Raw genomic sequence first — 134340 nt, forward strand, 5'->3', positions numbered from 1 at the left:
ACTGTGGCACTGGGTTCCACAAAGGAGCCTTCTGTGGCAGCTGGCTCTGTGGACAGGGCCTCCGTCGTTATGGGTTCTGTGGACAGGGCCTCCGTGGTTGCGGGTTCTGTGGACAGGGCCTCCGTGGTTGCGGGTTCTGTGGACAGGGCCTCCGTGGTTATGGGTTCTGTGGACAGGGCCTCCGTGGCTGTGGGCTCTGTGGACAGGGCCTCCGTGGTTGTGGGTTCTGTGGACAGGGCCTCTGTGGTTGCAGGCTCTGTGGACAGGGCCTCCATGGTGGCCGGCTCCATGGATGGAGCTCCCTCTCTGGTTGGAGCCTCTGTCATGGAAGAGATTTCAGTTGCCGGCTCTACGATCAGAGAGCCCTGTGTGGCTGGAATCCCCTGCGTGGTCAGTTCTGTGTCCGGATTCCCCATGGTTGCCGTTCCTGCATCCAGGCCAGCAGAGCCCACAGTGGCTGGCTCAGGGGTTCCAGGCCCCACAGAGACTCTCTGCTCCACTGTTCCCATCACGGCCTGAGGCTCAGAATTCTGGGACAGAGCCCAGGTGCTATTTTCAATCATTTCTGGGGGGTCAGTGCCTATGATCTCATAGTCCTCGTCTGCGGTGAAGCCCAGCTCCTCGTTCAGGTCTCTCCGGGCCCGGGTGAGCGGCGGGCCTGGAATTCCACTCTCCCGCTGCAGGTGGCTGCTGCCAGGGCCCAGCAGGGTCAGCAGCAGGAGGAGTTGCAGAGGCATTGCACCTGGGGGGAGACACGGACAGAGGGCGTCAGGCCAGCTTCACCCTGCAACCCGCCAAGCACCCTCAACCGCGGCCCTGGGCAGCATGTCCAGGCACCACCTGCCTGTTGCAGGCAAAGCGGATTTCGGCGTCCTCAGAACCCAAGCATCCCTTAGCAAATGGTAGCTGTTATCACTATTCATCAGCATTAAAAAAGCCATTCAGGGGCCCCTTCAGTTTCCTCTATATGACTCATGAAAACTTTATTGTCTTCCCTATCCTTTTTCGGTTAGGACTTCTACTGCTAGGCAAGACAATCCTTTGGGGTATAGAAAGAAAATATTAGAGCTTCTAGTTACATTAACTTTTAAATGTCATTCCTTCTTAATTTCTATTTTGTACACATTCATAATATAGCATAGGAGTACAGTAGTACCTATATATAATTCATAAATAGGCCAGTCGTATACTGTCCGTGGGTGGGATGCATGAGTGAAAAATTTGGAGACTCCAGGTCTACAGGGTAAAGCTGCTTGTGTTGACTTTTGAGGCCTCTTGGAGTCTGTTCCTGATACCTCTCACCACGTCCCTCTTTTCTTCCTCCCTCTATCTCTGCTTCTGCCACACACAGCCCAAGCCAGTCCCTCAGATACGCATCCTTCCTTGGTGCCATGGATTGCCTCCTCCCTTGCAAAATGGGGAAGACAGGACCTACCTCATTCATGGGCTGTTGTGAGGATGAAAGGGGTGATGCATGCCCTTAGCACTTTGTTTGCATAGGAAGTTTTCCACCAGTGGAATGTACATTGGTTCTTTCAGTTAACTTTTCTCTGTAAGTCCTCAAGGGCCCAGAGCCATTAATGCCACTGTATGGGGCCAGGAAAAAAACTCACAACTTCTCAGAACAGCCTTACCCTCAGGAAGCTTATAGTTGTGTTTGCCACTGGCATCGCCCTCCAGCCGCCTACCACGGGGCCAGGAAGGCTGGTGCCTTTCCTTCTTGCCATCTTAATGCTCTCTTGCTCTTGTGGACACACTTGCTTGTTTTCTCTCCATTTGCCTACATTCCCCCTCTAGGATTCCCCTTGAGAATCCCAAGGTGTATGAGAGCTGTGTTCTGGGTCAGGATTCAGGGATTCTGGGGTCCCCTGGATGTAATACTCTTCACTAGCACAACCCCTAGAATAGTGTTGGTGCAAAGTGATTTCGAACAGTGCCTGGATAATTCCCAGCCCCTTCCCCTGTACCTCACAGGATTCTGAGCAGAGAGCAGTCGCACCTCATTCCTTGAGTGACTATAACTTACTCAGGAGTACCTCCGCTTTCAGGTCCAGTCTGACCTCCTTTACATGCTGGTTGGAATTCTGTTAGCTTCTCGCTCTCTCTTTCAGAAGGTCCTGGGGATTGAACCTGGGACCTTGGATGTGGGAAGCTGGTGCTCAATCGCTAAGCCACAACCACTCCCCTCTCTTAGCTTCTCAGATAAATTCTAAGATGCAAATCTGAACACATCTTAAAATAATTTCTTCAACCAAGCTTTGTGACATTTGCACCAGACACATTTGACCCTCACAATGGATTTTAACAAAGAGGAAACCGAGGTTCAGAGAGGTGAAGCAACTTGCCCAAAGACGTACAGGTGGTGAGTGGCAGATCGGAGTGAAACCAGTGAGGATTTTGGAAGTCTTTGTGGAGAGACCCAAGAAGGAACAAGATTGGGAAGGCAGCTAAGCTTGCTGCGTTGTGGCTGGCGTTGGGGTCGAAGTGGAAGAGGGAGGGCAGTGAAAGAGTAAGGAGGGCCTTGACAGTGACAACGCAGAAGGGTCCACCCCGTGCCAGTATCTCCCGGGGGCCGGGCAGGACACGGTGTTGAGAACACGGGCTCTGTGGCCAGACAAAATCATGTTTGAGTCCCGGCTCTGTCCCTTACCAGCTGCATGACCTTGAGACGCACCCTTGCCTCTCTGAGCCTCCGTTTTCTCATCCATAAAATGGGGATAACCAGCAGTACCTATCTCATAAGGCTGTTGAAAGACTGCAATGGCATGATGGATTCGAAAATTCCAGGCTCAGAGTCAGAGCTTAATAAATGTGCTCCCCCACACACCCCCTGCACAGTCTTTGCCCTCAACCCGCCTTCGGGATGGCGGAGTGTCTTTGCACATGGCGTGGGCTTCCTACCTGGGGAGAAGTACATGGCCGACCCTTGGCCCCGCTTTCTCAGGGGTGGAGGGCCTCAAGAAGAAGCACCGGCTCAAAGACGTAATTTCATAATTATGAAAGACGCACACCCGCCACCCCCACCCCGGAGTTCTCGTTTCCTGGAAGGCAGAACCCGCAGCCACTTCCTGGAAAAGGAAAGGAAGGGGGCTAACACTCCAAGCCCGGCCCCCAGTTCCTGGGTCGGGGAGGGGGACATCCTGGCCAGTCGGGGACCCACCTTCTGCAGCCTGGCGGCCGGAAAGACAGCATGGAAGGCCAGGGTCCATCGCTCCCAGGTGGGCCCTTGCCCTCAGCTGCCCCAAAGCCAGCACCCCTCCCCTGCACCCGCCCCGCAGTCTCCTGCACCCAGGGAGAGCCCAGGGCGGGGGAGCGACCTGCGCCTGGACCCCACATTCAGCCCCAGTGGGCAATGGCCTGGACCTGTGCAGGGGCCGCACCCTCTCTGAGGAAGGCGCGACGAGTGAAATGGGGCGATCCTGCTTCAAGGTCAAGCATGAGACGAGATGCTGCGCGGGTGCCTGGCACCCAGCAGGACTGTTTTATTTCGAGGGGCCTCTTCGGGGCTGTGGACAGGGGAGCAGAGGAAAGGAAGGTCTTGGGCGTGGGGTGAGTGGCGCCCCCCCCTGCCTTCCTGTGGGGTGGCAAGGACACCGCAGGGCCCTGAGGGGGGGCAGAGACACCCCGGCCCCCGTCTTCAGGATGCAGCGGGCCCCCCGGGAAAAGCCCAAGTCCCCCTGCCCGCATCGGCGCTGGGACAACCAACTCCTGGTTTGTCCAGGACTTTCCAGGTTTTAGCTCCAAAGTCCCACGTCCTGGAAAACCCCTCAGTCCCAGGAAACTGGGCTGGTCGGTCACCCCTGCGTGATCCCCGCCCGGCCGGGAGGCCAAGGGCACTGCGAGCCTCAGGCCAGACGGCGGGGAGAGCACCCAGGCCAGTCGACAGATAGAACCCCCAAACTGGCCCCCACAGTTCCGCAGCTCCACGGGGCCACGTGGGTCGTCGGGGAGGAGCTAAGTGTGCCACCTGCGGCTCGCAGGTAGAGTCACTGCGGTTCGGTCCCTAAGTAAGAGGAACTGATTACGGGTATTGAAAACGTCTTTCTCATGAGCTCGCCACACGATGGCCTATTGGGCCTCACGCCCGTTCAGCAGCTGCGATTCCCATTACACAGACCAGGAAAGCGAGGCTCCCGGCGGGACGTCACTACCTCCAGGCCCCTGCGCCACCTCTCGCCGCCGGGATGGCAGGAACGCCCTCCCTTACCGGAGGAGTGGGGCCCGGGCACGACTCCGAGAGGGGAAAGAAGCCACCACATCCTATTTGTCTAGAAGCTGCACAATGGAGGAGGTCAGAGAGGGCCCCGTTTCCTGTCTTTCACCCTGAAATCAGGGTGTTTCAGCGCCGCGCGGCCCCCAGGCTGGGTGGAGGGGCAGGATGTGGAGGGCGCCCGCCTAGCTCCGGCACCGCACTGGCACCGGGGCGCGGACCCTGCCGTCTGGAAGCTGGAGGCGGAGGCCCGGGGTTCTAGGTCCTGCGGTCTTAGAATCCGAAAGGCCCAGCATTTCCGAGTGTGGGTTAAACAGCCACCCCAGGGCAGGGAGGGCTGCAGACGCCGAGGGCCCAGGTGGCCCCCTGGTGCCCCCGGAGGTCCGAGTCCTGCTGAGTGGTACAGGCCCCTGACCTGACCTGGGGGTCCCGTCGAACCGGGATCCAATCCCGGCTCTGTCACAGCTGGGCCATCTTTGTTCCCTGATCCACATCTGGAAAAGAGGTCAGGGCTGGCACCTCCACCTCCCAGGGTGGCCGTGGTGGGCTAAAGCGCGGTGCTGAGCAGCTAGGCGGCACTCAGTAAGGGCCAGCTGTTGTCACTGTTGTCACTGCTGTCACGATAAGGATGCACTTAGGGCGCAGGCGGCCCGTTAACCACAGCCACGTCCCTGAACAAAATCTCCAGCCCAGGGCAGGCTGTGACGTACCTCTGACCTTCTGAGCCGAGAGGGGCAGGGGAGGGAGCCCGCCGAGCCTGCCTCCAGCCTGTTTGCCATCCAGAGCCGGGCCTCCTCGGCCTTCTCGGGCACCTTTACGGAGCGTGTGCAATGCGCCAGGCACTGTTCCAAGAACTACATGCACTATCGTTAACCCCATGTTAAAGATGGGGAAACTGAGGCCCACTTTGTGCCTGACTGTCACACAGCCAATAAGAGAGGTTAGCGGGTTCTGTCCTACTCCAGAACCCGTCTCATAATCACGGCTCTACATCACCTGTCAACAAGGCCGGGTCCAGTAGCAAATTCTGGAAGGATTTGCCACCTCCTCTGAGAAGCTGTTCCGGATTGCTCCAGGCATCATTCCTTGCTCCCCATTTTTAAGTCTTTTAAAAATGTTTGCTTTCTAAAAATGTGTCACATTGGCCCATGAACACCAAGAGGACGGGAGCCACAGCTCTCATGTCAGACACATTACATGCCCAGGGCTTAGCAGAGTGCCAGGCACATGGGCAGGGCTCCAAGGGTGTCCTGCAGCACTACTGAAAAGTCTGGAAGTCAGAGGTGGAAGAGCGAGGAAAACAAGAGGGTCTGGGAAAGAGGTAGAGAGAATTCCAGATCGTGGCTTTAGCCACCGGCCCCCCAACATTCTTTAGTGCCCCCAAAGCACCCCAAATAATGAGTATTCTCATTTTTATTATTTTCTCCTTTGTTAACAACAGCATCTTGATCCTAACACTCTGTGCTTTGAACAAGTTCATTCTCCCAAACATAAAAAGCATGAAGCATGCATCTTTGAAAACATTTTAATGGCTCCATAACGCAAGCACCTTCCAGGGAAATCCTGCACCCCTCCCCCACTCTGGAATCGCCCAGACCTAACCCCGTTTCTACCCCTGAGCAAATACCTGCCTGTCTCTGGGCCGAGTAAGGAGAGGTAGGATGCGTTCTAGGGACATGCCCGTGCTGCTCTGGTTTTTTAATTCAGAGCACCCCACCCCCACCCCCCAAGCCAGCAGGCTGCTGGCAAATCCGACAGGAGGCAGGTTGGAAGCTGGGGGAGAAGGATCTGGAAGAGACGCCGGAAGGTGGTGGTCCTGAGCGGCCCTCCCGGGGTCCCGCAGCCAAGGAAGGGCCCCGGCGGCCTGGCTGCGGCCACCAGCTCCTGTGCGGCAGCCTGCTGCGCCCTGGGCCACCCCAGCCACGCCCTGTGGCTTTTCAAGCCAGCACTTACCTGCTCAGCAGAGCATGAAGGTGCTGCCCTGTGGGCCAGGGAGAAGTGGCCTCTTTGCTTTGGTGACAAGGACCCAGCCCACGCCACTGCCACCGGGCACCGCTGTCTCACTCCCCTGCCGGTGGTCCTGCCCCAGCCAACTCCCAACGGCCTGGCCGTGTGAAAGAAGGAAGCGAGAATATGATTACTCAGTCGGCGCCACGTGACGGCCCACACCCCCTTGTTTGTGACAGTTTTAGTGACACCCTTCATCGAGACAGGGTGGGTTGTGGGGAGATGGGGCCCTGCCGTGCCTGATGCCACTCTTGGATCCCATAACCATGGAAACGCCAAGAACCCTGGGGGAGCTTTCTGGGGGCCGGGGGTCCTTTGGTTTGGGGGACCCGGGCTGAGAAAGGGCCGTGGAGAGTGCGGGTAAGGCAGGAACCTGTCCTGGAAGGAAGGGAGTGACCAGAAGAAAGCAGGCGGTGCCCGCTCCTTGCCCAAGAAGGGGCTGGAGGAGGAAACAGCAAGCACACATCTGCTTGTGGTTTGCAGAGTCCGCGTCGTCCTTCCTTTGAGATTGAAACGGTATGTTTAGATGCACAGAACCTCGCGGACCCCGAGTCCCGGCTCTTCCCCTTCTGGCCAGGAGATCGGCAAGTTCAGACCAGGCAGACCCCGTGGGGTCAGGGTCACCGTGGGGTGGGGTGGGAGGTCTCTAATCCACCCTAGGAGAGGGAGGCAGGTTTTCAGCGGAATGCTCCGAGGAGAGGTGGCACTTGCAATGGCAAGCAGGGGGCAGCTGAGTGGGCGGCTCAGGAGGAGAGGAGAGGGCGTGGGCAAAGGCTGGGGGACCTGAGGACCCATTCAAGAAACAAAGGAAGGGCGTCTCCAGGGGCTGGCCTGGGGCTTTGCACACAGTGGGGGCTCAAGACGTCTACAGAGGGGGCCTCATACCCTGCCTGACAGACAGTTGTTTAAAATTAAAAGCCAGAGAGGCAGCAGGTGTTCACCAAGAAAAGAGCACAATCGCCTTAGGAAGCTGCAGCAGGAAGGGGCCCAACCTCAACCACATCCATCACCCCATTCTACAGGCGGGGAAACTGAGGCCCCAAGAGCCCTTAGAACCCAGGCTTCCTACTCTATTTTTTTAAACAATTTTTTTACAGTTATCCCCCCCGCTCCTTTTTTTTTTCTTTTCTATTTGTGCTTGCTGTCTGCTCTTTGTGTCCGTTTGTCTCCCTTTGTTTTTTTTGTTTTTTTGTTTTTTTAAGATTTATTTATTTAATTCTCCCCTCTCCCCCGGTTGTCTGTTCTCTGTGTCTATTTGCTGCGTCTTGTTTCTTTGTCCGCTTCTGTTGTCAGCAGCACGAGAAGTGTGGGTGGCGCCATTCCTGGGCAGGCTGCACTTTCTTTCGCACTGGGCGGCTCTCCTTACGGGGTGCACTCCTTGTGCGTGGGGCTCCCCTACACGGGGGACACCCCTGCGTGGCAGGACACTCCTTGCGCGCATCAGCACTGCCCATGGGCCAGCTCCACACGGGTCAAGGAGGCCCGGGGTTTGAACCGCAGACCTCCCATGTGGTAGACGGACGCCCTAACCACTGGGCCAAGTCCGTTTCCCCGTTTGTCTCCCTTTGTTACGTCATCTTGCTTTACCAGCTGTCCGCGGTGTGGACCATCAGCTCTCCACGGCATAGGCTTGCCTTCACCAGGAGGCCCTGGGAATCAAACCCGGGGACGCCCATAGGGTAGACGGGAGCCCAGTCCCTTGAGCCACATTCATTTCCCTCTACTCCTTCCCAGCAGGTTTGGAAATAGCCGGCCCTCAGGGGGAGGGGGCCGAGAAACAACAAAAAGCCCCAAGTGGAAGCTGGAGTTGGCGGTGGAAACGCTAAATCCAGTGCGTCGCCTAGTTTGGCACAGCTTGCAAGCTAAGAATGGTTTTTACATTATCCGATGAGTGAAAATATTTCAAGCACAAGAAAATGACATAGAATTAAAAGTTCTGTGCAAAAAAAAAGTTTAGTGGCCATAACTAAAGTTTTATTGGAGCACAGTGTAGTGGGTTAAAATGCTATAGGGGGGAACAAAGAACCAGTGAGAAGATGGTGGCAGAGTACGGAGCTCCTAGAGTCAGCTCCTGCTACAGGGCAGTTAGTAAACACCCAGAGCGATCTGGAGCTGGCTGAAGCACCTGTTTGGAGTCTCTAGGAGACCAGAAGAGCATCCTGCCACATTCTTGAAGGCATGGAAGGGGTAGACTGCCCATCTGCAGAGAAGACTCGTAAGTAGAGTGCTCCACGCCCCGGAGGCCAGTGCCCGTCCTCCACTGGAGGCACAAGCCACCTTGGGAGCTGTTCTGTGGCTGGAATTGAAAGCTCTACTTCCCAAAAACAGGGGAGAAAGAGACGGTTGGGCACCAGTCTCAGCTACTGAGGAGTAAAATTCAGCAGGCTACAGTATAATCCTGAGAACAGCTAAAGTTTGAGCCTGTCCAAGTCAGCAAGAGCCTGGGAGCTGCCAACTTCACTCTCTGCCTGGCACAAGAGGAAGTGGGGTGGACTGAAAATCTCAGTGCTGGTGGGGACCGGCTTCTTCCCATCCAGGTCAGAATGCAGGTCTAGCCTAAGACCCAGTGCCACCTCTGACAGGGAAGAAGTTGGCAGGGACCTGCGCCAGCCTCTCCAGGAAATTATCAGCCATGCCGTGGAGGCCAGTGATTATCCTATTCTGGCAGCACGAGCCGCCCCAGGAGCTGTTCTGTGACTGGAATTGGAAGTTCCATTTCCCAAAAACAGGGGAGGACGAGACAGTTGGCTGCCAATTTCGGTTACTGATTGGTAGACTCGGCTGGCTAAGATATAACCCTGGGAGCAGCTGGGGAGTGAATCAGCCCAAGTTGGAAAAGGGCTGGTGGCCGCCATTTTTACTCAGCCCCCAGCATGAGGGGAAGCTGGGCTGATGGAAAATCACAGTGACGGTAGGAACTGGTTTCTTTTACCCAGATCAGCCTACAGCCCTAGCTTAGGTTTCAGCCCCATCTCCGGCAGGAAAGAGACTGGAGGGCCCAGCACCAGCCTATCCAGGTAACTGCAGGTACCTTTGGCTGGTACCGACTGAATCATTGGAATCTACCGGGGCAACTGCAGTCATCTTGGAACCACACTGCATAGACTGCTGCCCACACCTGCAGCTCAATCCCTGCCCCAGGCAGGGGAGAAAGGGGCATGAAGCTTCATTAGACTCTCTGGGCAGCTACGGTCTAGGCCTACGTGACTCAGATTATTCCGCACAGCTGTGACTCTGTCCCTACCCCTGGCAAAGGAGAAAGTTGGAAGAAGCTTCATTGGTCCCTGGCACAATGAGGGCAGCTTGAGCCTCCACAGCTTACAGCACCAACTACATGCTTGGCTCCTACTATACAACCAGCAGGGGAGAAAGGGCAGGAAGCCCTAAACTAAAGAGAAAATCTGCACTCAGAATAAATACTCCAGTAAGCCAGACGCCAAGACACCAACCAAAAAATTACAGTCCACACCAAGAAACAGGAAAATATGGCCCAGTTAAAGGAACAAGATAAACCTCCAGATGACATAAAGGAGCTGAGACAACTAATCATAGATGTTCAAACAAATCTCCTTAATAAATTCAATGAGATGGCTAAAGAGATTAAGGATAGTAAGAAGACACTGGATGAGCAAAAAGAAGAATTTGAAAGTATGCATAGAAAAATAGCAGATCTTATGGGAATGAAAGGTGCAATAAATGAAATTTTAAAAACATTGGAATCATATAATAACAGATTTGAGGAGGCAGAAGAAAGGATTGCTGAGCTTGAAGAAATGGCCTCTGAAAGTGAACATACCAAAGAAGAGATGAAGAAAAGAATGGAAAAAATTGAACAAGGCCTCAGCGAACTAAATGACAGCAAAAGGGGAAAACGGACTTTGGCCCAGTGGTTAGGGCGTCCGTCTACCATATGGGAGGTCCGTGGTTCAAACCCCGGGCCTCCTCGACCCGTGTGGAGCTGGCTATGCGCAGTGCTGATGCGTGCAAGGAGTGCCGTGCCACGCAGAGGTGTCCCCCGCGTGGGGCTCCCCCACGCGCAAAGAGTGCGCCCGTGAGGAAAGCCGCCCAGCATGAAGAGAGCAGCCTGCCCAGGAATGGTGCCACCCACACTTCCCGTGCCACTGACGACAACAGAAGCGGACAAAGAAACAAAAGCAGACAAAGAAACAAGACGCAACAAATAGACACCAAGAACAGACAACCAGGGGAGGGGGGGAAATTAAATAAATAAATAAATCTTTAAAAAATAAAAAATAAAAAATAAATGACAGCAAAAGGCATGCAAACATATGTGTCATGGGTGTCCCAGAAGGAGAAGAGAAGGGAAAGAGGGCAGAAGGAATATTAGAAAAAATGATAGAAAATTTCCCAACTCTATTGAAGGACAGAGATATCCATGTCCAAGAAGCACAATGTACTCCCATCCAAAAAAAATCCAAAAAGACCAACCCCGAGATACATACTCATCAGACTGTCAAATGCCAAAGACAAAGAGAGAATTCTGAGAACAACAAGAGAAGAGCAATGCATAACATGTAAGGAATGCCCAATAAGATTAAGGACTGATTTCTCACCAGAAACCATTGAGACAAGAAGATAGTGGTCTGATATATTTAAGATACTACAGGAGAAAAATTCCAGCCAAGAATCTTATATCCAGCAAGACTATCTTTCAGAAAGGAGGGTGAGACTAGAATATTTACAGGTAAACAGAAACTGAGAGAATTTCTAAGCAAGAGACCAGATCTTCAGGAAATACTAAAGGGTGGGCTAGAGCCTGAAAAGAAAACACAGGAGAGAGAGGCCTGGAAGAGAGTCTAGAAATGAAGATTATATCAAAAGCGTCTCAAAACAGTGGTGAAAATAAAATATGACAGGAGTAAACTTAACCAACAAGGTAAAACACTTGTATTCAGAAACCTGCAACCCAGTGTTAAAAGAAATCAAAAAAGGCCTAAATAACTGGAAGAACATTCCATGCTCATGGATTGGAAGACTAAATATCATTAAAATGTCAATTCTACTCAAAATGATATACAGATTCAATGCAATACCAATAAAAATTCCACCAGCATTAAAAAAAAATTGAAAACACGATCATCAAATTTATTTTGAAGGATAAGTGGTCCTGAATAACCAGAAACATCATAAAAAGGAAAAGTGAACCCTCATCTCCAGACTTTAAATCATAATACCTACCTATAGTAGTAAAAACAGCATGGTACTGGCATAAAGATAGACACATAGATCAATGGAACCAAACTGATGGTTCAGAAACAGATCCTTACATGTATGGGGAAGTGATTTTTGACTAGCCTGTCAAACCCACACAGCTTGGGCAGAACAGTCTATTCAACAAATGGTGCTGAAAGAATTGAATATCCATAGCCAAAAGAAGGAAAGAGGACCCCTATCTCACACCTATCCAAAACTTAACTCAAAATCGATCAAAAATCCTAAAAATAAAAGCAAAAACCATAAAACCTCTAGAATAAATTGCAGGAAAATATCTTTAAGACCTGGTGGCAGGTGGTGGATTCTTAAAGACAATAAGAGGAAGACTGAGATGGACTCCTGATGTTTACTGTAAAAGTGTGGAAATGTATAGAGTGGATGGTTACACATAGTAACAGCTAGCTTATAAATGGGGATGTGACTAAAAATGGTTGTCCGCGTATGTGAATGCCAATTGACAGAATGCCAGAGAATAATCTAGGAACTGAATAGCAAACCAAGAGGTGGATGAGAATTGTGGTGGATGGTACAGATGCAAGAGTGTCCTCTGTGAGCTAGAGCAAATGTGTATCACTACTGCAGGGTGTTGAGAATGTGGAGAAGCATGGGAAAAATACAGCTGGAGTGACCTATGGACTGTGGTTAGCAGTAAATAATGTAATATTCTTGCATCTATGCAAAAGATGTACTGTGTTGATAATGAGGCAGTATGGAAAATGTGAGTCAAATGTACACTATGAGCATGGTAACAATCAGATGGTATTATCCTGTCTGTAGCAAATATCCGCCACAGTGTGGTGTGTTGATGGAGGGCTGTTGTTTGGGAATTCTGCACATGTGCATGATTGTTTTATAAGTTTACAACTTCTGTCATAAAAAATATATTTAAAAAATAATAATAGGGTAAATTGGGGGAAAAACACACTGAATGTAAGATAAGGACTATGATTAATAGTAAGATTTTGACAATATTCTTTCATCATTTGTAACAAACATCTCACCACAATGCAAGGTGTTGGTGGAGGGTTGATGTATGGGACCTCTGTGTGTTGTTATGCATGTCTGCTTTGTCAGCTCACAACTTTTACTATACACTTAATTGTTTATGTATGTTCATGTATAAATGATATAAAGATAATAATAATAGGGTTGTTTGGGGGGAAAATACTTTGTTTAGTAGTAATATTTTGACAATGCTCTTTAATCATTAGTTAAAAAGGTTTAACAACAATGCAAGTTATTTATGGTAGGGTGAGTTATGAGAGTCCTGTATGATGTTATATATATTTGTTTTATAAATTTCACAACTATTATTATATACTTATTGCTTACGTATGTTTATTTATGAGTGATATACTTCAATAAATTATTTTTTAAAAATGCTATAGGGGGAGTATATGTGACTCAAGCAATTGAGTACCTGCCTCCCACATGGGAGGTCCTGGGTTTGGTTCCCTGTATGTCCTAAAGAGAACAAACAAACAGTGAGTAGACAATGAGCAGACAGGGCAAAAACAATGAGGAAGACAACGAGCAAAAACAAAAACAAGCAGGGAGCAGATGTGGCTCAAGCAGTTGTGTGCCCACCTCCCACATGGGAGATCCCAGGTTTGGTTCCCAGTACCTCCTAAAAAAAACAACAACAATGAGCACACAATGAGCAAAAAAAACAATGAGTAGACAACTAGCAAAAACAATGAGCTAAAACAACGAACAAACAAAGGAGCCAGCAGGGGGCATGAAGGGAGAGATTTAAAATACTACTGGGGGAAGGGGACTTGACTCAATGGATAGGGCGCCCGCCTACCATATGGGAGGTCCAGGGTTCAAACCCCGGGCCTCCTTGACCCGTGTGGAGCTGGCCCATGCGCAGTGCTGATGCGCGCAAGGAGTGCCCTGCCACGCAGGGGTGTCCCCCGCGCAGGGGAGCCCCACGCGCAAGGAGTGCGCCCTGTAAGGAGAGCCACCCAGCGCGAAAGAAAGTGCAGCCTGCCCAGGAATGGCGCCGCACACACAGAGAGCTGACACAACAAGATGATGCAACAAAAAGAAACACAGATTCCCGTGCCGCTGATAAGGATAGAAGCGGTTACAGAAGAACACACAGTGAAGGGACACGGAGAGCAGACAGCTTGGGGGGAGGGGAGTAAGGAAGGGAAAGGGAGAGAAATAAATTTAAAAAACATAAAAAATAATAAAATACTTTTGGGACTTTTCTGTACCGTCACCGGGTGTGGTCCTCTGTACCTCCCTGACACCTGCTCATACAAGGTAAGCAGCTGCTCTCTCTGCTCCCCACCTCCTATCTCGGTTTGAGCTCCTGCAAAAGTCTAATGCGCACCCCACAATCCAACCCACAGCTCCCCCCCATGACACTCTCAAGGCAGGGTCCCCAGGCCCCCTGGGGCCCCCCACCTGCTCCTGACCCACCTGCGGCCTGCCCTCCTCTCTGTCCTAGGGCCAGCGAGCACTAAGAAACCTTTCCTTCGTACGTCCCTGGTGTCACCTGTCCTTGCCGCCTCTGCCTAGCCAGCTAAGGATCCTTGCAGTACACACAGTCGCACACATTGTTTACGTTTTCTCTGTGACTGCTCTCACGCTGCAAGGACAGGATTGAGTAGTCAGAGAGACCGTATTGCCCGCAAAGCATAAACTGTCTATTATCTCGTCTTTTACGGAAAAAGCTTGCTGGCCTCAGGCGTGGGTGACGATGCTTCAGCGGTGGAACAGAGAAGGTGGCGGGCAGGGCCGGGAGATGGGCAGCCCCTCCCTGTCCCATGCCCCACCCCTCCCTGTGTCATCTTAGACTGTGACCCTCTCATGTGGCTTACTGAGCTGTAAAATGGAAACAAGGAGGTGGGATGTGTGCAGCGCTCAGGGGCGACAGCTGGCCTGTCCTCAGCAAAGAGCCCGCTGCTCGCTAGGAGCTGGTGGGAAGAGAGTTTGCTATTATTTGTGATTGTTGTTTTCTCATTATCACCTAAAGCCCCCAGTGGAGCTTCCTGCAGGTGGAGGGTCCAGCAAACTATTGTTGCCTGATGAAGTCCACAGGAAAGAAAACCCTGAGGCACAGGAGCCAAGAATGTGTGGGGAGAGCCTCTTACGTTGCCATCAATGTGGAAATGTTAAATGGGTAGACACGTTGAGCAGTCACACGTGAAAGACTGCACAGCGGGTAAAACGACTAGGCCAGAGCTGCGTGTGTTGTTATGGCGATATTTCAGCCACAACAGTGAGTGGAAAACACAAGTGGCACTAGGATAGATTTTAAAAAGACACGGGACAATAATGTATATTGCTTAGAGATAATACAGATGTGGTACAGGAATAAAAATATGCTTGGGGGAGTGGATGTGGCTCAAGCAGTTGGCCACCTGCCTCACACATGGGAGGTCCTGGGTTTGCTTCCTAGTGCCTCCTAAAGAAGATGAGCAGAGAAAACAAATGGACACAATGTGCAGAGACAACGAGCAGACAGATAGGGGAGCCATCTTGGGGGGCGGGGTGAGAATTAAGGGGCAATAGCAACATTCTCATTTTTTAAAATATGCTTAGGACAAGGATCCTTCCTGACATCAAACAAGAGAAGGGAGGAGAAAGGGAAGAGGTTTCCATTGTACCTATAAAGTTTGAATTCTTGTTAAAAAAAAAACCAAAAACCTGGGGAAAACATGGCAAAATGTTAGCATGTGTTCAGTTTGAGTGTTACAGGTGCAATCTGTTAACTTGGTTCCTGAGCTTTTCTGGCGTTTGACGTGCTTTATAATTAAAATTTCATTTTAAATGAGAAAAAGATCAATCAGCAGTGACTTGAAAGCTGCCTTCTCCTCTCTGGGCCTCAGTTCCCCATCTGTAAAATGCACATGCCCCAGGCACTTGGGAGCAAGCTCAGAGCAGGACAGCACCTGAACCCACAGGCCTTGGCCTCTCGGCGTGGGCGTTTTCCCTCCTTCGGCCCGATCCCATTAGAGGCTGGGGGGCATTGAGTCCCGGACCCCAGTTTGGACGTGGTCTTGCTGGGCGTGGCCCCACGGTAAGGAAGATCTCTTCTAGATGTTACTTCAGTCAAGTCTGGGCTACTGGACTTCTTTAGGGGCAGAGTAAAAGCCAGGCGGGGAGAGAAGCCACAGGGAGAACCAGAAGCTAGAAGTCAACAGAACCCGGAAGAGAGAGAGGAAGCTGCTACGTGCATTGCCATGTGACAGAAAGGGCAGGGACCCCCAGAGCATGCCGGCAGCAGGGAGATGCTGACCTCGGGAGGAGCCAGCCTCCCAGCCTCTGAACCCGCCAGCCAGTGAAGTATTATTAAGCCAACCCATTGGATGGTATTTGTTTTAGCAGCCAGGAAACTGAAATAGTTTTTGGTATCAGAAGGACGGTGCCGCTATGACCAATCTCTAAAAAGGAGGAAACAGCTTTGGAATTGGATAATGGGGAGAGGCTAGAAGAATTGTGAGGTTCAAGATTAAAAAAAAAAAAATCCTAGATTGCTTTGAAGAGACTGTAGGTAGAAATATGGATGTTAAAGGACCTTCCAGTGAGGCCGTAGAAGGAAATGATGACTGTGTTATTGGAAATGGGCAGAAAGGCGATCCTTGGCAGGGAACTGGGCAAGACTGTGTTCTGATATAAGCCTGCAAGTGGAAATATAAGCCCCATGGACTTGGATATTTAGCTGAGATTTCCAAGCTGTGTGTGGAAGGTGCAGCCTGGCTTCTCCTTACAGCTTATAGGAAAATGTGAGAGGAAAGGGATAAGCTGAGAATTGAATTCTTAAGCACAAAGAAACCAGAAATTGATGGTTTGGAAATTCTGAACCTATCCAGATAGTGTGTTCTGAGACTAGAGCTGGAAGCAGCTCTATCAGGGACTCCCCAGAGAACAGGGTTCCCTGTGAGGTTTTAATTGAACAGCTGTTACTAAAGGGGGCGTGGCTGAACATGGACCCAGTCAGTCATTTCAGTGGAAGTTAGGGTTGGAAATGCAACTGTCCAGGAAGGTTCTGTGGAAAGTCCTATTGTCTGATGATTTGGACCTGCTTGAACTGCACGTGAAGCCAACAAGGTTTTTGCAAAATTTATATGAGCAGAACCACTCAAAATTTATATGAACAGAACTGTAGAAGCAGAAGTCTGGACTGAGAAGATTTGCTCGATGGAAAGCAGATGTGCCTCAAGCAGTTGGGTGCCCACCTGCCACATGGGAAGTCCTGGGTTTGGTTCCTGGTGCCTCCTAAAGAAGACAGGCAGATGCAATGAGCTGACACAACAAAAAGACACAACGAGCAGGCAGTAGGTGTGGCTCAAGTGGTTGGGCACCTGCCTCCCACACGGGAGGTCCCGGGTTCAGTTTCTGGTGCCTCCTAAAGAAGAGCAGACACAGCAAGCAGGCAACAAACAGAAGATGAGGGAGCCATCTTAGGGGGGAGGAGATTTCCTCGGGCCAAGAGAGCAGGTCTATACACATAAGTGAAATGAGCAAGTCCGCTCCTGAGCATGGAGGGGCCAGAACTTACACCCCATTGTCTGGAGTGCTGCCACCCCAGTGCTCAGAGATGGTGAGGCGTGGGTCCTGACTTTCACGGAGAGCCTGGCCACCATCCCGGGCTCAGAGAGGGTGGGACCTTTGCCCCAGTGTTCAGGGAGAGTGTGGCCACACAGGAGCACTTGGAAAGGGTGGGGCTGCCTCTCCATCGGGCCTGAGGGCAAAACATTGACCCACAGATCACTCTTAGACTTGAAATCTAATGGACTTTTCTTCCAACTTCTCCCTTTTGGAATGGGGATGTTTATATCCTATGCCTGCCCCTCCACTGAATATTGGGAGCAGATAACTTATTTTCTCGGTTTCATAGGTCCGTCAGACAAATGAATTTTGCCCTAGACAGACCCCACTCCTAACTGATTTTGATGAGACTCAGTACCTAGCAGTTTACTGGAACAACTTAAAGCTTTTGATGTTGTGACAGAAGGAATGTATTTTGCATGTGGGAAGAACACGTCTTTTTGGGGTCCAGAGGGCGGACTGTGGTAGGTTGACTTCTATAACCTCCAGTTCGGCCTTGGTCCTGGCCTCGGCCTGCGTCCTGGTGAGTGAGGACCTATTGTGAAGAAGAGGTCTTCCAGATGTTGCTCCAGCTAAGGTGTGGCCCCAATGAATCGGGTTACGCTTTCATCTGGATTCCTGGCGTCCTGTATAAACGATGACGGTCAGGTGGAGAGCCAGCATTCCAGCAGGCTTCTGTAGAGCTGAGCCCCCAGCACAGTGGAGGCAGGATGGCTTCTCACTGGGGACCGTCCTACACACCCAGCCCGCGGGAACGCGGGGGGGAGCAGGGGGCCCGCCTTCCCCTTTCATCCCCCAGTTACTCACCCTGAAACCATCACATCCTGAAAAAGGGCCCAACACCAGACCCACAGGTTTCAGCCTCTGAAGCTGCTTCAGGGGCAGAAACGCCCCCTCCCAGGGAGACAGCCGAGGCGCAGCGGGGCAAGGCCAGGGGAGCGCAGGGGCCAGGGCGCCGGGGCCTCCCCGGGCCTCGTCCTCGGAGTGCCCTCTGCAAAACGGGAAACCTCCGCAGATGGAAGGTTCTCCAAGAAGTGCAGCCAGTTGGGAGGGAGGGGGGAGGCTGAGAGGGCAACGTGCACAAGGCCAGTCGCCTGCCTTTCTGGCTGGGAAGCTGGACCAGCTCCACATTCACAGCGGAGAAGGGCCTGGGGGGAGTCTGACTGTGCGCTCACAGGGAGTCTCTGCACCCCGGTTGCAGGGAGGGTGACCCGCTGTCCTGGTCTGCCTGGGACAGAGGGGGCTCCTGGGATGCAGGGCTCTCATTTCAAGCCAGGTAAGCGCCAGGCAAACCCGGATGCCTTGGTGGCCCCGAGCGGAGCTGGTCATCTGCTAAATTCTGAATCAGGTGTGGCTGGCCTTTGGCCTCATCGGCAGCATCGGGGCGGGCATTGCTTAGGGGTCTGGAGTGAGCGGATGCGGAGCCCCACATCCTCCAGATGCTTCCCCCATCCCCAGCGCAGCCACCAGCGAAGCTGGGACGCGGGCTCTTCCCCCACGCGCTGCGCCGCGCTGCCCGGGAGGGGTGGGCACCGACGGGGGAAGGAAACCGCCTCAGACCCGCCAGCAGTCTCCACGCCCATGTGGGCTCTGCAGTCCCCCCGGGGGCAGCGCCCAGAGGGGAACACTCCCCAGCCCCGGGGCCCAAGAACTGCCCTCGGATGACCCGTCCTCCGACGGTCCCAGCCTCGGCCTCCTCCCCTGCAAAACCCGAGCAATGCAAATCCAACGTGCCAGACGACTGGGCTCAGCGCTTGGCATTTCTGAGCTCACAGAATGAGGAAACAGTCAGAGGCGGTGCTTTAGCTGCGGTCACCCTGAGGAAGTGACAGAGAGCCTGCACTCCAGTCCAGGCGGAAGGACCTGAGCCTTCGGTCTCAACCCCGGAGCCTGCGGCCGTGGGGCGGCACCACGAGCGCTGGGGAGTGCCGAGGGAGGCCACAGAGCCCTGAACGTAAGGCGATGCTAGGTCCTCAGCTGTCCCTAAGCCACTTCAGGGCAAAACTTGAGCAACAATTTTTTAGAGAAGCAAATACCGCTAAGAGGATTCCAGTTCACGTCGTTTCTATGAAAACCCTAAAACCACATCTCATAGCACCTCCCACCTGGGAGGTTCAAGCCGTCAAAGGCAGCCGGTTTCCATTCAGGAAAACACTCCAAAACGCCTCCAAAAATTGAAACAACGATATACATTCTTTACTTTTTACTGTGGTAACATATATGCAACAGAAATTTTCCTATTTAAATCACCTTCATGTATACACATTCAGTGCCATTAATTATATGCACTGTGTTCTGCCACCATCGCCACCATCCATTCTTGAAGCTTTTCCATCACCCCAGATAAAAACTCTGGGGGAGCAGATGTGGCTCAAGAAATTGGGTGCCTGCCTCCCACGTGGGAGGTTCCAGGTTCAGTTCATGGTGCCTGTAAAGAAGATGAGCAGACATCGCAATGAGCAGACACCACAACAAGCAGATGCCACAGTGAGCAGATACTGCAATGAGCAGATGCCACAACCAGCAGGGAGAAGAAATGGCTCAAGTGGTTGGGCACTTGCCTCCCACACGGGAGGTCCCTGGTTTGGTTCCTGATGTCTCCTAAAGAAGATGAGCAGACAGACGAGGGAGCCATCTCAGGGGATGAGGAATAAAAAGAATAACAATAGTAATAAAATAATTTACTTCATATAATTTCAGTCTTTCTACATTCATAAAGACTTGTTCTGTGACCTAGGTTGACAAGAATGTATATCCTACTGTATTTGGGGGTAACGTTCTGTGCATGTCTATTAGGCCTACTTTCTCTAACGTATTATTCAAAGCCTCTGATTAAAAACAAAACAAAAAACTCTGTACCCATTAAGCATTAACTAACTCCCCTTTCTCCTCCCTCCCAGCCCCTGCTAACTTCTAATCCACTTTCCGTCTCTATGAATTTGCATATTCTATTTGATATAAGTGAATTAGACAGTACCTGTCCTTTTGTGCCTGGCCTCTTCCACTCAGCATGACGTCTCCAAGGTTCATCCGTGTTGTGGCCTGAATCAGAACTCCATTCCCTTCCACAGGCCACTAACAGTCCACAGGCCGCATGCGCTACTTTTTGTTTATCTATTCGTCTTCCTTTTGGCTATGTAAATAATGTTGCTATCAACATTGGGGTGCAAAGCCACGATATTTAACCTAAGAGAAATATTGGGAAAAACCACAACATCCCACAATATGGGAGGCTGTCCCTAGAATACAACGCAGGCATTAAAGTTATATTTATATGCCATGCTTATTGTTAGCACACTCATGCCCTTTTAGGTGGAAAAACAGGACGTAAAAGTATATAAAATTGGTGAAGGACAGAGGGATTGAGAGATGACTGCTAAAGGGTATGAGGTTTTTCATCTTGGACTGAGACTGTGGTGATGCCTGCACAACATTGTGATTATGCTAAAAGCCATTGATTGTACACTTTGGAAAGCTCATACCATGTGTGAATACATCTCAATAAAACTACTTAAAAATAAATAAATGTGCAAGAATAGCCACATATAGTAGGTATGTACAGCAGGGGAAGCATAGAAGACTGAGGTGAAGAATTTTCTTGTTTGTTACTATTATTATTGCAATAATGAAAATGTTCTAATAGTGATTGAAGTGATGAATGCACAGCTGTGTGATTATACCAAGTACCACTGATTGCACACTTTAGATGAACTGTATGCTTTATTAATATGTATCAATAAAATTGATTTGTTTAAAAAAGAAAGTATATAAACGGAACTGTGGGGCGGGGGACTGAAAGAAAATTCAACAAAATGCTTACCTCTGGCTAGAGCAGTTATGCGTGGCTTCTCCCTTTGGAATACGTGTGGAATATGGGAAAATGCATGTAATGATGTATGCATGAGCTTTATAATCAGGAAGCAGATTTTAAATGGTGCAAAGACTTTACGGCCTCCCTGGATTTCAAGCTGGCTGAACGTCGGCAGCTCTGGCCCCCTCCCTTCTCCAGGGGACAGCTCTTCCCAAGCCCCCGCCCTGTGTTTCTCAGCGCTGCCCACCAGGCCAGGACTACTCAACTCTGTGGCCTTAGCAGAAAGCAGCCACAGGCAATATGGAAATGAGGGAGCGACTGTTCCAATAAAGCTTTATTTACAAAAAAACAGGTGGAGGGCTGGGCTTGCCCTGTGGCCATAGTTTGCCTAGAAAAATGGGGCCATTGGTCCTGACGGAGATCAGATGGTAGTAAACGTGGCCCTGCTGATGAGATGGGCAGGAGGGAACGGGTGGCTCCAGACCGCGTCCCGGCAGCACCCTTTTACGGAGCCCTGACAAGTGCCAGGAGCTAGGATGAACCTCTGCATTAGTGTGGCCTCCGGATCAGCGATCAGGTCAAAAACCACCGGTCTAGGCCACGAAACAAGGCCCGGTGGAAAACTAAGGCCTGAGAATCAGCAGGATTGGGCCCTTGCTTTGAACTTGCTGTGCAACTTCAAGGAACTCACTTGAGTTCTCTGAGTTCGTCTCATCTGGAAAATGGGGCTTTGACCACTTACTGCAAGACAACACAAGGAATCAATGAGAGAAGGGAGGTCACGCCTGAGAGTAGGCTGGGCTGCTGTGGTGGGCACAGCCCAAGCGCCTTGCCTCTGGTTCCTTGTGCCTTAAAATTTAAGAGAAAATCTCGTTCCTCCCTCAGCGTATAAGGAGCAGAGGCCACTTCCTTGCACCAAGCGCAGGAACGCTCTATGCAGGATTCAATGGCTCCCCATTGCTCCGTTTCATTCTTCTTCGTAACTTCCATCTCTCTGTTGATATTCTGTGTTCCTCCGTTGTTTTCCTTTGGCTCGTTGGACGTATTTAGGACCATTTTTTTCAAGCCATTGTCCAGAATGTCCCAGGTCTGATCCTCCCCACTAATGGTTTCTTATGGTTTAATCTTCTCCTTTGCCTGGGCCGTTGCTTCCTGTTTCTTTGCGTGCTTTATAATCTTTGATTGAAACCTGCACGTTTTGATATTTTAGTGTGTTAAACTGGAATTTAGACTCGGAGGCACCTGTGTCTTAGGTCTGTGTCCAGCCAGTGTTACGGTAGCGCTAACAACAGCAGGAGGAGAAGGAAAACGCCTTCCCCGTCTCTGCAGACAGGCCTGTGCGAGTGCTCTGCTTCAGGTCTTATCCACACAAGGAATTTGGAGAACAGCTCCAGGCCAAAGAACAGGGCCTCCCCTAATCCTTTCCGGCTATGCATCTTGTCTTGGGCATGCATGTGTGTGGGATTCTAGGGATTCCTGGATTATTCTAGAAGGAACGGCCCCTCTTCCCTAGGAAACAGCTTCCCCGTGGTCCTGGCACTGCACTGCATGCCCTTCAGCTGGCATTCCCTTTGCCCCGGGCAGCAGGACTTGACTGCCTCCCAGTCTTCTGTAGGAGAGTTCTGTGAACTTTTTATTGGCAGGACTAGTTAAGGACCGCAAGTCCCTCAGGCCACCAGCCGATTGGACTGGACATACCTGCTCCTAGTATGTGCGCAGGGCCACTGTGCTCTCCGGAACCAGGAAGGGGATTCGCCCTGGGAGTGGGGGCAGCTCCCACTGGGGTGAGGGAGGGGCCAGGTGCCATGATGAGGCAGGCTAGTTTAGAGATGGGGAAGACGAACCTAAAACCTGGCAGAAAACCAGGCCGTGAAACACGTGGCCATGGAACCCCACCAGGAAAACGCCTGAGGGAAAGACCCCACCAGATTTCGTCTGGGGTCAAGGAAAAGCCCCAGATACACTCAAGGGGCCTTGCCATTGGGCCCCCCTGGGGAACCGATGGGTGGGGTAATCAATCAAAACAGCAAACCCCTGGGACCCCTCCCCAACATTAGCCAGGGGAGAAACAATGCCTTGAAAAGCAAGCACACAAACCAAACCTCTCTGCCTGGAACAGGCAGCAGCTACACCTGGGAATGTGTATTTAGTTATTTTCTCCTGTTTTCTGTTCTCGTACCCCATTCTTCCATTTCCTTAATAAACTACTGGTCTCACTAAACCGAAACCGTGTTGTTCTTCAATTCTTTTAGTAACATAGCCAAGAACCTAGAGGAATCTGGCTACATGAGCCCCTACTACTTTTAAGAAGCCTTTTTCTTGATTCGGTGCTCACCCAGTTACCTGAATTTCTGAAGCTTTGAGAAAGATGTTTCTGCCAGTTCTTGCTGGTTGTTGCAGCTTCTGGGAGGGGTGCAGCCCTGCGGGGCCGCCCTCCCCCATCCTGATGCGCCCTCATCCCTTTCTAATTCTAAAGGGGAAACGGCCACTTTGGGGTCTCCGTGGCTGGATTCAGTTCTCCTTCTCAAATGGGAACAGAGGTTCGTGGATTTCACCTTCAGCCAATCTGGGCGGCAGCATCTGATTTTTAGGTGAAGCCAAAATTTCTCTGGATGGCTTCATTCCTCCAGAGGAAGCCAGCAGGGACCCCACAGCTCATTGGGTCGGGGTGAATGCCAGGGGGCGGCCAGCCCAGGGCTGATCCCATTTCTGGAAGGCCAGTGTGCAATCAGATCAAGAACCAGGGTCCAGGTTAGGGGATTTCCTGCAGAGGTTAGGAGTTCAATGAATCAATGCTTCTTGCGGCCACCCCCGACACCTGGCCTGTGCCTGGCACTGACCCGGGAGCTGGGGACAGAGAACTCTGAACTCAGGCTTCAAGGAGCTGGCAGGTCTGAAGGAGGCAGACCCTTCACCAACGACCTATGAGGAAGGAGTCTTGGTTGCACAAAACTCAACTCAAACCAACATAAGCAGAAATAGGATTCCTGGGGAACCTCCTGGAATTTACAGGCAGAAGGGCGGCTGGGCCTCAGGGGCGCCTTAGGCAGGTAAGGGACTCAGGAGCCCTCCCCCTCGCTGGATGCCTGCCCTGCCGGCGTGCTCCCTGCTGGCCGGCTTCCCCAGCCACCAGGCCCAGGTAAAGGAAAGTCAGACTTGACACCCCTGGAAGTGTTCCCAGGGATCTGGTCCAGCCTGGCGATCATCCTTGAACCTAGCAACTGAGGTCAGGAGAGAACCACATTCTGGAAGCAAAGTACTGCCGAGCAGACAATTCAATAGGTGTCCCCATCCCAGATGCTGTCCACATTTTCCATTATTCATTCAACGAACATTTACTGATACCAAGTGCCAGGTTCTGGGAATACGATGTTCTTTGACCGGGGGAAGACAGACAAAAACTCCAACAGTTGAAAGACCAGGTAGTAGTAAGTGCTACGGAGGCAGGAAGGCACCTGGGGAGTATTGGAGGCAGGTTGCTATGGACAGGATGGGGTCGGTTATAGGGGCGGGATGTACAGCTACTGGGGTTGGGGGCAAGATGACTGGTCCAGACAGAAGAGCAAATGCAAAGCTCAAAGGTAGGACGCCCCATGCTGTGACTAAGAGGGAGCCTCAGAGGGGGTCAGAGGTGGCAGGGGCACGGTTTATTCTGAGTGGGATGGATGCCTCAAAGGGTTTTAAGCCTAAGCAGAGGTCAGCACGTTTTTCCTTATCAAGCTAGATATTACTATGTATTATTAAACACATTATATTTTAGATTTTACGCAATGACTCAATTCTGCCAGCGAAGCAAAGGAAGCTGTAGACACATCAACAAATGGGCGTGGCTATGTCTCCATCAAACTTTTATGGACAATGAAACCTGAATTTCACACAATGCTCGTATGTCCAAAAAATATCCTCCCCCTCCACCCCAAGCCATTAATAAACGTAAAGACTGTTTTGAGCTTGGGGGCTGTGCTAACACGGCCGGCTGGATGTGGTGGTGGGCCGCAGTTTTCCTGGCATACCCCGCAGCCCCCCAAGTCCCCTTAGGACCTTAAAAGGTACTGACCGCTGTGCTGAGCACAGACCAAGGGCGGGGCAAGGGCAAGGGCAAGGGCAGAACGGGAAGCATGGTTAGGAGACTCCATCCAAATCGGAGGCGAAGGAGCAGCGCAGGCGGGAGGGGCGGCTGGAATGTGGAAGAGGAGTCCAGGGGCCTGGAAGGCAGGGGCCGGGGCCAGGAGGCTGAAGAATGTGTCCCGCATCCTGCAGACAACGGGGGGACACGCGTGGGTCTCTCCCAGGGACCCCGAAGCAAGAATGGGAACAGGCGGCTGGAGGCGGAGAACCCCGGCAAGGCGGGTCTCCCCAAGTGGCAGCAGCGGGCAGGCTGGACGCCCACACCGAGTCTCCATATCGCCATCTGCTGTCACATTTTGGGCCACTGCCTCCAGTTAAAAAAACAACAAAAAACACAGGCCAGGGTGATAACTGATTTATTGTTTGGGGAATTGTAGTTAAGGATGGCAGCAAGAAACCCAAGAGTTTGTTAATCATGGAACACTTTGTATACTTTTTAAAACCCAAAGCAATTTCAGCACAAAATGAATTGCAACAACTTCCTATTGTTTACAAGGTAAGTTCCCCATTTTTCGATCCCCTCACCATAGCCTGAAAGCTTCGATTGCTGCTGATACCCTGACTTCTGCACCCTACCACTTCCCGGAAGTCTCAAAGTTTTAGCATGAAAATACGCTCGGCTACCTCCAGTTTTCTCCAGGACCTTTATACTCTCGCTATTAAAATAAACACTAACCCAGATGAGTGCTTCTACTGGGGGGGAGATGAGACTAGGAAATGAGTCATGAGAAGCCACCAGGGCTAGCTTGAAGGCTGACAACCAGTGCCGCAGCTTCTGCAGCCCCTCAGGACCCCCGGTGCCGTGATCTCATTACACTGTAATCTTTACATCACTGGTGCCTCACCTGCACCCGATGGCTGGAAAGGCAGGGAAGGAGCTGTGGTCACACCTGAAGCCCCAGCACACACAGCACCTGGGACCAGGTGAGCTGCTGCCTCTTCCCCTTTGGAAACACTGGCGACCGCTGTCTCTCACAGCCCGAAGTTTCCCGCTGCTCTGGCTCTAAACTCCTCCCCAGTGCTGCTCCAAACCCTCCCAGCCGTCCTTTCCTGAAGAGGTCATTTACTCCCTTGATGAGTGTGAGAAAGCTATCATTCAAAACAAGAAAAAACAAACAAAAAAATAAGCACCCAGTGGTCAGTCCTCAAACTGAAGAGCATGTGAATTTCTTTTAGTAACAGAGAGAACTGTTTACTTGCTTTTCAATCAGCTACTTACCTCGAAGTTGAACACAGCAGTGGAAGGCCTCATTCTTTTGTCTGTGGTCAATGGGACTGACGTTGCTTTCTAAGGTCCTTTACCATGAAGTCTGTTGCGTGAGCTGTGTTCCTCATCTGAACACGCCTGCACAGTCACTGACTCAGGAACTTAAAGTCAGTTTTCTTACCCAGTTTCAAAGGCATGTCCTCAAAATCTCATTTCCAGTACAGTGAAGTTAAAAGATCTCACCAGTTTATCTAAACTCACCTTCCTCCATATTTCAAATAATCCATGAACTTCAGAGAAACGGGGAACTTTTAACTCCCCATCTCTCCAGAAACTTGCAATTGGGTAGCCTTAACAGAATTTATCACTGCTAGTGTCTCCTAGCAAACTCCTTCTACCTCTAAAAGATTCTAATAGGTCAAACAAGACGGAGATCTAAGATGCTCCAGGATGCCATCCCCCCCACCAAATCTTTTGAACAATTAGCAAAAACTGACAGTCATCTTCCTCAAAACTCTGGAAAACAGGGGAAGGGTTGCAACTGAGCGAATTACAAATCAAGAAAACACAGCTCTAAAAATACTAGAAGTTTGGATAGTGAATGTAGGTCAAGTGGTTGAGCACCTGCTTCCCATGTATAAGGTCTTGGGTTCAATCCCCAGTACCTCCTTTTAAAAAAAATAAAAAAAGCAGAAGTTCACGTATCCTTGCTGGCCCTTCCTCCAGCCCCATCCCAGGCATTGTGTGGAGCCAGCATATGTTCCCACTGCGGGTCCCTAACCCTGCTCCAGAGAGAGAATTACCACTATGCACACACTGGGGTTCTTGCATGTCTGTGCCAATCTGCAGGAAAACAATGCACGCACAATATGATAAGCTCCATCATGAGATAGAAATTTTTAAAAGGAACCAAACAGAAATAGTGGAACTGAAGACCAAACTAACTGACATGAATAATTCCCTAGAGGGTTTCAACAGCAGACTGGAGCTGGTAACAGAATCAGTGAACTCAGAAACAAGACAACTGAAATGATTTAGGCTAAGGGGAAGGTAGAAACAAATTGAAAAAAAAAAAAAAGACAGCCCAAGGTACACATGGGACATCATTAAGTGTACCAATATTTGCATTGTGAGAGTCCCAGAAGAAAAAGAAAAAGAGGCAGAAGGGATATTCAAAAAAATAATGGCAAAAGACTTCCTAAATGTAAGACAAGAATATACACATTCAAGAAGCCCAACGAATCCCAAAAGGATAAACTTGACAAGAAACTTGCCCAGACACAGAGTAAACTGTCAAACGTCAAGGACAGGGAGAAAGTTCTGAAAGTTGCAAGAGAAAAGCAACATGTTCTGTACCAGCGTGTCCCAATAAGATTAAGTGCTGATTTCTCATCAGAAACCACAGAGGCAAGAAGGCAGTAGAATAAAATACTTAAAAGAAAGAAATTGCCAACCAAGAATTTTATATCCAACAAGAATGTCTTTCAAAAATTAGGGAGTGATTGATATTCCCAGACAAATAAAAGCTGAGGGAGTTTGTCACCAGTAGACTTGCCCTATAAGCAATGCTAAAGGGAGTTCTTCAGACTGAAAGGAAAGGGTACTATACAGTGGATCAAAGTGGCATAAAGAAATAAAAAACTTCTTACAAGGTCTAAAATGCAAATGTATAAAAATGATAAATCTAGAGTGCTGGACATACAATGTGTTATATAAGGATATAATTTGTAACAAGTACCACAAAAAAGATGGTGGGATGGACAAGTATAGGAACAGGGTATATGCTATTGAAGACAAGCTGGTAACAAATCAAACATGACTGTTAAAGATTTAGGATATCCAATCTAAGCCCCATGGTAACCACAAGGAAAATATATGAAAGATATATACAGAAAGAAATGAGAAGGTATTCAAAATGATATACTACAAAATATCAAATAAATATAGAAATAGGCATTAATGGAAGAATTAAGGGACGAGAATGGTATAAGACTTAAAAAGACCAAATATTAAAATGGCAGAAGTCCTGAATTATTAGTAGTGAAACATACAACCTGCCTACACTGACTCAAGAAGAAATAGAAGATCTCAACAAACCAATAACTAGTAAAGAGATTGAATCAGTAATCAAAAACCTCCCAACAAAGAAAATTCCAGGATCAGATGGCTTCACAGGGGAATTTTACCAAATATTCCAGGAAGAATTAACACCAATCTTGCTCATACTCTTAAAAAAGCATTAAAAAGGAGGAACAGGCGGTGGACTTGGCCCAGTGGTTAGGGCGTCCGTCTACCACATGGGAGGTCCGCGGGTCAAACCCCGGGCCTCCTTGACCCATGTGGAGCTGGCCCATGTGCAGTGCTGATGTGCACAAGGAGTGCCCTGCCACACAGGGGTGTCCCCCGCCTAGGGGAGCCCCACGCGCAAGGAGTGTACCCGTAAGGAGAGCCGCCCAGCGTGAAAGAAAGTGCAGCCTGCTCAGGAATGGTGCCGCCCACACGGAGAGCTGACACAACAAGATGACACAACAAAAAGAAACACAGATTCCCGTGACGCTGACAACAACAGAAGCGGACAAAGAAGACACAGCAAATAGACACAGAGAACAGGTTGTGGGGGAAAGGGGAGAGAAAAAAATAAACCTTTTTTAAAAAAAGGAGGAACACTCCCTAATTCATTCTATGAAGCCAATATCACCCTCATACCAAACCTAGATAAAGATATCACAAGAAAATTACAGACCAATATCTCTTATGACTATAGATGCAAAAATCCTCAAGAACATACTAGCAAACTGAGTACAACAATGCATTAAAAGAATTATATGCCATGATCAGGTGGGATTTACGCAAGGGTGGTTCAACATAAGAAAATCAATTAATGTAACAGTCCATTAACAGAACAAAGAAAATGAAAACACATGATTATCTCGATTGACACAGTAAAGGCACATGACAAAGTCCAGTACCCCTTCTTGACAAACACACTAGAACACTAGGAATAGAAGGAAACATCCTTAACATAATATAGGGCATATATGAAAAACTCACAGCTAATATCATACTCAATGGTGACTCAAAGCCTTCCCTCTAAAATCAAGAAGAATAAGACAAGGATACCCACTGTCAATTAGGCAAGAAAAATAAAAGGCACCCAAACTGGAAAGGAAGAAGTAAAACCTTCCCTACTTAGAGATGACATGATCATATATAGAGAAAATCCTGAAAAATCCGTAACAAAGCTACTAGAGCTAACAAAGGAATTCAGCAAAGTGGAGGGGTACAAGATCAGTACACAAAAAATCCCTAGTGTTTCCATACACTACCACTGAATAATCTGAAGAGGAAATCAAGGGGAAAATTCATTTACAATAGCAACTAAAAGAATCAAATATCTGGAAATAAATTTAACCAAATATGTAAAGGAATTACACAAGGAAAACTATAAAACACTGCCAAGGGAGGCGGCTGTGGCTCAATCAGTTGAGTTCCTGTCTACTACATGGGAGGCCCTGGGTTCACATCCCAGGGCTTCCTTGTGGAGGCAGGCTCGCCTGCAGGTGCTGCAGTGTGCTGCCCGGCCAACAGGTGCCACAGAGAGCCAACTCAGCGAGGCGATGCAACAAAAGAGGGAGACAAGCAAGAACACAGAGGAGCACGCAACGAATGGACACAGAGAGCAGACAACAAGCAAGCTGCAGGGGCGAGGGGAATAAAATAAATAAATACAGACACAGAAGAATGCACAGCAAATGGACACAGAGAGCGGACAGCACATACACACACAAAAAGCCACAAGGGGGGGATTGAAAAAAAAAAAAAACTGCCGAAAGAAACTTTTAAAAGACCTAAATAAATGGATTGAAAACTAAATATTGTCAATTCTACCCAGAGTAATTTACAGATTCAATGTAATCCCTATAAATATTCCAACACCTTTCTTTACAGAAATAGAAAAGCCAATCAATCCACAAATTTATTGGGAAGTACAGAGTCCCCAAGAGCCAAAACCATCTTGAAAAAGAAGATTTAAGTTGAAGGACTCATATTTCCTGATTTTAAAACTTATTATAGGAAAGCAGATATGGCTCAAGTGATTGAGCTCCCACCTACCACAAGGGAGGTCCCTGGGTTTGGTTCCCGGTGCCTCCTAAAGAAGGCAGTGAGCTGGCGCAACTGGCAGGTATGGTAAGCTGACACAACAAGAGACACAACAAAGCAGGGAGCAGAGGTGGCTCAAGCAAGCAGGTGCCTCTTTCCCACACCTGAGGTCCCAAGTTTGGTTTCCGGTGCCTCTTAAAGAAACAAGGAAGACAGATACAGCACATGCAAACAATGAGGGAGTGGGGAGAAGTGAACAAAATAAATCTTAAGGGAAAAAAACCTTATTACATAGCTACTGTAATCAAAGGTACTGACACAGGTACAGATATACAAAACCAAACGGAGAGTTCAGAAATAAATCCTCACATCTATGGCCAATTTTTTGACAAGGATGCCAAGTCCACCCAAAGGGGAAAGAATAGTCTTTTCAATGAATGGTGCAGGGAAAATTGGAAATCCATATGCAAAAGAATGAAGATGGATCCCTACCTCACATCATAAAAATTAACTGAAAATGGACAGAAGACCTAAATATTAGAATCAAACCTACACAACTCCTAGAAGAAAACACAGGGAAACATCTTCAAGAACTTGTATGGCTTGAATGGCTTTCCAGACTTTACACCAAAAGCACAAGCAACAAATGAAAAAACGTAGATAAATGGGACTTCATCATGAAAGTAAAAAGACAATCTACAGAATGAGAGAAAATATTTGGAAACCACATATTCGATAAGGGTTTACTATCGAAAAATACATAAAGAACTCCTACAACTCAAGTAACTCAGTTATAAAGACTTGAACAGACATTCCTCCATTAAGAATTGTTATACAAATAGCCAAAAGCACATGAAAAGCTGCTCAACATCATTAGCCATTAGGGAAATGTCAAAACCACAATGAGATACTATTTCATATCCACTAGGAAGGCTACTATTAAAAATATGGAAAACACCAAATGTTAGGAGAGATGTAGACGAACAGGAATGATTACTTGTTGTTTGTGGGAATGTAAAATGCTGCTGCCACTGTGGAAAATAGTTTGACAGTTCCTCAGAAAATTAGAAAATAACTATATGACCCAGCAATCCACTTCTACTTATATATCCAAAAGAATTGAAAGCAGGGATTCAAACAGATATTTGCACACTGATGTTCACAGCAGCATTATTCACAATTGCCAAAAGGAAGCAATTCAACGGTACATCAACAGATGACTGGATAGATAAAATGTAGTATGCACATACAACAGAATACTATTCGGCTATCAAAGGAGCCTGATACATGCAATGACATGGATAAACCTTGAGGATGTCAGGTTGAGTCAAATAAGCCACATACAAAAAGACAAATGTATGTGCTCATTGACATGAAATAATTAGAATAAACAAACTCATACAGTAAGAAACTAGAATGCCAGTTACCAAGCACAAGGGTGAGGGAAGGGGATGGAGTTCATGCTTAAGTGGTTCAGAATTTGGGGTAATAGTAGGGTTTTGGTGGTGGGCCGCGGTGATGGTGGCACAGCATTGTATGATTGACATGACGTAGTTTTATATTTGAATGTGGATATAAGGGAAAATTTTAGGTTCTGTATATGTTGCTAAAGTTTTTTTAAAATGGTACTATACAACACAGTGAGCCCTGATGTAAACTATGGACTATAGTTATTAGTGTAATCATAACATCGTATTTTCATCAATTTTAAGAAAGGCATTAATAGGGGAGGTATATGGGAACTCTGTAATTCCTTTGTGGCTTATTCCATTGCTTTGGGGTTTAAAAATTGCCCCATCTGAAGCCTAGATAAAGAGACTTTTCTTCTAAATAAAAATTTTAAAATATTTTTTCATTTAACTATTGAACTCATTAAGAGTTGACATGAAGATCTAAAGTGTCCCTGCACCACTGATTTCCTTCCTCACTGATTTTCAATGCTTGTTTTAATATATTTAATATATTTAATTTTAATAATTTATTTCTAGAACAAAATAATACAGGTTCCCTCGAGGAACTGATATTTGGAAAAGCAGAAGCAACTGCAGCTCATTTCTGGGGCGGCTGCTCTGCTTCACTCAGTCTATTCACAGGTAGGGGCTGGAGCCTAGACTGCCTAGAGCTTCTGGCCTTTTCGTTTTCTTAGATGGTCTAGTGCACTTCACTCGCCCATTCCATTGTAATTTTAAATGTATAAGCCAGTTAATGTCATTTGCCTCAAAGTGACTTCGTGGGAAGTAACCAGTTGGCGAGCATTATGTTTTTGAACACCACTTTTCCTTTTTTCTTATTACAGCTCACTGTGGAGTACTTGGAAAATCCAGAAGAGCACAAGCACCACCCACCCCCCAAGAAATCATTTACTTTCATGCTTTAACCTTGGTATATATGTATGTGTGTATGTACATAAATGAAATTTAGAATCCACTGTATTTTACAAGCTATTTTTATTTTCTCTCCAATATTCTCTTTAAATGACTTCAAATTATTACACATTATCGTTAACACCTGAATGCAACAATAAGTTCATCGACCCCCTTTGGCTGGCCCAAATTTCTAGCCTACTAATTCCCGAATATATTAAACCTACCACCCCTTGAGGTCCTTGAGAGGTTTTTTTTTGTTTGTTTTTTTTTTTAAATTAAATAAAGGAGCAAGGGCATCGCCCAGCCGGGAAAGGTATGTCCTTGAAGATGACTCACATTCACCACCCACTGGTGGGCTCAGGATATTTGAATGCGACAGCAAAAAAAGAGAAAGGGCTACTTAGAGTTAAATGATCTTAAGAGCTGACAAAAAGTTTTTCTGGACACAGAGCATTAAGCACAGCAAGGGAAGTAACATTTTAAAAAATGGAAGTTCTCTAGACGGGGTCTGGCTAGCTGTCTGGGACTAAGAGATGTCTTTTTTATATCTTCTGGCAGAGAATCAAGGCAGCCAGGGCCAGAAAGCAAGCCTGCCGCAGCGCCCCACACCACGCGTTTCGGCCCTGACTGCGGGCACAGTGGGCCACAGCAAGCATCTGCCAACTCCCACTTCCCGCAGCCACAGGATGACCGACAACTAGCTGCCCCTATTCTCTGAGACGGAAGCAATTTTAGGATAAGGAAATTGAGGAGGGGGAGGCCCATGCCAATTACTCATCGTATTTCTAAACATTTCGAAAAGCCAAACGGGGAAATCCTTTGCTATAGACAATCAATCAATTGCATGTCCTGTGACAGTGTCTTAGCGCAAAAAGGGAGCTGAAAAGGGCCTGTGAATTTCTACTGACCCTGAAAACCTTCTGCTGGAAGAAAAGTCATGGCAAAACCAAGGGCAGGTGAAGAAAAAATGATTTCAGAGGCGCTGCTGGGAATCAGTGTACTGTGGTGAACAGTGCGTTGAAGAGGGCAGGCTGCGTGGCCAGGCACAGGCGTTTCCCTCATCTAATCTATAGGGAATTATCATCCCCCTTTCAAGAAAAGGGACTCACAGAGATTAGGAAGTCGCTGAGGCTACACCACTGGCCAGGGTTTAAGGTCTCAGCCACCCCCATTTAGCGACTGGAACACAACGCAGTGCTCTGCGGGTCCCCACCTGATTTTCCCATTTGCCTGAGCCACACACGATTCCTTCATACTTATCATCAGAAAGGGAAAATGGTTACCTGGCTAGTTCCCAGCATCAGAGACGGTGTGTCAGGCAGAGGGGTGTGGGCTGCCACAAAGAGGCAGCTGAGGTATGAAATAAACACGGACACCATTTTGTAATCAACAAGTTTTATCTTTGAAAATGGAAGCAAGAGTTTTGACAGAACACTATGGCCGCTCTATAAGAGCCGATCTAGGGGTAATTCACTGGTTCTCCTCTGGTATATCACGGCTTAAAAAAAAAAAAAAAAAGACAAACCAGGAAAAAAAAATTCCACAATGCTTCAGGCACCGACTCAGTGTCTGAGCCTGGCTGGGCATCCATTCATTAAATAAGTCACAAGCTACACACTAAGGTTAGGATGACTTTTCCGTGTCCTCCCTCTTCTCTTTGAACTACATTCCCTATGGCATTTCACCACCACCAACAATTTTGTTTACTTGATTTCACATCAGAATCTTAGAACACTCTGAATCTTAAAAGTGAAGGTCCTCGGCAGGTTACATAAAGAAACACAGACAGTTTTGAGTATAAGTCACTGTAATTACTGTTTTCTTTACATCTCATTATCCACCTCAGTATTACACACACACACACACATACACACAAAACCACATCAAACATTCAGATGCCCCTGACTTTGTGGAAACAGCAATCCCAATATCGGTTCAGAGAACGGTACCTTTTCCGGGCGGGCGCTAACCAGCTGGGCGGCCCTCGCGCTAACCGCGGCCACGCCCCCAGCCTGCACCTGGACTCCCGGCCTGCACACACCTGCAGCCAAGCCCTCCCCCACGCCAGCACAAGCACATGCAAGAGCTCCTTGCGTGGTCCCAATGGCACTACACGTTCCACGTTCAAGCATAGCCACTCAGCCCTTCCAAAACAGAGGGTCCTTGAACCTTGTTTCTCAAGCATGCACTAGGAGAGAAGCGGGCAGCGGGAGAAGTCCTAGCTAACGTGGGGATGCAACAGGCGGTCAGAGCGCAGCCACTGGACCCACCTCTGTGTGAGCTGGAGTGTGGGGCAGGTTAGTTTGTGCAGAGGGCACAAAGGGGCATGGCTTTACATGTTTTAAAGCTAAAGCAAAGGTCTATGCTCTTGGTCTTGCTTCATTCTGGACCAAACTGTCCTCAGTCTTGATAGCCAACAGCGCCCTCTGGCCTCATCTTAACTGGATGTGAATTAGGCCTGAAAGGCAGGAAGGAGAGAAGGAATGACTGGGGGGAGCCCTGAGAGCCGTCACTGCATGCGTGAGGAAGAGGGGAGGACAGGAGCTTGCTGGTTAAGGGAGAGCCACTCCCTCCTCCAGGACAGCACTGGGACGGACACATGGGACATGCAGGGGAACGGAGGGTTGCCCTGGGCAAATGCTCCCCCTCCCAATAAAGTTCCCTAGTACTGAGTCCCGGCTGCTGTACACAGAGTTAGGCAAGCTGCTGGAACAGGCAAGACGGAACACTGGACAATAGGCGAGTCTTCTAGTCCTGGGAACCCTTGTCAAGTATTGGCCAAAACCTGAAACACGATGTTTAAAGTGATGAATGCAAAAGATTCTATGTGTGCGTAACAAAACTGCAGAAACACATGCTAGTTTGGGTTAGATTATAATCATGTGAAGCACAGGATAACCACGAAGCAAAATTCCATTCTGGTACAACCACCCAATTTCTAGAAAAGAGGAAAGGAAAGAAAGGAAGATACGACATGAACTTTTTAAATCAGAAGACTCATTGAGGTGAGAGGGGCGGCAATACAAATCCACGTGATTTTTCAAGTCTTCCTTTTGTGCGGTTGGTCATTCGACTTCCACAAGGCATGAGCTGCGAGCCAGCCAGCACGAGGGTGGCTGCTGCTCTGATTGTTCTCAGATGAATGTGTATACAAAATAAGATCTTATCTTCATTTAGTTTATAAACATACACAGTGCTGTCCCTTTTCAAATCAAGGAAAAAAAAGTCATGAATACTGCAAAGTAGCAAAATATAAAGGAAAAAGCTACTTTTGGTTTTGGCAACATTAAAAAAAGAAGAAATATAAAAAGCAATGTGGCATTGGTCCCTATTTGTAAAAAAAGGTACTTGGGCATGACACTAAATCAGAATCGGCTTGTTTTCTAAAATTCAGAACATCTGGGGTTTTAAAAGTAGCACTTTTGTCTTTTAAAAGTTCTGCAAGTCACATAACACTCACAACATCAAAAAAGCTTTTGGGTGAAGAGCTCAGCTTTTAAACCATGTTTTGTTTCTGAAAATTTGGGAGACGAATTGAGTTCTTACTGGAATGTGGTCTATCGCTGGTTGACAAACCTGAACTGGAATGTCTCCAGATGGCAGTGCCTCCCTGCTCGCCCTCCCTAGCACCACACGACAACCAGCGACCAAGCACAGTTCTTGCTCCCATTTTTTGGAGGGGTTGGGGTAAGACCTTCAGGCTATTATCTTTGCCATCTGCTGTTCTAACTTGGAAATGCGCTCATCTTGATTGCAGATTGTGTCTTTTATGGATTTGATCTCTTTTAAAATTTCATCCAACTTGGCTTCATTTTGCTGAGAAAACAAACATAAGAGGGTGGGGGGTAAGGGTGACTTAAAAGCAATAAACAAGTTCAACAGAGTTGCAAATTTGTAATGCATCAAATGTAATTTTCTATTTGGGAAATGGCAAGCCAGAGCCACCAGGTTGAAAACAAGTCAAAACCCACCGCCCCTGGGCCCTGTGAGAGCGCAGCTCTCGCTGGTCAAGTCCCCTGAAAGCTCATGGCAAGACCCCTGGGCATCACAGTGCCCCCTGCGGTCCCCATGCCCAGGCACTTACAACACAACTGGACAGCAGGACGGGACCACTTTCTTCACGGCTGCCCCACGCCCGTCCCTCGACCCCACCAGCAGTAACGTGTTTGACCAGGGTGAGGGGAGACAAGGTGCAGAGGCTGAGAGTGCCTGCCAGGGCCTCGGGAGGGCCCTTGCCATGCCTGCCCCAGCCCACACCTAACTCTTCTGAAAAGGCCTGAGCCTCTCCCACCAAGGAGCCAATGTTTTGGAAATCTTGCAGTGACCCAAGTCCATGGGGCCTCCCGCGTCCTCAGTCAGGGCCCCTCCAGGTACTCTGCCTCTCCACTGCTATTATCTTCTCACTGGTGATCCCCCACCTCCCGGGGCTCCATTCCACAGCCCTCAGTTTCCCTGTCCCCTCCCCTCTCCCTTGAGGCCTGGTTCCCAGCAGCCACACTCTCCAATGGGAGGCAGCCACCTGCTCACTTCCCCTGTCACTCTGGACCCATCATCCCGCCAGCCACAGCAAAGCCCTCTCCTTGCAGCCCGAGGCCCTGGCCACCCCCCACACCCCCCGTGCGTTCCTGCCACCATTTCCCTCACACCGCCGACCTCACAGCCCTCCTCTCCACCCCAAACCCGACCCCAACCGGGCGACTGCAGCAGGTGCGTGAGCCACCCACCCCAGAGATTGTCATGATCTGCCTTCCATGCGGGTAGGACCTCGGCTGCCTGGCCCTGCTGTTTCCATCCCGTGTCCTCTGCTCTGCCTGCTCACCCACACCTGTCACTACCTACCCGTTCCTCCTTGCCTTCCTCGGGCTCCCCATCTCCTCCCCCTTCCCTCGCCAAACCTGTCCATGGGACACACTCCCCACACCCAGCCCCGCAGCCCGCTCTTCCTTGCACACATCTCTTCCACCTGCTTAACGAAGCCCAGCCCAGGACCAGCCCAAGTGGCAGTGCGCTCCCTAGATGCACCCAGCTGCAACACACCCGACTGCTGGGAAAAGCACCCGACCTGGGCTAACAGCTGCCACGGATGGTCTCTCTCTACCCACATTAAACAGCCCCCCCGCCCAGTGGTCACAGAGTCCCTGTTGAACTCCCTCTCATTTCCCCAGCAACTGTTTCAAACCCTTTACCCTGCCTCAAATTACCTCTCCCTCATTCAAGACCCATTACCTCAGCTCCTTCTTCACAGAGAAAATGAAGAAGGTTGGATACTTCCTTCATCCTTCCAAACCTACCTCCCACACCAGTTCTTTTCTCATGTCCCAGGGGAAAATAGAGCCCTCCTCTGCCTCGGTTCCAGACCTCACTACTTGGCCAGGACCATGCTCCTTTAAATCTCCTCTCCTTTATCTTCCTCTGCTCCCCATGGGCCCTTTCCCAGCAGCAAGTGAACATGCACAAGTAGGGCCCTTTCTTCAAAGAAAACAAGCACAAAACCCACACCTTCCTGGTCCCTCATCTTCCTCTAGCTACCCTCTCTTTCCACTCGAGCTCGGCCGTCCACTGCCTCCCCAGCTTTGTTTCCCATCGCTCCACTGAATCTGCCCTAGATCACCTGTGCTGCAGGAGCCTTCTGGCACTTGAACACTCAGCAGCACCCAAAACTTCTCAGCACTCCCTCCTTCCTGGGACTTTCTCCTTCCCAGTGTCCATGACCTCATGCTCATTACCACCCAAATCAGAAATGGGATGAAGCATTAACCAGTTTGGGGGGAGGCAATGAGGAAAAACCCAAAAGCCTCCTGCTCTCTCTCTCAAGAGATGGCAGTAGACTAACAGCCCCCATGGCCATATAAAAAAACCTGAGCTAAAAGTGCCAAGGGTGGCCACCGATTCACAAATGTCACGCGACCGAGGACTTTCTCATAAATAGCACATACTATCAGCCTGAAAGCCCACCCTCCACTCGAGACTGTCTGTCCACCGTCGGATCAGGGTTCCCCGACGCCCAGGGTGGTGAAGGGCTGCCAGGACAAGCCCGGGCGGCCCAGCACCTCCCCCACCACCTGACGTCCTTACCACACTGGCCGTGTCTGTGGTTTTCTTGGGGACGCTTATCAGGTCGCATTTCTTATTTGCGGCGGGCTTGCTATCCAGAATGTTCTTCTTGACCACCTTGAGGTCCCTGTTTTTGCCTGGAATGTATCCGTGCTTCAGGGAGATGAGGCTCGGGTCTGCATTCTTCCCCTCAAACCACTCTTCTGCTTCCAGCGCGGCTTCAGGCCCCGCTGTGTCCGGGTACAGATCGTCTTGGAAAAGGTCAGACTAGAAGAGACATTGTGGGCAAACCCTTAGGTAAGGAAGAAGAGAGCACTGGGATTTTTTTTTTTTAAGCATGAAGTGCCTACAAAACTGGACACTCACCTTCCTGGGAACAGTCATGATAATAGGCTCACACTTTCTTTCATGAAGTTTGAAGAATCTTCAAGGGGGAAATAAAGGCAAAGTTGCATTATGTGAAATATGAGATCTAATAACTGGACTAATAAAATTACTTTTCTATAGCAGTATAAGGGATATGAAATACTTTTCTCATCACCTCATCTGATCTTCACAACCACCCAGGGGAGTACATAGATCTTACGTGTTCCCATTTTGCAGATGAGAAAACAAGCCAATACGAACAATGCCAGAAAACGGCAGGCTGGAGACAGCAACCACAAGTAGAGGTCTACCCATTATGGTAAACATCAGATTCCAATGATCTGAGGACAGATCAACCGTGGTGGAAAGAATAACTACACTGATAATAATTCGCTTGCAAACGCATTAAAATGTCAATAGAGAAAGAGAAAATAAGCACCTACATATTAGACATCTCTGTGTCTTGGATGCCAGATCTTCTTCTAACCTTATGTAGCTGAACACTTGTAAATATAACTATGATTTTTAAAAAGGAAAATGGGAGCAGTTGAGTGCCCACCTCCCACATGGGAGGTCCTGGGTTCAGTTCTCAGTGCAACCAACAATGAGGGGGAAAAAAAAAACAATACAATCCTAGGAATTAAAATATTGGCATCCAAGCAAACCACACCATGCCTAACAGTTGAGAACAATTTGAAATTGTACAAAAATGTAAAGAGTGGGAATGTAAAATAAGCAAGCATTCTAAAATGGAAAAGAGAAACAAGTAACTTCTGCTTTGGACAAGAAAATGGATAGCATTTTCTTTTGCATCCTATAAGAAGACTAAACAAACAAATTCAAACAAAACCAGAAACTGTTTCTTTACCAATGACCCTGAAAAGGCCAAGCCACTTTTTGTCCCCCTCAGTTAAAATGGGAAATAACCAAGCATTCTCTCTAAACTCCCTGCCAAGAGAGGTAGCCTTAGAAAGCATTCTGGCCAGATCACCAGATCAGACAGGCCCGGGTCAGGGCGAGGAACAGAGTGCAGGCACTGTTGGTGAAGTATGCTTGGAACTTCAAGAGTTTATGTCAGAGTGGAGTTACCACCATCTCAAATATCCAAAGTCAATGCAATTTGTTCCTGCTGGAAATGTGCAGCCTTTGGCATCTGAAAACGGGCAACATGATCGGGGCACAAGTCTAGCCAAGACAGCCTGTCGGGTATGTGTTCCCCCAATGCATTAGGGAAACAAAGGCTGAATTGAGCTCTGGTTGGCAAGCGTGCTGTAAAACCAGCCATGTTTGAGGCATGTGTCAAGCCTGCCTATTCACGACTTCAACCAGAAAGAGTCACAGATAAACCAAATCATTTTTCTGGCTGGTTTAATGAAAACTCTGCCATCAGAACAGTGGTGAAAAACACGGACCTGGGTTTGACTTCCAGCTCTACCACTACAAGCTCTTCTAGAACTGAGCATGTGACTACATCACCCCATCCCAAACACTCATCCATAAAATGGGGATAAAAGTAACACCTACCTCGTAGGGTTTTCATGAGGCATAAAAGAGGCCATCCATGTAGCATGTTTAGCACTGTGCCCAGCATATGAAAAGTACTCAAATAATAAGTGGGAGGTGTCCTGAACTACTGAGCGCAGTCTTTTAAATTTTTAGAAAACGTGCAAAATAAATATGCTCCCAAATATGGGATCTAATCTCATCTAATCTAATCTAAATTCAGACTCAATTTCTTTTGAACCACATTTGTATTAGTTTGGTTTAAACCACAATTTTGAATTATCTGTGACAACTTTCCTTCACTACTCCAGCTAAGAAAGAGATGAATGCATTTAAAATACAACCATAGTGGGTAATATTTTTAAAGAGGGTTTATAAAAATTCTTTTTTTTAAAGTATCAATTATTTAATCATGTGATCAGAATAGGAAACATGAAAAAATAAATGTATGAATGTAGTGTTAGACAAATGCATGGTATGGTCTCGTGTCTGATAATGCAAGGCTAGTTATTCTGTTGCTTTAAAATGGCTGTTGGTCACTGAGTCTCATCTTGTTGAATAATATGAGGAAAAAGCCTGATCTTTATGAAACACACATTAAAAAAAAAAAATCAAGAGTAGTAGAGAGAGGCAGAAATGACAGAACCTAACTGAACTTTCTAAATCAAACTGAAGCAAGTCCCGCTGTAGATCTTTCGCTTGCCTAGCTTAGGAATGTGGGGCCATAGTCCATTCTGAAACCTGGTCTTCTCCCCATTAATGCAGGAAAACTACCCTTTGTTTCCACAGGAATGGTCTGTCCACTGCTTGTAATCCAGGGGACAATCGGCCTCAGGCTGCAGACAAGAGATGGTCTCACTATTTAAGCGTGCAATATGCCTTGACTAAGCCACTTAAGTGCCACGCTTCAGTTACATAATCTGAATAAAGTAGAGAGAGGCCTAGGTGGAGTAAATGATCTTGAAGGTCCTGCTCTAAAACTCCATGTTTCTAAGGAGGGCAAGAAATGAGATTTTAATACTGTACCATACACAAGGGTAGAAACACTCAGGCATTACAGATTTACTTAGACGGGTATTACTCCTATACTATTCTTATGTCACGAGGAGGTAGACACAATTTGAATACTTTAACATGCCGACTCTACCTGGCAATCTCACATTTGTTCACATCCAGTCCTCTCTTGGGCATGTAACCCATCCCCCTCTGAGGCTCTTTGCTGCTGAACGTGTTGAGGTAGTGGACATATGGGGATTCATCCGTGATCTCAAAATAGCGGATACTGCTGTCACCCTGTAATAAATTGGAGACAAGTTTGTGCTTAATGTTCACAGAAACCTCTGGTTTAGGTGGGTGTCTCTCTCCTCTACAAATCCAGCATTATTTGGGACCTCGATACAGTGACTGGCCTGTTTTTTCTTCCTTACAAAGTATGTGGTAGTTTCTTTTCCTTGCAGCATAAACCCCCGCTTATCAAATGATAGCATGCCCTTTAAACCATCTCCCTTGGCCTCCCGCTGACAGCTCAGATTTCACTCCACTAAGCCAAGATACCAGGTTAGAGTTAAGGTGAAAGTTTTATCACCTCTCCCAAACAACTGCATTACAATTCGACTTCAAAGAAAAAAAGATAAAAGTGAGATCTTTCCAATTAAGAAGAATATGAATTTTAGTGAGTCTCTTTAAACTTCAAAAAAGCAGTGCTATCTCATTGCGATGTGTAAAATTTTATGATTACCTCGCTCAAAGAGGCCAGCTGTTTTTCACATCTGAAGCACATGCTAATCTCGTTAAATATGAATAACCGTTACACAGCTACACCCACCTACTACATGACAGAGACAGTCCTGTCAGGGAGGCAGCAGGCATGGAAAGAAGACCAACAGCGAGGAGCGCGACGCTCTTAACAGTCCTCGCAGTCCTCATTTCCACTTGTTCCAGTGATGCAAATATCCAAAGCAATGGGAAAGCCACTAAACATACTACTCATTTTAGGCAGAGCAAAAATAACTCTCCACCTAACGTTAATAACATCTGGGTTAACTGCTCATTTTGTTTGTTTGGATGCAGTTAAGGCAGAAATACTCAGTGCGCACTCAACAGCGTGGCTGTGCACACCAGCAGTAAGATGACTTCCAAGGAAGCAGACAAGATCTCAGTTCCCAGGTAACCGACCCATAAGACTCTAAAGCAGGTCTAGGGCATCCTCATTCAACTTTGAAATGAAGTATTAAAAAAAAAAATCACTGCAGAGCGGGTGTAGCTCAGTGGTTGGGTGCCTGCTTCGCATGTACGAGGTCCTGGGTTCAAACCCCAGTACCTCCTAAAAAAGAAAAAAAGAGAAAAAAAAAATCACACAAGCTGTCACTTCACACATTAATTTCAAAATTTTACCCAGCAAGGGACTAGCTAACAGATTTAGTGGAATACATCAACAGTTCCATTTTTATTAATTCCTTGCAACTACAAAAAATTCTATAGAAAACCGAACCTACAAAGGAATTTTAAGTTACCACTGACTAAAATGAAATAACAACAGCAACAACAATAATAAAGCTACCACCAGTTTAATTAAGTTGAGGAAGGTTTTTGGAATTCAGTGTAACCTAAAATTCTATAAAATTCTAGCCGGGTCACAGATTTTCTAGCCCAGAGCCCTAATCCTGAATTCTAGGAACTAACCTCTGAGAGTCTCTGAGGCTTTGAGAACCTCGCATTTTCCAAGCACTATTCTCTTTATAGCCCAAACATTTGTTAACAAGAACATGCACCCTGAGGGAAGGCTACCAGTAGGCTTCTGCACACTGGTTTCACTCTCTCTGATACCAATAAAAGGAAACCTAAAGTCACCAATCAACACAGCACCGCTAGGTGTAAACAAATCATCAGCACATCCTCTTTTCCTCACTGGAGTGCCTGGCTGGAGTTCCCTGCCAGCATTTGCCAAACCCAGCTTCCAGCAAAAGTACTGAACACAGCATGTCATTACTGGAAAACTGCAAAAGTTCTGGTCTCAAGACCTAAACGCATCAAAATTATCTGTCCTTGTCCTAGCTCAAAACACACACACACACTACACATACACAAGGCAAATAACAAAATGTACAAGATGCAATATATTACCCATCTTTCCAAATTTCTGGAGGATTAAGTTTTCTCTTACAGGATTAAGTTAAATATCAAACATCAAATTACTATTTACCTTTCCACACAAGTAAATGATGCTGGTGTCAGGATCATAGAAAGGCAGCAGCACCCCATTGCTAGTGTCCATTTCATGAAGCGCGATTGGTTCCTGCATATTTTTCTGAAGAAAAAAAAACATATATATACACACACACATTTTCTAAAATTTATTTTACAATATTTTTGCCCTAATTAAGTTAGCCATTTTCCAGGACCTCTGATTTAAATCATGACAGTTTGAACAATGCACATCATAATATTCACACATGTAAATACTAATAGGAATTCTAAAAGGAATCCAACTCACATAAAATTTTATTAATTTGACAACGTAATTAATAAACATATCAGTGTGACTCCATGAAAAAGATGAGGCAGCCCTTCTCCTTTGTGACTATGTTCTTTTTTGAAGTACTTTTTTTGTCCTATTATAAAAGAAATATATGCTCTTGGTAGAGATACAAGATGCAAGAGATTTATACAGCTAGAGCTGTAAAAGATATAAAAAAGAAAATAAAAACTATCCCATGTTCCATAATCCCACAACCCAGATATAAATACTACTGCCATTTTGGTCTACTTCCTTTCAACACATATATACGTACAAATTGGAACAATGCCAAATATACAACCAGTTCAGCGTTTGTTTCCATTTATGTTATTATGAACATTTTCCCCAAGTATGACTATTTTGATTTAGATATTTGATCATAATCCTTATAAAACATTACTAAGTTTAGAACCTATTTCTCAAGTCTAAAACATTGGATTCTTCATGCACTCTTTTTGATGAAATATAGTCAATATAGATAGACTCCTCAAGAGCACCAAGAATGTATTTTTGAAATACATTTACCAATAAGCCTCCAGGGAGGATGAAAACTTTACAGCCAATTTAGGACAAACAACAGTTCAGAAAACTACCCTGAGAATCCTATAATCCATCCACTTACCAACCCAAAGACCCACTCAGAAAAGCAAGCGCGGGGTAGGCAGGCGGAAAAGGCTGGGAAGGGCCGTACCGGGTTCCAGAGAGCCAGCTGCCGCTCGCTCATGCGGCTGAAGCCAGTGGTGAAGACGTTCCCGTCGGCCAGGAAGACGGCCCGCATGGGCCTCGCTCCTTCATGCGCTTTCTCCTTCTCCTGGAGAGGAAATGAAAAGAAAAAAAATAAACCAAAGCACAGTTACCTCCACACTGCAAGAAGGCAAGGCAGGCGGGGTGAACTCAAACACGGAGCCCATCCCATCCTGTGCGCCATTCAGACACAGCTGCGGCCAGTGAGCTCCCCTGCTCCCCCCCCCCCCGCCCCCGCCCCCGAAGATGCTAAGGGTCTTCTCAAGGTCCCTCTGCTAGTCGGCGAGCAAGAGTACCAGGATCTGGCTCAAAAGCCTCACTCTTTCCACCACACCCTGCTGTCTACCCAAGTCCATGCACCGCAATGAGACATGGGAAAGGATTCTGCCAAATGTTTCTTTTACAGGAAGATGATAACCTGAAGGCAGAATGTCCCCTACGGGGGAGCGGATGTAGCTCAAGTAGTTGAGTGCCTGCTTCCCACATTCAAGGCCCCGGGTTCGATGCCCAGTACCTCCTAAGGAAAAAAAAATATATATATATGTATATACCCTACAATTTCTACCAATTTCATAGGCCAGAAAGCAGTCTAGTTCTGTGAACGCCTTCCCTAATCTCACTCGTTCGATGATAAGGCACCGGTACCTACCCTTGGAGGGGTGCTGCTGGAGCAAATAGGACAGTGTGTGGAAGAACTGTCACGGGGCTGGCAAGTCCTAGGTGCTCGACAAGCACGAGCCACAACCGCTCCCCACCTTTTAGAGGCCGGGCTGCCCAAGAACACACCCATTTCACATAAGGGCAATATAGGGACTTGGAGTGCGGCATTCAAGACTTGCAGTCTCAACCTTGAAGAAGACCCCAATGTCCATCTTTTGTCATGGGATGTGATTCTGTTCAGGCCCAGTTTCGGTGGCAGAAACCAAGACACTAAACTGATGCAGGAACCTACTGCATCTTTCTAAGGCACTAACAATCGTTTTTGGAACAGGGTGGTGAACCAATTAATCGATACTCAGTACCAAGTCATGAGCCCAGGACTGGTTTAGCTGATCTAGACTTGTAAGCTCCAGGGATTCCAGTAAGAGAAAAGGCTTGAGTGAAAGCTGGAAGCACATGCAGCTCTGCATGGAAGTGTGACTGAGGAGAAAGCTTTCCTTATTCACAGTTTGGCACTTGAACACAGCAAGGGTCCCCTGCCGCCTACTCTAAAAAGCAGAAGGCTCACACACGCGAAGTGCTACAAATCCTGGGGGAATTTGTCCTAAGAATACTTACAGCAACAATCTCTTGTTTCCTAGGATCAATTACTCTCACTTTCTTGTCTTTGGAAGCTGTGCAGATCAGACTGCCATTCCGGTTCCAGCTTACGTTGTAAATCATGTCTGAGTGCATATCATCCAAGTTTATAAGGGCTTCTCCAGTCCCCACATTCCAGATGATGATTGCATTATCGCAGCCTAAAAACAAGCAAAGCCGCTCCTCTTAAAGAGGGGAAATACTTGTAATGCAACATATTCACCAAACTACAAATCCAGTGAGGAAATATGTATACATTGACAGAGGTGTTGACCGTAAGAGGCACCTACTTACTATAAACTAAAAACTCAAGTTACAAGAGAAAAGATTCTTTTAAGAGAAATAAAAGTGTTAAAAAGTACAGCTTGTGGGTACAGACATAGCTCAAGTAGTTGAGCACCTGCTTCCCATGTATAAGGTCCTGGGTTCAATCTCTGGTACCTCCTAAAAAAATACAGCTTATTACGCTTTGATTCTATAAAATGAAATAAAACAAAGAACCATGCTAAAATGGAATCCTATGCTTATTTGTTAGTTTTTGAGGTACTGAGACTGGGGATTGAAGATTGAACCTGGGACCGTGTATGTGAGAGGCCGGCACTCAACCACTGAGCGACATCAGCTCCCTCCAGTTAGCTCTTTTGTTTGTTTGCTTGTTGTTTGTTTTTATTTCTCTCTAGGCAGCATGAGGAACTGAACCCAGGACATCCCATGTGGGAGGCAGGCGCTCAACTGCATAAGCCACCTCTGCTCCCCCCATGTTTTTTTTTTAAAGGTTAAGTGGGCTGGGTAGATCCTGAGTGATTGCAAGTTTCGTTTTCTAGTAAAACAAGCTTTAAAATGAGAACAGCTTACGTCTTTTAAAAATAAAAACAACTCTTTAGAACACTCAGCAAAAACTCTGGACGGCAGGTTATTCAAATCAGTGATACTGTAAAGCATGGCCCTGAACTAAAACATGGTAAATGAAAGTAAGTGGAAGGGAAATACAAGGGCGGGCCTAGCCACTCCCTCACAACAGTCTTTACCTTGAACAAGAGAAGAGAACCAGGCCAAGGCTGGCCCAACAGTGGTGAGAAGCAAGACCCAGGGCCTCAAGGAGCCCCAAAGGGGACTCAGCTGCCACCACCCAGGGCATCGACCCCACCCTTCCCTCCTTCAAGGGTCTGCCCAGAGCCCCTGAGACCTCTTTTTAAAAAGTTGTCTTTTTTTGCTGCCTCCAGGACATTAATATTAAGGATGAAGCAAAATAAAAGACATTCTAAAAGTGGATTCTTCAAACCAATTTTGTAAGTGCTTTAGAAAAAAAGTCACAATATCCAGAATACCTGAGTTGGAAGTAGACAATTGGGGAAGCAACTGCACAGCAGTCTGAAAAGTTGGATCTAAACTCTAGGATGGAGAGCTGACTTGGTCATCATGAGCAACAGGCAAGGTCAGCCACGGTGATGGGATCAGGTAGTCTTAAAATACACCGAATGCTGCCATCAGCCATTCTCCTTTGCTTCTAAAAGGGAGAATGGGGATCAGTCTGCTGATGACACCCCATCTTTGACCAAGATGAGATGGGTTGCAGGATATTTTCCAAGATGGAATTCTACTTCTGGAATTTCTTCTCTCCTTAAAAGACTGAAGTTTGGGTAGAACCCTAGGAGAGTTCCCCGGTATAGTCGAAGGTGATTTAAAAAACAGAATTGTGTATAGTGTCTTTTTTGAAAAGTAGTCCTTGCTTTCATAGATATCTGGCATTAATTTTTTTTTTATTTAACTCACTATAAACCATAAACACCTTCTATTCCCAATTAAAAACTGAAATATATATATAAAGGGGAACAGATGTAGCTCAGTTGCTGAGCACCTGCCTCCCATATGAGGTCCTGGGTTCAATCTCCAGTAACTCCTTAAAAATAAATAAATAAAATAAAACATATAAAAAAGTGAACTGCCCTCCACCCTCTTACTAGACAAAGAAAAGAACTTTAAAAATTCCACCATTAACATTACTATTGCTTTTTTTATACTCAAGTTTGAGGTATAATTTACACACAAATACAATGCACCCATTTTAAGCATATGTTTGATAAGACTTGAAAAATATATATATACTCCATAACTACCACCACAATCAAAATATAGAATATTCCCATCACCACACAAAGGCCCCTTGTGCCCTTTGTATTGCTGTTATAAATGAAAATAAAAGCCTACATTTTAGACAAAGGAAAAAATTGCTATGAGACAAAAGTTGGAAACGTCCAAAGTGGGAAACCAATAGGAGCTTAGTCGCTAGGGTTCACAGCAGTTCTGCATATAAAAGTGAAAAGCAGGAAACGACCTCAATGTCCAAATACAGGGGACTGATTAAAGGCACACGAAATGAATCACAGCACAGCGCGTCAAGCGTGAAGTAGGAACCCATCTCTGTGTGTGAAACGATTTAAGAATGTGCACAGAAATAAACTGAGAAAGAACACCAAAATGCTAATAGCGATGTTCCTTCTGGGTGGGATTACATGTGATTTGTTTTTTCCCTTCGTGTACATAGTATTCGCTGTAATATACATGAACTACTCGTAGAAAGAGGAAAATGAAATTATCTTTTAAAAGAAAGGAGGATATTTGCCTAACGAAGACTGCCCCAAAGTTAGCAACAACTCTAGGGCTAGAGTTCAGGAAACCTGGCCCCCAAACAAGTATTCCTTCTGCGACATCATGAATAATCAAAACGGTGGTGCATGAACAGGAACCATGAGCTGATGAAATTACAGGCAAAGAGTAGTATGCAACTGTGCATTTTTCTAGGTAGCTATGTCCAGAGCTTTCATCAAACTGACAAAGCAGCCCGTGAGGCATGCACTTGCTCATGTGCAAACTGGGGACCACTGTGCCTCACTATGGTGTCCTCACCATCTGTTTCGAGCATTGTATAACAAAGCAATAAAAGAAAATAAGAATTTTCTTGGGAAGCGGACTTGGCCCAGTGGTTAGGGCGTCCGCCTACCACTGGGGGGGTCCAAGGTTCAAACCCCGGGCCTCCTTGACCCGTGTGGAGCTGGCCTATGCACAGTGCTGATGCGCGCAAGGAGTGTTGTGCCATGCAGGGGTGTCCCCAGAGTAGGGGAGCCCCACGTGCAAGGAGTGCGCCCTGTAAGGAGAGCCGCCCAGCGTCAAAGAAAGTGCAGCCTGCCCAGGAATGGCACAGCACACGGAGAGCTGACACAACAAGATAACACAACAAAAAGAAACACAGATTCCCGTGCCGCTGACAACAACAGAAGCAGTCACAGAAGAACACACAGCAAATGGACACAGAAAACAGACAACTGGGGGGGGGGCGGGCAGGAAGGGGAGAGAAGTAAATAAAATCTTTTTTAAAAAAGCTTGTCTTCTTAAAAAAAAATAAAAAAAGAATTTTCTTGTTTGTCTGTTTTAATTGAAATAATGAAAATGCTCTAATAATGACTGAAGTGATGACTGCACAACTATGTGATTATACCAAATATCACTGATTGTACACTTTGGATGAACTGTATGCTTTATTAACATGTATCAATAAAATTCATTTGTTAAAAATAAAAATCAATTTTAAAAAGCTAAAGAAGACCACAATCAAAATGCATTTACAAGAGAAAAAAAGTAGAAAAAAAAAAGAAAAGAAAAAGAATGCATTTGCTCACTAACAGTGAACTCTAATGTAAACCATGGACTATAGTTAATAGTATAATTATAATATTGTTGTTCATTAATTGTAACAAAGGAAACACACTAATGCAAAATGTTAGTAATAGGAAAAACTATGTGTATGGGAATACTACTTTCTGCATGACTTTTCTATAACACTGCAACGGCTCTAATTTAAAAAAAAAAAAAGGAAGAAGAATTAGGAGGAAAAGGGCAGCAGGCTTAGCTCCCACCTGCACTGAGGAGCACGTTGCGGGCCGTCGGATGCCAGGCCACGATGCCCACTCTCTTGGAGTGGCCTTCTAAAATCACCACAGGTTCAGTCAGGGAAAGGGTGAGTCCATTTTCTGGGATCTGCCATACCTGTTGGAGAAGGAAGAAAGAGACCCATTTTGAAAGCTATCACCCTTCATTATCACATTTAATGTGACCATCCAATTTGAAGATTTGCTTTGCAGAAACAGAACCCTCAATGATCTAGGTGACAAGCAGGCTAGGGTGAAGCAACTAGGTAAGTTTTTTGCTTTTTCTGTTTAAATATACTGATATTAAAGATCAGAACATAAATAAGACCTATAAAACACTGCTTTTCAGCTTTTATTTATTATTGGTTGGGATTTTATTTTAAATTCCCTATTAAGTTCAGAACTCTCCAGTTAGAAGGAAAAACAATACAAATGATGAGAACATATATGAAAAGAAGCATTGGGGTAAAGTCGGTGGTTCTTGAGTGAAGCAGAAACTTAACCCTACTAAGGGTTCTTGGGGGATGATACAGTTTTTAAAGCATCATATTTTCAATATTACAATTTTAGACTTGGAAAATGAAAACATACCTAATATTTTTGTAACATGTCCTATTGAAAATAAATCTTAGAAAGGAAAAACAGATAAAATTTGTGTTTCAAATGACATAATCCAGAAAGTAAAATGGCCATAGAATAGAAAATATTACAGATCATACATATGGTGATGAATGCACAACACTGTGATTATACTAAAAACCACTGATTATATACTTTGGGTAAATCATATGATATGTGAATATATCTCAGTAAAACTGCTTAAAAATAAATAAATGCTCAAGAATAGTCAGAAATGGCAGCTACGTACAGCATGACAGACAGAGAGATTGAGAGGTGAAGAATTTTCTTGTTTGTCTGGTTTTTGTTTATTATTATTACTGACATAATGAAAATACTCTAATAATGACTGAAGTGATGAATGCACAACTATGTGATTATACCAAATACCATTGATTGTACACTTTGGATGAATTGTATGCTTTATTAATATGTATCAATGAAATTAATTTGCTTAAGAAAACAAAATCAAACAAAACATATATATACTTTTTTTTAAGAAATCAGTCCATGAAAAATTTAGTCTAGGATTTGTCAGTACAAAGTCATGTTCAACAGTGGAACAACTGAGAAAGAGAATTTTCCTTGTGGGAATTTTTAAGAAAGACACAAACAACTGTCTGTTTTCAATTGCTTAGGGGAAGGCAGTGATCTGAATTAGATGAATGCATAAGGTCCAGCTCAGTTCTGTTGAGCTGCAAAATAAACTAGAACAAAAGCTTAGCCATCCTGCAGTAAGAAGAAATGAAGTCATGAAGCATATGACAATGTGGATGAACCTGGAGGACATTATGTTGAGGGAAACAAGCCAGCCACAAAGGAGCAGATACTGTATGATTATGACATTATGAACTAAATATACTGTGTAAACTCATGGAGTTAATAATTAGAATATAGGTCACCAGAAAATAGAAGGAGGGGAAAGAATGAAAGCTGAATTGTTAAAAAGGTTGTTTATATATCTTTGGAAATGAATAGAAATGGCTAATGCATATCATGGTGTTTGTAACTAGCAGTGCTATTGTATGGGTAGGACATTGGTTGGAACAGGAAAGTCTAAGGTCATGTGTGTTACTAGAAGGAAAGCTAAAAACTGCACCATAGGAATGTATAAGATAGTAAAACCTCATGTAAAACATGAATATGGGTGATATGGCATATATAAGACTGTATTTACAAAACATAAATACAAATATACTAAAGAGAAGGAAAAAAGAATATAGCTATGTACGCTAGGCAAGGCAGAGGGAGATTAAGAGTGATGAATTTTGTTTTTTGTTTAATTATTATTGGAATAATGAAAGTGCTCTGGGAGTGATTGGGGTGATGAATGCATAATCATGTGATTACACTGAATATCATTGATGGTACTCTTCAGATGGATTTATACTTTATTAATATATATTAATAAAGTTGAACAAAAATACTTAAGAAAAATATGAATGTACAAAATAAGGAAAACAAAAAATTTAAAAAATTAAAAAAGAGAGAGCGACAGAAACGAAATAGCAGTTATGTATTGCAGGGGAAGATTAGAGATTGAGAGGTGAATATTAAGGGGTATAGTTATTTGTCTGGTTTTTGTTTATTATTATTATTAAAATAATGAAAACGCTCTAATAATGATTGAAGTGATGAATGCACAACTATGTGATTATACCAAATACCATTGATTGTACACATTGGATATACTGTATTCTTTATTAATATGTATCAATAAAACTGATTAAAATTAAAAAAAAAAAAAAAGTTTTGCCATCCTGAAGAGTAGGAAAAGCCGCGAGTTAAGAGTCATTTTTACAGCTAAATTCTGCCTTGGCTAAATATATCTCCTTATGCAAGTCATGGCAAAATCAACCCGCCTTTTGAGGGCCCAAGCTTGGGATGTCACCTAATTTCTCCAGAACTCCCTATCCCTCAGCAAATTTTAAACAAGGCTGTTAAGAGCAAGCACAGACGCGAAAGGCGAGCTACTGTTGTCCCTCGGTGGCCTCATCCAGACTACAGCCTGTCCCTGCTGAAGACTGAACATGCCTCCCTTTTCCCTGGGACAGTGTGGGCATCTGTTTCTCACACCGCACTCTGCTTTCATCCCTCTATGTGCTATTTTTATTCAAGAGGTTTTTATTAGTAAAACAGCTCCAAATTGAACCTGGCTATGTGACTATAAAGCTGGATTAAAGTTCTGAACAGAAAGAACAGGAAACAGTGACTACTGATTTGATCAAAGCATGAAGTCGGTAAAGAAACAATTATGAAATGAGATTGCTGTGACTCACCAGGAAATGCATTCAGCAAAATGAATTCGGACCCATACCTAGTTGTAATACCACCTACAGGCTCCAGATAGCACCATAACCACAGACGGCTGGCTTAGCTTTCCACCGCCACTAATTTACAAGGAGCGCAAACCCTTTTATGCCTAACTCTGACCACGGTTAAATCCCTAATGAAGGGATAAAAGGAGGCAATGGTTTTAATCAACCTTTCCAACCTTAAACAGGAGGACAGAGGCAGACTATCTAATAGGGACTGCACCTTCTCCTTTCTCTGGATCTTTTCCTTGGATTGCGAGGACCCAGTAATGAGGGAGTAGAATATATATTATATGTTTACTTCCTAAAATGAGGAAACTTCTTCCCCTCACTTTTGGCAGACTAAACGATTCCTCCACCAGGCTCGCACACTTAAATGCAGGCACTGATCCTGTGTTACTATCTTGGTCACACACACACAGTATATTTACCAGGCAGCTGCTGTTAGGGCAGGCCTGGCATGAGGCAATGCAGGAAAGGGCAAACAAGACCTGGGTTCTGCTCTCCAACAGTTTATGGTCTAAGAGCAGGCGACTTCTACTGGACAGTGCATACAGCGGCGTAATGCAGGGAGCTAGAGTGCAGACTCTGGAGCCAGGTGAACCTGGGTGCAAACCCTTCCTGGGTCACCTACTGTGATCCTGGGCAAATAACTCACCTACTCTTCACAGGGTAGCTGCTGTGAGGATTCAACAAGTTAATAAAGCCCTAGAACAGTGCCTGGCACAGGGAGAGTGCCTCAAAATACAGAGGCAGCATCATGCAGGGGTTGAGAACATGGCTCTAGCAGACTGATGTGGGTTCAATGTCTGATTCTGCCACTGTGTGACCTTGAGGTCTTTGTATAACCTTCTGGGCCTTAAGTTTTCCTCATATATAAAATGGGGACAACACTGTCCTCAGTGGGGCTGTTTTGAGGATTAATCCCAATGCATTTAAAGTATTTGCTAGGGAATCAGACTTGGCCCAGTGGTTAGGGCGTCTGTCTACCACATGGGAGGTCCGCGGTTCAAACCCCGGGCCTCCCTGACCCATGTGGAGCTGGCCCATGCGCAGTGCTGATATGCCAAGGAGTGCCGTGCCACGAAGGGGTGTCCCCGCGTAGGGGAGCCCCACGTGCAAGGAGTATGCCCCATAAGGAGAGCCGCTCAGTGCGAAAGAAAGTGCAGCCTGCCCAGGAATGGCGCCACACACACAGAGAGCTGACACAACAAGATGACGCAACAGAAACACAGATTCCCGTTCTGCTGACAATAACAGAAGCGGACAACGAAGACACAGCAAATAGACACAGAGAACAGACAACCAGGGCGGAGGGGAGAAATAAATAAATAAATCTTTAAAAAAAAAAAAAAGTATTTGCTAGACATTCAGTAAGTGTTAGCTCTTATTACTTTTTTTAAGATTTATTTTATTTCTCTCCCCCTCCCCCTCCCCATTGTCTGTTCTCTGTGTCCATTCACTGTGTGTTCTTCTGCCTCCGCTTGCATTATCCCATGGAACTGGGAAACTGCATCTCTTTTTGCTGCATCATCTTGCTGCATCAGCTTTCCGTGTGTTTGGGGCCACTCCTGGGCAGGCTGCACTTTTTTTACGTGGGGCGGCTCTCCTTGCGCGCGGCAGCACTGGGCGTGGGCCAACTTACCACACGGGTTAGGAGGCCCTGGGTTTGAACTCTGGACCCTCCAGATGGTAGACGGACACTCTATCAGTTGAGCCATGTCCACTTCCCTATCATTACTTATATTCATTAGGAAGCCACAGAGCGTCACCAACACTATACAAAGCCAGTGCTGGATGAAAATGAAAATGCCACGAGGCTACCTTCTTGCTATTTGAGGCTGGGGGGTCCAGGAGGGCTCCCTGAGGAGATGAACTCTAAGAATGGATGGGAGAGAGGGAAGGAGGGAAGAACCGAGTATCCACTTTCAAAATAAAAAACAGGCAAAAGGGAAAGTCTAAGGTCATGTATATTACAAGAAGGAAAGCTAAAAAATGTAATATGGGATTGTATAACATAGTGAAACCTCATGTGAAATATCAATATGGGTAATACTGCATATGTAAGACTGTTTTTCTTTGAAACTGAACAAATATATGTTAATGTTATAAGATGTTAATATCAGGCAAAAAACAAAACATTATGCTAAGTGAAAGAAATCTGACACAAAGTATTATATATTATACAATTCTACATATATAAAATGTAAATATAAATCAATTTATACAGATGGAATTAGATTAGTGAGTATGTAGGGCTGGGGAAGGATAGAGGGATTGAGAGGTGACTGCTAAGGGGTGTGGAGTTTTTCATTATGGAAATGAAATTGTTCTAAATTGTTTTGTGTGATGAATGCACAGTGTTGTGATTATATACTAATTGTACAGTTTGGATGGATTGTATGTTGTATGAATATATCTTAGTAAAACTGATTTAAAAAAAACAAAACCCCACAGAAGCAATTTAAAATTAGCAATTTAAAAATATTTTAAAAAGTTAATGTGGCAGCTAAACAATGCCCCAGAGCGGCTGGCTGAGGTGCTGACAAGGAAAAGGCACCAATGCCAGAGTAAAAGGGATAAAGAGGAACAAGGATCCGCATGGGGAGGAGAAAGTGACTGGAAAAGTCTGTGGAGGGAAGTGGATTTGCCTCAATGGCTAGAGCATCCATCTACCACATGGGAGGTCCAAGGTTCAAACCCCAGGCCTCCTGACCCACGTGGAAAGCTGACCCATGCAGTGCTGATCCGCGCAAGGAGTGCTGTGCCATGTGGGGATGTCCCCTGCATAAGGGAGCCCCACACACAAGGAGTGCATCCCGTAAGGAGAGACACCCAGCATGAAAAAAGTGCAGCCTGCCCAGGAATGGTGCTGCATACACAGAGAGCTGATGCAGCAAGATGATGCAATAAAAAGAAACACAGATTCCATGTGCCACTGACAGGAATTCAGGTGGACACAGAAGAACACACAGCAAGTGCACAGAGAGAGCAGACAACTGGGGGAAGGGGGCAAGGAAGGGCAGAGAAATAAAAAAAATAAAAATAAAATAAAAATCTTTTGGGAAAAAAAGAAAAGTCTGGAGCGAAAGTGAAAAGATGCTGGCACTCTTCCTCTGAGGAAACAGAGGTGGACTTGTTCTCCACTGTGGACTGGAGGAGGTCCGTGAGATGCCAGTCTTTCCACACTGAGCGTGCACGTCCCCTGGCTGCTGCCCACGGGCCCTCCGCCCTGGCCTGCCATAATGCAGCTCTTTGCCTTCTTGGGGGTTGTCTGCTGCTTCCGGGTGATGGCCTTATGCTTTGGGCTGAAGAAGTCTTGCGTCCTGCAGCACAGAAGTGTCCTTTGGTGCATGATCAGTCTCCGTGTACACAAGCTGGGATGCAGCCTGGTGTGGCAGAAAGGACTTTGGTCTGGATGTCACCAAACCCGGGCTCCTCTCAGAGCTGGGATGCTAACTGGATATGCCAGCAGTAAAAGGGGATTTTGCTTCTGGGATCCTTGTTTCCTCATTTGAAACTGGGGACAGTACCAGTTTGGCCAACCTCAGGGATTACTGGAAGAATCAAATGAGCTAAAACATTTTACACACTCCAGACCATTACCCTAATGTGAAATGTCGCTAACGGGGCTCTGGCACTGGATGGATCTGGATCTGGATCTGGCTCTGGCTCTGGCCCTGCCCCTTTCCCAGCTGTGTGATATTTGACAAAAATGCCAACAAAAAGAGACACAGAGGAGACATAATAAGAGATGCAGCAGGGAAGCGGACATGGCTCAACTGATAACGTCAGTCTACCATATGGAGGGTCCAGGGTTCAATACCCAGGGCCTCCTGACCCATGTGGTAAGCTGGCCCACACACAGTGCTGCAGCGTGCAAGGAGTGCCATGTCACTCAAGGGTGTCCCCCCGCATAGGGGAGCCCCACGCGCAAGGAATGTGCCCTGTAAGGAGAGCTGCCCCACATGAAAAAAGTGCAGCCTGCCCAGGAGTGGTGCCACACACACGGAGAGTTGACACAGCAAGATGATGCAACAACAATAAAAAATGAGACACAGTTTCCCAGTGCCACCAGATAATGCAAGCGGAGGCAAAAGAACACACAGCAAATGGACACAGAGAGCAGACAACGGGGGGAAGGGGAGAGAAATAAAGAGATGCAGCAGACCAGGGAGCTGAGGTGACGCAAGAGAATGAGTGCCTCTCTCTCTCGCTGGAAGGTCCCAGGATTGGTCCCCAGAGCTGCTTAATGAGAATGCAAACAGACACAGAAGAACACACAGTGAATGGACACAAAGAGCAGACAAGGGGTGGGGAGGAGGGAGAAATAAAATCTTAAAAAAAAAAACCAAAAAAACCAACACGCCTGACTTCCCTGGGTGGGCCTCTGTTTCCTAAGTTGACAAACACGATCTGCTCCAGGCTTAAAGTACTGTTACAGCGGTCAAATATGATCATGCACATACAAGCTGAGAACAGCATCTGGGGAAAAGTGTCTACTCTACGTTCAAGACTACAGTCCTGCTGCCACCGTGACCACTGTGACCACACAGAGATGCTTTGGTCTGATCATCAGGAACTCCTGGAATGAATCTTCAAGTTAGTTTAGGTGTGAACCCAACTGATTTATGTCCAAGATGTATTTGTGTGAAAGCCCTAGTTTATGCCTAGACCAATTAGCACAGGCGAGAACAGTTCTGCTCTCTGCAGGTCCCTCAGCTTTGCTCTGTCTCACGGTTACCTACCGGCACTCTGAACCCGGTCAGCTTTCTCATCTTGGCATGGGAGTGACTGCATGCTACCAACCCCGCATTTTTTTTTTTTTAATGTAATGCTGTGTACTCCTGAAATTTTTCTATTTGGACATTTCACTATGGCAATGTTTTGTTCTGTTTTCAAAAAACAAAACAATGCAATCAGGTCTGGTCCCAAGGGCTCCCAGATGAAAACGTGAATCAATCAGTGGAAACCCATTATGGTTCTGGAAAAAATAACAACTTTAAGCACATGTTCAGAGCTATTGTATCACTGGCATTCTTTACCCATGTAAACTTCTGAATATGGAACAAGGACAGTTCAAGAGAATAGTTCCAACACAAATTAACTGAGGAAAACAAAGAAACTTAGGTTTCTCTCAAGTAGGAATTTTTAAGGGCAATTCATTTGATGGTTTTATTTTTCAAACAGAGTACAAATTTAAAGTACACACAGAGTGTTTCCAAACACCACTTCCCTGTATTAATCACCCATTATGAACTTGCTACTGGACTAAACACTAGAGTCACAGCCATGAAAAGGGCTATTCCCCCAAAAGGCCACTTAAAAAAAAAAAAAAGCTAAGGAAACCAATTCCAAAGGAAAAAGGAAGGACAGAGATGATCTTAAAAGACGGAAAGAGGCTTCCAAATTCTGCAGCAGCTGCAGGGCTGCACAATCCCCTACAGAAACCACTGACCTAATAACCCCGAGGGGTAGTGTGCAGAGAGTCAGAACATTCCTAAATGAGCCATGACACTGAGAGCAACATTAGCTTTGGGAAAGGGCTGGATTTGGCTTGCTAAGCCTCCAGTATCACTGGCAAGTGGCCCAGATGCAATCTATATAAAATGGAAATAGCATGAAGCCTGAATGACAGATAACCAGGGAAAGAACTCCGAGGAATGCACTTATATCACCAACCATAACCTCACTTCCATTTTCATTTCAAGACAAACACTGTATTAGGAAAATTTACAATGGAAGCAAAAATGTACAAAATAGGGAGTTTACTTTTGTTGATTTCCTCGGGAGAGTAAGGCTGATTTGAGAGAAGGGAGAAGTGTCCATCTGAACTTAATAACTTGGACATACAGCTGGGAACAAATAAGATTACAATGTCTGCAAGACCTCTCAGTCTCCCAGACTCTGGAAGAAATGATTTAGCAATCTGCTGTCTGAATTAGCCACTTTTTCCATTTGTACTTGACCACCACCCTGCAGATAAGGGACAATGTTGAATCGAAAACATCTTTCACTAAACTTAATTTGGCTGCTCTTTGCATTATTTAAAGCACTATTATTTACTTAGCACTAAAATTTCCCCAAGAGAAATATTTAGTAGCCACTATCTTCAAAAACTCGCCATGAGAAGATACTTTCAGAGAAAAGAACTCACAGTGCCAAAAATTTGGAAAACCCCTGCAAGAGGAGTCACATAACTATTTGCTGGTATAAAACAATGTAGTACCTTAAAGATAAACTGCCAACATAATTTACTTTTAGGCTACTTAAAGAATCCATCTCTAAATGATGAAGGAAAGCACTATAAAGCTGGCATTCCTTCTCTAAAACTACAATCAAAGTGGCATCAATCATAATCAATGATCATGAAATTAACAAATTCATGCTTAGATGCTTAAGATTTAGTAGAATTATACCATAAGACAAAAAACAATTTTAGAAATTAATTTATACTTTTACAGTTCATTTGATTAACTGGTTCTACTGTACTTTTCTAATGAATGTATGCTAAAGATAATCTTACTGCTATGAATTCACTACCCATCAAAACTCATTATTAAAAAATAATGACCCCAGGTTCGATTCCCAGGGCCTCCTGGTGATGGCAAGCTGGCCCATGCTGTGAAGAGCTGTTGGCCCATGCCACAGAGAGCTGGCACAGAAAGATGACACAACAAAGGGAGCTGCAGAGGAGAGACAGTGAGAGATGCAGCAGACCAGGGAGCTGAGGTGGCTCAAGCACTGAGTGCCTCTCTCCCATATCCAAGGTCCCAGGATCGGTTCCTGGTGCCTCCTAAAGAGAAGATGAGAATAGAAGACAAGGAGACACAGAAGAATACATAGCGAATGGACATGGAGAGGAGACAACAAGCGCAGACAGCAAAGGTGGGGGGAGTAAATAAAATAAATCTGTTTTTAAAAAACTGACTCATTAAGTATTTGTAGTTTTGGGTTTTTTTTGGAGGTATCAGGGATTGAACCCAGGACCTTGTACATGGGAAGCAGGTGCTCAACCACTGTGTTACATCTGCTTCCCAAGGAGGGTTTGTTTTTTCGTTTTTAGATAGTACCAGAGATCGAACCCAGGACCTTGGACATGGGAAGCAGCTCAACCACTTGAGCTACATCTGCTCCCCCCGTAGCTTCCTTTTGATCCTCTCAATAGATGTTATTGTTATTATTTACTTCCATTTTACATATGAGGCAAGTGAGGCTGAAAGTCTAAGTGACCTGCATGTGCCAGAGCTCCTAGTTGTGGGTTCTGCTCAGTGTCTTTTCATTACTAGAACTAGGCCTTGTCATACTGTCTATTATCTGTAACTCATGGGCTACTACCATTAGTCTAGGCTTAGAAAACTACACAGAGCTTTTCTGTTAAAAAAAGAAAGTGTTGTTTGAAGCCATTCAATCTATCACATGGTATTCTTTTACCTTCAGGAGAGTAAGTAAAATGAAAAATTAGGTATTAGGAACAGGTGGGATAGGAGAAGATTAAGTATGTCTTTAAAATTTCATTTCACAGAAACTAAAAAAGCTTCTTTTAATTATCCCCAAAATAATAATATATGATTTGGAGGACATTAAGTGATTAAAGAGTGGTTTAAATATCAGTGCCACACTTAAAAGTAAAAAAAAAAAAAAAGCTCCCAAAGCATTATTTAATTTGCAAAATGTTCCCTCTGGTAATGCCATTAAAGGGCAACATTAGGGGAATTCTGGGAAGATGGTGGGGTCAGTGGAAGAATAGTTTTGGGATCTTCCCAAATCTCCCCATAAAAACACAGAGCAAGCAGATGACAAAACAAAACCCCCCTGGACACATTTACACAAACCTAGGTGACAACCCAAAAGGGAAGTCGGCGGGAAGGAAACCTCAATAGCCATGTGACCCGCAGATTACTGGCCTCAGTGGGTAGGTGGGAATGGGGGGAGGGGGGATGGGGGTAATTTGAAAGCGGCAAAGGAAACTGGGAGGGGTTTTACTGCCCCCAATAGCAGGTGAGGGCAGGGGGCCTGCAATAAGGCCTGAGGGGTTGGAGCAATCCAGAGTCCCCAAACTAGAGAGGTCTCCCCTCTGGGACATGCCCCACCCTAAGGAGAAACTCCTGGGAATGGAATCAAATCTGAGCAGGACAGAAATAAGAGGAACAAAGAAATGAGAAGGACCAAATAAAAATGGGCCAGGGAATCTCAGAAAGCAAGCCATCACCTCCATGTTTCTGATAATAACAGAATAGGGAGCCCTAGGAAATTAGAACAGCTGTCTGAGCCAAGCCACCTAGTGAAAGTTCAAGCAAAACTAAATTCACATAGAAATAAGCAAAAGAAAACAACCAAAGTCATGTCCCAAAATTACTGTAAGTAAAAAGAAAATAAAACACAGAATAAATCCCTATACACAATGCAAGCATACCAGAAAGACATGCTTTAAAAAGAGATAAAAACTGTAGCACACTATATTTAAATTGAGAGAAAAAACTTGATACATGGATCAGAATTCAAAAAACTTATAAATTAGAAATTAAGAGAAAATCAGTTTAGAAATGAAGACTAAACAAGAATGAACACAAGAGCAAATAAACACAAAAAATAATGCCTCAAAAGAAATAAAAAGAGAGAAATCTTTAAAGCCTAAAAAAATGAATAATACAAAAAAGGTTTTAAGAGAAACAAATATTGAAGATAGGCAAAGAAGATGAAATATATGAATAATAGGAGTCCTTGAAGAGAAACCAAAGGAAGGGAACAGAACAAATACTAAAAACTACATAATTCAAGAAAACTTAGAAGGAGGAAGTGGTGGAGGAGGAAGGAGACCTGAAACTATATATTGAAAGAGCATTCCATGCACCTGAGAATATCAACTCAGAACAACCAGCAATATTCTAGTAAAATTACTAGACCTTTAAGAAAAAGAACATTTAGCCAGGAAAAAAAAATCTGATCTACACATAAAGAGATTAGTTTAGAACATATTATTTATAAGGGAGAGAATATTAGATTATCATTCAATTTTGACAGCAGCACTTTATGCTAAAAGAAAATGGGATAATATAGCTAGATACTCAAGGAAAAACTATGAGCCAAGGACTTCATATGCAGAAAAACTCCCTTCAAATATAAAGATCACAGATAAACTGCTATCAATATACAAGAACTCAAGAGAATATTGTTCCCACATGTTTATCTGTGTGTTTCATAATCCAAAAGTTAAAAAAGGACAGCATGACCAGAAGGGACAGCGAGAGATGGGACACATCAAACCTGCTCCTTCAAGAGAAATTATGACCCTCGGTTTAAGACTTTTGGCATCAGTCTAAAAATGCTTTTTTCTTAGCAAAATGTGTCTGCAGCCATTAAAATGATCAATTTAGTCAGACATATTAAGCCACACAGTTCCTCTTAAGAGCAGCATATTTAATATGTGTTGGCTGCCAAAATTATATCTCAGGAATCAATCTCAGCCAAAAGTCCATGAGGAAAACTGGGTAAATGGATAGCTCAGGAATTTGTGTTTATGTAAAACAATTTTAATTAATAAAGGCCTCCAAACAATGTTTATAGGTCTGGTTCAGCACACAGAAAAGAAGGGAGAACAAAAGCACCATGGTTCTCCAAGTTCTCACCTGATTTACCTGAGACGGTCTGAACTTAATGAGGTATTCTTTACTTGTCTCAAGGGCAGCAGTGCTTCCCATCTGTGCTTATTCCTAACCTTTTCAACTTATTTTGAGCTGGGATTAAAAACTGATCCAAATCAATAATTAAAATTTAAGGTTTAAGAAAGACAAGAAGCTTTATAATAAAAACCATCCCAAAGCTGGGTTTCTCATATAATCTAGTTTGGGAATCAAAAAGAGGGAACGTAAAGAATTTATTTCTTTCTTCTCACAACCTCTTACATTTCCCCTTTTATTTGTATAACTTTTGGCATGTTACCTCACTATACTATACAGTTTGTGCTAGCGCGTTTTTCTCTCTGTTGGGGAGGTCATGTGGTCAAACAGAATTCACAGAATAACTGGAAAGTCACTTTATTTTCCTGAAAATCTTCCTGCAGAGCATATGTCACCTGTCAATAAACAGGTATGTGTACACACACAAACATAAAAGCAGAAAATCAGCCTCTCGATTTAAAGGGCTTGCTGAAAAGCTTATCTGTGGTTAAACTTCAATGTAGCTAAATCCTCCTATAATTCAATAGACAGTCAAAAATTATACAATTTTCTGCTTTTAACCTCTACGCACGTGTGCGCGCACACGCTTTTTGAAAGGAGCAGGCACGTGTTCCTGCCTGCGAGCAGGCAGCCCTCTGGGAGCTCACCATGACCGTGCAGTCCTCGGATCCGCTGGCGATGACCTGGTCGTTGTGCGGGCACCAGTCTATGTCGAGCACGGGTCCTGTGTGGCCACATACCGTAGGGTAGGATTTGTCAATTCGACCAGTCTGAGGAAAGAGAGAAATAAACCTATTACACTGCACTGATACTTTGGAGTTTATATGTTTTCTCGGGATGGCACTCATACTAGTCAATATCAACTAGGAAGAACTGTCAACTTCCCTTTCTAGAAATAGCTACGATCAAGGCGACACCACCAAATTCCAAGGATCCCGACTTCTAGAACCACGAAGATTTTATTTAGTAACTGCATTAATAGATACAGGAAAGGGAATAGACAAGTCTTTTTCCCAAAATAAAAACTTAAAAAGCCAAATTGTATCTTAAAGCTGTGTTTTTACTGTAAAAACATAAAAAATAACTTTCAGTATAATAAGCTAAAATCCTTGAATATACAAATTCACAGTTCTGGAAATCAATGACACTGTGAGCAAACAAACTTAAAGTAATGAAAAGAAAAGCTTTAGCTATTGCCTAAGCACCTAAGGACATACTACCTTTTCTTTCTTTCTTTGACATACCAGGGCCCAGGGAATTGAACCCAGGACCTTGAATGTGGAAAGCCGGTGCTCAATCACTGAGCTACATCAGCTTCCCTGAGTTGGTTGGTTTGTTTTGCTTGTTTTTTTATTTTGTTTTTTTACAAGGCACTGAGGGAGGCGGGTGTTCACCCGCTTGAGCCACATCCGCTCCCAGTATCACGTTAACGTCTCACTCTCTCTACTTTCTCTTCAAGCAACAGAAATGCCAATCAGGTCATCTAATTAATACGAACTTAGACCTTACTTATTTTCCAGTTCCACATCTCATTAAGAATAAAATGTTTACTTATGATCATAAATTGCCATCACAATTTGCTCATGCCATACATTTGAATCTAATAAGCCGACCTCACTTATCAATTTTCTTATTTAAAACCTGATTTAGAAATTAGGATGGTGTCAACCAAGACAGCTGCCATTGCAACAAGAGCTGTAAGAGAGTCATTTCCTTTTTTTTCTCTCTCTCCCCTTCTCCCCCCATTGTCTGCTGTCTGTGTCCATTCACTGTATGTTCTGTGACTGCTTCTTTCCTTATCAGCAGCATCCGGAATCTGTGTTTCTTTCTGTTGCGTCATCTTGTTGTGTCAGCTCTCTGTGTGTGTGACACCATTCCTGGGCAGCTGCACTTTCACGCTGGGTGGCTCTTCTTACGGGGTGCACTCCTTGCGCATGGGCCAGTTTGCACATTTTCTTTTATAAACAGGTTAATGCGAGTCTGTGCTGAGGTTCTATATGTTCTAAAAGTAGGTGTATAAAGACATCATCACAACATCTAACTAGACCCCTTTTCTGTTGTTGCTGCTCTCGCTACATGGCAAATCATCACAACACTGGGCAGGCTCCTTGGCAATTTTTTCAGGTTCAGCAAATTCTCTGAATTCTCCACTTTGACTCAACTATCGAAACCTCCAGAGGAGCAGCATGCTAAAGCACAAAACCATGGGCTCTGGCATCAGACAGATAATCGATGCAGAAGTCCAGGCTCTACTGCTTCACCAGCCAAGGGACCATACATAGGTCATGTAATCTCTCTAAACTTCAGCTCATCATCTGTAAAATGGGCAACAATAATACTTATTTCTTAGGATTACTATGAGGGTTAAATTAAATGAGAGAACATTTTAGCTCTCAGTATAGGATCTATCTAGTACCTGGCAAACGTTTGATAGATCATAACCTGTATTACAATGATCTGTATAACTTATATAAAGAATATAACTATAGTACTTGGAATATAATACTCAATTAAAAAACTACTGTCACTTAGTAGTTCTTCTAGCATAATATACTAATTTACTCCATCAAGGATTAAGAATGTGTCATTTCTGTCAGACACAGTGCTGACCACTGGAGATACAAAAGTGCACAGGGCGGCCCTGTTCTGCTGAGGGTGGAGTCCACTGAGAGGAGAAAGTCATTTAAATAGCCAATGACACTGCATCAGGAGACTTGTCCACCAGGGCAGCCACATGGGACTGAAGAGGAAGGGATTCGACCAGGCTTCTGGGGACCACAGCGTTTGGGAAGGTTTTCTGCCAAAAAAGGTGCATTCTCATGTGAGACCTAAGCTGAAAGCAGCCCCATCTAGAGACCTAAGGCCGACTTTTTTCTCAAGGTCCTCTTTTGTGGCAGTTTGAAATTATTTATGAATTCCAAAAGGAAAGATTATGTTTGTAAACTGGTCTGTTCCTCTGGGCGTGGTAACCCTTTGTTTGTATAAGAGTCAGCTGAGATGTCTGATTAAATTTTGTTAAGATTAGGGCTTTGATTCATTTCCATCATTACAGTGTGACTCAGTGTCGAGTTCCAGCCCCTTGGGCTGATAAAACAGACTCTCACATGTAAGTAGACACGCAGAAGCAGACATACAGGGTGAGAAGAGTGCGCCACAGACACAGCCCTGGGAAGAGATAGGAGCCTGATAGTCTACAGCTGACCTTGTAAAGAGACCAGAGAAGCGGAGCCCAGAAAGAAATGAGCCCCGAGAGAGACGAGCCTTATGCCAGCCTACAGCTGAGATCAGAAGAAGCTGGGACCATGTAGCTTTAGGGAAGGAGGAAGGCTGAACCCTCAGAGACATCTCCCACCATCTGCATTAACACGTGGCAACAGACTTTGGGTGAGAAAGTACCTCTTCTGGTACCTTGAGTTGGACTATGAAGGGCCTGGTAACCCTTTATAAGAGCCAAGAAAGTTCTGGTACTTTGCGTCAGCACCCCTTTGGCTGACTAATACACCCGTTCACTTGCAAAACTAATTAAACCCAGTTTAGAGCTCCTGAAATTTATCATCAAAAAAGGGATTCATAAAAGAAAATGTCTGTTTTATACAAGTTACCACAATAAAAAAAATTTTAACACCAACAAACAATAATGCATAGAATGTGGGTGTGACAAGCAGCAGCCATACGGATCCTTCAGAGGCCGCGAGGCGCTAGTGACTGAGAACGACACCTCCTGGCTGGAGTCATGACTGCCGTTTTCTAGCTGTGAAGACCTGGCTAAACTACCTCACCTCTCAATTGCTGTTCCTCGAGTGTAAAATGAGAATGATGATAATGGTTCATTCTTCAGAGATGTTATGAGAATTAAATGAGACAGTCAAGATGAAGTGCTTGGTATTGTCCCAGCACGTGAAGTGCTCAATGAATGTTACCCCCAATTTTTAAAATCCCCTCTACCACACCCCTGACATGCGCTTTTCTACTTTAAGAAAACAGTTACCAAGCACCTTACTGCATGCTCACAAAAAACATGTGATGTACTTATTTCACTCCCACCTCTGGGCTTACCACCCCAAGTAATATTCCATTGCTCAAGCTGGTGAGCTCAAAAATGTTCATTTTATAACAACAACAATAACCATCATTATTATTATTTAAACTAGAGACACAGCATATTTACTTTTTATGAATTGTGATATGTCATAATTTAAAACATTCTGAGACATGTAGGCCAGAATGAGGTCTGACATACATGTAAACAGGCATTCCTGAAGGAGAAAATGAAGAGAATGGAAGAGAGGAAAAAATTGAAAAGATAAGGACTGAGAATTTTACAGTTTCAGTTAAAGGCATAAGTATTCAGATTTAAGAAGAACAACTCCTAAAAAGTATAAGTAAAAATAAATCTATACCTATTCACATTCTAGTGAAATTCAGAACACCTAAAACAAAGAGAAAATCTTGAAAGCAACCATAGAGATAAGACAGATTACTTACAGAGAAAATAATTTGACGAACTGTGGGCAGACTTCTCCAACTGATTACAGAAACAAATGAGAAAATACCTTGGAAATGCTAAGGAAAACAATTATCTTTCTATACCCAGATAAAGTATGTTCAAGAGTGATGACCAAAACCAAAACCAAACAAAAGACATTTTAGACAAAAAGAAACAAAAAATTTACCATGCATAGACTTTCATTCAAAGAATTAAATTCTCAGACTTATTTCAAAAAATTTCAAAATTAATTTCAAGGAATGAAGTTCAAGAACTTATGTCAGGAAAAGTGAACTAGAAGGAAGGAATGGGATACCAAAAGAAGAGTGAACAATAACAAAAAGGTATATGAAATAAATATAAATAGGTATTGAGTAGATAAAACAGTAGTAATGACTAATTGGAATGGAGATAAAAACAAGGCAGAACTAAAACATTAGACAACAGCAACATGGAAGAGAAAAAGGAATGAGATCTGAGTTATAAGGTTTCAGGGTCCTTCTTTGATTCTGGTGAAAGGCAAACAAATTGACTAACTTTACATTTTGTCAAATAAACATGTTAAAATTAAGGATAAACACTAAAGGGACAGAGAATGAATACCTTCCCCCAAAAAAGTGTTTAGAGGGAGCAGGAAGTGGTTGGAAGGAAAAAAAACAACACTCAACCCAACAGAAAGAGGAATTAAAAAGAAAAAAAGGCAAGAACAAGCATGAAGGATAGAAAACACAAAATAAGATGGTGGAACCAATATCAAAGAAATTCTTAAAGTGCGGTAAATGCAACTGGATTAACTTCACCAGCTAAAAGACAGGATTTTTCATATTAGATTAAATCCAGTTACCAAAAAAACCCATACAAAAACAAACAAACAAACAAAAAGCATTTAAAACATAATACTGGAAGGTAACTAAGGATGGTATGGGAGGTGGAATATAAAAAAGACACCAGATGGCTACAGTAATACCACAGATTAATGGTCACTCACAATGTAAAGAAATATTTCACCAGCAGATATAGTCACTATGAACATACCTTCAAAATAATTAAAGCAAAAGTTGGGGAACTATATGGAGAAAAGAACAAAGCCATTATCACAAGAGATTTCAACAAAGGTTTAAGAAATCAAGCAGACAAAAATTAGTATGAATTTTTTAAAATTTAGAAAAAAATTTTTAAATTAACAAGCATAATCTAGCGGAGATATAACAACATTTTTTAAAAAGATTTTTTCCAATAAAAATTTTTTTTTAACTACTTTCAAATTCACAGAACAGCTACAAAAATAATACAAATCCCATAAAGAAAACTCCAACATATCTCTACTCCCCCAAACACCCAGATCCACCAATTTTAACATTTTGCCACATATGCCATTTTATTCTATCATATCAATTCTTTTTCTGAACACTTGTGTGTAGGTTGAATATATCATACTCCTTAAATACTTTATTCTGTTGTGTACATTTTCTAAGAACAAGGATATTCACTTATACATCTACTTTGAAGTGCAGTTACCAAGTTCATGAATTTAACATGGGATATAAAGCAAAGAGTCTATATTCTAATTTTTTAGTATGTCCCAATAATATCCTTTGGGGAAGCAGATGTAGCTCAACAGATAGAACATCCACCTACCACCTAGGAGGTCCAAGGGTTGGATACCCAGGGCCTCCTGGCTTGTGTGGTGAGCTGGACCATGCACAGTGCTGCTGTGTGCAAGGAGTGCCAGCCCACGCAGGGATGCCCCATGTAAGGGGAGCCCCCACACAAGGAGAGGCCCCTGTGCAAGGAGAGCCGCCCAGAGTGAAACTGCAGCCCGCCCAGGAGTGGTGCTACATACACAGAGAGCTGACGCAGCAAGATGACACAACAAAAAGACACAGATCCCCAGTGCTGCCTGATGAGAATACCAGTGGACACAGAAGAGCACACAGTGAATAGACACAGAGAGCAGAAAACGGGGCAGCGGGGAATAAATCTTTAAAAAAAAAAAAATTCTTTGGAGCCTTCTTTCCTCCCTTATTTGATCCTGACCAGGTTAATATATTCATTTAATTGTCACTGTCTCTTTTTTTTTTCAATTATTTTTTCCCATTGTTCTCCACATCCATCCATCCATCCATCCATCCATCCATCCATCCATCCATCCATCCATCTATCTATCTATTTATTTATTTATTTATTTCTCTCTCGCTCTCTCTCTCTCGTGCTCTCTCTCTCTCTCCTCTTCCCCTGCCCCCACCCTGGTTGTCTATTCCCTGTGTCTATTTGCTTCATCTTCTTTGTCCGCTTCTGCTGTTGTCAGCAGCACCAGGAATCTGTGTTTCTTTTTGTTGTGTCATTTTGCTGTGTCAGCTCTCCGTGTGTGTGGCGCCATTCCTGGGCAGGCTGCACTTTCTTTTGCACTGGGGCGGCTCTCCTTACGGGGCACACTCCTTGCATGTGGGGCTCCCCTATGTGGGGGACACCCCTGCGTGGCACAGCACTCCCTGCACACATCAGCACTGCACATGGGCCAGCTGCACACGGGTCAAGGAGGCCCAGGGTTTGAACTGCGGACCTCCCATGTGGTAGACAGACACCCTAACCACTGGGCCAAGTCTGCTGCCTCATTGTCTCTTTAGTTGTGCTTTATTTTTTAATTGTGAGAACATATATACAGCATAAACTTTCCTTTCTCAACCACTTCCAAGCATACCATTCAGTGGGATGTATCCCATTCACTATGTTGTGCCACCCTCCACTTCTAAAACAATCTCATCTCCCCAAACAGAAATCCTACAGCCACTTTGCATTAACTCCCTATTCCTCCTGCCTCCACCCCTGGCAACCTGTATTCTAATTTCTGTCTCTTATCAGCTTGCCTATTCTTCACTACTTTCTTTGTAGTTACAGCAAGACTTAAATTTAAGTCAATCTCAATCTGTAACAATCTTGCTGGCTTTGATACCAACTGAACTTCAATAGCATACACAAAACTGTGTTCTTATACCCATCTGTTTCCCCACCCTGATGCAGTTCTTGCCACAAATCACATAAATATGAGTCCAAAACCACTGATCACTCATTACATTTTATGCATTTGCCTTTGAGATCCTTTAGGAATTAAAAAGTAGAGTTACAAACCAAAAATACAACAGTACTGGCATTTACACATGTCATTACCCTCACCTGAGATCTTTGTACTTTCCTTTCAACTTGAAGAACTGTCTGGCAGCTCTTGTAGAGCTGGTCCAGGGTGACGAACTACCTCAGTTTTTGTTCATCTGAAAATGCCTTAATCTCTCCCTCATTTTTGAAAGACAATTTGGATACAGAATTCTTGGCTGGCAGTTTTTTGCTTCTGGCACTTTATATTTATCATCCCACTGCCTTCTCTAGTCCATGGTTTCCAGTAAGAAATCAGCAAGTAATTTTCGAGGCGCCCTTGTACATGACATGTTGCTCCTTTCTTGCGGCTTCCAGAATTCTCTATTTTTGGCATTTGACAGTTTGATTATAACATGGTGTAGTGTGGGTATATTTGGGTTTACCCTGTTGGGAGTTCACTAAGCATCTTGGAAGTGTACAGTCATGTCTTTTGTTAAATTTGGGGGGTTTTCAGACATCATTTCTTTGAATATTCTTTCTGCTCCTTTCAGATTGTATGATTTCATGGTCTCATCTTCAAGTTCACTGATCCTTCCACCAGCTCCAAACTGCTGTTGCACTTCTCCAGGAAATTTTTAATTTCTGTTACTGTTGTCTTAAGCAGTATTTGGTTTCTTTCCATAATTTCCATTTCTATATTGATAATCTCTTTGTGTTCAGCTACCTTTTTCCTGATTTCCTTTAGTTCTTTGTCTGTGATTTCTTTAGCTCTTCAAGCATATTTAGGACTATTTTTTAAAAGCCTTTGGTTATGTCCCAGGTCTGGTCCTCTCCATTGATGGTATTTTCTTTTTTTAAAGATTTATTTTTATTCATTTCTCTCCCCTTCTCCCCCACCCCACCCAGTTGTCTGCTCTGTGTCCATTCATTGTGTGTTCTTCTGTGTCCTCTTGCATTCTTGTCGGCGGCACCGGGAATCTGTGTCTCTTTTTGTTGTGTCATCTTACTGCGTCAGCTCTCCGTGTGTGCAGCGCCACTCCTAGGCAGGCCGTGCTTTATTCACACGGGGCAGCTCTCCTTACGGGGTGCACTCCTTGCACGTGGGGCTCCCCTATGCGGGGGATACCCGTGTGGCACGGCACTCCTTGCATGCATCAGCACTGCACATGGGCCAGCTCCACATGGGTCAGGAGACCCTAAGTTTGAACCCTGGACCTCCCATGTGGTAGGTGGATGCTTTATCACTTGAGCCAAATCCACTTCCCTGATGGTATTTTCTAATGCTTTAATTTTCTCCTTTACCTGGGCCATCGTTTCCTGTTTCTTTGTATGTTTTGCAATATTTTGTTGAAACCTGGACATTTTAATATTTTAATGTATCGCTGGATTTAACTTTCTTTGACAGACGGGCTAACAAAAAAATAAAAGGGAGTGGAGGTGGCTCAAGCCATTGGGCGTCTCCCCTCCCAAACGGGAGATCCTGGGTTCAGTTCCTGATGCCTCCTAAAAAAAGATGAGCACACAACAGACACAAGAGAGCAGACAGCAACCACAAACAACGAGGGGGGAGGAATAAATGAATAAATAAAGTAAATCTTTAAAAAATAAATAAATAAATAAAAGGAAGGGAGAAAAGAAAACACCTTTCCCAGTTTTTCAGATTGACCTGTGTGAGTGCTTTCCTTTAGGACTTATCTATACAATGTATTTACAGACTAGCTCCAGGCCAGAGCATAGGGGTTTCCCTGGTCCTTTTGGAGCATGCCTCCTGCCTTGGGCATGCCCATGTGGCCTCTGAATTCCCCTATTTACACAGATAGGAATAGCCCCACTTCCCTAGGAAACAGTCTCCTCAGGTGCCAGGCACTGCACTCTATGTCCTAAGCCAGCAGGCCAGCAAATCCTTTGCCCCAGGAAGCCACTTGTCTGCTCTCACACAGCTTCTGTACGAGAGCTCAGTGAGCTGCCTTCTGGTCTGGGACAGCGAGACCCTCAGGCCACTACCAGACAGACTGGGCCAGACATACATGCCCAGTATGTGCAGGAGGGTTACTCTGCTCCCTCCAGAACCAGGCCGAGGTGGAAGTACAGGCCAGCTCCACACCAAGCCACTGGGGATGGGGGAGGGGCCAGCCAGGGTCCCAGGAGACACGACCACTTTTAAGGGCCTTTTCCTTGATTTGACACTCATCCTGTTCCTGCAGTACTTTAACTGTTTTCTGGAGCTTGGAGAAAGATGCTTCTGTCCGTTCTTGGTGGTTGTTCAAAGCTTTTGTGGGGGGGACTTAAACACATTTTTTTCAAACACACATTAAATCTTAATTTTTAAAAATGAACAATTAGTAGGCCACAAAGCAAATCTCAAAAAATACCAAGGAATCAATATCATGTAGAGCATGTTCTGCCTACAATGCAACACAATTTAGAAATAGAAAATTATAAACAAAAATCTCCAATACATCTGAAAACATTTTATTTGCTAAATAACTCATAGGTTAAAAAATCATAATGGTATAGAAAAAAGCTATAACTGAATGATAAGTACATGACATATCAAAACTTGTGAGATACAACTAAAGCAGATCTTAGTGGAAAATTTATAGCATATATTAGGGGAATTTATACATACATTAGGGGAAGCGGATGTGGCTCAACTGATAAGAGTGTCTGCCTACCATATAGGAGGTCCAGGGTTCAGACCCAGGGCCTCCTGGCCTGTGTGGTAAACTAGCCCATGTGCAGTGCTGCCACATGCAAGGAGAGCCATGCCACGCAGGGGTGTTCCCCGCACAGGGGAGCTCCACACACAAGGAGAGCACCCTGCAAGAAGAGGCGCCCACGTGAAGAAAGCGCAGCCCGCCCAGGATTGGCACCGCACACACAGAAAGCTCACACAGCAAGATGACGCAACAAAAAGAGACATGGTCCTGGTGTCACCGAGAATGCAAGCAGACACAGAAGAACACACAGAGAATGGACACAAGAGAGCAGACAATGGGGGGTGAGGGGTAAGGGGAAATAAAGAAATAAATCTTCAAAAAAAAAAAAAAACCAAAACCTACATTAGACCCCCCTTTTGATTTAAAGGTGGACATCGCCATCCCAGGGTCTGCAGGATGGAGAAATAAAATATGAATTGGAGTGGACTTCCTGGTATTCTACTATAGAATTATTGTGACTCAAGCAATGGAAGAAATTTTATCACTGATGTGGAGACAGTGGCCATGGGAGTTGCTGAGGGCAGGGAGAGGGAAGAAGAGGTGTGATATGAGGGCATTTTTGGGACTTGGAGTTGTCCTGAATGATATTGCAGGGACGGATGCAAGACATTATATAAGCTGCCATAACCCACTGAATGGACTGAGGGAGAGTGTAAACTATAATGTAAACTATAATCCACGTGGAGTAACAATTCTCCAAAATGTAGTCATCAAATGCAATGAATGTGCCACACACTGATGAAAGAGGTTGTTGATGTGGGGAGATTGGGGCCGGGGGAAAGTGAGGTATATGGGAACCTCATATTTTTTAATATAAGATTTTGTGTGATCTATGTATCTTTAAAAAAAAAAAAAAAAAAGACAAAATAAAGTTTTTAAAAATACATTAGAAAAGACTGAAAATCAATGAGTGAAACATCTAAGTTTAGAAGCTAGAAAATAAACAGTTTATCTAAAGGACATATAATTATAAGAGCAGAGATTAAGGAGAAAGAAAATAAATAATAAACAAAGCAAAGGTGAATCAGTCAGGAAAATAGAAGGCACAAATAAATGCCAGGAATAAACTTAAAATTTATAGAATACAAGAATATTAGGAATAACATGACAATAAATTTGAAAACTCCAGATGAAATAATGTCCTAGAAAAATATAACATCAAGACTTATTCAAGAAGAAATTTTTTAAAACCCTGAATATATCCATAATCAAGATTCGGCATGTAACTCTACCCATCGCCCACCCTCCATCAATCAATCGTAAAATACTAGAAAACACAAAGCCCAGATGGATTTACAACTGAGTTTTACCAAATACTCAACAGATGACTTCAAACAAACCTTTCCAGAGAATAGTAAAAAGAGGAACTCTGCTCAACTTACTGAATAAGAAATGCATTACCTTGATACAAAGGATAGTACATGAAACAAAAATTTGAGCCTATATGTTGCTGTAACCTTCGCTCTTAAAAAAATAAAATAAAATAAATGGATCAGGATGAGTTGTTTTCAAAAAACATGACAAAGTGAAAAGCTAAGTCACAGACTGGGAGAAGATACATGCAACGCATGTAACTGACATATTCAAAACAACCCAGAAGAATAATGGGCAAATTATATGAGCAGGGAATTCGCAAGAAAAGAAACCTGAATTGCCAATAAACATATGAGAAGATACTCAAATCTCACTAGTAATTAGGAAACTAGAGTGAAAGCAATAAAGGAACATTTGTACAAGAACAGTGGTAAAAATTTTAAAATCTTAGCATACATTCCATGACGATTTGCTAGCAGGTGGAGGATGGAGATGTGCACACTTAGCAAGGACCCTTCTGGGTGGTCTGCTGGAGAGAACGCACCCACCTTCTGCACAAGGAGGAGGTTTCATACGGCACCGTTAGGAAGAGTGAAAAAACGCAGAAGCAATTCAACTGTCTTTCAGTATGGGACTAAATCTCATTAATGTAAAAGTTTAACATAAAAAAATAATAGTATATGTTATAGATACGTATACATATAATAACAGAACAAAAATTTCATACCAACTTAAAGGAAACAATTACCTCTGGGAAAGGAGAAAAGACAAACGAAAGGGGACTGGTGTTTTAGCTATATCTGTTATACCATTTTTTTCCCCAAAAAAGAGATTAAAAACAAACACAGCAAAATATTAACATCTATTTAATCTTGTGGGAAAGTGTGTAAGTGCCCTATTATTTTATTTGTTTGGTATTTCTAGTTTGAAAAAATTTAAAAACACACCAATGTACTGCTACTAATTTTACTTTTAAAAACTGGGGTGGGGGTGAATGGGTGTGGCTCAAGCAGTTGAGCACCTGCTTCACACATGGGAGGTACTGGGTTTGGTTCCCAGTGCCTCCTAAGGAAGACAAACAATGAGCAGACATTGAATAAAAACAACAAGCAGGCAATGAGCAGACAACAAGCAGAAACAAAATGAGCAGGGAGCAGATATGGCTCAAGCGGTTGAGTGCCTGCCTCCCACATGGGAGGTCCCGGGTTAGATTCCTGGTGCCTCCTAAAGAAAAAAACAAAACAAAACAGACAACAAGCAAAAAGAAACAAGGAGCAAACAGACCAACAGACCAAGCAGCCATCTCAAGGAGGGGGAGAATACGTACATATATTTTTAAAAAATTGCAGGGGGAGCAATTGTGGCTCAAGTGGTTGAGCGCCTGCTTCCCACATGGGAGGTCCCAGGTTTGGTTCCTGGTGCCTCCTAAAAAAACAAACAAACAAACAAAAAAGCAACTCAGGGGACCTGATGTGGCTCAGTGGTTGAACGTCAGCTTCCCACATACAAGGTCCTGGGTTCAATTCTCCCAGAATCAACCAAAAAAAAAACACAATTTTTTTTTTGAATCCTGAAGATTAAAATGAATCCCAGGGGAAAATTTTTTTCAACCTGAATTGTTTCATGTTATCTTAGGGCCTTTGCATTCTTAGGCTGTCCCTAGCAAACCACATCTGACATCCTTGATGGCGAAGTTTGATCATTGAGCTCTGAACTTCCAAGTACACCAAGGGATATTTTTTCAATCTGCACTAAGAGCTTTTCCCCAAATGCAAAGCAATTGTGAGGGGCATCTGAAAACAGTGACACTAGCTGTGCTTAGTCACATACTGAGAAGTTTACTAAGTGACTTTTTTAAAAATTAAAATTAAGCAACATCAGGCTAAAAGTTAATAGCTATTTGCCAAATGTTCTTCAGTAAAGTAAGATATTTAACAAAAGTATTCAGCATTTCTGCCATTTCCAACTCAGCCTTGGCAAGAACAGAATAAAAATACTAAGAAGTCCAACATTTAATATAGGTAACTGCCGCCAATATTCCTCTTTTCTATCAAAAACTAAAAATAATAAAAATTATAGCTAACACTCTTTTAGAGTGCTTATATATGTGGTTAGGAACTGTTTGAGGACCTTTATAGCTTCATTCTCACAACAACCTCCATGACAGAGGGACTTTAGTATGCCCACTTTAGAAATAAAGAAACAGGGCAAAGAGAAGCCAAGAAGCAGAGATTTAAAACATCACTGACCATCAACACTAGATTTGGATAGCAAAGAAAATTTCCACTATAACAAGGGGTTGTAAAAAGAGCACTGAAGTAACTGTAAAATTGGCAGTTGGCCACAAGAAACACAGGGTTAATTTTTTAAAAATGGTATTCTGCAAACAGCTGCTTCCTCTGGTTGTGATGTCATCATAAATCCTTTTAACAACTAAAACTGGGAAAGTGGCATCATATTACAGCACAAACAAAAGGGAATCAACTAAATGCCTGACAGTGATAAAGGAACAAAAAAGAGAATCAAGTGTGAGGAAAACAGGCGTTTTGAATCTACATTGATCATTTTACTTACAGGATGGTCACAGTCACATACTACTACCTTGCTTTCAAGGGTTTTTACCTCCAAATATCTTCTCATTCACAACAAAACCAAATCAAAACAAAACCACAACAATGTATTTCACCAAACAAACATATGTTATTTAAAATGCAGAGCTGGGCAATTATAAACTGCTGAGAGCTCAAGTACATGGAAACCGCAGGAAACCATGCTTGCACTGATAATGGCCTTATATGGTAAAGATGAGGAGACATCATTTCTGAATGACACTTTGCACTAGGATCTAATGAGAATGCATTTCTCATTCATCCCCATGACACAAGCTCATTTATCATCCACTGACTAAACCAAGGAATCCATGTCTAATTCTTTAGATTAAGAAGGGCCCTTCGGAAAGACACCCGCCACATGTCATGGTGACAACGCAGCTTACTTGCGTCTCTAAGCAGCAAAATTAAACAAATGGTGAGGCTGGCAGGAAGATTTACAAGAATTTAATGCCAGTTTTTAGAGATTCTTTAATACAATTTTTCATTGTGGTTATATACATATACATAAAATTTGCCATTTTAACCATTTTAAGTGTACAATTCAGGGGCACTAATAAAATTTACAATTCTGTGCCACCATCACCATCATCTGTAACCAAAACGTTTTCATTGCCCAAAACAAAAATATTGTACCCACTAAGCAGTAACTCCCCATTCCATCTTCCCCTGGTGACTTCTAATCTTTCTGTCTCTATGAATTTGCTTATTCTGGTTATTTCCTATAACTGGAATCATAAAATGTTTGATATTTCATGTCTGACTTATTTCCCTCAGCATAATGTTTTCAAATTTCATACATGCTGCATGTCTCAGAACATCAGTCCTTTTAATGGCTAAATAATATTCTACTGTGTGTATACACCATATTTTGTTTATCCATTCATTCGTCAATGGACAGTGGAGTTGCTTCCCCCTTTTGGTTATTGTGAATAATGCTGCTATGACACTGGCGTATAGTTATCTATCTGTCCAAGTCCCTGCTGTCAGTTCTTTTTGGATATATACCTAGAAGGGAGATTGTCAGATGATTTGGTAATTTTATGTTTAACTTTTGGAGGAACCACCAAACTGTTTTCTACAGTTGCTGCACCATTTTACACGCCCACCAGCAATGCGCAGCTGTTCCCACTTCTCTACCAGCATTTTCTAATTTTTAAATCCTAGTGGGTGTGAAGTCGTATCTCATTGGAGTTTTGATTTGCATTTTCCTAATGGCTAGTGCTTATTACCCATTTTTGTATTTTCTTTGGAGAAATGTCTATTTAAGTACTTTGTTTTAACTGGGTTATTTGTTCTTTTGTTGTTAATTATAGGAGTTCTTCATATCACCTCAAATTAAACACTTACTAGATAAATGATTTGCAACTATTTTCTTCCATTCTGGAGGTGGTCTTTTCACCTTCTTGATAACATCCTTGGACGCACTTAGATATCTTTTTCAACTAAAAGGTGACTTATTTTCAAATCCTCCTATCAATTTTCCAAGGCTTATATATACATAATAATTTCATTTTACTAATAACTCAGTCCACTGTTTCATTAGGGATGAGTCACTTTAGTTGTATCAACTAGAATACTATTATTTTTCTAGCATGGAATTGAAGGTTTAGCTGAGAATGTAATGAGTCAGTCATTTAGACGCCCCAATTTAAAATATATTTTTTTATTTGCTTATCCACTTACTAGTCCCAATTGCAAGCCAAAAGATTGCTTTTAGAGAGTAGATACGGCTCAAGCGGTTGAGCACCTGCTTCCCCTGTGGGAGGGCCTGGATTTGATTCCTGGTGCCTCCTAAAAACAAAACAAAATGAAAAAACAAAAAGTAAACAAATGAAAAAACTAACTCAGGGGAGCTGATATGGCCGAGTGGTTAGGTATCCCCTTCCTACATAAGAGGCCCCGGGTTCAATCCCCAACCCTGGTACCTCCAAAAAAAAAGATCGCTTTTACTGTACCTCTCTAGTTAAAACCCCAGTGATTGGGATTACCAGCAGGTCAACTCAGTAAGTGGCAAAAAGACCAATACCAAGGCTCCCAAAGGCTCAGGCCCAGAGTCCAGTTTATAAATTTATAGGACATGAATGAAACAGGTTGGGGCACTAGCTTATATGTTATTAGCTAAAAGATCCAGTGGCCTGCCCAAGGCCAAGCAACATGAGCCCAAGGGAAAACTCAGCCTCTGAAGTGTATGTACAGCTGGCACAAAGGAAAGGAAGGAATAAGGGCAAAATTTCCACGTGGTGGCCTGAGCTGAGCCTGATAGCTTTGAGTATGTTCCAGCTAGCAGCCCTCAGAGTAGCAGAAAACCTCTGAGACACCAGCACTATCATTTGCTTTGGGTTTGGGGAAAGTTCTCAAAAATTCCAAAACAGCCAAAAGACTCAGCAGAGTCCCTGGAGACTGATGCTTCAACTGAACCCACAGAATTAGGCAATATTTTCCTTCAGTGAGCTGCTTTTTTTTTTTTTGGTGGGGGGGGGGATGAAAATAAAAATTTAAGGATCAGTAAATGCATAACTTTACTTGCCCTAAAAAATACTCATAATTTTAAATAACTTTACAAAAACATTCCTTCATAGATATATAAAATTCAATGTATAATTCTTATAAAGATATATTTCTACTTGTAAAGATATTTCCCATCAATTTTAATAGAAAACCACAACTGCTTTCAGTTACATCTAAAGTGTATCTCAGGCGGCGGACCTGGCCCAGTGGTTGGAGCGTCTGTCTACCACATGGGAGGTCGGCGGTTCAAACCCCGGGCCCCCTTGACCCGTGTGGAGCTGGCCCATGCGCAGTGCTGATGCGCACAAGGAGTTCCCTGCCACGCAGGGGTGTCCCCCGTGTAGAGGAGCCCCATGTGCAAGGAGTGTGCCCTGTAAGGAGAGCCGCCCAGCACGAAAGAAAGTGTAGCCTGTCTAAGAATAGTGCCACACACACGGAGAACTGACACAAGATGACACAACAAAAAGAAACACAGATTCCCATGACGCTAACAACAACAGAAGTGACAAAGAAGACAACGCAGCAAAAAGACAGAGAACAGACAACCGGGGTGGGGGGAAGGAGAGAGAAATAAATAAATCTTTAAAAAATAAATAAAATGAAGTGTATCTCATTTATTTGATTCACACCTAACTCAAAAAAGGAATCTATTTATGAAAATGCACTCATCTCATGTTGAGGGCAGTACTGTGCAAGTAAGAAAAAATCTAAATATATACAAACAAACAAAAAATTCTCATGGTCATTTTTCTATAAAGGAATTCCATCTTGATATGTATTTTTAAAAGAGTTAATGGTATGTTATGGTTGTACCCACAGACTTTTTCACCTTCCTAAGCCAATCCACAAAATTCAACACTGGGATGCTTCAAATATGTCCTTATGTACTAACAACTGATAATTTAGAATGCCTGTTTCTTTATGTTAGTGTGGCCCCTGACATGGTAATTGTTTTCAATCCACACATTAGCTTGCTCAATATTGATCAAAGATGTTACCAAATTGGTGCTAAGGAGGACCAATCTAAGAATTATTGGTTCCTACAAGAATGGAGACAACAGTTTGTCAAAGCAACAAAAACACTTAACCCAGCTACAAAGTTATTAAACTCTTAAGAGTGACTGAAAGTGACAGACATTAATTTTATCAGTCAAGTCAATATTCCCTTTAAGATGCTCAAGGAATTGTACATACAATTTGAATTCTGGAGTTCAATCATAAAAACCAAAACCATTTCAGGGTGCTGGGTTTTGACTACTTTCTCTACCCAATCTCTCTTATCTAGTCCTGTACAGGCAGCTGCCTCACTTCCTTGTACTTTCCCAACTGCTAATCTGCAGTCATCTGTGACTCTTATCCAGACTTGTTATATTACCCTCAACAGTCCCCACCCCATCCTGAGTAATTTCATACTATCTGACTCAAGAAACAAGCTATAAAGATTTTCCTGGTTACCCCTACTTTATAGTCATATAAACTTTCCTTTTAGGAATAAAAATGCTCCTCAAAATTACTCTATGAGCCCAAATTGTAACAACTATCATACTGACTCCTGAATTAAAAGAAGGTATTTTCAAAAGCACTGATAACAACTCGTTACTGGACTGGGGGCAATCCGCTGTGAGAATTCTTGAACTCTCAGCAAGGAGAATGATAACATGTGCTCAGAAGCAAAGGAAAAGTTTTCAGCCGAGCATAAGGGTTCCATTCACTTGTGCAGAGTTCAAAGGAGTCCAAAAAGGATGTCTATTGAAGTGGGTTTTCTTCCTCCTCTCCACTTCCTTTTTCTTATAACAGTATTATTTATGTGGATGCATGTTCCGTTGGAAGTCCCTCCCACTCCCCAGGGAGGTGTTCTAGTGACCACTGTTGTGAGGCAGGGGGAGAATGGACTTCTACAGCATACCAAAAAGAGTGATGCACAGAATTTATGACTGGTTGACAGGCTGTCACTCAGAACAACGGCTCATGGCCCAGGAATAAAACATTCTGAGCAGGGTTTACTTTAAGGGAACTAGAAACACCAACCTTAAGGGTAAGAAGAGGTGTGCTGGAATAAAACACATAGATTAGGTTACCCAGCCCTGTAAGGTAAGCTAGCACCGAAGCTTCCAGGGAGAGGCAGTGTGGTTCTGCAGAGCCGTTGTCTGCCCGCGCATGAAAAAGAACAGGCTTTATGGGCAGAAATGAAAATGCGAGCAAATCATCTTGGCATCACTGATCTACTCCAAAAACTGGGTTTAATGTTGAATAGACCATATTTAAAGTCCTTTAAGAACTTGAAGGAATTTACTATAAAACTATGAATATTTTATTATCAGAACGCAAAAAAGTAGAAGAGTTAAAATTTCCTTACTCAACCATGGCAAAATATGCAATAACAACCAAAGAAGCTGCATTTCCTAACTTCCTGGCTTAACAAAAATTTACAGGGTGAAAACCTAACACTTTCCGCTCATTACTGCAGAGACATAATTCCATATATTTCTGGTCTGAGAACAAACAAGAATCAGGAACTCAGGATGAGGAAGAACCTGGTCAAAAGAAAATTCACCTTGAAGGCAAAAGCTTGGCCATAGAACCATAGATCTAAGTGCAAATGTAGGAAATCTAAACAAAGTGTTTAATATCATAGCAGGAAAGAAGAGATGATACTGGTTCAAATCAAATATCAAACTGGTTGCCTAATCCCATGTATTAAGCAAACAACGCAGGCTATTTCTCCACGGGGACCTCTGTGTATGACTAAGAGCTCCAGGGCTCTCCCTTCCAATTTCAGGTCTGTACAAGCCTCAGAATAAAAAGCCACCCTCCTTAAAATGGGAATGAAAAACAAACAAAAAAAAATTACAACTTTTTAGTAGATGTCTTGGGCTCCGTGGCAGAGCCAGCTGCATCTTGCAAGAGGTTCTGCACAAGCTTGAGGGCCCACGTACAGACCCAATTCAGAAGCCCGTATCACTTAACCATGACTTGAAGCTCAGCCAGAAAAGAAACCCAAATCACCTTGCCTGAGAAAGCAGACATGCGCTCCGTGCCATCTCCCATCCCTAACTAGCAGAGCCTCCTCGCAGGAGCAGAAAATTCACTACCTTGGTTATAAGGTAGCTTCTGGACAAATCATGACTGCAGAAACGTGCTCGTTAAACCCTGAATCTATTTCGTGGTCATGTATATTCAGAAACCCTTTACTAGCCTAAGATAAGAGCAGTCTCAAGTTTATTACCCTGAGCACTTGTCTACGTGCTCAGCAGGACGCCCACTCCAGAAACCCAGGAAAGAGTTAAAAGTTCTTTGCACTTGACTCGGTGGCATCTCTTTACCACACACTCCCAGATCCCACCATTCTGGGAGCCTGGCCGTGCAGCCAATCGAAGTAAAGGAAGGAAATTATCCTGGCCGCCTAACAGCCCCAGAGCGCTAATGGCCATATATGGTAAAAACCACTGTCAGAGCCCTGTCAGGCCTGCTGGCCGGCTGCTGTGGACATATCAGTGCACTGCAGCCGGAGGAGAAGCCAGCCAAGGAAAGGCACAAAGGACAGGCGCCTGCTCATCTCCTGGGCGGGGGGGTGGGGTGGAGCAGGGAGGGTTGGCACAAGAAGGGAGGAAGCTGTCATCTGCCCAGCACTCTGAGTCACAGCTACTCACTGTAATCAGAACAGCCCCAGGGTCCATGGTGGGGTTCCTCCTGCCAGAGCTGTGCGCCCCATTGTTAACTGGGGATGAGGAGGGTGTTCCCCTCCCCCCAAGTGAGCCTACGGAAAGCACAGTCACCAGGAGAAAATGAAAAGGCCCTTCTGTGGCACTTCATGTGGTAATGAGGCTGCGCTCGCGTGGCTGGCAGCTCATGACATAATCTGGAAGCCATTGTTCTGCACCTGGTGCCCTCCACCCTCCCCCGGCAGCTCCCACCCCTTCCCACTCCTTCCCCCACCCCCAGCCCATCCCCTGGACAGCGCAAGGTGTTCCCTGCGCCAGACAGCAGCTCTTTCAGGAGGGAGTGAATGGGCACCACACAGCACGTCAGGGCACTGGCACTGCATGAAATGCCCTACCCACAGCTCCAGAGCTGCTGTGTGCCAAACGTCCGCATGGGGACAAAGGGCTCCCGGCACCACACCCTTGTCCAAATGGGAGCACTGTTGTTCCTGAAAATGGAAATGCCTGTCAGCAGTGTCCAGTAAGGGGAAGACACAGCCAGCCCAAATCCAGCAGGTGCTGGCAGCGACTGAGGATCGGAAGAAAAGCGCCTTCAGGGTCCTTCCATTTCTTTTGAACTGTGCATGAAAAAGGCACTTATCAGCTCGGTGCCTGGCACTTAAAGGAAGTCCTCGATAAATGCGAACTGTTATTTCATCATTGCCGTTATTTCTTCATGAGGTATGGGATAGACAGAATTGTTTCCAAACCTTAAGGCAATTCTCCAAGCTGGCAGAATCAAAGCCCTGACAAGCTAGTGTTTGTCTTTAAGCTTGCTAATCACAGAGAAAGACCACAAAGGATGAAATGTCAATTAGATTATACTTTCTATACTAAAAACAAACAAACAAACAAACAAAATAAAACCACTTTACTCTCAGTGGGAAAAAAATACAAAAATAAAAATATATGTACAAATCAAACAAAGACTCAAAGGCCTGGGGTCTAATCCACGAGAGAACCCCACAGCTTTGGGCAATCAATCAGAGTTTCAATTTCCACAACTGAAGGACAAAAGTATGGTAACAGTCCCACCAACTGCAAAAGCCGAATGCTCTTTATCAAGGAGGTATTTACAAACAGCACATTCTGCGTCAGGCTGGAGTCACATTTCTAACGAATAAGACATGGAGCCACTACCTTTTCCTAAAGATGATGCAGAGGAAAGATGTTATGCTGATCCAGTTAGAAAAATAATCTTAAAATATACAACAGCATTTATTCTGGTTCTTCTCTACAAAACGATCAAGGAAAATACCAATTTTGTACTATTTACATTGAAAGTGAAGGAAAAAAGAGCCAAGAATTATATACTTTTCAACCAAAAAGCTATCCTTCAGCTTTCCTTACTCACCCCTCCAAACAAACATCCCATTCTCCTATACCAGAAAAGTCAACCTAAACTCCAGAGAGCTGGGAATTTGAAGTTCCAAGGAATGGGGCTGTTCCCTCGTTCTTCGCCCTCGTGAGACCAGAGCGACTCTTTCTACTTGTCAGTGAACTGGCTTGGCTCCTGTTGTGTTTCATCTCTAGCTCCTACCCACAGGAGAAACCCAAATTCAAGAGAACCTTCTCTGTGATGTCTTCTTTGACTTCTGAGCTTCAGATGGAACTCACCTCTCTCATTGCTGTGTCAGAACCCTTTATGAATATACAAAGCTCCCCACTGAAGAGATCAAGGTCAGTTGTCAAAGAAGGCTTTTTTTTAAAGGAGGTACCAGGGGATTAAACTCCGGACCTTACACGTGGGAGGCAGGTGCTCAATCACTGAGCTACACCCGCTCCCCTCAGAGAAGCTTTTCAAGAGCAGCAACTCAATACAGGTCCTGGGACACAGCAGGCACTCAAATGAACAAGTAAGTGAATGAATAAATGTGATTTTTAAAAAGTTATACATGCTCTGATAATATTGCTAATACTTATTAAAAAATAAAACTATTTAAAAATAATTTTACGTGTAATAGGCTCATTGCACAACATTTTTAAAAAGTACAGGTTAAGTATAAAGAAGAAAATAAAATTCATCTTTATTCAACATTAGCATTCCAGACTTTTTCCTAAAAAACGGTAATGTAAAGTTACACATAAGACAGTGACTACATTCGCACAGCATTTTTCAGGTTAAGGACAATGTACTAGAATACAGGATAACAAAACCTTGCCACGGAGTGTATTTCCTTTGCTATTGTATCAAATTCTGCACATACCTCTGTAGTTGTTTTTTTGTTTTTGTTTTTAAGGAAGGGTAGAAAGATAGTACTCAAAACTACCAGAAAGCCTTTTAGCTCACTGTGAAGTACTCCTTTATTTGTGTGAACTAACTTACTATCTGAGAACACATGTATTAGTTATCGACTGCTGCTTATTAACAGGTCACCCTAAAACTTAGCTGCTTAAAGCAATAAACTTTTATTATCTCACACAGTTTCTGAGGGTCAGGAATTCAAAAGCAGCTTATCTGGATGGTTCTGCCTCGGGGTCTCTCGTGAGTCAAGATGTCCCCAGTGGGTGCAGTCACCTGCGGGCGTGACTAGGGCTGGAGGATGCACCTTCAGTCCCGCTCATCCACGAGGTTGCTACGTTGGTGCTGGTTGTGGGCAGGAGGTCCCAGGGACGTCTCCATCAAGCTACTTGAGTAGCTTTGGCCAGCAAGTAACCCAAAAGAGAACACGTGGTGCCACAATGCTTTTTTAATGACCTAGCCTCAAAAGTCACACTCCATCAGGTCCACAAAAAGCCTATGGGTTCCACGGGTCAGCCCTATTTAACATGGGAGGAAACCACACCATAGCAGGATACCAGGAGGTGAGAAACCACTGGAGGCCAGCTAGCACAATACAGAAAGGAAATAATTATAATACAATGGGCTGAAGTAGCCTGTGAGACCAGCGGCATGGACAAGCTGCTCGGGGAACCGAGGGATGATTTACTTTCTCTGGGAACCAGAGATGACATTTACTCTCTCTGGGAATCAGAGATGACGTCTGCACTGGGTCTTGAACAGGTTAAGAGACGACTGCCAAGTACCATCATTAGGCACTGAGAATACTGACTGAAAGGAATGAGGATTTCTTCTCAACAACTTCATAGGAAAACACTCTAAAACAGTCCTACTCAAACTCGGTTTTGGAGAGAATTAAGTCCTAATGCCCCTAACTTTAGTGAATTAATTTCTCTTCTGTGCATCTAAAAGGCACTGGCCAAATACTATCCTTGGAAGAAATAAGAAAGTAGCCATTCAAATGATTTTCTGTAGGGTTTAACTCTTTTGCAAAAAACCCCAGTTGAGAAAGCCTGCAAAGAAAGTTGAAAAGACAGTTTATAGGCATATGTGAAACAAGAATCCAAATATTCCTACAGCTATTTCCTAAAATAAATGGGAGAAATCTAACTGTGTATAAAGGAAATGCTGCACAGCTATACAAGAAGAGCTAAAAGGAGGCAGGAGTGAGGCAAAGGGAGTGGCCACGCACCTCCCCTCCAGGTCCAGAGCGAAACTCCCTCCACAGCAGTTCCAGTGAGCATGCAATCAGCCCGCACTCCTAAAGCCCACAGCTCCTTCAGGAAGAGCGGAGGGAGGGAGGGAGAGAGTGGCTAGGGAAGACAGTAGCCCTGCATCCTCCTTCCAAGTGAAGGTCAAGAGATCAAGAATATATCATTCAACCATTCCCCCTGATTTGGTTAAGGCGGGAGCTGGCTCGCAGGCTCGCAGGCTCGCAGGCTCGCAGGCTCACAGGCTCACGGCCTCACGGGGATGTGGAGGTTTAGCACGTGTGTGTGTGCATGTTTGCACATGTGCATGAGCTTAACCAGAAACGTGGGTATGCGTTCGCAGAAGCCTCCGTGGCTCACAACAGGGATGGGGGTGGTTCAGTTGCCCCGTCCACACAGGAGGAGGCATGTTCGGGTCAAACTGCTAGAGTCCATACAGGGCTAAAAACCTGTTTGCTCTTGAGACAAGGCAGTTTGCACAATTGCAGCAAGAAAAAAATAATAATAATGAAGGTACCCTTATGGCCCAAACCACAAAGCCAATGTCGGTTCAGCAGGCTTACTGTTAGTCAGCCTCTAAAAGACTAAAGAAGAAAACGTACCGAGCCACCCCTTGAGGAGCTCTGAGAGAGCGGCATGCCGCAGCTGGACAGAGGCACTACCGACAGGATCCGTGTGCTAACCTAAGCCGCCCCACCCCAGGAGCGACTGCTTTCCCTACTCCTCCAACAGTGACCTCATAAAATCCCACTTTGTCTAATAAAACCTTCCCAACAAAACACTCATAAAGCATACACTTAAAATAAGCATGTATTTCATTCCTAAGCTTGCCTCTTGCTGTGTGGGTGTGTTTTAATGTATTTGTTCCTATTACTCTTCCTGCTTTATATTTTAGGTCCATGTCTAACTTATTTCACATTTTCCCAGAATCTAACCACAAGCCTCGTGAGGTTATAAGAGTGAGCCCTATTTCTTGTTAACTCAAACTAGCTTGGAAAAGAAATTCATGGCAAGTTGTGTTTTTAAATGGGGCCTTTCTGAAGAGCTCACCTTAAACTTATACATGAATATTCATTATTAATATGTACGGAGAGCCCCAAAAGTAACTTGCCTGCCTACAACCAGGAAAAAAAAAAAACAAGGCAACATTACCAGACATTCCTGAGATAGTTTCGAAAACTGTACCCATCTCTCAAGGTTCATATCTGAAATGATCCCAGAAAGCAATCAGCATGGACTAGAGCCTAACACTCACTTTGAGCATCATTTCCAGCCATCTTGATTTCAAGCATAACTTATTATATTTGAGAATTTGGATTTTTTTCTTGTTAAGTAAAAGCAGCACCTCGTTATAAAACTATTTCATGGACACCAAGAAACTGAAGTTTTAGGAATCTCTTTTCCAGGCCAAGGAGACCTGCACCAGGATTTGTCCCCCATGTCCCTGGGGTCCCCATCATAATTCTCCTTCAGTGCTGCACACCAGAAGAGGAGACAAACATCTCAGTGCCAGCAATCTGCTGGGGTGCTTTCTGGGGGAGAGGAGGACACTGGACACAACAAAAACTAGATGCATGTGCTCCTGCAGGGCAGAGGGGCCAGCACCCGCACAGCAGGTACTCGACTGGTGGAATGATCAAAACAACTGACCACATGTGAATGTTCAGACAACAGTGAAGACTGGTACATTTTTTATATAATAAGGAGAAAACAGCTTCTGTAAAAATGTCTTTTATAATCCTTATTCAAATATAATTATACCAAAAGCATAAGATACATAACAAGCAGGCAGACAATCCACTAAACAGGTGTTTAAGTTTTCTGACAGTGTGGAAGGCGGTTCTATTTTCTAGCAGCTACTGATGCCCAGGTTAGGTAGTAACTAGCCTCGGGACAGCCTCTTAGGAAGACGAGACAGAGGCATTACGTGATGCTCCTGCTCCAGGGCTTACTTAACCGGTCCTGAGAGCTCCCAGGACAAAGGACTGTCTAGAGGGCCCACAAAGCCACTTGCCTTTGCTGGGCTCAGCATTGGCCTGGGTTGAAAATCAGCCACTATAAAGGCTTGTAGTTTCCAAAGTTATACTTTGGCACAAATGAGGGGGAAAAAATGGAACAATAGTGTATTTCTTTGCTGAATTTTAAGTAACAAACCAGCTGCGTTAGAAATCACTTTATAACTAAAACTCACAGGATGCATTTCTAAGGTCATCTAGAATTATCAAGGCAGAAAATCAATTGTATATATAACCCCTTTAGTCAAATTGAGAGAGAAATGGTGAGGCAAAGGGAGAGAATGGCACATCCAAGCCCCGTCACAAGTCAGCAACGGAGACAGGACTGAATCCCCCAGGCTCCCCCAGTTCTCAGACCAGTTTTCTTTCCTCCACATCCTACTGACTCTAAAGGCTAACTACTTCAGCTTCTGTAAGTGATAGTTACATACACTTTGAATTTAATACAGACTCATCATACAGCACTTGTGAACCTGTCAGTTATAAAAGTTAATAATCCCAAATATTGACCTTATTTCCAATGGCTGTCGCTGGGCTTCGTTTACACCAATGTCACCTCCCACAAAAGCAAATTAACATTTAAGGAACAAAGCCACACAGACAGTAGTATGGCCTGGAAAAGACCCTCAAAGCTCCTGCAAAAAGCAACACCTCATCCAAACACAATTTTTAAGGCAATTTATTCTAACCTAAATCCTGTAAGTCAAATTAAACAGCAAAATGATAAGTTAGGAACTGCATACTGGTTTCCTTTAAATGGTAAAAATGAAACTGAAAAGATTCCCATGGTTGGTAAAAACAAAGATGGACTCGCAGAGAAGCCTTTTGTGGATGTGGAAGTTGAAGTGAACGGTCTGAACTCAGCAAGCTATGCCATTCCAAAATCTATTTTGGACTACTTAACTGGCTTACTCCATTTCTTTGAAGAAAGAAAAAAAAATGCCTTAAATGCATCCCTCAGTCTGTAAAAGGGGAAATAAAAGCTCAACTCCAAAAGAGGTGATGGAGTTCCAGTGCCCAATCAGGGCTGACAAGCTGTGGCTGTCTTCTCAGCTGCCTGCCATAAAACCCACCACGGAAAAGTCGACCTTCTAATTGTTCCTTGCTCCTGGTGAAAAAATAAACTAAAAAAATAGTGGAGACAAACGTCACTGTCATTAAGTTCAAGCTCCCACTCCAAAATCATCATCAAGGACAGTTAACAGTAGTTTAGTATACTTACTCGCCACCCAACAGCAAATCTCAGCAGAAATAAAAATATCCAAATAGAAAACAAAATTTCAATTTACTGAAAAGATTCTCTTTAAATATGAGCAGTAGTTTTGTCAATAAGAAGGTGCATTTGAAGACACTTATCAAATTTACTCCCCAATGTATCCATCTCCCTATTTCTGTAGAGAGATAGTTCTATTGTGTAACAGCACATCAGTTGGGTCACTAGAGTAAAAATCAGACATTAAAAACAAATAAGTTAGTCATGAGCATCTCCGAAAGAAAAGAACAAGAGAGATGGAAATTTTCCCAAGGAAAAGATACCAAAAATATAATGGGAAAAAGTACTTTGGCAGAAACTCCCCGTCAGAACCTCATAGCCCATTCTGATGCTATATACCTCTAAAATGAATGGCTCCTACCCAGGAGGGCTCCACTCTCCCCACTGCTTTCAGCAGAGTGGAAATACCCGTCCTATAACTCACCATCTGCATCCTGACTTCACGCGGAGCCTGCTCTTGTTTTCCTCCTAAAATCTAACTAGAACGTGACTGTTTCAAGGCTCTCTTCACAGCTTTTTCCCCCATTAGTCACAGTGCTGGGATTTACTGATACAGTAACAGATCGTGATCTTGAGAAGATTGTCAGCAGATACCCCAAACTCCTACCTTATGCTCCCACCTTGGAAGATAAAGTAGGGAGAAGGGAGGACTCAGAAGCCCAATGAAACCGAACCACACAGGAATCCACTTTCAGTAAAGAGCCTTTATTTTACCACTTGTTAACTCTTTAAATCCTATGATGAAATTTATTACTGTCCAGAATTGAAAACTGTATGGTTTGGGGAAATTCTCTTCAGCTCCTGTCCCATTTATTAATACCTTGCAAAAAAAACCACCCCAAGTCTCAGTCCTCATGACTTTGGGGAGGCAGGGTGGAGAGAACATCTTACAAATTACTACCTATTTAAAAACATACTTGTTCTAAAAACTGTACTCCAAAAGAAACACTTGGTGAAAAGTGGATAACTAACCAAATCACAAAATCCCTGAGCCTATCCCCGCTCACAGACTCATCATAATAATGTTTCATCCACAGAGGGCACCCAGAACAGAGTTCATCAGTCTGTTTAATGATTCTCTGTTACAGAAAAACTTATGTGGTTGGCAAGGCATGTGGACTGTAACCTCAGTTACAGCTGAGTCTTACGGGCGCAGCAATCACACAATTCCTACCGAATGACGAGTCTCCAAAGTCAATCAATTATGGAAAAAGTATGGAGAGCATCGGAGGGCAGCTAACAGAACAGAGGGTCAAATTACTTACCTTGTGCAAAGGGAGCACAAGGAACGCTCCTCCCCCACTGGCTTCTACGATTATGGCAACAAATCTGGGATTGACGGCACAAAAGGAACTATCCCAGGTCACACGAGAAACCCGGATGTCATCATAACACTGGTCATTTTTCACGGCTTGCCCAAATACATGACGAAATTTGCTCTGTCGTACCACTCGCCTCATCGTGTCTGCAGAAGAAGAGCAAGAATTATGTTAGAACTACACCACACTGAAAGATTTACTTTCACAAACAAAAAGTCACAAGTAGGAAAAACGGAATGGCATGGCAATCTGTCTGCTCTCCTAAAAAGGAGCCAGGTTGCAAATCCAAATTTCCTTAAGCAGCACATACCCAGAGGAAAACTACAAAACACATCAGGGAAAGAATTACAAAGATAGGAAAAATTCCCAATTCAGGATCCAGAAACAGCTCATTAGTTTAAATTTCAGGAAAAAGATCAAGGGAAAGCATGAAAGGAAAATTTGCCTTTAGGGCCAGGTAGGAACTAAAAGACAATTCATTCCAACCATCTCTTCTTACAGATAAGAAAACTCCAAGGTTAAGTTAAACTGGTAGATTTGAAGCTCAAGAGAGCCCAAACACCTCAGCCTGCCAAGGTAACTTCATTTTTCAAACATTTTCCCCAGACCTCAGCACTGTTCTGTGTGGGATCTCTGCCTGCTCACCAGAATTTCCAAAGTGGCCAACTAAGTGTACTTGGGGAATTCAAAAGAGACACAAGTAACCACCCTGTCTTCAAGAGTCTTCCAATTTCCTTCTAATGCAGACATAATAATTGAAGCAATGCAGAACCAAACTGTCTGGTACTGAAAGCTTACAAAGTCACAAATAGGAAAAATCAGTCTGGGCCAAGGCAGCAGACGGGTCTTGGGAAACAGCAGCAAGTATTTAAATAGAAAGTAATGTGATGAAAGCAAAGTTTGGGGTGATAATAAGTCCGGCAGCAACATCCTGGAAGGATTAGATGAGAAGAAGCCAAAAGCAAGGTGCTGGGCTGAGAAGCTGGGACAGTAAACCAGGCCTGAGAAAGGCTGGGAATGATTATAGCAGTAGCAGTTGGACGAGGCAAAACCCAGGGTCGGATTTCTTGTTGGAGGTGAATATTCACCACAGCCCCTTCCTTGGGCAATGAGGAGGTCTAGGAGAGGGGAGGTGAATTATGACATGAGAGGGGGCCTCCTCATGTCCAGAAGACATTGGCACTGGAAGCTCCAGAACCCCAGTCCCACCAGAAGGCATCCCAGGCTCCACCCAAAGCACTTTTCCTAACTGCTAATGCAGGACATTCCTTTCACACTGGCTAGGAGGAAGGAGCCTAGAGAAAACCTAAATAGAAATGGAACTGGAACAGTCAGACCTTCACCACTCAAGTGAAAACTAGTCCTAACGCCCCGTGCTCATAGGAGGGGCCAGCGTTCTTCACCAGTGCCGGCGGGACACGTGGAGGGCTGCTGCTATCTTCTTTCCTCTATTTCCCTTTCTCACAGGCCAGGCCCACCACAAAACACACAGGGAGAGCCTTTGCTTTTGCCAGAGCCTCCTTCCGCTCTTCCAAGGCATGTGCAAAAGTGGCCTCCCTCCGATCCTGAGGCAAGTGGCTGTGCACCTTCTTCCTCAGCCCTCGGCTGCCTTCCAGCTGCCCCCCAGGTCTGTGTGTCTTCAGCGGCTGGTAGAGGAGATGGCCTGGCATCCTCCATTTGTGAAACATCAGGAATGCTTCTCCAGCGTGCGTCAGGTAAGACAGCTTCCATGAAGCCACGCACACCCAAGGAGAGCACAGCCACACGGAAGCCACTCTACAGACCGTGGGTCTCATGAGCCACGTTGCTACACAACCATCTGCACAAGTTACAACAGCTGGAGAGCCCACCAGCATCTTCCAACAAGCAAGGCAGGAGTAGGATAACAGAAGAAAAAAAAATTGCACCATTTGTCAAAAATTAGCATCCTTCATATACATAAACAGTTCTTATAAGTTCAATAAATGAAGACCCCAATAGGAAACAGGCAAAAGACACGAAGAGGTAATTTACAAAAGAAAGACAAAGGGCATTTATCTCTACTCCTTCCTGAAATTCCAATAAAAAGAAATAAAGGAGGTGAAAATCCAGAAGGACAAGGGAAATGGAGCTGACAAGAGAGCAAATAATAGTAACATGTTTAAGAAGGTGGAGGGAAGCAGACTTGGCCCAGTGGTTAGGGCGTCCGTCTACCACATGGGAGGTCCAAGGTTCAAATCCCGGGCCCATGTGCAGTGCTGATGCGCGCAAGGAGTGTCCTGCCATGCAGGGCTGTCCCTGCGTAGGGGGGCCCCACGCGCAAGGAGTGCGCCCCGGAAGGAGAGCTGCCCAGCGCGAAAGAAAAGTGCAGCCTGCCCAAGAATGGCGCTGCACACACAGAGAGTTGACACAACAAGATGACGCAACAAAAAGAAACACAGATTCCCAGTGCCACTGATAAGGATAGAAGCAGTCACAGAAGAATGCGCAGCAAATGGACACAGAGAGCAGACAACTGGGGGGGAGGAGGGGAGAGAAACAAATAATAAATAAATCTTTAAAAAATAAAAAATAAAATATATAAGAAAAGCATTTGATGTGAGGAGGAAAAATGCAGACAAGACAGGATGTTTTAATTGTAACGGCACCAGGTAAAATTCATTTTGAATACCTGAGGAAATGTTACTAGTTCTCTCTATTCTCTCTGTCGACCCTGTCAATCTCATAAAACAAAAGATACCACAATTTTGCCATTTTCCTGTTTATTGAGAAGTTATCTGTTTAAAGATTCCAGCAGATGTACTTCCATGGTTCAGAGAACTTTCAATAGGTTCATACAAAAGGAAACACATCCTGCTAGGAACACATACAGGAAAACCCCTACTAGCAGCAAAATCCTGCTTGGCACATTTGCGAAGACCATTCCAGAGCTTCAGTTATTGAAGTGCTAGGGCTCAGCAGGCTTGACAATATTCCCTCAGCGAGAAGCAACAGCAGGAAGACTCCAAAATGTCCCAACAGGGAAAGGACATGTTTCTTCTAAGCTGCTGCTTTTGTGGTAGCACATTTTAATGTGGAAAAGATCGGGTACATTATTTAACAGAAAAAAGAAGTAAGAGAGCACATGATAAGACAAATGTTCTAAAATCAGCTATTTAACTGGCAATGCCAACAGTTCAAAATTCCTTTTAAGAAGCTGGAAATGTAATATGTTAAGCTTACAGAAAATACACGTTCACAACAGAGCAGCTGCTCAAAGCAAACGGAAGGTCATCTGGTTAAACAGAAAAATCAAGCAGTCTTCCTTCCTGGGTATAAGATGGCTGAACTTTTCAAATTTTCTTAAACAAAAATCCACCAGTGACACTTGTGAGTTCACCAAAAAAACAAAACAAAACAAAACAAAACCCACACCTATTTTCATTGCATTGAACTCCTTCATTAACAGATTCATAGGTGGCATTCCAACAAAGAAAAAAAAGCCTAATTCACCTACTTTCATATAAGTTGCTTAAAAAGAGACATGCAACATTAGAAATAAACTACTGCAGACCTCTTCTTACACAGCAACTGTAGGCAAGAGATTGGCACTCCACTGATTATGTGAACTTGTTTAAAGAATTATTTCCTAGAAAAATTGCTGACCACGTAAAGCAATTGACTGCAAGTATAGAATAGTCTGATGTTGGTTAAATTTTTCATGATACCGAGAATGGTAAGACTGAGGAGGGGAAAATTCACCTTCATTATAGGCTTACAAGGAGTTTCGTCCCATCATTCATCCAGTTAATAGGTAAAATACAAAGAATGAAGCCTACCAATCATAAACGCATTTGGTTTCGATTCAATGATCCAATAGCATTTAGTTTTAAATTTTTTCTAGGAGCAAAAAAACAAGGAAATTAAAGTAAGATGTGCCCAGAAGCGCTCAGGCCCAGCCCCCACAAAGGGTTCCAGTGCTCATCCATTCCAGTGCCCTCGTTTTCCCAACAAGGAACATGCGGCCTGGAGACCTTAAAGGACTCTGCCCAAAGATAAGGAACTTCTGAGAGAGACCCAACGACTTCGAATCACAATGTACAGGGCTGTTCAACTTTCTACCACTTGAACTTCCATGCTTTTTCCATGACAAATCCCCTCTCACACAGCCAGTCTGGCTTTCCCATGGCAGTGGACAAAGCCATTTGGTGCTCTTTCATGGTGTTGCTGCCTCAACAGCCCATACAGGTTCCACTTGGCCTCGCTGTACAAGTTTTTAGGGGAGCCCCACACGCAAGGAGTGCACCCCGTAAGGAGAGCAGCCCAGCGCAAAAGAAAGTGCAGCCTGCCACACACTCGGAGAGCTGACACAACAAGATGACGCAACCAAAAGAAACACTGATTCCCGTGCCGCTGACTGACAACAGAAGCGGACAAAGAAGACGCAGCAAACAGACACAGAGAACAGACAACCGGGATGGGGGGGGGAAGAGGAGAGAAATAAATAAAATACATAAATCTTTAAAAAAAAAAACAAATATACTGAGACAAACAGAGAACATTAGTTATGCCAAAGGAATAAGTCTTGACTTCTAATTGAACATTATTAGGTGTAAGCCACAGGACTGTCTGTGCAAATGTGCAAGAACAGAACATGAAAGAACATGTATGAAATACTAGAAATACACATATTTAAGACAATTTCTAAAAGGTGGGGGTATAATAAAGAAGTTTTACCTTTTTAAAGCTTTCTAAGAAAAGAACTCTTCCCTTTACATTTTATACAATATTGTTCTCATTTAGGGAACCTGTTACAAAGAGAAATTGGGGACTACTTAACATCAAACATAAGCATTCACTGACAATTAAGAAATTAGATTTCCAAGCTATGAAAATGAATATTAAAAATCAAGGTTGGGAAGCGGACTTGGCCCAGTGGTTAGGGCATCCATCTACCGCATGGGAGGTCCGCGGTTCAAACCCCGGGCCTCCTTGACCGGCGTGGAGCTGGCCCATGCACAGTGCTGATGCGCGCAAGGAGTGCCCTGCCACGCAGGGATTTCCCCCGCGTAGGGGAGCCCCACGCACAAGGAGTGGGCCCCGGAAGGAGAGCCGCCCAGCACCAAAGAAAGTGCAGCCTGCCCAGGAATGGCGCCGCCCACACAGAGAACTGATGCAACAAGATGACACAAAAAAAGAGAAACACAGATTCCCGTGACGCTGACAACAGAAGTGGACAAAGAAAAAAGAACACGCAGCAAATGGACACAGAGAGCAGACAACTGGGGCAGGAGGAGGGGGGGGAAGGGGAGAAAAATAAATAAAATAAATCTTAAAAAAAAAAAATCAAGGTCGACAAGAAATGAGTATAAAATAGCAACATTTGAAGATCCTAAAGGTCAAAGACACAAATCCTAAAATTGCTAACTCTTTCAAGCTTGTATTAAAAAGAGACCCTTTCTGAACTGTAAGATGTCATAATGGCATATAACCCATTTAAAATATAATAAATAAGAATGGCATGTCAGAAATTTTTCAGTCACTTAAACATAACATTATAAGATCTTAGAAGTCATTTCTAGTTCTTCAGTGACAAAAATTTATTTTTTTTCTATTACACTAGCAAAATAAAAATAGATTTTTCCGGAGGTAAAAGGAAGGAGGAATGAGCTTCCAATCCTTCACATCTACCACTTTTCTGCCTATCACCAGCAACCTCTCCCCATCCCTGGAGCTCTGAAAAGGCTTGATGAAGAAACGTCCATCACAGAGACAGAGGCAGGCATGCCCGTAGGAGGCTGCAGCCACCTCCCGAAGTGGCGCTCTCGGGAGACAAGGCTCAAAAGTCCAACGCCGCCTCCCTTCAAACAGCAGGACGCAGCTCTCAAAGACCGAAAATAATCCCAAGTTCTCGTACTAAGTGCAGAAATTGTACAGATGGGAGTGACCCAGTAATCTCATTTAAAAACTAATTCATGGATGTGTTTCGAAATACTCTTTCTATACTAATGACCTACTTTTCTTATCAACATCTGGTAAAGAGCACACTATGTATGACTGTTCAAACCTGCCAGGCCTGTACTCCACTGCTTAGTCAGATGGAATGTCTCTCGGAATAAAACTTTAATTATCCTTTGGCAATATTTTTATACCAGGAAATTAAGTTATTTGAACCCAAGATCTCTTTTTCTTTAAGGCAGTTTTACTGAGTACTTCAGAAGGCCAGTCAAAGGCAAAACGAGCAGTGTCAAAATATCACCTTCATCTGAAGAATTTCAGTCTTCCCTTTTTAACACCATATACCCTGGACAGGAAGCGATGAGATGAGTATGTGCTCCTGACAGTGTTTCAAGGGAAAGGTAAGAGGGAGGAGGAAAAACACTGGCTGGGGTCAGGAGATCTGCGTTTACCCGACAGCCACCCAAGTTACGGTGGTCCTGTGGCTGGTGGTTCCATCAATCTATTAGATGCGGGAGCTAAAATAAGTGCTTTCTAGGATCCCTTTGTCTCAAGCATATGAGTTCACAGGGAATGCTTCTTGCACTGGGTTCCACCCCCACCCCCCTACCCCTGCCAAATAAAATACCTAGTTCATTGAGAACTGAACTAACCACTAGCCTCCACGGGGCTATCTATACATGCAACACAAACTCACCCTCAGCTGTGCGTCCTAAACTCCAGCCATTCATGCATTTATTCATTCAATGACTATCTACTGAGGTTGTTCATGTGTCTGGTACCATGCTAGACACGGGATACCAGCCCTGGGCTCATGAGTCTACATTACATTACACGCAGTCATGTGTGTGGCAAGTTGGAGGGGGAGGGTGTGCACAGGAGAGAGCAGCAATAAATCTGGGAAAAAGAACCAGTCAGAGTGCTCAGAGCAGTGACACTTGGGCTGAAATTCATAGAGGGCAAAGAGGGAAGAAAAGAGAGATCTAGGGGGAAGGAGCAAAAGCTGTGAAGGGTCTGTGGCAACGCTAGTGGGAACCTGACCAGTCAAAGAGGCCTGGAGGGGCTGGAGCCCAGAGAGTAACAGGCCAGCTCATGCAGGTCCCTACCTGCAGGCCGTGGTAAGGAATTTTATCCTTATCTGCAAAGCTCAGGAAGCTCCTAGAAACTTTTAATTGTGTATGTGAAATCATCAGATTTGCATTTTAAAAAGATCACTCTGAATGCACCTGGGGACTGGACTTGGAGGAGGAGAGATGTAGGGAAACAGGGATTCCTTGAAGTTGGTCAGGCCCAAGATGACAGTCCCAATGTAAAGGGAGAGAAACGGAGAGATTCAGAAGACTGAAAATCAACTGTTCAAGACTGAAGGATGCGTCATCAGGGAAGCCTGGTTTTGGCTTGTGCTGTTTGCTGCCTGACCTACAGGTGCTGAGGAAGGCGTGCATCCCTCAGTGGTAGCTCCCAAGAGCCTTCTATTTAAGGACAGCGTGGCTGAAAAGACTGACAACACAGGGTAAATATTTAAATTACTTATTGTACCTTTTCAGACTAGTGACTGAATCCATGGCTTTACATTTGGGTACTTTGCTCACAAAATGCCTGGAGCTTGAAGGAAAATATATTGAGCATATTATTAAAAGATTAAACATTCTTTAAAATTAAAATCTCCCTATGTTTCCAAAATTTTCAAAGACCGTGTACTAACAAGAATTTGTACCTCTTAAAATCTTACCGTACTTCAGGATAAATCAATTTGTCTGTCTGATCCTTTTTGGCAAAACTGCAAACTATTTCTTATTAACACGAAACTACATAGAATATTAGACTCTACAACAGATACAAGAAGTCATAAGAATGTTAACTCACTGGAGAAAATGTAGTACTACCAAGTCAATATTTTCAGAAGGCTTGAGTTCTTCAGGAAGAAAGCATCATACATCCAATTTCAAAACTAAAATGAAAATATCCAGGAGGACTGGTGACAAATAAACAAAAGAGCCCAATTCTAGGAGGAAACATTTGGGCTAAGGATTCTGGGGTGAATACCCTATTCCAAGAAGCTTTTTCCGCCTTAACAGACAGCCTTAGGTGGTAAAACTGCAACCCTAACTATCCCAAATCCATTTTCCTTTTAAACCATATCAGACTTGAAAGTAAATTATAGGGGAGCAGATGTAGCTCAGTGGTTGAGTGCCTGTTTCCCATGTACAAGCTTCATTCTCCAGTATATCCTTAAAAAAAGAAAGGAAAAAAGAAAGTAAATTATAGTCCTTAGTTCTCCATGTTAAATTAATTGGACTGCACAATAGTGACCAAAAAAAATTCTCAGAGCAGATGTGGCTCAAGCAGTTAAAGTGCCCCCCCCTCCCGGGTTCGGCTGCCAGTGTCTCCTAAAGAAAAAACAGACAAACAACGAGCAGACAACAAGCTAAGACAACGAGCAAAAACAACAAGCAAACAACGAGCGAAAAAAAAAAACACACAAAAAAATAATGGGTAAACAGACTAGGGAGCCATGGGGAGGAGGGATAAAAAAAAAATGAAAAGAAATTTTAAAAATTAATTCTCTATGCCTCAAGTGAAAGCAAGAAAAAAATCATTTTTCTAGTATTTTAAGTAGAAGGCAAGCAGAAAGATCAGGGAGCTTCCCATCCCTAATACTCCTTAAATAGCTATATTTTTGGTTTGTAGTAATCTCTTAAAGCTGCCAGAAATAAAGCACATACACACAAATGCAGTTACAAAACAATTTTGTTGTGTGATCACTTATTTTAACATCAATCAGTACTACAATAATAAATAATAAACCAAAACCTGCAGGGTTTTTTTTTCAAATTTTATTATGTACAAATGAACTTCTAAACAATGAGGCTGTTTAACAGGTGAAATGGTGCACAATTCACCCTATTTCAACATACTCAGTTTTTGCCAAATTCTTAAGTCAAATGCACTCAAGACTTGCCCTTATTATTTCTCTGGTCCTAGGCCTAGCGGCCCCCTCAGGGCTCACTGCAACAAACCTTCACTTCCTACTCTAATGGCTACCTTAACCTCAAATCCCCATCCTGATAAAAATTATGGTTCTTCCCATATCTATTGGCAACAACTCTCCAGATGAAAACACATTTCCATTACAAATGTCATTTCACCGTTTCTTAGTAAAGTCAAAGTTGCTAACCCAAATCAAGGCCATAAGAACTCCATGCTACCAATATTTTCAATTTACTCAAGTAATCGGTTAATTTACAATAAAGTACCCAAATCATAATGTCACCCTGCTTTCCATCAGAATTCATGCTTTAAAAACAAAGAACTCCAAAATTTGCTTCACAAATGAATCATGTTTCAATAAATGCATACACTTTGCTAGCATATTTATTTATAATGAAAATGAGGTTAGTTTATCACAGGATAATTTAATAAGCAAATATTTAAAATTAGTAGTCCTACACCATAGAAAACATCCTCTTTATTCCTTTCATCTTTTGAGAAAATAGGAAGCCTGACAATATCACAAATTTATCATGTAAAACTGTAAATCAACATTCAACTAACATTTATTGAACACCTATTATATAACAGGAACTAAACCCACAAAAACGATATTCATGCATTTCCTATTATCATGACTGCACAATCTGCTCCCATCCCACGTGGCTACCTTGTACTATTCCTTCCCAATCACCTCATTCCTAGTCAAGCCCAGTAATATTATGCACACCCACAGGCAGGCTTCACCCCCAGTGTCCTACTCCCCAGTGCCCTGTCCTCTGAAATCCTGCAGGGCTCATAGCCCAGACAAGAGAATTCAGCATCAAAGGATCATACACCTGAGGGTTAAACAGAAACTTGTAAAGTATGTTTAAAATGTACACATTTGAAAGTAAATCAAAGCATTAAGCTTGAGGGAGCAGATGTGGCTCAAGCAGATGAGAGCCCACTTCCCACACAGGAGGTCCTGGGTTCAATTCCTGGTGCCTCCTAAACAACAAGCAAACAAAGTAACCAACTCAGGAGAGGAGATGTGGCTCAGTGGTTGAGTGCCAGCGTCCCATATACAAGGTCCAGGGTTCACTCCCTGGTCCCCAGTACCTCACTCCCCCCCCAAAAAAATTAAGCATGCCATAGCAGTGTCTTGGCAAAGAAGAATTTTTTTAACTACACCAAAAAACTACACATCACATCATAAAATGTTTGAGTAAGAAGAGTTTTTGGAAGTCAGTTCAATCCTGTTATCATACAAAGTTGATGCTGAGGCACTCGTCTGTCTCTAAGAGCAAAGGCTACAGTAAAATCAGATTCTAGATGGAAGGACCCCAGTAACACTTGTCAGATCTGGTCACTGGCATGACTAGGAGGCACATATAAAAAATTAATTTTCTGAAGAAAAGAGGCAATAACAAAAAGAGAGGTCAATTATTTCCCCTTGTTTGAGAAAAGTAGGTGCTTTGTGGCAAGTTTATTAAGGACTAGAAATACAGCTAGAGAACCTGTGCCTAGCTCTCTGGCCAGTACGAGCTGCCCCAGCGTACAATCATTACACTGCCCACTCCCCAAAAGTCATACCAACAAGCCACCCGTCAAACACCTAAGCCCCTCTTTAGACGTAGTTTCCACATGAAAAGGAAAAAAAAGCGTTCATGAATATTTTGGAAAAAAACAATTGTTCACATGACGCTGATCTCCCTCCAATTTCCGACACCGAGATTCACTGCTTTAGGGGTAAAATAAGAAACTTTCAAAAGCACACAGGGCTTCTTCCCGATTCCAGATAGCAGCGCTCTGCCTGAACCCAAAGCCTTCCCTCAACTTTTCCCTTGATTTTGTTACACTGACTGAATGGAAAATTTTGAGACAATGTTTATAAATAAGAAACTCCTTTTTTAAAAATTATAATATTGTATCTCTGAAAAAGTTTAAGGGACATGATCATATAATAGATCATATAAATAAAGCTCACAATGGTCCTATACTCAGTAACAGAGGTGGTCTGGTAGTAGTTGTGATCATCCATGAGCAGGTATGGGGATGGTTTGAAGCCCCTTGCTTTGCTACTGCTGTTTAAAGGAAATCAGAAATCAGCTTCAGCCCAGAGGTGGAAGCTTCAAACTGAGAGAGATGGAGCAGGAAGAACTTGGAGGGCTGGGGCAGCGGGGGTGGGGGGGGGTGGGGGGGTGGCTGCTGTGGTATGAGCGCTCCGGCTGCCTTCAGCCTGGAGAGAGGAACTTTGGGCGTTGGAGAGTGGTTCCTTCTGTAAAATGTAACTCCCGAGCCAAAATTCAGCTATCACCATCACCAATTTAAGAGACTGTGCTGTGAATTACACGTGTCTACAGGTTAGTCTGGGAAGTAACCCACCACGTAAGATGCTGAATCTTTATGAAAAATGCCATCTGAGTTCCAAAAAACTGAGTTAAACTTTGGAACACAACCCAGTCCTAAGACTGGGATGGACACTGCCTCTAAAACACAAACAGCGGCTGGGCTCTCGATCATTCACTTTTCCTAGAGAAACACTTGGTTCACAACTATCCCGAGCAGGTAAGATGGATAATTTTGTTCCACTCGACAATGTAATCCAGTCCTGTGCATGCAAGACATCTTTATACTTCATGAGAAGACAAACTGGCATTCTCAGAGGAAAAAAAAGAAGACTGCCAACTTATTTGCCTTTTTCTATAATAGCACTATACAGCAGTAGTGTCCCAAGTAACACACGGCCTACAAAATAATTACCCTATTTCTAAACCTGGCAAATCCATCTTATTAAATATCACCCCAAAAGAGCTATGGCCAGCACTTGTTGGCTCCAGCCTCTCTCTTGCTTGCCAAGAAAAACTCGGAAGACAATGTTAAGCTAAAGATACTACTAACCACAAAATTAATTCACCATTTAACTTGTAAAGTGACTAGTCTCCTAATAAATCCCTCTGCTTACTGGAGATGACAACTCAAATTCACGTGTTTCTCAGTGGCCAAACAAACATTCAGGTAGCAGTTGATTTTTTATGTTAATAAATCAGTCTCAATTCTTTAAGTTCCTAAGAATGAAAAGAATCAGAATCTTTAACTAGAGAAGAATGCTTGACCATTATGCAAAGGAATGTAAATATCTTTCATGTGAAGTAAGCAAATAATGGTGATTAAACATTTGTCCAAAGGAGGGGAGGCTTATGAATTTTTTTGAGAGCCCCTAGAATGCCAAAAGTGGAAAACACACCCCAAAGGCTTCAGTCTACTGACACTTCCTTTCCCTGCATGTTTTTAGGGCCTTTGAAAAACCCGAAAAACTGCAGCTTTGCAGATCTGGGATGAAGGGCTCAGCAGGTGTTGGCACATGGGGACACACATCCAATTACACACTGGGGCAAGAGAAGCTCACACACCACATGGCCACGAGTCCAAACTCCCAGCCGCTTGCCTCGGTTCCCCAGAAACAGAATGACACACCATGAAGCCATTATCCTTCTGCTAATCCTAAGGGGTTCTAATTACGCCTGTTACATCTGCATAGCTCCGGTTTTGAACATGTGTTGTTCCTACCCAAATGGGGAGTTTTCATGTATAGACTGGCAAGACACAATACAAGGGTGCCTCTGAAATAGTAGCCGGTTTTTCAAACATTTGAGATAAACCCTTACAACCACTGCTTACTAATCGTCAGGCTATAAAACTGAGGAAATAAAAAAAAGGGGATCACGAAAATTTAGTAAAGGGAACTTTATATTCAAACTAGTAAATCAAGTCTATCAAAGGCTTATCCAAGATTCCATGTAAAACCTGTTTTCATGACTGCTGTAAGTTTCCCAAGAATGCTTCTAAAAACCTGATGAAAACCTGGGCCAAGCTTTAGTTTAACATGTGCAAAACTTGAATATGTGAAGAACACAGGTACTAGTGACCAATTGTGATGAACCAAAGAAATAAAGGGAGTGAGTTGGCTCAGTGGCCAGATGGGGCAAAAGACTGGTGGAAGGTTTAAGACATCGCTTGCATTGGGCCAAGGACCAAAACGGGAAAGCCGTGTCAGGTTCAAATTGTATTAAAAAAAAAATCCACACCACATTACATATCTATACCACCCAACCACAAAAATGAAAAATGAATTCACACCACACATGGAAGGCAGGGTGACAGGGGGTCAGTGAAGTTCCTGATCTTGGACGGGTCACTCAAGCTCAGTGTGACCCTCTGCAGTTATCTTATCTGTAAAATGAAACGGTCCCACTTGGGACTTCCCACTGCGGCTGTGACTCAGAGTCACTAGGGAGCTGGCGCCCAGGCAGTTGTATCTGTTAAAGGGCTTCAGCTGAAACTCATGTGCAGGAGGACGTTAGGACCTGAGGATCTTCCAAATCCCTCTAAATCGATATAGTCTTCAAAAGGCAGTGAGAGAGTGGATGCTACTTATGCTCCATCAATCCTAATTTTAAAATAGGAAATACAGATAACTGCAAGGCCAAAGGGGAAGAAAATTAATGTGTACTGTGAAACTACTGCCTTCAGTCATACAAAAGAGGCCTTACAACTCCCATTTATATTCCAGTTTCTCATTCTGAACTTTGCATTATTTTGATTTAATTCCTCTTACAGTGGGGCAAACAGGAGGAATCGCTTTTGTTATTAACCTATGATTCTAATGACAGGTCTAATTTAACATCCCTTGAAACTGCGGCGGTCCTTTTCCCACACAGTGTTCCACCGGGTCACAAGCATCCACTCACAATAGAACCAGATGAGCATCCCAGGTGCTGCAGTGCAATCTCCTTCCAGACCCGGAAAAGATCAACCTTTTGCCAATAACCTAACCCTTTTCCCTAAAATAGATAGACAGACAGGCAGATAGAAGCATAAGGTCTGCATAAGGGAAGCCTGTCTGAACATCCATTTCCAATTCAAATAGATGCAAAAAGATGCCTCATTTTTAACACCACCCTCCCATCCTAAAATTAGAGAGACATTTTTTTTTCCCACTTCAGTGATTCAATTTTGATTCAAAGTCTAAAATGCTGAGGTGGGAGTGGGAATTCAAACCTTGATAGCTTAACATCAGAAATAAAATGTATTACATTTACGCTACTGATTCTGCACAGTTCCATTCATCAACAGACATCTGAGTGTGAAAAGGGAAGGAACAGGGATTTACTCAATGTCTACTCTGAATGACATACTTTTCCTCTTCACCTTGACAATAACCCCGCAAGGTAGCTCCTAGCACCCCCATACTACAGAAGGGGAAACAAACTCAGAGAAGTGAGATACTCTGACAAAGTCAAGGTTACTAAGAAATGAAGTCAAGAGTGAAACCTAGCTTGGTCTGGCTCTAAAGGCCCGCCCTTCACAAAATCTCCTTAGAGCAGTATACTACTACTAAGTCATGGTACTGACAGCTCACTGAGGCTAATCTGACAAAGGCCAAATGTGAAATTTATTTTTCTTCCTCTTACTGTCTGGTCACAATTCAACCATTTAAAAATGCAAAAGAAAATATATCCCCAAAACAGCCAACTGGTTTCTCCTAATTCTCAGAAAAATGCTAAGTGAATTAAATTATTTTAAAATGAACATAAGAACACAAAATAAAACTAAGGAGTACTTAGGTGCTCCAAAAGAATAGAGCATAAAAGAATATTTTTTTTTACTTTATTTATTTCTCTCCCCTCCCCCTACCCCAGTTGTCTGTTCTCTGTTATCTATTTGCTGCGTGTTCTTTAGTCCACTTCTGTTGTTGTCAGCGGCATGGGAATCTGTGTCTCTTTTTGTTGCGTCATCTTGTTGCATCAGCTCTCCGTGCATGCGGCATCATTCCTGGGCAGGCTAAACTTCCTTTCGCGCTGGGCGGCTCTCCTTACGGGGCGCACTCCTTGCACATGGGGCTCCCCTATGTGGGGGACACCCTTGCATGGCACAGCACTCTTTGCACGCATCAGCACTGCACATGGGCCAGCTCTACACAGGTCAAGGAGGCCTGGGGTTTGAACCGCGGACCTCCCATGTGGTAGACGGACGCCCTAACCACTGGGCCAAAGTCCACTTCCCTTTTATTTATTTATTTTTTTAAAGAATTTTTTAAATATATGGGCCAGAAGTGAATATGGCTCAGGTGACTAGGTTCCTGTCTACCATATAGGAGGCCCAGGGTTCAATTCCCCAGACTTCCTGGTGAAAGCAAGCTGGCCTGGGACGCCACGGAGAACTGACCACCCTTGCCACAGCAGAGAGGTGATGGCAGACAGCGAGGGCAAACAAGGGGGGGTGGAGAATAAATAAATGAAATAAAATAAATAAATCTTAAAAAGCATGGGCCCAGGGAAGCAGACTTGGCCCAGTGGTTAGGGAGTCTGCCTACCACATGGGAGGTCCATGGTTCAAACCCCGGGCCTCCTTGACCCGTGTGGAGCTGGCCCATGAGCAGTGCTGATGCACGCAAGGAGTGCCCTGCCATGCAGGGGTGTCCCCCGTGTAGGGGAGCCCCATGCGCAAGGAGTGTGCCCTGTAAGGAGAGCTGCCCAGCATGAAAGAAAGTGCAGCCTGCCCAGGAATGGCGCTATACACACAGAGAGCTGATGCACAAGATGACGCAACAAAAAGAAAGATTTCCATGCCGCTGACAACAACAGAAGCGGACAAAGAAGAACACGCAGCAAATGGACACAGAGAGCAGACAACGGGGGGGGGGGGGGTTTGGGAGGGGAAGGGAAGAGAAATATACAAAAAAAATAAATCTTAAAAAAAAAAAAAAAGCATGGGCCCATAAAATCCAATTTATACCTGTCATGGAGCATGCACAGGTATAGTTCCACTGCTGACTGCCTCAGTACCAACAGGGCCACCTGTCACATTTTGTGTGGGTAACACATACCATAACTAAACATGCTCCCGGCCACCCGCCCACCTGTTCATTAGGATAAAAGATGCTGGACAATGGTGTTCTGCCCTAGGGAAAAAAAAAAAAATTTTTTTTTGCTAAGGGCTAGCCCTGGGATGCCAGAACAGCAGAAGGAATTACTCCTATACTTCAGATTATTTTAACAGAGAAACAAAGATGCAAATAGCAATCAGATAAATCCACTGACATCAGGATATTAACTTTAATAACTTAACATGCATTCAGCAAATATGCACTAGGCACTAGGGTCAGCGCAGAGAGCAAGAAAAGCCTGGTCTGCCTTCCGTGTGCACTTCTCTCCCCTATTCTGCCTTCTGGGTGAAGGTACCTTTCAGACTGTAAGCTCAGGTCCAGGTCCAGTAGGAGACGAGAGTAATGACTGTACTATGCATGTGGGCAGGGCAAGGGCAATGTCTGCATATGTGGACCAGGAAGGTTTAATGCAAGAAATGCCTCACACCAGCAAGCCCAAAGGACAAGTACAAAACAGGGGGGGTGGGTATGAAATAATAAGACACAGGAAGGGGAAGAGTAAGAGATAAAGCAGGCAGAAATCAGAGAAATTCACAATCACACTAAGAAATCTGAACTTTATTCCATAGCAGTGGTTTGGGGATCCAGCAATGGATCTGAACCACAAACAACATGTTTCCCAATGAACCCTTTTTGATCAATAGCACATCTTAAAAAGAACTCAACACTTTCCCCAATCCTTCGACATTTGGCTTTTAATTTCTATAACCAAAATATTGAAGATATTATTTCAGTTCTCAATAATTTCTAACTAGTTAGGCTCCATGATGCATAAATTGGGACTTCACCAAAATTAAAAGCATTTGTGCTTCAAAGGACACCATCAAGAAAAGGAAAAGATAACAGTATGGTAGAAAAGTTCTGCAAATTTTATACCTGATAAGGGACTTACATCTAGAAAATATAAAGAACAATTACAGCTCAATAAAGAAAGGGCAAATAACCTAAATGATACACAAATGGGCAATAGGCAGAGGAAAGATTTTTGGCATCATGTCCATCATTTCACACACACACACAGAGGATGGCTACAATCAAAAAGATAAGTAATAACAAGTGTTGGAGAGAATGTGGAGAAATTGCAACCCTCTTACACTCCTGGTGGGAATATAAAATGGTGCAGCCACTTTGGAAAAGCCTGGCAGTTCCTCAAGCAGTTAAACAGAGTTACCACATGACCCAGCAATTCTACTCCTAGTTGTGCGTGCGTATGGAAAACAAGTGTCCATACAAAAACTTGTAAATGAACACTCCTAGCAGCACGATTCATAATAACCAAAAGGTAGAAACAACCCAAATGTCCCCCTATATTTGTGATGTATCATTTATAAAATCTAAAGCTTCTTAAAAACAAAACAAAATTTAAAGGGAGGGATCCATTATGCATCATCGAAATACAAAGTAAGCTCTCAGAAGTATAGGCTCTTGCTCACTCAGTTTAAAGGATCTGAACTAGGGCAGTGAAAACCCAGAGAGATTCTATTACTTAACATTCTACTTAGCATTCTAGGTCATACTGAAATATTCATGAGGGTTTTCATGTTTTAATACAGAAAAGGCATCATGACTTAGGTGAAGGTAACACAAGGAGTTCATCAAATGGAAAACAACATGAAAAGTTTTTATCACATGGCTTTGTACCCTGAATATGAAAGTTGCACCCAAATTGATTACTGCTGCACCTACAAAAAAAGTAAAAGGTAAAATGGTCCAATTATCAAAATCTGTTTCTAAAGCAACAGTTTGTGACAAATGGAAATATTGAGATAAATATTTTTGCAATCATTAAGAATTGAATCTGATAATTTATCCCTTTGAACATTCCATTTCATTGGCATTAGAATGACTATCCCCCCTCATGGCTAGAATGGATCCCAGAAGTGACAGATGCATTAAGCATAAAATTTAAATCAATAAGATCCAACAGTGTTTTAAAAATGCTCTTTGCCGACCCTGAATCTAATCCTAAACCATATGTACAGAAATAGACATAAATGCTAATTAGTGTAATCTGCAGGCAAAGTAACAAATGTTGATGAAAAAGCCAGTACTGTGTGCAGTGTTATTTCTCTGGCATGTGTCTATTAAAATTCATCAGGCTTTATTGTACCTTCCACAAGTAATTGAAAATAAATACCAACAAGGCATACCCCAGATTTGTCAGGGCCTTTAGACCAATCTTTGCTCAATCTTGAGTACACTATCTCCTACCACAAAACACTACACAGCAGGGCCTAAGGTACAACAAGACTCTCCATTTTATTTCACTATTTCTTTCTGTTATACAGTCTCTCAGATCCAACATTTACTACTGGGCTTCACATTTAAACGTTATTTATGACTACAAAACATTTCTCCAAATCAAATCAAATCGTTTCCTTAAATCAGTCTTCTGAGATGTACAAAAACATATCCAAAATAGATCTTCCCCATTTCTTCAGTGGTACAGGGAATACAGAAAGTGAATTAATATTAAATAGATATTTGTTAGCCTCCATAATTGAACAGAGGGACAAAGCAACTGCTTATACTTAATCCTGTTTCTGTCTATTCCAGCAGGCCTTGGTGTCAGGAGAGAGTTCTGCCAGACAAGGACAATGAGATGCATTATTATATAGAGTGACTAAGAGCCCTAGAAGTACTGTTTTAGAATGTAATCCCAGGCAGGAAGGCTGTGGTAACAAGGCCTACTATTTTGTGATAACTCTTTCCAAAAGTAAGTATGTTCACCGCCCAGGACCAGTTTTAAAACACGCACTCAATTCAATTCTTTTTAAATGTCTTACAGGAAAGAAAGCCCTTTGCATCCTGCTATCCTGGGGGAGATGAACAACTTGCAATTTGCTTCTCACTCTGAATCCCACGTTTGCAACATGTAGAGCAAGCGCTTCACACACCACAAAACAAGCGCAGCCTACATTAAGGCCAAATATAGGATGTGATTCTAAACCACCATGCAGTAAAGCGTACATTTCCTTTTCCAGCGCTCAAAACCCTTTGAATACTCCCAAAAAAGGATGGCAGGGCCAGCGCCTCCCTCCAGGAGGAAGCCCCTCTCTTCTCGCTCGCTCCCCGCCGCCTGCCACTTCCCCCGATGCAGTCACAGCACTCGAGGCACGGCGGGCTGGTGTGCGTGCGCAGGCGGGGACGCGCGGGAGAGCTCGGGGCCGGCATTTCCACCCTCAGCATCTGACCTCATCCTCGGTGCTCTGGGCGCCGCCGGAGCCCCACCTGCGCCTCGCTCCTTTTCACCGCGCCCCGCCCCCGCCTGCGTCCCCACTGTTAGGGCGGCACAGCTCGGAATCCCCCAGGTCACTCGGACGCCCCAGGCCACCGACCCCGCAGCCTCCCCGCTCGGGTCTTCCTCTCCCCATCCCCCCGCCAGCCCCAGCCCTCCGCTCCCCGGGGAGGGGGGAGGGAGGAGGGTGCCCAGCCTCTTCCGAGCCGCCCCCACCCACATTATTCCTGCGCCACGCCCTTCCCGGGATCCCAACCCAGACCTGCAGCGCCCAGACCTGGCTTCGCAATCCAAGCTCAGGCGACCCCCGGCCCTCCCCTTTCGGCCCCGCTCGCCCCGGCCCCCGCCCGCCCCCCACCCACTCGCTCCCCAGCGCGGCTCACACCCCGCCCCCAGGCCTGGCGCCTCCGGGCTGTGCGCTCGACCCGGGCAGCCCCTCCCCGCCCGGGCGGGCCCAGATCCCCACAAGCCTTCCTCGGACAGTCCCCACCCCACTCGACCCCCAGCCCTTCACCTGGCCCCTGAAGACCCTCCGAGGGCAGCCCCCTCCCCAGGTGACCTAAGTGCTACCCCTCCCCACAGGAACCCCGGCCCACGCGCCCCGGGCCCTGGGGCTCCGGGCCCGGCCCTTCCCGCCCGGCCCAGCTGCCGAGCCCCTGGCAAGAGCCCCGGCCCCGCGCCCTGCATGCCCGCCGCGACCCGCGTCCACTGCCCTCCACCCGGCCCGGCCCCCCGCCCCGCCGGCTCCTGACAGGAGGCGCCCGCACATGCCGAGAGAACGGGTCCGCGCCCGGCTCGCTCCCGGGCGTCCCCACCGGGCGCGCGCCGCTCACCAGGGCCGAGGTGCCAGAGGCGCCGCCGCCGCCGAAGTCCCCGTGCAAAGCCCGCGACGCCTCCAACCGCTGCCGCCGCCCGCCTGGCACTGAGCGCCGCGCGGGGGAGGGGCGGGGCGGCCGCCGCGGCGCGCAGGCCCCGCCCCCGCGCCGCCCCGTGCCCAACCAGCACCGCCCGGCAGCGTGGGCCACGCCCACTTCCGGGTGGGGAAGCCGGCTTCCCAGCCCACGTTCCACGCCCCAGGCCCCCGCCTGCCCGCTTGGCGCCCTCTCTGGTCGCGCCGAGGAATGCAGGTGGGGCGCGGAGGAAGGCGGTGCCGAAGCGCACGCACCGCCCACCAGTCATGTTCCGGGCGCGGGGCCACGCCCACAGGCTCATCCCAGCCACGCCCATTGCCCCTCGGAAGCTGGCGCAGGATTCCTAGAGCTCTGCCCACTGATCCGCTAGGCTCTACAGGGCCGCACCCCTCGGCTCCGAAAAGATCTGCCCACAGCCCCCCAAAACCTCAACATCTGCTCCTAGGAGCCCCGCCCATCGCTCCCTAAATCTGGCTCCCCGCCCACCACGTCAGAACTCGCGGGTAGGCGCCGGATTTCCAGAAGCCCCGCCCACTGCCAAGTCCCGCCCCGAGTTCTTGGCTTCCGAAGCTCCGCCCCTGCCCTCTGGTCGCTCTCGCTGTGCCCCTGGGAACTTCCGAAGGTCTAGCGTCCCCTCCACCTCCCATTCTCACGTTCCGGGTCAAAGTGGCAGATTCTCCTCTGGGCCACACCCACGTAACCCCCACAGCTACACAAAGAAGGTCTGTTATTGACCCCATTTCGCAGATGACAAGATGGAGGTTCCATCGCCCCTCCCTTCGTTTCCCTGGCCAAATTCCTCCACCCATCTGGTGAACTCCCAGGAGTTTGAGGCCCAGCGTTGCAGCAGTTGAAGTTGATCTGGGGAAGTTCCTTTAACGGGCCCAGGCCTGAATTTCCTCATCTTTAGCATGAGGAAGTGGCCCTGTGAATAGCCAGTGTCCCCTTCACTTATGAAATGCTCAGATTTGGGGAAGTGGGGCTTGAGAAACTGAATTGACAAAGGAGGCCTCCAAAAGCAAGGCAACTTTGCGACTCACCGGGGTGTTTTTCATTCTAAACATCAGCCTTGGAAACCATGTTAAGAAAATCAAGGTCCGCCTAAACCAAAAAAAAAAAAAGCTACCACTTTAACAGCAAATAATTTTCCTCCCTAAGCCTCAGTTGCTTAATCTGTAAATGGGGGTAATTGCAGCCCCTCCCTCGTCATGTTGTGGAAAAGATTCTGTAAGATAACATATCTGTAATGCCTTCGCACTGGGCCTGGCTACTGATGAACCCTCAGCAAATGGTATCTGTTGCTACCATTGCCATTGTGACTCATAATATGGAGGGGTGGATTTCATTTTGCCCTCGAAAGGCAGGTACCCAGCACCCTTTCTGCAGCAAGACTTTGCCACTTGCTTCATTTAAATAAGAGAAAGGGGATAAGACCCTAGCACAGAGCCTGGCATAAGGTGACTCACAAAGGCAAAACGCTATTATTATGGTCCTTACCCTTAATTAATCAAAGGACACTGATGGCAGCAGGTTCTGAGTGGTCTGGGGGAAAATGAAAACTGATAAAATGCTTGAAGACTGAACTGTGAACCAAGCTGGCTTTCTCTTTGGAGACAAATTATCCACTACTTACATATGCCAGACACTATGCTAAGTGCTCAATACGTGAAATCTCCTGAAATCCCTCAACCACCCTTTGGCCATGGAAGCAATTCATAATTCCCATTTTATAGGTGAAGAAACAGACTAAGAGGGTTACAGGACTTGCCCAAGGTCACACTGCTTGAATTGGGTGCAGCTAATGCTGCAACCCACATCCATCTATTACAGAGCTTGTGTGCTTTCCAGTTAGCCATTACACTAAACTGCCTCTATGGAGCGTGATGGAATAGAAAAAGCATGGCCTTGGGATTCTAACAGACTTGGGTTTAATTTCAGGCTCTACTTCTTAGCAATTGTGTGACCTTGAGCAGGTTACTTCTCTCTGAGACCTACTCTCCTCATTATAGAGTGCTTATTTCCGGGAGTAGATTTGAAGACTGAGTTGAGGCAAGCCAATGCACCCAGCAGTGCCCAGCACAGAGCAGGTACTTAAAACATGTTGATTCCCTTCTCCCCAGTTCTTCAAACGATGATATTAGAAGTCAAATATCCCAGGACACTGATTTCCCCCAAATCATCCCACTACAGAACAGCCATTTAATAGGCTAAGAAAGAAAGATCTCGAGGCCTTTGCCTTCCAGCTGCCTATTTCAGATGCTGGTTTTATCACTGGCTGGGGCAGATGACTCTTACAAAGTCATCTGCCAGAAGCAGATCCACCTCCCAAACCACCCAATCAAGTGTGGTGAGCTGAGAGCTGCCGTTTCCAGTAGCCACAGGAAAAGTATCTAACCCTTCACTGGGAGAAAACCCCATAGTCACACTATTCTGGACTCCCTTCGTGGGCTTAAAAGAAACTGTGGCTCTATCCAAGCTGGCCCTGAAGGGTGGGACTCCGGGCCAGATAAAATGCTGGATTTCAGAGTCCTTTCCTGCCCTCAAAAGCTGGCGATTTCTGAGGCAGCACAAGCCAGATTCTGGGCGAAGAGGAATTAATGATCTGGAAACACACAAGTGTTTCCAAGCTTCACTTGATACAGGTGCCACTTCGTGTGTGCAAGAAGAAAGAATTGGGGAAAGCGGGTGTGGCTCAAGCAGTTGGGCACACGCCTACCACATGGGAGGTGGGTTCAGTTCTTGGTGCCTCATAAAGAAGATAAGCAAGACAGCAAGCCAATGCGACAGACTGGCACAGCAAGCTGACGCAATGAGATGACACAAGGAGACAAACTGAGAGACACAACAAGCAGAGAGCAGAGGTGGCTCAGGCGATTGGGTCCCTCCCTCCCATATGAGAGGTCCTGGTTTTGGTTCCCAGTGTCTTCTAAATTTGTTCTTTATTCTTTGTTGTTCTTTTCTTTTGGGGGGAAGGGGTGCTTCCTAAAAAGTAGACAAGCAGACATAGAAAGGCTCCATGGTGTGGTGGTTGTCCTTCACCTCCATCTTAGCTGAGTGTGGTAAGTCCAATAAATCAGATTGTAGGTGCTGGAGTCTGTTGAGGCTCAGGATCTGGCTATCACATTGTCAGTCCAGAGATTCAAATCCCCTAAATATATCTTAAACCCCAACATTAACTGCACCTCCAGCACATTAGCATGAAAGTCTTATGAAGGGAGATCCCATCTGAGTCCAGATTCATCACACATAAACACCATTTCCAAAGAGGGGCCATCTGCCCTGGTAGTTAACCCCATCGGCCATGACCATAACTCCCATGGGTCTCTTTAGCCCTCAAAGGAACCAATATCTGGGGGAGGTGAAGGACAACCACCACACCATGGAGCCTAGAGTGATTACAACTGAAAATGGGAGGATTGCATCCAGCATCCAGGTGGAATCTGAGCCTCCTCTTGACATAAAGGTGCAATGGACACAACCAATCCAGTGTCCACATAGAAGAGGTGGCATTGGATTGGGAAAAGTGGACATAATGGACAAAGGGTATGGGGAAAGGCAGGAAGAGATGAGAGGTGGAGGCGTCTTCGGGACATGGAGCTGCCCTGGATGGTGCTTCAGAGGTAATCACCGGACATTGTAAATCCTCACAGGGCCTACATGATGGAATAGAGGAGAGTATGGGCCATGATGTGAACCAATGTATATGAGGTGCAGAGGTGCCCAAAGATGTACTTACCAAATCCAATGGATGTGTCATGATGATGGGAACGAGTGTTGTTGGGGGGGGGGGGAGAGGGGGGGTGGGGGGGTGGGGTTGAATGGGACCTCACATATATATTTTTAATGTAATATTATTACAAAGTCAATAAAAAATAAAAAAATTAAAAAAAAAAAAAAAAAAGAAAGCAGACAGCAAGTGCAAACTATGGGGGGCGGGTAATAAATAAAATACATCTTTAAAAAATTGAGGGACCTGCATCCAGAGGTTATTCAGAAAATCATTTTTCTGGTTTTTCTCAGTACCTAATGGGGACATTAGTCTTGGGTTGCCAGGACAACCTGGAAGCGAAGTGAATTAGCCCTGTGGAAGCATTAAAAATAATAATAAAGATATTTCATAAATGAGTAACTGGAAGCCCCTAGAGAAATCTGAGTAGGCAAAACCTCCAAATGACTGCTACACAAGGACAAGGCTCAGAGAATATTAAAATTCACTCTACTTTGATAAATCATGATTCTCAATGCTCAGGGGTGCTTTTTTTTTAAAAAAAAAAATAAGAATCTGAAAATGTGCTGAATAATTGAGACTGCTGCGAAGAGGATGTCTTTTCTTTTTTTAAATTAAATTTTATTTTTATGTAGTTGCAGACTCACAAGCAGTTGTAAGAAAAAAATACAGAGACCTCATGTACCCTTTACCCAGGTTTCCCCAATGGTAACATCTTGCAACACACAATGTCACAACCTCGGTACAATCAAGATACAGAACATTTCCATCACCGCAAGGATCCCTCACTTGCCGTTTTATAGACATACTAACTTTCCAACCCAACCCCTCCTTAAACCCTGGCAACCATTCATGTGTCCTCCATTTCTATAATCCTGTCTTTTCAAGAATCATACAGTATATAACCATCTGGACTTCTTCACTCAGCATAATTTCCTGGAAATTGATCCAGATTGTTGCATGTAGAAACAAACAGTTCATTCTTTTTTATTGTTGAGTGATATTCCATAGTGTGAATGCACCAGTTTGTTTAACCATTCCCTCGTTAAAGGACATCTGAGTTGTTTCCAGTTTTTTGCTAAGACACCATTGTAATTGTTGCTATACACAATTGTGTACAAGTTTTTGTGTGAGCTTAAGTCTTCATTGATCTGAGGAAAAGAAAAAAAAAGGAAAAAAAAAAAGCCCAGGAGTGCAAGTGCTGGGTCTTATGGTATCATATGTTCTGTTTTTTTAAAAAACTGCCAAAATGTTTTCCAGAGTGGCTATAACACTTTACATTCCCACCAGTACTCTATGAGGGATCCAGTTCCTCTGCATCCTCATCAACATTTGCTGTTGTCACTAATTTTTATTTAACTCTTCTGATAGATATATAGGAATAGCTCACGGAAGCTTTAATTTGGATTTCTCCAATGGTATGATGTTGAACATCATTTTCATGTGCTTATCTGCTCAGTATGACTTTTTGTGTCTTTTGCCCATTTTCTAATTGGATTTTTGTTTTTTTACTGTTGACTTTTGAGAGTTCTTGATATATACTAGATAACAGTCCTTCAGTCCTTTGTCAGAAATGTGATTTGCAAATATTTTCTGTAACTTAAGCTTTTTTTTAGGAGGTACTGGAGAACGAACCCAGGACTTTGCACATGGGAAGCAGGTGCTTAACCACTGAGCTATATCCACTTCCCAGTGAGAGTTGTTTGTTTTTAGAAGGTACTGGAGATCAAACTCCAGACCTCTTACCTGGGAAGCAGGTGCTCAACCACTTGAGCAGGCATGCTTTCTCTTCCTTTTCACCAGGAGGCCCCAGAGATTGAAACTGGATGCTCCTGAATGGTAGACAGAAGCCCTATCACTCGAGCCACCTCTGCTTGCCTGGAATTGTTAATTCTTCTTTAAAGGTTTGGCTTCTTCAGTGAAACCATCGGGACCTGGATATTTATCTTTTGGAGGCTGTTAAATTACAAATTCAATTTCCTTATTGGTTATAGGGCTACTGAAATTTATCTATTTCATGTTGAGTGAGTTGTGCTGGTTTGTGTATTTTGAGGAATTGGTCCATTTCATCTAAGCTGACAACTTAATGCATGCAGAGTTGTTCATAGGCTTCCCTTATCTTTTGATGTCTGCAAGTCTGTAGTGATAGATATCCCTTGTTTCATGTTCCATTCCTAATACTGATCATTTGTGTGCCGTGATTTTTTATCCCACTTTGTCAGCCTTAATAGAAATTTGTCAATTTGAGTTATCTTTTCAAGGAACCAGCTTTTTGTTTCATTGCTATTTTCTATTGTTTTCCTGTTTTTGACGTCATTGATTTCTGCTCTCATCTTTATTATTTCCTTCCTTCTATTTGTTGTGGATTTATTTTGCTCTTCTTTCTTTAGATCCTTGAATTGGGAATTTAGATTAGACTTTTCCCCTTTTATAAATACTATACAATTCCCTCTCAGCACTGCTTTAGCTGTGGGCCACATATTTTGATAGGTTATATTGTCATTTTTATTCAGCTCAACATATTTTTTAACTTTCCTTGAGACTTCCTTTTTGACCCATGAATTATTTAGAAGTGTGTTGTTTAGTTTCCAAGTGCTTGGAGATTATGCTACTATCTTTCTGTTATTTCTAATTTGTTTCTGTTGTGGACAGAGAATATACTTTGTCTGATTTTAATTCTTTTAAGTTTGTTGAAGGTTTTTTTTTAGGACCCAGGATATGGCCTATCTTGGTGATCTGCAGGCCCTTGAAAAGAATGTATTTGGATATTGTCAGTGGAGTATTCTATGTATGTCGAGCAGATCTTCTTTGTTGATGGTGAAACTGAGTTCTATGTCCTTCCTGGTTTCCAGTCTAGTTGTTCTACCAAATGTCGAGAGGAAGTTATTGACATCTAAACCTATAATGGTGGATTTGTCTATTTCTCCTCTTAGTTCTTCAGTTTTTGCCCCACATATTTTTTGTTTGGTGCATACACATTTAGGATAGTTAGGTCTCCTTGGTGGTGCTCCCTTTTATCATTATATAATGTCCCTCTGTCTGCTCATTTTCTTTGCTCTGAAGTCTCCTTTATCTCATACTAACATCGCCACTCCTGTCTTCTTTGGCTAAGGTTTGCATGATGTATCTTTTTCAGTCCTTTTACTTTCAACTTGCCTTTGTCATTATATTTGATGTGAATTTCCTGTGGACATTATATAGTTGGGTCTTTTTTTTTCAGGTACTGGGGGCCGGGGGGTTAAACCTGGGTCCTCCCATGTGGGAAGGAGGTGCTCAACCACTTGAGCCACGTCTGCTTCCCAGGTCCTGTTTATAAATCAACTCTGCCAGGGAAGTGGACTTGACAGCTGGGGTCAGGGGGGAAGGGGAGAGAAATAAATAAAATGAATAAATCTTAAAAAATAAAATAGGGAAACGGACTTTGGCCCAGTGGTTAGGGCATCCGTCTACAATATGGGAGGTCCGCGGTTCAAACCCCGGGCCTCCTTGACCCGTGTGGAGCTGGCCCATGCGCAGTGCTGATGCACGCAAGGAGTGCCGTGCCACGCAAGGGTGTCCCCCGCGTAGGGGAGCCCCACGTGCAAGGAGTGCACCCATAAGGAGAGCCGCCCAGAGCGAAGGAGGGAGCAGCCTGCCCAGGAATGGTGCCACCCACACTTCCCGTGCCGCTGATGACAACAGAAGCGGACAAAGAAACAAGACGCAGCAAACAGACACAGAAAACAGACAACCGGGGGAGGGGAGGGGAATTAAATAAAAATAAATCTTTAAAAAAATAAAATAAAATAAAATAAAATAATAAATCAACTCTGCCAGCCTTGTCTTTTAACCAGTGTACTTATTTTTTTTAAAGATTGATTTATTTATTTATCCCCCCTCCCCTCCCCCGCTGTTGTCTGTTCTCTGTGTCTATTTGCTGCGTGTTCTTCTTTGTCCGCTTCTGTTATTGTCAGCGGCACGGGAATCTGTGTTTCTTTTTGTTGCATCATCTTGTTGTGTCAGCTCTCCGTGTGAGCAGTACCATTCTTAGACAGGCTGCACTTTCTTTTGCGCTGGGCGGCTCTCCTTACGGGCGCACTCCTTGCGTGTGGGGCTCCCCTACACAGGGGACACCCCTGCGTGGCAGGGCACTCCTTGTGCACATCAGCACTGTGCATGGGCCAGCTCCACACGGGTCAAGGAGGCCTGGGATTTGAACCGCGGACTTCCCATGTGGTAGATGGACACCCTATCCACTGGGCCAAGTCTGCTTCCCTACTTATTTTTTTTAGATTTATTTTATTTATTTCTCTCTGCTTCTCGCCCCTCCGCCCCCCATTGTCTGCTCTCTATGTCCATTTGCTGTGTGTTCTGTGTCCGCTTGCATTCTTGGCAGCACCGGGAATCTCTCTTTGTTGCATCAGCTCTCCGTGTGTGTGGGGCCATTTCTGGGCAAGCTGTGCTTTTTTCACGTGGGGCATCTCTCCTTGTGGGGCACACTCCGTGCGTGTGGGGCTCCCCTGTGTGTGGGACACCCCTGCGTGACAGAGCACTCCTTGCACGCAGCAGCAACTCACCACACGGGTCAGGAGGCCCTGGGTTTGAACCCTGGACCTCCTATATGGTAGTTGAGCCACAACCACTTCCCTTAATTGGTGTACTTAGACCATTTATAGTTAATGTGATTATTGTTACATTAGAACTTAAGTGTGACATTTTATTTTGCATTTTCTTGCTGGTTCTCTTTGTTTTTCATTTCTCTGTTTCCTTTTTCTGCCTTCCTGTAGGTTATTTGAACATTTTTTAGAATTTCATTTTATCTGTAGTATTTTTGAGTATGTTTATTTGTTTAGCATTTTTAGGGTTTCTCTAGATTTGCATTCTGTAATAATATATGATATATATGGGTATATGTGTATATATGTATGTACATGTGTGTGAATCTTAACAGTACTACTGGTGTCATCAGTTTACCACTTCAAGTTTTCAAGTGAAGTATAGAAACCTCATATCCCTTTCATCCCTTCACTCTCTCTTTTTTATAATATAATTGTCTTAAATATTTCCTCTATATCCGTTTATTTATTTATTTTAAAAGGTTTATTTATTTATTCCCCCCACACACACTCTACCCCCCATTTTCTGCTCCCTGTGTCCATTTGCTGTGCATTCTTCTCTGTCTGTTTGTCTTCTCTTTAGGCGGCTCTGGGAACCAATCCTGGGTTCTTCCAGAGTGGGCGAGAGGTGCTCAATCTCTTGCGCCACCTTGGCTCCCTGGTTTGCTGCATCTCTTATTGTCTCCCTCTGTGTCTCTTTTTTGTTGTGTCATCTTGTTGTGCCAGCTCTCCACTTGGGCCAGCACTCCTGTGCACAGGCCAGCACGCTGCTCGGGCCAGCTCACCATGCAGGCCAGCTCGCCTTCACCAGGAGGCTCCAGGAATTGAACTCTGGACCTCCTGTATGGTAGACAGGAGCCCAATCACTTGAGCCACATCCGCTTCCCTCTATATCCATTCTCAATCTCTCTCTCTCTCTTTAAATATCCTTACTGTTTCGAGAACTTCCATTATTTATTTTTTTTTTTAAAGACTTATTTATTCATTTAATTCCCCCCTTCCCCCAGTTGTCTGTTTTCTGTGTCCATTCGCTGCATCTTGTTTCTTTGTCCACCTCTGTTGTTGTCAGCGGCACGGGAAGTGTGGGCGGCACCATTCCTGGGTAGGCTGCACTCTCTTTCACGCTGGGCAGCTCTCCTTACGGGGCGCTCTCCTTACGGGGCGCACTCCTTGCGTGTGGGGCTCCCCTACGTGGGGGACACCCCTGCGTAGCAGGGCACTCCTTGCGCGCATCAGCACTGCACATGGGCCAGCTCCACACGGGTCAAGGAGGCCCGGGGTTTGAATCACGGACCTCCCATGTGGTAGACGGACGCCCTAACCACTGGGCCAAGTCCATTTCCCGAGAACTTCCTTTAGTTACTCTTTTAGAATGTCTGGTCAGGGAAAATTCTCTTAGTTTTCCTTCATTTAAGAATGCCTTGAGAGAAGCAGATTTGGCTCACCTGATAGAGCATCCACCTACCATATGGGAAGTCCATGGTTCAAACTCAGGGCCTCCTGACCCATGTGGTTAGCTGGCCCACGCACCATGCTGATGTGCGCAAGGAGTGCTGTGCCATGCAGGGTGTCCCCCATGTAGGAGGACCCCACGTGCAAGGAGTGTGCCCTGCAAGGAGAGCTGCCCTGTGTAAGAAAAGCACAACCTGCCCAGGAGTGGTGCCACACACACAGAAAGCTGATGGAGCAAGATGATGCAACAAAAAGAGATACAGCAGAACACAAAGTGAATGGACACAGAGAGCAGATCACGGTGGGGGGGAGGGGAGGGGAGGAAGGGGAGAGAAAAAAAAAAGAATGCCTTGACTTCCTTTTCAGTTCTGAAGGGTATTTTCACTGGACAAAGGATTTGGGGTTGACAGTTCTTTCCTTTCAGTGCTTACAAAATGCTGAAAGGATTTTCGTCTGGCCTCCAGGGTTTCTGATAAGAAATTCACTATCATTCAAATTGTTCTTCCCCTATAGATAAGGTGTCATTTATCTCACTATGTTCAAGATACTTTGTCCTTAGCTGTTACAAGTTTAACTATGATATGTATTAATATGGATTTCTCTGGGTTTTTCCTGTTTGAGGTTAGCTTACCTTCTTGAGTCTATAGATTTATGTCTTTTGCCATATTTGGGAAGTTATTTCTTCAAGAACTTTTTCAGGTCCACCCTCTTTCTTCTGTCTTTCTGGGACTCTGATGGCATGAGTATTAGATATTTTGTCACAGTTCCATGGGTCTCAGAGGTTTTTATTTTAAGCCTGTTTTCTCTTTGTTGTTCAGATAATGAGAATTTCTATTATTCATTGATTTTTTTTTCTTTGTCTACTCCATTCTGCTGTTGAGCCCATCCACTGAGTTTTTAATCTGTTATTATATTTTTTTGGTTCTAAAATTCCCATTTGGTTCTTCTTTATAGCTTTTATTTCTTAGCTGAGACTTTCTTTTTATTTGTTTCAATCATTTTCATAATTGCTGGTTGAGGCATTTTTATGATGGCTACTTTAAAATAATTGTCAGATAATTCTAATATTTCTGTCATCTTGGTATTGATACTTATTGATTTTTTTTTAGATCTTCCTGGTTCTTGGTATGATAAGTGATTTTATTATTATTATTATTAAAACCTGGACACTTTGGTATTATTTCATGAAACTGTGCTGGTTTGAATCTTTTATGGACTCCAGAAAATTATGTTCTTAAATTGGCCCATTCCTGTAGGTGTGGGACCCTTTGATTGGATTGTATTCAGTTGGACCACTTCAGTGAGGCATGTCCCAGGGTGGATCGTGGTCCTCTTGCTGGAGTCCTTTATAAAGCAAAGAAGCTTGGAGAAACACACAGAGAAAGAGAACTGCCATTTCTCTGTGAAAGAGGACTCCAGGATTGCCTGCAGCCACAGAGAGAGAGAGAAACCCAGAGAGGCTGAGAGAGGGACGGGAAGCTGGAATCAGAGGAGCAGCCTGAAGCTGAAGCAGCAAGTCCTGGAGGAGAGGGGAGAGACGAGCCATGTGCCTGATCACTCACAACTGAGCTCAGGGAGAAAGTGAGCCTGGAGGAGAAGGCAGACGCCTCACTGGAGACTGGTGGTATTTTGCCTTGCCACGTGGCAGGAGTCTAGGTTGTTAGCAATCAACTTTTGATGAGACAGCATCTCTGATGATGCCTTGATTCGGACATTTTCACAGCCTCAGACCTGTAAACTTTTACCTTAATAAATTCCCACTTCAAAAGCCTCCCTGTTTCTGGTATTTTGCATTGGCAGCCTTCAGCAAACTGAGAAGAGACTCTGGATCTTATTTACACCTTCCATTGCATCTGGCTTTCTCTGACACCGGTCTGGTCAAGGAAGGGGGAAAGTATCACCACATTCCTACCAAGTGCAGGCAGGAGACCAGTGTCCCCGCTCAGCCTCAGTGGACTCTTGATGGGAAGGGCTCTTCGCACTGCTGGGAGCACCGGCTCCTCCCTCCACCTCCCCTCATACATCCCTGGCTGGAGAGGCAGGAGGTCCTCATTAGGGCTCCCCACGTATCCTTTTCTGGCACTCTAGGAGGGTGTTCCCAAGACCGCAGGGCACTGGTGAAAGCCCTAACCCCTAGTGGGAGTGGAGGTGGAGGGCCAGACTCCCCACGCAGTCTCCACTGACACTGTGTGGGGAGGGTCTCCTTGCCACCCAGTGGCGATCAAAGTCCCAGCTCTCTACAAAGTCCACAGCTTCGTGGGGCTGCGGGAGTATCAGGGGAGAAAATACAGGGTGCAAACTTGTCTCAGATTCCAGCACATGCTGGGGCTGAGTCCATGCATGGGCGTGACGGTGGTTTGAGCTGATGTTAGAAGCTCTGGTTTGGGGAACAGATGTGGCTCAAGCGGTTGAACGCTCTCCTCCCACATGGGAGATCCCGGGTTTGATTTCCGGTGCCTCCTGAAAAAAACAAACAGCAAGCAAAACAGATGAGAAAACCAGCTCAGGGAAGCTGACGTGGCTCAGTGATTGAGCACCAGCTCCCTACATACGAGGTCTGGGTTCAATCTCCCAGGAAAAAAAAAAAGTCCTGGTTTGATGACTGACCCTGCCATTCCCTTGCTCTGTGATCTTGGCAAGTTGCTTCACCTCTCTGGGCCTCGGTTTCCTCATCTTTCCTGGGGAAAGAAGTGATACTACCTGAGGATAGGTGCCACCAATTCTGGACACTAATGATTACCAAAATGAAGACGCTATCTCTTAAGCACTTAACTGCTCACCAGGCCCTGTGTTAATAACTTTCGAGGCATTAATTCGATGAAGCCTATGGAAAGTAATATGCCCTCTAATCCACTGAATTATGCCTCCCTTGCCTGTAGATATGTGAAAGTCCTAACCCTCATTTCCTCAGAATGTGGCTTTATTTAGAAACAGAGTCATTGCAGCTGTAATTAGTTAAGATGAGGTCACACTGCAGTAGGGTGGGCCCTTAATCTCGCAGGACTGGTGTCCTGATGAGAAGAGTCGAAGAGACAGAGGCCCGCGGGGGAGAAAGGCTTGGGAAGGTGGAGGAAGAGACTGGAGCTGTCTGTGGGTCAGAGAATGACGTTTATGGCTAAGTCCCCTTTTGACATTTCCGCTTTTGTATCTCCTCATTTTTCTGCAAAGTAAATTCAGTGGTTTGAAATCAGAAAATACAAATTGGTGGTGGTGGTGTTTCTGTAAGGGGGAGAGGAATTCCACCAATTCAAGGGGTTCAATGAAGACCTTAAGCGCAGGGGCGCCCTTGGGCCACTTCAGCGAGGGCCCCAGCTGGAAGGATTGCCAGATGATGCTCCTGCGCATAATTTTCCAAAATTTAAATGTGAGTCGTGGCGCCCCCAAAAGGGGCTAACTCCTCCACGTAACTCTGAGGTGATAAATGTCACGTCTGCCTGGGTGTTCTGCACGGTAAGTGGCAGCAGGTAAGACCCAGCCTGGCCGCTGCTCCCCTCGCAAGTCAGACGGCCTCAGCCTCACACGGAAAGGGATTTTTTTTTTGGTCAATTAATATCAGAAAAGGCTTCAACCAGTGGTTCTCAGCCTGGGGCAGTTCTGCACCCCTCCCCATGCCCCTGGAGACACTGGCAATGTCTGGAGATGGCTCTGTTTGTCAAGACCGGGAGGGTGGTACTTGTGTCCAGTGGGTGAGGCCAGGGATGCTGCAAAGCACAGGACAGTCTCACGCGACAAAGAATCACCCCGCCCCAAATGCCAATGGTGCTGGGACCGGAGAATGTGAGGCTCAGACACGGAGCCCTGACCTGGCTAAGGGCGTTCTACAGGCGGGACCACATTTGATCCTCACAACAATCCTAGGAGAAAGTTCTGTTAACACCCATTTTTTTTTGTTTTTAGAGATTTATTTATTACTCTCCCCCCCTCCCTTGTCTTCTCTTTGTGTCCATTCGTTGTGTGTTCTTCTGCATCCATTTGCATTCTCAGTGGCACTGGGAAACTGCGTCTCTTTTTTTGTTGCTTCCTCTTCCTGCATCAGCTCTCCATGTGGGCAGCGCCACTCCTTGGCAGGCTGTGCTTTTTTCGCGCTGGGCAGCTCCCCTTACAGAGCGCACTCCTTGAGCGCGGGGCACCCCTATGCGGGGGACACCCCTGCATGGCACGGCACTCCTTGTGCGCGGCAATGCTGTGTGTGGGCCAGCTCCACACGGGTCAGGGAGGCCCTGGGGATCGGACCCTGGGCCCTCCATACGGCAGATGGACGCTCTATCAGTTGAGCCACATCCGCTTCCCTGTTAACACCCATTTTACAGAAGAGGAAACCAAGGCTTCGGGAGGGGAAGGGACTTGAGATCATGTAGTTAGTAAACAGCAGAGTCAGAAATCACACCACATTTCTGATTTCAGACCCTACCCTCCACTCCCCACCACTGCTGAATTATTGCTATTTTATAAAAACTTCCAGACAAAAGCAGAGACAGCAACGGCATGAGGCCCCGGGCCCCCCTCCCCAGCGCCGGGGCCTGCCCGCATGCTCACCACGATCGCTCTGCAGAGGTGAGGATCCCGACGACGTCAGGAGGACTCACACCAGCCCTGCTGCTTGGAGACCCAGGAGTTCCGCCTCCAGGGGCTGGAATTCGTTCCTTTTCTTTTACAGGGCTTGATCACAGTCTCCATCAGTTTTTTCCATTCCCAGCTGAAGAGTTAGGTCTAAGATCATATATTCCACCGCCCCCAAACAAAGTGTTGCCTTCTTTTCTGAGAGGTGAGAAAATGGCTTTTCCCGGAGGAAAGTCGAGATGGGAGAATATAAGCTCTGAAACCCAGACATCTTGCCACCAAATTCATTAGTCCTAGAAAGGACCTATTTACAACGGGGGTGCCAAGGAGCTCTCTTAAATCTTAAGGGAATAGGTGGCAATATCTTTTATTCAAGCAAGTGCTCCCTGGTTTCTACTTTGTGTCAGGCTCAACCGCACCTGACCCGGATATACAAATGTGACGCAGAAGCAGTCTGCGGGCCTCTTTTAAACAAGACCAAGCTGTAAGGTGGGAAGGGAGAAACCGGGTTTGCAACCCAGATGGAGGCGTCTATCAATCCCTACATGTGCAGGAATTTAACTACACAGCTAGGACCATGAGCTTTGGAATAAGACAAGCCCTGTTCTTCCACTAATTAGCTGTGTGACCCTAGGTAAGTTATGCAACCTCTCTGAATCAGTTTCCTCACCTGTAAAATCGCATTGTTATCCAACATGATTGGAGCTCCTCTTCTATGCCAAGTAATATTTGCTATTATTTTATTACCACCCAGAACCCCATCACTTTTCGTTTGTTCTTTACAATATCTCTGCCAGAGAATCTAGTAGATTGAAAAAATGGCCACAAATTATTCTCCTCCCTCCCTCTGGTGCCCTCTGGGCTTGACCATGGAACTTGAATTGGCCAATGATACATTAGCAAACAGGATATATGCAGAGGCTTGAAATGTACTTGCATATGGAGCTTGCTGGCTCTTGCTGCATTCAGATCCCAGGCGCCGTGTGAAGAAGTCTGGGCTAACCTGCTGGGTGATGAGAATCCCAAGGCCCAGTTGTGCCTCATTGTCACAGACAGCAGCCGCCAACCACCAGATGGGTGAGTGAGGGCTTGAAACACAGATAGAAGCTTCCAGCAGCTGGTTGAACTTCCAGGTGACTGCAGATTGTGAGAGCAAGCCCACAAATGAGCCACCCCCTGAAATTGAGAGCTAAATAAATGTTGTTTTAAGGCACTACACTTTAGAATGATTTGTTACGCAGCAATAGCTAACCGATCCATAGACCTTATGTACCAACTTGACAGTTGAGCCAACTGAGACTCAGAGAGGTTTGCCTGAGGCCAGAGACAATGTTCAGCCTCTTTCCCCTACACCAAGCATGAGGCTACCTCTGCCGTTTCCAGCTCCATGAAGCAGGACTGAGCACTGATGTGAGAGCAAGCGGGGTGATGGCTGTGCCCACTAACTCAGCTCAAGTGGCCCGCTGGGAGACCCAGGCCATGCCCTTGGCCTCATTAGCCTCGCAGGTCTGGAATCGGCTGCTCAGGTTTGTGGTGAAAAGCTCAGCTCGGTGCATGGGGTGAGCCGAGGACACAGCCTCGGCTAGAACTCACCATTCACTGGGAGACCTTCAAAGGCTCAAGAGGCTCCTCCTTGACCTTGCCACCAGCTCTGTCTGTCAGCCAGCAAGAGGAGCCATGGATGTATGACCTTAATAAAATAGGTATGAATGAAAGACAGTCTCCTTGGACAAGATGGAAAAAGAATAGCTGTCACATCCAGCAGCTCCCTTTACAGAGCACATCTACATCACAGACTGCGTTAAACCCTTGACATCAGCTGTCTGCTGTTGTCCTTCCCCAAACCCTGTCACATGGGTATAGAGTAGCAGAGATAAAAGTTAAGGGCACCGGCTGGGGGCTCAGCCTGCCCGCGTTTAAATCTTGGTTTGCCATTTACTAGCTAGCGATCTAACTCCTCTGTCACATATCTTCAGTTCACCTGTACAATGGGAATATAAGAGTAACTATTTGATGGGACTGTTATGCACACTGAATGAGTTAATGAATGCGAAACACTTAAAACAATGCCTGGCACAACGATGGCACTCAGTACCTGCTAGTTATCACCTCGTTACCATTTCACAGATGAGGACAGCAAGGCTTAACAAGGTGACATACCTGGATTAAGGACGGAATTTTAGACCCTGGTCTGACAGATTTTTTTTTTTTTTTGAGGTGCTACGGTCAAGAATTGAACCTGGGACCCCATATGTGGGAAACTGGTGCTTAATCACTGAGGTACACTGGTTCCCCTGAGTTGGTTTTTTCATTTGTTTTGCTTGTTGCTTGTTGTTTGTTTTTGTTTTTTCAGGAGGCATGGGAGTGGAACCCGGGCTCTCTTGTGTGGGAGGCAGGCGCTCAACCACTTGAGCCACATCTGCTCCCCCTGACAGATTTTTTTTAATTAGCTAATTTATTTATTTTAAAGAAAAATTAGATTACATAAATGTTTCATAAAAAATATAGGGGATTCCCATATGCCCCACTCCTTTCCCCTCCCCCACTTTCCCACATTAACAACATCCTTCATTAGTGTGGTACATTTGTCTCAATTGATGAACACATATTACAGCATTGCCACTCACTGTGGATTATAGCTGACATTATACTTTACACTCTGTCCCACACATTTTGTAAATTATGACAAAATATATAATGGCCTGTATCTGTCATTGCAGGGTCATGCAGGACAATTCCAATATCCTAAAAATGCCCCCGTATTACACCTATTTTTTGTTTTCCCTCCCCTCAGAGCCTCTGGTGGCCACTGCCTTTATATCAATGACACAAGTTCTTCCATTGCAAGAATAACAATACGTCTATAGTAGAATAATAGTAGGTCTACTTTAGTCCATTGTTCATTTCCCAGTCCTGAGGATTTGGGGATGGTGATGCCCACTCTGCCTCGAATTGAGAAGGGACTTAGATCCCATTGGGCAGATGGATGGAGCTCTCTTACTTGCAGTTGCAGACACTCTCTGTTCCTTGGGATGGGCATTGTCCATTATCATCACCTTGTTAGTTGTCCTGGGTGAGTCCAATGAATTAAAGAGTAGGTGTTACAACTCTGCTGAGATTCAGGGCCCAACTGGCACATGGATGAACCAAAGATTTAAGTCTCTTGGACATACACCTAACAAGTATAGTACTAATTCTAGGTTTAAATAGAAGGGGCAGAAGAGCCATGTGGAGGGAAACCACAAACAAGTCCAATTCTGTCACACTGGGGAGCATAAATTCCAAGATAAGTTCCACTGGCAGAGTGCCAAACTCTTGAGCTGTCTGCCCTGCCTATTATGTCTGGATGTCTCTAGGGCCCTCAGGAGCCCTGCTATTTGAGGCTCTACTTATTGTGGCAGTCAGTGAGATCCTGTTGAGACATGCACAAGTGTAACCTCTGGAATGACCTCCCAACTCACTTTGAAATCTCTTAACCATAAAAACTCATTTTTATTTACCATTTCCCCCTTATGGTCAAGGTCTTTTTCCAGGTGCATTGCTATTTGGGGCTTGGTAATAATCCCTCAGTGCCAGGGATGCTTATTCCGAGGAGTCATGTCCCATGCCAGGGAGGAGTGGGGGGAAGGTAGTGCATTTGGCTTACAGAAAAGCCACATTTGAGCAACAAGGAGGACCTTAGGAGGCAACTCTTAGGCAACATATAATACTAGACTATGTTTCAATTTGAAAAGAAAAGTTTCCTAAGTACAATCAGCAATATCAAGGGTCCATCACAAATGGCCCATCCTCCTTCACTAGGCACCATTCTCCTGTATTCAGGGGATTCTGGCTGTCCCATTAGAGAATGTGGCAGAGCTCCCCAGGATGGGAACTAGATATTCTTTTGGTTATTGTGTGAATCTCCACCCACTATGGCAATGCCCCATGAACACTCAAACACATTCATATGCCTTAGAGGCATGCCCCAGATGAACCCCTTCCCATGCATCCCCCATCACTAACTTTCCATACCAATGTCTCTCCCCTGCCACAGCTGTGACCCTTCTGTCATCTAAAACCTCTCCAAAGATGAAGCCGAGAAAATAACCAAGTGAAAATAAGAAAATGAAATAATGGTAGTTTTAAAAGTAACATACAAAATACAAAAAAATATTTGAAACAAAAAAGTTTTAAATTAAAAATTTTTTGACAGTATGTTTTTCATCATTGTAAGATCTGTTGTCTTACATGTACAGTGATATTTTCTTCCATATCTTCCCTGTCTTTTTTTTTTTTTCCATTTTTTCTTCAAAGAAGCTTTAGGTTACAGAAAAGTCACATAGAGAATATAGGGGATTCTCACTTACCCAGCACCCTCTCCCTTTTCCCCTCTCCACTATTAATAACATTAATATTAATATTATAATTTGTTACAATTGATGTACAAATACTGAAGCATTGCTACTAACCCTGGTCAATGGTTTACATTCTGATTTACGTTTTGGACCATACACTTTTATAAATTTTGATGAAATTTAATATGGCCTGTATCCATTATTGCATGATCACGCAGAACAATTTCTATGCCCCCTAAATGCCCTATGTCCCATCGATTCTATCTCCGTCCCCTCACCTCCCAGATCCTACAGTAACCACTAAGTCTCATTTTTTGAAGAGAAAGATTCAGTTACTTGCAATTATATTGAGGGCTTGACATATTGGTCTTTCTTTTATTAGGCACTGCCTGTGTTCTTGAGAGATTCTTGTCCCTCTATCAAATAGCATGTCTCACCAGGATGGAAGGCCAATGTTTTCTTGTCTATTGTGTGGTCTCCATCCACTGATATAACACACTATGACAAGATGAACACTTACATAGCCCATGGAAAACTGCCCCAGGTGCACCCTGTCCTGTGTGCCACCCCCTCATCCAACACCCTATACCAGTAATCCTCTCCTGCCATATTTACCAAAAGAACATTCCCAACGTCATAGTTTTAACCACAGACCTGCAAACTCCCAGAGTTCACCTGCTCCTTCCCCCAACCTCCCCCCAGTTCCAACCCAGACCCCTCACCCTACCCACCGCCTAACCCAACAGCATCACCGCACCACTGTCATGCCCATTCACCGCCCAGCTACACCCTTCCACCTTATTGTAGATTTTACCCATATGGACAAAAATTTTAATACCAGCACCAGCACTCCTGGAACTTCTAGGACTAGGTGCAGCCCTCAGGGTCCTGCCTCTGCAGGCCAGACTTCCTGCCCCACTGTCTACTATGGACTTGTTCTTTAAGATCCTAACTGCACAAAGAGATTGCTGCCCATTTCTCAGAAATGGCACCCAGGCCTCAAAATCCACAGGAAAGACCTTTGCTATAGTGTTTACCACACTGTATTTCAATTATTTGCTATTTTTGATCATCTTCCCCACTGATAGAAACAGTGACCAAGTGCTGCGGGGTTTCCTCTGTGCATGTACATTTGATTAGACCTATTCTACAGATCAAGAAACTGAGCCTGACGATGGGATGATAGTGATGGAGGCACAACTTTGAGAATGTAATTAACACCACTGAATCGTATACATGAAAGCAGATAAAATGGGAAAATTTAGGTTGTTACCAGGAAACAAATAAACAAGAGACCCCATAGAACTGCACAATACAAAGAGTGAACCTGCATGTAAACTATGGGCTGTGGTGAATAGCATAGCTATACTAATATTGTTACCTCAATTGTAACAAAGGTATCACACTAATGCAAAGTGTTAATAGAGAAACCTGTGTGTGAGAGGGGGGTATACGGGAACTCTATACTTTCTGCATGACTTTTCTGTAAAGTTACCACTGCTTTACCTTAAAAAACAAAAAAAGCAGCCTCGGAGTGGTGAAGCCATTTGAACTAGGGCACATAGCCCTAGTCAAACAGGAGTCTGTTTGCTTCTATGACTTGGGCTCATTCCAAGGCACCGTGGGCCGTTCCACTGCTAACAATAATAAACTCAGCAGTTGTTAAGCACATGCAGTGCCCTGGGCTCTGTGCTGTTTCCTACGATATCACATTTCATCCTCAAAGCAGCCGTATGAGATCAATACGACTGTGAATCCTCTCTTTTTACAGAGAGAAACTAAGGCTCAGAGAGGCCCCGAAACTTATCCAAGGTCGCAACGCTTGTCGGTGGTAGAGCTAGGATTTGAACCTAATACAAATTACGTCGTCTGTGGTGGGGGTTTTTTGTTTGTTTTAGTTTTTTAACTGCATTTACTACATTTTGTTGGCCCTCTGAACAACCTCAAGTGCAAAGACACCACGACTTGCACATCGTGTTTTCCCAAAGCCCCAGAGTATCTGGGGTGCTGGATAAATATTTAATGAATATATTAGAGGAAGAATAAACGGAGCCCTAGCTCTTTTCCCAAGTGCACATGCAGGTCCCTGGGCCTGGGAATCAAGTGTGTGGGGGGTGCCTTTTAATACATGAGCCAGAAAAATAGAAGCTGACTTCCAAACCATAACCTTATTCCAATCATTCGGCCTCTGATGAAGTATTCCAGATGTCCTGGCTTATATTCTTTATCAAGGTTTTGAGAATCCAATGAAAGAAAGGAGCAACTAACTTAAAACAGGCTGGGGTTTTCCCTGCTGCCTCGCCCGGGCCTGTTAGAGGGCTTAGCAGGGCATAGTAACAAGCTGCGAACATCCCGCCCTCCAAGCACTCACGGTCACAAATCAAAACCTTAGTGTGGGCACAGCAGGAAAATGGATGGCGCTCAGGCACAGGGCTTTCCCGACACACCCAGACCCTCAAAGCTGGTGGAACCCCATCTCAGGTCACCTTCCATGTCAAAACAAGAACTGACCATCTGGCAACAGGAAAAGGAAAAGAAGAATTGCATTCTTCAGCAAGAGGCTCTCTTAAAGATGCTCTGGTCTTTGACTCATTGTATTAGTTAGAGATTGCTGTGAAACAAATCACCCCAAGCAGTGTTGGCTGAAAAGAGTAAAGTCATTTATCATCTCCATTGGTTCGCAAGAGTCAGGAATCTGGGAGTGGCCTTGCTGGGCGGTTCTGGCTTAGGGTGTCTCATGAGTTGCAGTCGGATGAAGGCTGGGGCTGTACCATCTAAAGACTTCCCTGAGAGGTCCCAGGTTCGTTCTCGTGCCTTCTAAAGAAGATGAGAAGATGAAATGAACAGATGTGATGAGCTGACACAATGAGCAGACACAATGAGCAGGGAGCAGATGTGGCTCAAGAGGTTGGACACCCGCCTCCCACATGGGAGGTCCCGGGTTCAGTTTCCAGTGCCTCCTAAAGAAGAGGCGCAGACAACAAGTATCATAATGAGCAGAGAAAATGAGCAGATAAATGAACATGCCATCTGGGGTGGGGGGAGAATATTTATAAATAAATAAATAAATAAATAAATAAATAAATAAATAAAGGCTTCCCTGAGATTTCCATTTCCACCCCAACGTGGCTCACTCACGTGGGTGGCAAGCTGGTGCTGGCCACTGGTGGGGGCCCAGGTCCTCGGCAGATGGGTCTTTCCACAGGCTCTTCCAGGGTCCTCATGACACAGAGGCTGGCTTCCCTGATCGAAAGATTCAAGACATCAAGGCAGCAGCTGCAATGCTCTTTATGATCTAGCCTTGAAAGTCTCACGCGGCCCCATCCACCATACTCTGTTGCCCACTGAGGCCAGCCCGGATTCAGCGTGGAAGGGGACTACACGAGGGCGTCGGGGGCCATCTCGGAGGGAGGGTGACATTTCGGAGGCTCTGACCTAAGGAAAGGGGACAGATGATCCACAAGCTTTAGGCACAAAGATGTTCATCGCAGCATTATTTAGAGTAGCAAAAAAAAAAAAAAGAAATTGGAAGCAACCTATACGTCCAATGATACAAGACTGACTAGGTCAACTCCAGCACAGGCACGAAATGGAATAATGAGAATATATATGCAGATAACCAGACCAAGGCCTGGAAAAACGCACACCGTATCTTGGCAATGCTTCTATCTGTGGAAGAGCATGGGACTGAGAAATATGAGTAGGGGTCCATCTTCGTAGAAGAATAAAGAGGCTCAAGGGTACCCAGTCATGGAACTAAGGAAGAAAGATGTGGCCTCTGCATATATAACTCCATCTTGCCGGGGCTGCTTTCTCCTCTCCTGGGTTTCTGAGTACGTGTGTGGGTGAAATGCCCTTTTAATCAGGCTGGGTCTTTTTAAGAGGCTTAGCAGCAGCGACCCAATTTGATTTCCGAGGTCCCCTGTCACCCACCTCTCTAATCCTAGCCAACACTGAATAGGACACTGAGGCTCCTCTCCAGTGCCCAGGGCAAGGAAAGACCACGGGGGTAGGGTGTCATTTTTCCCCTTGTCGATTAGAAACAGACGTTCGCCCCTGCCCCCTTCGCCTCCACTACTTCAGTGAGACATGACCAGCTATTCTCTTGACCCCCAACACATTAATTATCTAGGAATTGCAAAGAAAGTGAGACCCTTTCTGGAAGAAATCTATGCCCCCATCTGTCCCTATTTCCCTAAGGCTCCCAGTTCTCAAAAAGCTTTTTCAGGTTGCAGATGCAGGATTTCTCCCAGCCAGATTGCAGCAATACCCCCGCAGAAGAAGCCAGGTCCTTTCCCAGGACTTGAGACAATTACATTCCCTAAGGGAGAAGAGGCCGAGCAGGTGTAACTCCTCCCCCACCTCCCACCACAAGCCAGATGTGACAGAAAAATAGCTAGGCTCTCTGCTATCATTTGAACACGGATGAAGCCTTTGGCAAATGAGCACAGACCCTGGAGACAGATCCTGTTTTGACGTCCACCTCTGCCAAAGCTT

General features: G+C 44.7%; 2 protein-coding genes across 3 annotated transcripts in view; both read right to left on the reverse strand.

The window, feature by feature from the left end:
• The window catches only part of SELPLG (selectin P ligand), an 8886-nt gene extending 2562 nt beyond the window's left edge, over positions 1 to 6324 (reverse strand). Inside the window, exons 1-2 of the mRNA XM_004470176.5 lie at positions 6164 to 6324; positions 1 to 742 (exon numbers count right to left, since the gene is read on the reverse strand). The exon at positions 1 to 742 is cut by the window's left edge and continues 2562 nt beyond it. Of these exons, the coding sequence (XP_004470233.4) occupies positions 1 to 737 (737 nt within the window). The 5' untranslated portion in view covers positions 738 to 742; positions 6164 to 6324. The remainder of the gene's footprint in view (positions 743 to 6163) is intronic.
• A 27684-nt stretch (positions 6325 to 34008) lies between these two features.
• On the reverse strand, positions 34009 to 111218 carry CORO1C (coronin 1C). Of its 2 annotated transcripts, XM_023592189.2 has the most exons (12): positions 111095 to 111192; positions 95881 to 95951; positions 91132 to 91331; positions 63300 to 63422; positions 50028 to 50157; positions 46093 to 46274; positions 44762 to 44881; positions 43756 to 43860; positions 41701 to 41846; positions 39051 to 39108; positions 38706 to 38951; positions 34009 to 36446 (listed from the first exon to the last, which is right to left on the reverse strand). In XM_023592189.2, the coding sequence occupies exons 3-12, from the start codon at positions 91324 to 91326 to the stop codon at positions 36327 to 36329; spliced, it is 1425 nt and encodes a 474-aa protein (XP_023447957.1). In that variant the 5' UTR covers positions 91327 to 91331; positions 95881 to 95951; positions 111095 to 111192; the 3' UTR covers positions 34009 to 36326. The 2 variants fall into 2 exon arrangements, with proteins under 2 accessions (XP_023447957.1, XP_004470236.1); XM_004470179.5 differs by lacking the exon at positions 95881 to 95951 and having other exon boundaries at positions 111095 to 111218.
• Positions 111219 to 134340: the final 23122 nt, after the last annotated feature.

The sequence above is a fragment of the Dasypus novemcinctus genome, chromosome 19 (assembly GCF_030445035.2).
Source record: "Dasypus novemcinctus isolate mDasNov1 chromosome 19, mDasNov1.1.hap2, whole genome shotgun sequence".
NCBI classification, from domain to species: Eukaryota; Metazoa; Chordata; class Mammalia; order Cingulata; family Dasypodidae; genus Dasypus; species Dasypus novemcinctus.

What these genes read in the sequence shown, in the direction of transcription:
- CORO1C (XM_004470179.5), bottom strand. Translation starts at nt 91,326, where the DNA reads ATGAGGCGAGTGGTACGACAGAGCAAATTTCGTCATGTATTTGGGCAA. An exon ending in CCGAGGACTGCACGGTCATG is followed by an intron (nt 50,158 to 63,299) that starts GTGAGCTCCCAG and finishes CTTCTCCAACAG; the next exon opens with GTATGGCAGATCCCAGAAAA. An exon ending in AACAAATGTGAGATTGCCAG is followed by an intron (nt 39,109 to 41,700) that starts GTAGAGTCGGCA and finishes TCCCCCTTGAAG; the next exon opens with ATTCTTCAAACTTCATGAAA.